The 111,955-nt window shown below is 42.5% G+C and overlaps 2 protein-coding genes across 5 annotated transcripts; one reads left to right on the top strand and one right to left on the bottom strand.

The window, feature by feature from the left end:
• The first annotated feature begins 4,445 nt into the window (after positions 1 to 4,445).
• On the top strand, positions 4,446 to 89,018 carry BRSK1 (BR serine/threonine kinase 1). 4 transcript variants are annotated; one of them, XM_060780455.2, is made up of 19 exons: positions 4,446 to 5,081; positions 35,419 to 35,513; positions 41,120 to 41,205; positions 49,007 to 49,147; positions 50,220 to 50,336; positions 53,678 to 53,711; positions 55,701 to 55,769; positions 58,046 to 58,192; positions 59,577 to 59,608; positions 61,884 to 62,048; positions 65,308 to 65,405; positions 67,287 to 67,437; positions 68,104 to 68,164; positions 70,255 to 70,462; positions 72,343 to 72,391; positions 73,754 to 73,877; positions 74,086 to 74,266; positions 77,820 to 77,909; positions 85,093 to 85,371. In XM_060780455.2, exons 1-19 carry the CDS (start codon positions 4,964 to 4,966, stop codon positions 85,275 to 85,277), a joined length of 2,151 nt encoding a protein of 716 aa, XP_060636438.1. In that variant the 5' UTR covers positions 4,446 to 4,963; the 3' UTR covers positions 85,278 to 85,371. The 4 variants fall into 4 exon arrangements, with proteins under 4 accessions (XP_060636438.1, XP_060636437.1, XP_060636440.1 ...); XM_060780454.2 differs by having other exon boundaries at positions 77,820 to 77,918; XM_060780457.2 differs by lacking the exon at positions 74,086 to 74,266 and having other exon boundaries at positions 85,093 to 89,018.
• A 2,136-nt stretch (positions 89,019 to 91,154) lies between these two features.
• TMEM150B (transmembrane protein 150B) lies at positions 91,155 to 100,337 on the bottom strand. Its single transcript, XM_060783071.2, has 6 exons — positions 99,908 to 100,337; positions 96,833 to 96,892; positions 95,910 to 95,977; positions 95,158 to 95,285; positions 93,562 to 93,739; positions 91,155 to 92,307 (listed from the first exon to the last, which is right to left on the bottom strand). The coding sequence occupies exons 1-6, from the start codon at positions 100,036 to 100,038 to the stop codon at positions 92,108 to 92,110; spliced, it is 765 nt and encodes a 254-aa protein (XP_060639054.2). The 5' UTR covers positions 100,039 to 100,337; the 3' UTR covers positions 91,155 to 92,107.
• Between the last annotated feature and the right edge of the window lie 11,618 nt (positions 100,338 to 111,955).

Here is a 111,955-nt window from a genome sequence, read left to right as displayed (position 1 = left end):
CGACTAAAATGATCAAGGGTCTGGAGAACAAGCCCTATGAGGAGCGGCTTAGGGAACTGGGCATGTTTAGCCTGAAGAAGAGAAGGCTGAGAGGAGATATGATAGGCATGTATAAATATGTGAGAGGAAGCCACAGGGAGGAGGGAGCAAGCTTGTTTTCTGCTGCCCTGGAGACTAGGACGCGGAACAATGGCTTCAAACTACAAGAGAGGAGATTCCATCTGAACATGAGGAAGAACTTCCTGACTATGAGAGCCGTTCAGCAGTGCAACTCTCTGCCCCGGAGTGTGGTGGAGGCTCCTTCTTTGGAAACTTTTAAACAGAGGCTGGATGGCCATCTGTCAGGGGTGATTTGAATGCAACATTCCTGCTTCTTGGCAGGGGGTTGGACTGGATGCCCCATGAGGTCTCTTCCAACTCTTTGATTCTATGATTCTATGATATTTATATGATGTTCTTCCTATCCTAGTGCTTTTATTACGAATGTCCACTATTATTAGCAGCTTCTAAAACTCATTGTAGGCTTCCCTTTTTCCACCCATCCCATGAATTTCCAATATAGGCAGGGACAATTGTTTTGGTTTTTTGGTTTGTTTTTTTACATCTGTATCCATTGCATTGGTTCCTCCTCCTATACTTTTGGGCAGCTCTTCTAAAATACATATAATGGAGGTATGACCTTTGCTATGGAAGTTTACTTCTGAACATTCCCTCATTATCTTTCTGATTACCAGACTGCACATTTCTTATTTTATTCTTTCTTTTACAGTTCTGAAGTAGCAGAGTACTTTAGCTCTATAATTACAATAAGAAATAAATGTGTGAGGCAGGGAAAATAGATGCTGGGGAGGAACATGGGGTATTGAGTTCATGATGGGGATGTCAGGGAGGTTAAACACATACACACTTTTCTTCCATATTGGGAGGAAAGAGCTAAAGAAAAGAAACGTGCAGATCAGGAGTGGGGTGTAGACAGCTACAATCAACCACAAACTAGAGCCAAAAATTCTGTGTATTTGGGGCACAACTGGATGCAAAATCAGAAACAAGCATTGTAAATTGTGAAATCTCACAGCGAAAAACCCTTATATTTTCCAGTCTGGAGGAATCGTAGAATCGTAGAGTTGGAAGATACCACATGGGTCATCTAGTCTAAACCACTGCCATACAGGAAAAGCACGAAGTATCCCTGACAGATGGCCATGCAGCCTCTTTTTAAAAGTTTCAGGCAGAGAGTTCTGTGGCAGAATGAAAATCATGTGTAGTTCACGTCCTGTTAGAGAAAAGATATGCCACGCAGATGATCAGTAAAGAATAAGGTGTTTACTCTTTGTTATGCAGAGCAACATATATACAGTCATGCGAACAGTTGCATTGTCTCACACAATGTCCTTTGTGGTCCTTAGGTGTCCATGTGAAAGATCTTCTTCAAGCAACCAAGAAGCAAAAAAATTACAAACTGTCTTGGCAAGCTCCTACACAGAAAACTTAAACATGTAACTGTTGCCAAAACTCTCAGGCTCAGCTAGCTTCTGGGCATGGCCCAACCAGTTAGCTTCGTGCATTGCATTTTTCAGTTAACACAATCACCAACTGATTTTTACGTGCTCCAACAAGTTCCACTGTTGAACAGGTCATACAGTCAGGAAATTCTTCCTAATGTTCAGATGGAATCTCCTTACCTGTAATTTGAACCCATTACTCCTAATCCTAGTTTCCAGGGCAGCAGAAAACAAGTCTGTTCCCACTTCCTTATGACACCCTTTCACATACTTATACATGGCTATCATGTCTCTTCTCAACCTTCTCTTCTGCAAGCTAAACATACCTGGTTCTTTGAGAAGCTCCTCATGGTCTCCAGTTGGAAGAGATATCGTGGGCCATCCAGTCCAACCCTCTGCCAAGAAGCAGGAAAATCTCATCCAAAGCACCCTGACAGATGGCCATCCAGCCTCTGCTTAAAAGCCTCCCAAGAAGGAGCCTCCACCACACTCGGGGGCAGAGAGTTCAATTTCTGAACAGCTCTCACAGTTAGGAAGTTCTTCCTAATATTCAGGTGGAATCTCCTTTCTTTCCGGTAGTTTGAAGCCATTGTTCCACATCCTAGTCTCCAGGGCAGCAGAAAACAAGCTTGCTCCCTCTTCCCTATGACTACCCCTCACATACAGACCATTTTGTCTCCTCTCAGCCTTCTCTTCTTCAGGCTAAACATGCCCAGCTCTTTAAGCCACTCCTCATAGGGCTTGTTCTCCAGACCTTTGATCATTTTAGTCGCTCTCTTCTGGACACCTTCCAGCTTGTCAATATCTCATTTGAACTGTGGTGCCCAGAATTAAACATAGTATTCCAGGTGAAGTTTCACCAAAGCAGAATACAAAGGCACCATGACTTCCCTTGATCTAGACACTATACTCCTTTTGATGCAGCCCAAAATCCCAATGTTGGCTCATGTTCAGCTTGTTGTCCATGAAGACACCAAGATCTTTCGCACATGGACTGTTGTTAAGCCAGGCATCACCCATCCTCTATCTTTGCATTTAATTTTTTTCTGCCTAAGTGTAGTATCTTATACTAGTCCTTATTGAAATTCATTTTGTTAGTTTTGGCCCAGCTCTCCAATCTGTTAAGGTCATTTTGAATTCAGGTCCTGTACTCTGGAGTATTAGCTTTCCCTCCTAATTTGATTTCATCTGCAAACTTTAAGCACACCCTCTAAACCTTCATCCAGGTCATTAATAAAGATGGAACGATTCCATCAGTGCTGCCTCCGGAAAATCCTGCAAATCTCTTGGGAAGACAAGCGGACAAACGTCAGCATGCTGGAAGAAGCAAAGACCACCAGCATTGAAGCGATGGTCCTCTGCCATCAACTCCGCTAGTCCGGCCACATTGTCCGAATGCCCAACCACCATCTCCCAAAGCAGTTGCTCTACTCCGAACTCAAGAACGGAAAACAGAATGTTGGTAGACAGGAAAAGGGATTTAAAGATGGGCTCAAGGCCAACCTTAAAAACTCTGGCATGGACACTGAGAACTGGGAAGCCCTGGCCCTTGAGCGCTCCAGTTGAAGGTCAGCTGTGACCAGCAGTGCTGCAGAATTTGAAGAGGCACAATTGGAGAGCGAAAGAGAGAAAGGTGCAAAGAGGAAGCCGCATCAAGCCAACCCCGACTGAGACCGCCTTCCACCTGGAAACTGATTCCCTCACTGTGGGAGAAGATGCACAATTCAAAGTGCTGGCTTTAGCCTATAAAGCCCTAAATGGTTCCAGCCCAGCTTACCTGTTCGAATATATCTCTTCCTATAAACCATCTAAGAGTTTAAGATCGTCCGGGGAGGCCCTGCTTCCTGCCTTCTTCATAGGCGCGACTGGCAGGGATAAGAGACAGGGCCTTCTCAGTGGTAGCTACTCCATTGTGGAACGTCCTCCCCAAGGATATTATATCAGCCCCCTCCCTCTTGACCTTCTCAAAAGAAGTGAAAACATGGCTATTTGAACAAGCCTTCGGAATCTAATGCAACAGTCAAACATGAAATTAGACAAAAGTGAACATTGGAACGGCTCAAACAATGATTTTTGGACAATTATACTAACAATGAAAGCATTGGTTTTATGTTTTTAAAGGTTTTATTTAATGTATTTTTAATTCTGTTTCAATGTTGTTTTAATTGTATATTGTTAGGAATCGAATTGCTGCCTGGTTGTCAGCCGCCTTGAGTCACCTTTGGGTTTGAGAAAGGCAAGATAGAGATATCATAAATAAATAAATATCGATACAGTGTGTGTGTGTGTGTGTGTGTATATACATACATACATACATACATACATACATACAAAGCAGAAATAGAGAGATGAACTATCAATAGTGATATAAAAGTGTTGTGCAGACAGGAGTGGAGCTTCCGGTGTGTGTTTCAAACTCTCACAGCATGCATTCAATGTGTGCCTGAGAGAGAGACAAAAAAAAGGAAGAGAGGGAGGCAGGGAAGGATGTTAATTTACATCTCAATCTCTCCTTCAGTCTCCAGTGAATATACCTGACTCCTTTTGCACACAATGGCAGTCTTCCTGCAATGCCTACCCAAAAAAGCACCCACCCACGCACGCACACAACACCTTCCTGTCATGAAAAAGGAGACTCCCAATTTCACAGTCACACATGTTTGGTGCCACAACTTGTACAAAAAAATACAATTCCAGGCTCCCTTTCTGCCTCTTGCACACAACACAAATGCTGCCTTGCACACCCACCAGCTGAAGCTCCCTCCCTCCCACGCACACACACACACATTTCCTGGCCTCTCAGGCCTATGGCACAGTTTCCCCCTTCACCCCAGAGGTCCTATCCCCGATTAACCCCTCCCACCCAGCTGCTGCACGCTTCCTGCCTCCTGGTCCTCCTCAAACCCTTGCCCACTTTCTCTCCCTGCCATCCCCGCCCCCTAATCCCCACCCCTTTCCCCTGGCTGCCTGGGGAGGAGGCGCTGCCTTTGTTCCGCCAAGGGTTAACCCGGATTGTGTCTGTCACCCAGTTGCCCGGATGCTGATGTAAGGGGAGAGCTCGAGAGATCCCTTCAGATTGCAGTGAGAGGGGAGGCGAAGGACCAGAGCAGAAGAGCATCTTTGCCACAGCAGCATCCTTCATCCTCAGCAGCATCAGCACCACTGACAGCGGCAGAGGCAGCAGCAGCAACAGCAGCATCCTTGGCTGGACCAGCTGGATGATGCTGGTACCTGGATTGTAGCATCCTTCTCCTCCTTCTCCTCCTTTCTCCTCCTCCTCTCTCCCCCTCCCTTCCTGATGCCCCCTCCCGTTAAATCTGCCAGGATGCCGGCCCCGGCATTGTCCCTATAGGGGGGATATCAGAGGGGCCTTTCCTCGCCTCTCCCCACCCTCCTCCCCTCCCCAATCCCCAACCCCTCTTGTTTCTTCTTGTCGCTCAGAAGGGTGACAGACAAAAGCCATGTCCGGTGGCAAAGAAGCAGGTGGGGTCCACCCCTATCAGTCTCCACAGAGCCAGCAGCACGCTCAGTATGTGGGGCCCTACAGGCTGGAGAAGACCCTGGGCAAAGGGCAGACCGGTGAGTACTTGCTCTTGTGCTGATGCTTTGGGGAAGGAGGCGGCAGGTGTATAGGAGGAAAGGAAGGCCCTCCATCAATCCCCCTCCCCTTAATACCACAGGGCCGGGCAGGATGGGACAACCCCATCCAAGCACTGCACCCTCACTTCCTCCTCTGGGGGTGATTTGGCCAGAAGACCAAGGGTAAATTGACCCATTGTGATGAATAGAAAATATATCTGTATTCAGGATAGAAAAAGGTTTTGTCCCATTGCAGAATTAGGATAAGAGATTAGAAAAGAGGCTGGCTGAGATTCCGCCTGTTGGGGAAACAAATGGGTGTTGTGTGGCGTTGAAGGGAAGACGGGTTGTGGCTTCCTTGGAGTTTCTTTGGGGGAGTCCTATTTGGGACATAATGGGACCTTGGAGGTTAGATTGGGGAAGGTGTCAGGATGGGGGAAGATTGCACTGTGGACTTATCCAGTTATCTCTTTCTGACATTTTTTGGGAAAATAGTATCTGGATATTAACAACCGAGGAAGGCACCAAGGGTGTTTACCCAGTAGAGTTTATTTGGGGTGCATGTGCTTGGCTTGCCTGTTCTAAACATGGGAAAGAGACAACACCAATTTTTTAAAAGGTATTTGGGTTGTTGTAAGTTTTCGGGATGTATGGCTATGTTCCAGAAGCATTCTCTCCTGACGTTTCACCTGCATCTGTGGCAGGCATCCTCAGAGGTTGTGAGGATGGTATATGTTTGCAAAGGCATGCCATTCCATTTGTCTCTTTTGGCCGGGTGATTATTAAGTACCACATTGTTTATGTGATAGTAGAGATGGGTGTGTGTGTGTTTGTGTGTACTCAGACACACACAAAATCTAGTCGAGTCTAGAAGGGGGGAAAACAGCAATGGGTCACCCATATTTCCTGGATGGGTCTATTTTCAGACAGTTGGATCCTGAATCAGAACATATTGGAGGTGAAGTGACAGCATTAACAAAATGCTGCAATGACCAATACTAGTAGGAAAGGGGGAGAAAACAAACCGATTCAGATTTATGCCCCAAATAATCCGGTGGAGAGGGGAGGGGGAGAAAGGACTGGCAGGCATCTTTTTTTATATTACTTCTCCTTCTTAAGGCTGTATTTTCAAGGATGTGAGAAGCCGAGAAGCCGGGGCGGTGCTGGTGGAGGCTGTGTGTGTGTTTTATGGAGAGGCCTATAGATTCCCCCCCACCCTCCGATCTTCTCCCGCTGCAGCACTCTGGATGAATGGAAGAGTTCTTTTTTTTTACTCTCTGCAGGGATGCTGATTTGATTGTGCGGTTTAGATTATTGGGCTTGGTTATGAGCGGGATTGTCTGTATCAACGCTTATGGCTAGGCCGTATGGAAAAAATCGAGTCTTCTTTAGCTCTTTCTCTGTCTTCTTTCTCAGTCAGTCGTTGAATAGAAGACTGAGGATGCAAAGGAGGGGGGAATCCATCCGTCTCTCTCTGCAATGATGCAGGAAAACCCAAACCACCAGGCCTCTCTTTCTCTGCCTCCCGCTCTCTCCCTTTCTCAATCCTTCAATTTGTATGATTCGATGTGTAAGATGGGTATTGTGGCTTAAAAGGGGAACGGTTATACTGCAGTGGCAGGAAAAGATACCATGACAGAGGAAGAAGGGACCGGGATATCCATATATATGTGTGTGTGAGAGAGAGAGAGCAAAGGAGACTGCACGTTTGGGAGAATTCGTAATAATGTATTTTTAAGGATTGTTGCAATGATAGAGATCTGGAGCAGGGAGTCGGAAGAGATCGAAGAAAGCATCAGGGGATAAGGCAGGGTGGAATTTTGCTGAATAATCATTTCTTTCCTGTGGCGGCAAAAGGGTTCATGCGAAGATGCTTCAGGAATATTGGACTCAATGTGTAGATGGAGGAAGGGAGGTTGTAGAGGGAGGAGGGCAGGAAAAGGCCTAGTTGTTTGCTCTATCCCAGAATACAGGGAGAACCTAAACAAACAGATACCTCACCCAAAATTTCTGAGTTCTCTTCTTGTTGTTGCTGTTTTGGTGCAATATCATTTCCTATTTTTAAAGGGAGCATTTTTATTATTATGAGAGTCCTTAGGGTGGTCAGGCATATTGCTGGGAAATAGCTAAACCCCACGAAGAAGTGACATGCCCAAGGTCACCTAAGGGATGTTGGTAGCAGAGTGGTATAGACCCCTATTCATCCTGAAGTATCTCCACTTTCTTTCTTTCCAGACTGAAGGTGCTGGAATTCTCCAGGAAGGGCTGGTATATGTGGGATGAGTGACACATACACCTATGTAAAGAAGAAATAGATAAAACACTGTATGTGTTGTCAAAGGCTTTCATGGCTGGAATAACTAGGTTGCTGTGAGTTTTCCTGGATGTATGGCCATGTTCCAGAAGCATTCTCTCCTGACATTTCACCCACATGCACCTATGTAAAGAAGAAATAGATACCTATTGATAAAACACTGTATGTGTTGTCAGAGTCTTTCATGGCTGGAATAACTAGGTTGCTGTGAGTTTTCCTAGCTGTATGGCCATGTTCCAGAAGCATTCTCTCCTGACATTTCACCCACATCTATGACAGGCATCCTCAGAGATTGAGGGGTCAGTTTCCAACAGATCTCACAACCTCTGAGGATGCCTGCCATAAATGTAGGTGAAAAATCAGGAGAGAATGCTTCTGAAACATGGCCATACAGCCCGGAAAACTCACAGCAAAACATTGTATTTTATAAAAAATTATATAGTATCCCAAAGTGGAAAAATTTGCAGCTGATAATGTTTAAAAGAAGAATAGTGACTTCAATGTGAGCTGGCAAGGAAAGGAGATTCCACCAGAACATTAGAAAGAACTTCCTGACTGTGAGCGCTGTTCAGCAGTGGAACTCTCTGCCCTGGAGTGTGGTGGAGGCTCCTCCTTTGGAGGCTTTAAAGCAGAGGCTGGATGACCATCTGTTGGGGTGCTTGAAATGCGATTTTCCTGTTTCTTGGCAGAATGGGATTGGACTGGATGGCCCACAAGTTCTCTTCCAACTCTATGATTCAATGATTCTATGATTCTATGAAATGAAAAAGGTTTTGGTCAAATAGCTAGAATAATTTGTGTAGATGTTTTACACCTCTGCTTGAGCAGAAGTAAGATTTAGCACTGTAGATTGTACAGCATGGGTAGGAACCATATGGCCCTCTGGATGTTGTTGGATTGGAACACGCAGCATGGTTAAGGACTTTTGGAAGTTGCAGTTCAACAATATCTGAAAAGCCACACAAGTCACACCAAATAGTGTTCCTGGCGGTTAACTTTTGAAAGCTGTTTGCTTAGAATCTTACAAGGTTAGATCCAGAAGAAGTTAGGGTGCACTTCAATACCATTAAAATTAGTGGGACTTAAGTTAGCCTTGAATAATATCTCCTGGCGCAAATGTGTGGCAGAATTCCTCTGAATGTAAGCCAGTGAGCCTGGTGTGGGTCTGTCTGACAATCTTTTAAATGTGATCATTGTTTAATAATTCTTAGTCTTACTCTTAGGGCAGCATTTATTAACCTGAGGGTCGGGACCCCTGGAAGGGTCATGCAGGGGGCGTCAGAGGGGTCACCAAAGACCATCAGAAAACATACTATTTTCTGTTGGTCATGGGGGTTCTGTGTGGGAAATTTGGCCCAATTCTATCGATGGTGGGGTTCAGAATGCTCTTTGATTGTAGGTGAACTATAAATCCCAGAAACTACAACTCCTAAATGTCAAGGTCTATTTTCCCCAAACTCCACCAGTGTTTACATTTGGGCATATTAAGTATTTGTGCCAAGTTTGGTCCAGATCCATCATTGTTTGATTCCACAGTGCTCTCTGGATGTAAGTGAACTATAACTCTAAAACTCAAGGTCAATGCACACCAAATCCAGCATTTTCTCTTGGTTATAGGAGTTCTGTATGGGAAGTTTGGTTCCGGTCCATCATTGGTGGAGTTCAGAATGCTCTTTAATTGTAGGTGAACTATAAATCCCAGCAACTACAACTGCCAAATGTCAAAATCAATTCCCCCAACCCAACCTGTATTCAAATTTGGGCATATTGGGTATTTGTGCCAAATTTGGTCCAATTAATGAAAATACATCCCGCATATGAGGTATTTACATTACGATTTATAACAGTAGCAAGGTTACAGTTACGAAGAAGCAATGAAAATAATGTTTAGTTTGGGGGTCACTACAACATGAGGAACTGTATTAAGAAGTTGCGACATTAGGAAGGTTGAGAAACACTGCTCTTAGAGAATGGTTCTGAGCGTTTTTTTAAAGTTGGTGTTCCTGAAATGCACTCACATCACTTCCTGCCCTAAACAGAGTTTGAACATTTTAGTTCTTAGACTTCAGCTCCTAAAACCCCCGCAATCAAAGTTGGGATTTACTGTCCAAAAAAGAAACTTTTCCAGGTTCTGCTCTCAGGTTATATTTACTTTCTTTAAAAAGGCTATAAGAGAGTTTCCCTCACAGATGCTGAGAGATCTATTGCACATGAAGAGATTAAGAACAATATTTAGATAACCTTTGTTTGTGAAATTAGGATGAGGTACGGCAGAAGAGAACTGTATCTCTGAATACGGGAAATATCATTAACTTCCCTTTTATTAAAAGAAAAACATCCAGATCCCTTCCCACCCAATCAAACAGTCCTTTTAGTCTTCGACAAGGGAGAGAAGGCGGGATATGAAACAGACTAAAAATAAATAAATAAAGATAAACACAGTTCTTGGAAGATATTCCTCATGTATATGAGAGTCATATTGTATATATATTAATGTATATATGATGTATATGCATACAATTCGGTTACATATACAACATATATACCTTATTATATCTACAATATGACTCTCATATCAAGGAAGAATAGCTTCCAAGACCTACACATATATGTGCATAACTTAAACCAGGGGTCCTCAAACTAAGGCCCGGATACAGCCCTCCAAGGTCATTTACCCGGCCTTCACCAAGGGTCAGCCTAAGTCTGAAACGACTTGAAAGCACACAACAACAACAATCCTATCTCATCAGCCAAAAGCAGGACCACACTTCCCGTTGAAATACTAATAAGCTTATATTTGTTAACATCGTTCTTTGTTTTAATTGTTGTATTGTTTTTAAGATATGTGCAGTGTGCATAGGAATTCATTCATGTTTATTTTTCAAATTATAATCCAGCCCTCCAACAGTTTGAGGGACTGTGACCTGGCTCTCTGTTTAAAAAGTTTGTGGACCCCTGACTTAAACAGTAGATAATAGCAAAACCTATATTTTGACTATTATTTGGCTGGATGCATCCCATAGGATTGCACTGGAGGCCTACAAATACTTATGGTGGGAGGGGATATATTTTGAAGTGTCGGTGATAGAGTATCGAATCTGTGGATAACGGGGACTAATTGTAGTTGAGTCACCAGAGATCAGATAAAACTGTTCGATCTATTCTATGGACTTCCAATGGCACATCCTTGACCTAATTCACCATTCTTCCCTAAAGCATGACACCTGATCCCTAACATCGCATTAAGGTAAATTTCAGATTCTGGAGTTAATGATCTTGCACAATTTAGACCAGGCGTGTGCAAACTTGGGCCCTCCAGGTGTTTTGGACTTCAACTCCCACAATTCCTAACAGCCGGTAGGCTGTTAGGAATTGTGGGAGTTGAAGTCCAAAACACCTGGAGGGCCCAAGTTTGCCCATACCTGGTTTAGATGGCAAAACCATTTCACTTTGAAATGTGATAAAAATTACCTTATGTGTTTTGGTGCCTTCTGCTCAGTGTATTGAGTAAACGCTTGGATGTTTGATCCTAAGTCCTGTCCATATATCATCCCAGTCTTACAAATTCATCCCCCCGGACTGCCAACTAAGAAATGTACTAATTCATATACACTAACTGTTTGTATTTATAAGGGAAAGCCTATGTTTTTTTCTTAATCTACTTAACATTTTGTGCCCTTATTTATGGATCATTAATTTTTGTAGGTGAGTTGCTTGAGTACTTGTCACTCTTCACAATTCAGCTGGCAATCCTGTGGCGGAATGAAAATCATGCGTAGTTCACGTCTTTACCAATCCACACACTGTCTTGCTAGAGAAAAGATATACCACACAGATGTTCAGTAAATAATAAGTTTTTTTGGTCTTTGATATGCAGAGCAACATATATACAGTCATGTGAAGAGCTGCATTGACTCACACGATGTTCTTTGAGAGAGATTCAAACAGTCCTTGAGTGAAGGATCATCTTCCAGCAGCTCAGAACAGAAAATATACTAAAATATATTCATTTGTTTTGGCAAGAATAAACCTAAACATGTAACTGTTGCCAAAACTCCCAGGCTCAGCTAGCATCCTGGTTGTAGCCCAACCAATCAGTTTTGTGCTTTGCATTTTTCAGTTAACGCACTCACCAACTGACTTTTACATTCGCCAACAAATCCCACCGTAAAACTCTCAATGTCTGTAACATATGGGCCAGCCAAGACGTTTTGCAGCCCGAGGTGAAGTAGCAAATGGCACTCCCTATTCTCCAAAGTCCAAGTGCGTAGCACCCAACGCCAAGGTATTTTGCCACTTGAGCCTGGAAATCCCTCAAGCACTTATTCCCATCTGTGGCTGCAAATATATAATAACTTAGTAAATAGCAAACAATTTCGCTGCCCTTTCAAGGCACCCCAAATCTGCCATCCAAGGCTGTCACTTCAATTGACTTAATGGTAGGGCCAGCCTCAAAGGCACTACGGAGGGATACTTCATACACTGCTGCCACCAGGGTATGTTTTGAACTGTGATAACATATTGTAGACAATATGTTGATGAAAATATTCCTTTAGCCAAAAGAACAAACACCTTCTTGGCTTTTCAATAAGGTACTATTGTAGCATACACAAACACAGCGTGCAGCAGCCTGAGTAGAGCTTTCAATAATGTGTCATAGTGTGTGAGTCTGTTGTGTGCAGCTCAGGCAGTAATCCCTGGTCTGATAATTGGGGTGTTACGAGTACATCAGGTTTGAAATACACGGCACGGAAGCGATGCATTACAAATAATGACACTGACTCCTAAGGCATTACTCTTGGGCTAAAGATATTACCAATATTTGAGTTCTTAAAAAGCAGTCTAACATTATTTTTTCAGTGGAATGGGTTCTATTTACTTTACAGTCAGCCCTCCACATTCACTGGGGTTAGGGGCACAGGACTCCCCTGAAAGTCAACAACTATAAACAAAGAAACAGAGAAAAGTTCTTTAGGAAATTCTAGGTCTTCTAGCACAACTCTGTGGTCAACTTCCACTGGAAACTAGCCATAGAATCACCTAAACCAGTGGTTCTCAACCTGGGGTCCCCAGATGTTTTTGGCCTACAACTCCCAGAAGCCAGTTTACCAGCTGTTAGGATTTCTGGGAGTTGAAGTCCAAAAACATCTGGGGACCCTAGGTTGAGAACCACTGACCTAGACCTATAGCAGGCATGGGCAAACTTCAGCCCTCCAGATGTTTTAGACTACTGACGGTTAGGAATGGTGGGAGTTGAGGTCCAAAACACCTGGAGGGCCCAAGTTTGCCCATGCCTGACCTAGAGATTCCTAGAGAAGTGTACTCTCTAAAAAACTTTAGGTCCTCCAGAGTGCATGGAGGAAGTTAACAATAAGGTCACGCTGACCTAGAGATTCCTAAAGAGAACATTTTAATCAAATCCATAAATAATCACATTAGCAGAAGTCAAAAACGCAAACGTGGAGGGACAACTGAACTTGTTATTCCTAAACCCTTGGTTTTTAAGGATTTATTTTGGAGCATTTGGGGCCCTCTTTGTATTTTTAAGTATTTTCCCCCAGAAGTTCATTAGAAAGGAATTTGTCATTCATGTAGCACAATGTGTTACTATTTCCGCAACAATAAATAAATCATTATTCACCCCAAACTCTGGTTTCTTAAAGCCAAGGCCAAGCCTACTATCAGATAGCCTACTTGGGGATCAGGAAAAAGGTAACTAAAATATATTGCCATTGTTGTTATATGTCTAGTGTCAAGAGAGGTGCTTATAGTCTTTTTTACATCACGTTCCAGAATCCCTTCACTTGTGTTTTGATACAAGTTGAGTATCTCTTATCTGAAATACTTGAGACCAGAACTGTTTGTTTGTTTATTTGTTTTGTAAGGTATATAGGTAGGTTTCCCCTTGACATTAAGTCTAGTTGTGTCTGACTCTGGGGGTTGGTTTGCATCTCCATTTCTAAGCCAAAAAGCCAGAGTTGTCCATAAACACCTCCAAGGTCATGTGGCCAGCATGACTGCATGGAGTGCCATTAACTTCCCACCAGAGCGGTACCTATTGATGTACTCACATTTGCATGTTTTCGAACTTCTAGGTTGACAGATGCTGAGGTTAACAGTGGGAGCTCACACCACTCTCCGGATTAGAACTGCTAACCTTTAGGTCAGCAAGTTCAGCTGCTCAGCAATTTAATATGCTGCACCACTGGGGGCTCCATAGATAGATAGATAGATAGATAGATAGATAGATAGATAGATAGACAGACAGACAGACACACACACACACAGGAATGCTTGAATTTGGATATAAGGGTTTCTTTTTTGCAAATTTGATTATTTGTGAATTTGATCACTTTATTCACTCTAGGAATCTTTTGATCCTCCATTGTGACTCTGTCGTCACCATCTACCATAGAACTGCACTGGAGAGCATAGATATTCCTAGGCATTTGTAGGTCCTCCAGCATGATTCTAGGGATTCAGTAGAAGTTCACCATAACTTTTTGCTAGAGCACCTAAAGATTCCTGGAGAAATGTCCTCTAAAGGAAAAAGATAGGAATTTATCTCTTTGTGTTTTATCCCTTTCATAGGGATATTGTGACCCAGTGAATGCGGAGGGCTGATTGTATGTTTCTTATATACCTTGAACACATAGATGACAATAATTTAAAACAATATTTTAAAATAATTTTGTACATGAAATCAAATTTGTGTCAGTATCTCAGCCACCTGTGTGGACAGTTTGAGGTTTTGGAATGTTTCAGATTTTGGGATTCTGGATAAGGGACACTCAACCTGTATCAGTTTGACTATACTTCATGTACACTTGGCTGAGGCAGAAAAATATATCTCCCCATCTTTGTATTCTGTTGGGAAATTTTATTTATTTTATTTGTATTTATTTAGGATATTTCTATCCTGCCTTTCTCCGCAACACGGACCCAAGGTGGCTTACAAACAGAACACAAACATTAAAATCCTTCAACCAGGAGAACAAAATAGATAAAATCATGATAAAACAACAATCAATAAAATCCCCCATTTCAGGTTAAAACCATAACCTCCTCCCCCATGTATCCCTCCTCCATCCCGATCATAAAATCCCCAACTCCTGCCATGGCTCAAGTAAAGGCCTTGTTAAATAAGAAAGTCATTATCCCTTCCAAAAGCTGAGCAATGAGGGAGCGGCCTTTAGTTCAGTGGTCCTCAACCTTCCTAATGCTGTGATCCCTTAATACAGAACCTCTTGCTGTGATGACCCCCAACCATAATTTTTTTCCACTGCTACTTCATAACTGTAATTTTGCTACTGTTATCAATCTTAATGTAAATATCTGATATGCAAGATATATTTTCATTCACTGGACCAAATTAGGCAGAAATGCACGATATGCTCAAATTTCACTGCTGGTGAGGTTGGGGAGAGAACTTTAGCAGAAGTTGCTTGTCTGACACTCCGGTGACACAACCTAGGAACTCATTCCAGTTTTCACTCTGGCAATCTTACTAATACACCTAGACCTTCAGGTATCTCTTTCCTTCCTCATGTTTAGGGCCAGGCTAGAGCCTTGTTAGCAACCCCAGTAAATCCCAGTAAACTAAAGAGCAGCTGCCAAAAGATTATGGTCTCTCTTTCAGGCCAGGAAAAGTTCTGATATCCCAGTTACCTTGTGAAGTGGCCCTTCAGGCACTTGATTTTGAAAAGGCAGGAAATTTAATCTCCCATTATCGTATTTTGGCCAAAGCAAGGCACATGTGGGATTTTCTGACTCATCTCCCCAAATATCTTTGGCAGTTCTGAGTTCAATAGACCTTGACCAAAGTGGTGCGGGTACCACTTACCATTCAGCCTTGGGCAGCCAAATGTTGTGTGTTCTGTCTGGTATTTCATTCATCGTTTTCCCAATCTGGACATTGTTTTACTGCTTGCTGGTTTTAAAAAAATGATATGATAACTTCTTGCCAGTCCCAAAGAAGTCTGATTTTTTTTTGTCGTGTCAGGAGCGACCTGAGAAACTATAAGTTGCTTCTTGTGTGAGAGAATTGGCCATCTGCAAGGATGTTGCCCAGTGGACGCCCGGATGATTTGATGTTTTATCATCCTTGTGGGAGGCTTCTCCCATGTCCCCGCATGAGGAGCTGGAGCTTATAGAGGGAGCTCACCTGCATCTCCCCGGATTCGAACCTGCGACCTGTCCTGCCAGCACAGGGGTTTAACCCACTGCACCACCGGGGGCTCTTCCCAAAGAACTGATGAGGCCAAAAACCTGGGTTAGTGGGATAAACCATTCCCTTGTTTCTGAGGCATCTGGTTTTCCATATCACTGTTATTGTGTGACTTCAAAGCATTTCTGAACAATGATGACATAAAGCAAGCCTATAATGGGAGTTTCTTGGCAAGATTTGTCCAGAGAGAGGTTTGCCTTTGCCTGTCTCTGAGGCTGAGAGAGTGTAACTGACTCAAAGTCACCCAGTTGGTTTCTGTGGCTGAGGATGGATTCGGACCCAGGTCTCCAGAGTCATAGTTCAGTACTCAAACCACTACCCCACATTGGCATTTATTTGTCCCAATGGGAAGGCTAGAACTGTATTGGGGTAGTTGAATGTCTTACTTTATAGCACTGGCTCCCAATCCATGGTTTGTGGACCACCAGTGGCCTGCAAGAACAAAAATATGGTCAGCGGCCTCACCATTACTACATCGTTGCCTCAAAACCATGAGGCAACGAGAGTGACTGGTCTTGCGAAATCCTCTTATAGTGCCAAGGCAACGGAGATGTTGGAAGGGGAGAGACTATCTACCCACAAAAGATGACTACTACCACATCAGCTCTAGATTATTAAATATGGTTTTCTGTGGGCAAGCAGATGGCAACTACTGGGTGGCATAAGTTTTTTTTATCAGAACCTAGACCCTATGTGGTCTATCCAATGCAATTTTCTGAATCAGCACCTCAAATAAGCAAACCGAATCTAAAGTTGACGAAAAACGGATTCATAACCTTTTTGGTATTAATGTTGGAGTGTAGTCCCTGGTCAAAGTGGCCCCTGGTCAAATGGTCCCTGCTCAAAGTAGTCAATGGTCAAAGTGGTCCTTGGTCAAAGTGGTCCCTGGTCAAAGTGGTCCTTGGTCAGAGTGGTCCTTGGTCAAAAAAAGGTTGGGAACCACTGCTTTATAGAGATCACCTTTATAGAGATCTGTATAAATGTAGAATTAATGCATTTTGACACTACTTTAACTCTTTTAACTGCTATGTCTCAATGCTGTGAAATCCTTGGTGAGGCACTGGCACTCTTTGGCAGAGAAGGCTAAAGACATTGTAAAACCTTAACTCACACGATTGCATAGCACTGAGCCATAGCTGTTCAAGTTGTGTCAAAGTGCATTAATTCTACAGTGTAGATGCACCTTGTTGAGCCATAGAGGTGAGCTGGTCAAAGGTTTCTTCACCATGGTGAGATGTATAGTGGGTCCTTGGTATCTGCTGGGTTTGATTCCAGGTATTCCATGGATACCAAAATCCATGGATGCCTGGGTCCCATTGTATCCAATGGCATTATATCCAATGCCATTCCCTGTACAAAAGCGACATTTGCGGGGGGATGGTTGGGAGGAGGAATATATTCAAGCTGTGGATGGTGGAATCCTTGGATACAGAAGGCCAATTGTGCTGTATTTCTGATTAAACAGTAACTATTTCTAGACATGGGGCTCATTTACACTGATCACTTAAGTCAGTTCCAAACCAGTATCAAAGCAAGTGGTTTCACTGGGCAGATAATTACATAGGAAATCCTGGAAACTGATTTGAGGCCTGGGTGGTAATTTTGCACCTTTGTTAATACATATTCATAGATGCTGCTGAAGCCTATAATTTCTTGGGACCAAAGAGACAATATATGCAATTGCTGAAGACAAAAAAACTGCAGGTGAACCTTGGTGTTAAAGCACAGTATTATAGGCCAGCAATAATTGCCATTGGTCTTAGGTCCAAACTAGATTTCCAGGGTAATTTGCCCTGTTAGTATACACAGCGGTAGTGACATCTATTTTGAACCAAAAAGGGTGTATTTGTGCATGTGGAGGAGCAAAAGCCGTTTTCCTCTTCAATCCAAATTCACCATGCTTCACTCTATAGAAACTGTAGCCTAAAGGAATTTTCTCCTTCCCCAGCGTCAGAGGCGAGCAGGGAGAAGTCTGCTTAAAAGCAGCCAAGCATAGCGAGGTAAAGCAGAAAGCCATTCTAGAATTATTATTTTTTTCCGCTCGAAGCTTGGGAAAGTTTCCTTTTTGGACCATCAAAATCCATCAGTCCACACGACCGATACTGCAGCCTAAAAGGTTGTAATCCTAAAAGGAATGTCCCCGAATTTGGAGAGTGAGTTAGCACTATACACTGTTTTATGGGGGTAAATGAATATAGAACAGACGTATTTTTAATTTATGTGTAGTTACTCCCCATAATTGAGTTAATTTCGGAGACCCACAGCGGAGACCTTTCTGCAGAGATGCATATTAAGCGAAAGAAGAGTCTGTATTGTCCAAGGCTTTCATGGCTGGAATCACTGGGTTGTTGTGAGCTTTCTGGGCTGTATGGCTATGTTCCAGAAGCATTCTCTCTGATGTTTCACCTGCACCTATGGCAGGCATCCTTGGAGGTGGCAAATTGAAACATTTACACCTAGCTCCAACAGACAAGAGTTCTTTCTCCCGCTCTGGACATTCCACAGATATATAAACCCCATTTTCCTAGTTTCCAACAGACCTCACACCATGTTGTCAAAGGTTTTCATCGCCAGAATCACTGGATTGCTGTAAGTTTTCTGGGCTGTATGGCCATGTTCCAAAAGCATTCTCTCCTGATGTTTTGCTTCCATCTTTGGTAGGCATCCTCAGAGGTTGTGAGGTCTGTTGGAAACCAGGAAAAGAGGGTTTATATATCAGTATTTATATACTTATTATTTATATCTCACACTCTGAGAATGCCTGCCATAGATGTAGGTGAAACGTCAGGAGACAATGCCTCTGAAACATGGCCATACAGCCCAGAAAACTCAAAACAACCCAGAAGAGTCTCATCTTAATTATTGTATTTTTTCTATTCTAAGATACCATTGATTCTAAGACGTACGCTACTGTATCCCCAACAGAAAAAAAAGCTTTATTTATATACATAAAACCGACATAAACATACAGGTTTTAATCGGATTTAGGAATTTTAACTGTAATACCCATAATATTTAATTCTATTTTAATGTTTGTACCTGCTATTCTAAGCTGCACTCAGATTTTAGAGATGTTTATATGGGGGGGAAATGTGTCTTAGAATAGAAGAAATACATTGTATTTCTGTCCAGCAGTGTTTGTCATCTGTAAAACTATGCATGTAAGGAGGCAAGGATTATTTCAGCTATATTCAAAATGCTTTTGAAATGCATCTAACAAAAAAACCTCCTTAAAATAGAATCATAAAGTTGGAAGAGACCTCGTGGGCCATCCAGTCCAACCCCCTGCCAAGAAGCAGGAAAATCACATTCAAAGCACCCCGACAGATGGCCATCTAGCTTCTGCTTAAAAAGCCTCCCAAGAAGGAGTCTCCACCACACTCCAGGGCAGAGAGTTCCATTTCTGAACAGCTCTCACAGTTAGGAAGTTCTTCCTAATGTTCAAGTGGAATCTCCTTTCTTTCCGGTAGTTTGAACCCATTGTTCCACATCCTAGTCTCCAGGGCAGCAGAAAACAAGGTTGCTCCCTCTTCCCTATGACTTCCCCTCACATATTTATACATGGCCCTCATGTCTCCTCTCAGCCTTCTCGTCTTCAGGCTAAACATGCCCAGCTCTTTAAGCCGCTCCTCATAGGGCTTGTTCTCCAGACCTTTGATCATTTTAGTCACCCTTCTCTGGACACATTCCAGCTTGTCAATATCTCTCTTAAATCGCAATGTCCAGAATTGGACACAGTATTCCATTCGAAATTAGAAAAGGAGAGTGTTTGAAAAATGAAAACTGGAACATATTTTTTTTTTTACAACAAAAAAAGCCCAGTACTCCCTATTGTTTTTATTTAGTTTGGGTTTCATAAGGCACAGTAAAAATGTTTTAAAGTGAAATCCCTTTGACATCCACCTTGCTTATTTTATACATGCCATGCATGTAATCAAAAGATTTGAAATGGAATTGAGTGTATTTTCTGCATGGCAGATGATTGGACGACATGACCCCTTGTGGTCTCTTCCAACTTTATGATTCTATTATTATTTCTAAGGGGAAATAATATAGCTCAGAAAAATATAATGAAGGCTACTTTTTTTGTCGTGTCAGGAGCGACTTGAGAAACTGCAAGTCGCTTCTGATGTGAGAGAATTGGCCGTCTGCAAGAACGTTGCCCGGGGACGCCCGGATGATTTGATGTTTTTATCATCCTTGTGGGAGGCTTCTCTCATGTCCCCGCATGAGGAGCTGGGGTTGATAGAGGGAGCTCATCCGCTTCTCCCCGGATTCGAACCTGTGACCTGTTGGTCTTAAGTCCTGCCAGCACAGGGGTTTAACCCATTGTGCCACCAGGGGTTCCAATGAAGGCTACTGACCTACATGGAATTATTTAGAAACCTAAAAGAGTCAGTGTAAGGTATCTATTTATTGTGTCAGAAGCAAATTGAGAATACAATTATAATGTATTTTTTAAAAACCACAAACAAAGTTAAATACTTGACATTATGCTAAATTTCCTTTGACCAGAAGCTGGTCACTTTGTGTACCTCTGGTGTTACTGTAAAAAGGTTCTCCATTGTGCATGTGGCAGGGCTCAGACTGCATTGTAGTAAGCAGTCTGTAGTTTGATCTTCTCCATACTCGCATGTCGTGGTTTCCACTATGAAGCCCCATTTCTTAAGATTGGGTCTGCATCTTGTGGTGTCAAGTTGTCCAGACTTCTGTGTGCCCAGGGGGGAGTTTCTCATCCAGTCTCAGCCACTGATTGGGGTTCCAGGTTTTAGCCTGCCGCTTTTGGACTCTTGCTTGCTGAGGTGTTCCTGCAAGTATCTCTGTAAATCTTAGCAAGCTGTTTCTTGATTTAAGTCATTGGCATACTGGCTGATATCTGAACAGTGGATGGGCCGGAGATGTCAATGCCTTGGCCCTTTCATTACAGGCTGCTATTTCCCGATGGATGTCAGGTGGTGCAATATTAGCTAAACAGTATAATTTCTTCAGCAGTGTTGGGCGTAGACGTCCTGTGATAGTGCGGCATGTCTCATTAAGAGCCACATCCTCTGTTTTAACATGGTGTGATGTATTCCACACTGGGCATGCCTACTCAGAAGCAGAGTAGCGAAGCGCAAGGACAGATGTCTTCACTGTATGTGGTTGTGATCCCTAGGTTGTGCCAGTCAGGTAGTCATTAGAGTAGTAGATTGGGATATGGGAAACTATGGTTCGGTGCCCCACTAAACCATAAAAGGTGCTGGAGCTGCATAACTCCAGAATGAATGCAGTTTTTATACCACTCTGTCAGAGCCCAATGTGATGGAATCATGGGTTTTACAATTTTTAAGCCTTCTCTGCACAAGAGTGCTGGTATTTATTTATTTACTACATTTATATCCTGCCCTTCTCACCCCAGACAGGGGAACTCACAGTAGCCTCACAGAAAGCCAAAAATTTATTGTCGAAGGCTTTCATGGCCAGAATCACTGGGTTGTTGTAGGTTTTTTTGGGCTGTATGGCCATGTTCTAGAAGCAATCTCTCCTGATGCTTCGCCTGCAACTGTGGCAAGCATCCTCAGAGGTTGTGAGGTCTGTTGGAAGCTAGGAAAATTGGGTTTATCTATCTGTGGAAGGTCCAGGGTAGGGGAAAAAAACCCTCTTGTCTGTTGGAGTTAGTAAATAAACAGTAACTAAAGAACAAAACTCAAACACAGGGGAATGCCAGATAAGAAACAAACAAGAACACCTAATCACCTCTCAACAAAGGATTTTCCCAGGCAGTAATAAGTCACACCTAAAAACTGACAGGCCATCAAATGCTAACCAAGGTGACCAGTTTGAAACATTCACACCTAGCTTCAACAAACAAGAGTTCTTTCTCCACTCTGGCCCTTCCACAGATATATAAACCCATTTTTCCTAGTTTCTGACAGACCTCACAACCTCTGAGGATGCCTGCCACAGTTGCAGGTGAAATGTCAGGAAAGAATGCTTCTAGAACATGGCCATACAGCCCGAAAAACCTACAACAACCCAGGCAACAATTTGACGCTGCACACATACGTAAATACAATAGAAATAACATATGCATTTAAAAACAACAGCAATATTAAAAACAAGTATTAAAATCACGTTATCCATGGTCAAATGCAAGGCCATTTCATTAGTCATTTCACAGTTCCATATATTCATATTGCATTAGCTTGCTAGACAAAATCTTGGTCTCATAACCAAAGTATGGTCCCATACTTCACCAGCAACTTCAAATCCCAGTATTCCATGTCATTGAACCACGGCTGTTGTGTCAAACTGCATCCATTCTGCAGTGTACATGTACCCCCAAATGACCTTTGGCCAGTCTCTCTCTCTCTCTCTGTTTGCCTGACCTATATCATAGGGTTCTCATGAGGATAAATGTGTGAGGAAAGGAGTCATATATGCTGGTTAAAGCTCATTGCAGAAAAGGTGAGAACAAATAAAACAGAATATCTTATATTAGAGAAAAGTGACGGACTAGATCTTGATGGCTGTCTGACAGCCTTTGGGATGAATCCTGCTTGTAAAAACAATTTTATAGCACTGTTCCAGTAATATCATTACGTCTGATGCCAATTTCAAATATAATGTGGAGCTAAAGCAGTCATGGACAAACTTTGGCCCCCCAGGTGTTTTGGACTTCAACTCACACAATTCCTAACAGCTTAAGCATCTGAGGGGGAAAAGGAAAGGGCCTGAGGCTGCTAGGAATTGTGGGTGTTGGAGTCCAAAACACCCGGAGAGCCAAAGTTTTCTCTGAGCTATAGGGTAGTGCCTGCTTTCGGATAATTTGCAGTAGGGCATCTTTACTTAGAGCACACTTGAAGCCTTCACTTTCTAGATATTTACTGTGACTCATTTGCAAAAGACAAGAAAATCATTTGAGCTGATTGGGAATTCATTCATAGCTCCTCGTATTATAAGAGATAGCAAAGGCATTGGGTATTTCTTTTGTGCCGCAGAAGGTACCAATCTATACTTGTCATCATGTTCGCTGCATGGAACATCTCTAAGTGAAAATCGGAAAAAATAAAAATAACCCCTTCAACAAAAGAAATACTTTGCAACATAGCAACTCTCCGGAAACATTTTTTTTTGTTTGGGTGGACAAATCAATCTACTTCCAGTCCATGTCCATTTCACACTTGTTCAGTCATAAATTGGTTCCATCCAATTTCTGCATCAGTATGCAGTTTTTTAAATTGGAAAAAAATAACATATTTTAATACATTTTCCCTAATATACGCTTTTTGGCAGATGCATAACTTGGAAAAGTTTTTTTTCTACTTCTACTTCTCAGAATTTCAAAGGAATGCTGGAAGCTGTAGTACTATTTAGCTTTTTTATTTAGCATTTTGTACACACACGCGTTGTTTGTTCATTTACAGAAGAGAAGGATGAGAGGAGACATGAGAGACACGTATAAATATGTGAAAGGGTGTCATAAGGATAAAGGAGCAGAATTGTTTTCTGCTGCCCTTGAAACTAGAACTAGGAGCAATGAGTTCACATTACAGAAAAGGAGATTCCACCAGAACATTAGAAAGAACTTCCTGACCGTACCAGTTGTTCAACTGTGGAACTCTCTGCCTCAGAGTATGGTGGAAGCTCCTTCCTTGGAAACTTTTAATCAGAGGCTGGATGGCCATCTGTCAGGGATGCTTTGATTGTGCTTTTCTTGCATGGAAGGAGTGTGGTCTCTTAGAACTCTATGATTCTATGAAATGCCAGTATTCGTCTTAGATCCAAGAATTTCAAAGGGACGGCCATCAATTAAAATATATACTTTTTTCTTGTGAGAGAGGATGTCATGTGAGACTCAGTAGGAATGCTGGTGTTAAAAAGAATGTTTTTAATATGCAGCTAAAATTAGTTTTTGTGTACATCTTTCTCTGACTTACATATTTGCATGCTATTTTTGAACTGAGAACTGTGTGGCATAATGTAAAATCATGCATAGTTCACGCTTAATCAGTCCACACACTGTCTTGCCAGAGAAAGAAAATATGCCACGCTTGTCACAACTCAGGATAGATTCACCTTGATCAGAGCACCACCACACACCAAGGCTGTAAGTTTCGTAGTTTATTGAAGAAAAAGCATAATCATAAACATAGAAATAAGGTTGCAAAGTTCAATAGCCAAAACAGAGTCTTAAATGCAAAGGCAGAGTTTTCAAGGTCCAAAGGCAAATATCATGAAGTATAATCCACAAGCATTGGTCAAACAAGAATCCATGGCAGCATGACAAAGTCCCCAGAAACCAAGATCAAAACCAAAGTCCCAAAGAGCCAAAAGCTTTCCTCAAAAGCCGAGGCAATTCCATAGAAGTTAACAGGGTGTAAGCAAAGTTGCACTGACAAAGGGTTGACTTCAATCAGATCGTTAAATATGTTTTCCTAGCATGAAAGCATTGCGTTGACCTCGAACTTCCCGTTTGTTAGCAAGCCGAGCACTTTGGCATACCCTTAATTGCAAACGGTCCTCTCTAACCAAATCCCCATCACCTTCAAGGCCGAATAACTCATTATCCTGGGACTGGCCAGCCTGGGAATCGACAGGCACTGAGCTCACAGATGGAGCAGTCGACTCCTCCACCTGCAGCTGTGAAGTTTCACTCAAATCATGACCATCTTCTTAAACAACATTCCTTTCCCTGGGAAACTGAAATGCCGCCTCGTCTTCAGTATCAACACTGTCTGCATCAACAACAGGGACATGTTCAGAAATCTGTAACCTTATGGAATCTTATGGAAGTTAGGTTTGATTTTTGTTTTGCTGAAGATGGCAAATTTTTTATCACCCTTTTGTAAATATGACATAAAATATGTTAGGAATTAAAGTGCAAACCTTTAGTTGGGGAAAAAACCAACTGGAGAAGTAAGAAGCCGAGTTGTCTCTCACATTCCCATTTCAATATAAGATGGAGTGTGCGGGGAATATGTGGTTTGTAATTTAGGGAAACCAGGGCTGGCCCTTTCATTAGGGAGAATGAAACAGACTCCTTAGGTGGCAGATTGAAAGTGGTCTGGTGAGATAGTGACAATATCTCCCTAGTCACTCTCCCCCTTCTTTGGATCTGCGTCCTCAGCATTAAAGTAAGATTCTTCTGTCAATCTATTTGGCTTCTATGTGTAGGCTAGGAAGATGGGATGCTGTCTTGTCTTCCACATCAGACTGCAAAATGTGTTTGACTTGCCCTGGTGGAAACTAAAGCTAGAATCTATAGCATATGCAGCTATAACCGCAAGGTATGGCTTTGTATATATGTTGTGATGCATTATCCTGTACCCATTGAAGAGTGTCCCATTCCTGGATGTGAAGGACTGAAATGGAATTATAGGAGCAGCTCCAACCCCTTGGCCACCAATCAGCTGTGCTGTATGTCTATGCATCTCTAACTGCCCTTGCCTACCTGGGAAATATTTATACTAAGAGTAGAGGATATATTTTTGTCTCCAGCACAGCATCAGCTCCAGTCAGTTGGTGCCCAAGGGGATGGAGTTGTGCCACTGAGTTTCACCCCACTACTGCTTTTCACCTTGGAAGGAGAAGGGAAAGAGGCATGAAATAGCAATTGAAATACACATGCACTCCACTACTGTGCTTATTGGTTCTTGGCCACAGGAGGTAAAGGTAAAGGTTTCCACTTGACATTAAGTCTAGACATTAAGTCTAGTCCCGACTCTGGGAAGTGGTGCTTATCTCCATTTCTAAGCCGAAGAGCCAGCGTTGTCCATAGACAGCTCCAAGGTCATGTGGCCAGCATGAGTGCATGGAGCGCCATTATCTTCCTACAGAAGCAGTACCTATTGATCTACTCACATTTGCATGTTTTCAAAGTACTAAGTTGGCAGAAGCTGGGACAAACAGCAGGAGCTCACCCCACTCCCTGTATCAGCAGCTCAGCGGTTTAACCCACTGCACCACTAGGGGGCCCTACAGGAGGTATAGTCCTCCCCAAAAGTTCATTTTTCCAAGCTCTACAAATAATACATATGACCACAGCTCCCAATTCCAGTGGTTTTCCTAGCTAACATGGGCTCAGGCAAACAACTAGGGGCTTAGAGTTAATTCAGAGAAAGAACATTTGGGTATTATTGCAATTATAATCACTTAACTTAGTTAATATAATAGCCATAACACTACATGTGACAAATAGTCATAACACTACATATGACAAATAGTTATAACACTGTGTGTGTTCATTCGTTCAGTCGTCTCCGACTCTTCGTGACCTCATGGACCAGCCTACGCCAGAGCTCCCTGTCGGCCGTTACCACCCCCAGCTCCTTCAAGGTCAGTCCAGTCACTTCAAGGATGCCATCCATCCATCTTGCCCTTGGACGGCCCCTCTTCCTTTTGCCTTCCACTTTCCCCAGCATAATTGTCTTCTCTAGGCTTTGCTGTCTCCTCATGATGTGGCCAAAGTACTTCAACTTTGTCTCTAGTATCTTTCCCTCCAGTGAGCAGTCGGGCTTTATTTCCTGGAGGATGGACTGGTTGGATCTTCTCGCAGTCCAAGGCACTCTCAGCACTTTCCTCCAGCACCACAGCTCAAAAGCATCTATCTTCCTTCGCTCAGCCTTCCCTAAGGTCCAGCTCTCACATCCGTAGGTTACTACAGGGAATACCATGGCTTTGACTAGGCGGATCTTTGTTGCCAGTCTGATGTCTCTACTCTTCACTATTTTATCGAGACTGGACATTGCTCTCCTCCCAAGAAGTAAGCGTCTTCTGATTTCCTGGCCACAGTCTGCATCTGCAGTAATCTTTGCACCTAGAAATACAAAGTCTGTCACGGCCTCCACGGTTTCTCCCTCTATTTTCCAGTTGTCAATCATTCTTGTTGCCATAATCTTGGTTTTTTTGACGTTTAACTGCAACCCGGCTTTTGCGCTTTCTTCTTTCACCTTGATTAGAAGGCTCCTCAGCTCCTCCTCGCTTTCGGCCATCAGAGTGGTGTCATCTGCATATCTGAGGTTGTTAATGTTTCTTCCAGCAATTTTCACCCCAGCTTTGCATTCATCCAGCCCCGCACATCGCATGATGTGTTCTGCATACAAGTTAAAAAGGTTGGGTGAGAGGATGCAGCCTTGCCGCACGCCTTTCCCAATCTTGAACCAGTCTGTTGTTCCGTGGTCAGTTCTGACTGTTGCTACTTGGTCCTTGTACAGATTCCTCAGGAGAGAGACAAGGTGGCTTGGGATGCCCATCCCACCAAGAACTTGCCACAATTTATTATGATCCACACAGTCAAAGGCTTTAGAATAGTCAATGAAGCAGAAGTAGATGTTTTTCTGAAACTCCCTGCCTTTCTCCATTATCCAGCGGATATTGGCAATCTGGTCTGGTCTGACTGTAGCTCAGATCACGAACTTCTCATTGCTCAATTTAGAATAAAACTAAAGAGATCAGGGAAAATACACAGACCAGTTAGATATGATCTCACTAACATTCCTAGCGAATATACAGTGGAAGTGAAGAACAGATTTGAAGGACTAGATTTAGTAAACAGAGTCCCAGAAGAACTATGGACAGAAGTCCGCGACATTGTTCAGGAGGCGGCAACAAAGTACGTCCCAAAGAAAAAGAAAACCAAGAAGGCAAAATGGTTGTCTGCTGAGACACTGGAAGTAGCCCAAGAAAGGAGGAAAGCAAAAGGAAACAGTGAAAAGGGGAGATATGCCCAGTTAAATGCGCAATTCCAGAGGTTAGCCAGAAGAGATAAGGAACTATTTTTAAATAAGCAATGCATGGAAGTGGAAGAAGACAACAGAATAGGAAGGACAAGAGACCTCTTCCAGAAAATTAGAAACATTGGAGGTAAATTTCAGGCAAAAATTGGTATGATAAGAAACAAAGATGGCAGGGACCTAACAGAAGCTGAAGAGATCAAGAGAAGGTGGCGAGACTATACAGAAGATCTGTATAGGAAGGATAACAATATCGAGGATAGCTTTGACGGTGTGGTGAATGAATCCTGAGGAATCTGTACAAGGACCAGACATCCTGAGGAGTGAGGTTGAATGGGCCTTAAGAAGCATTGCTAACAACAAGGCAGCAGGAGATGATGGGATCCCAGCTGAACTGTTTAAAATCTTAAAAGATGATGGTGTCAAGGTGATGCATGCCATTTGCCAGCAAATATGGAAAACACAAGAATGGCCATCAGACTGGAAAAAATCAACTTATATCCCCATACCAAAAAAGGGAAATGCGAAAGACTGCTCAAACTTCCGTACAGTGGCCCTTATTTCTCATGCCAGTAAGGTAATGCTCAAGATCCTGCAAGGAAGACTCCAGCAATACATGGAGCGAGAGTTGCCAGATGTTCAGGCTGGATTTAGAAAAGGCAGAGGAACGAGAGACCAGATTGCCAATATCCGCTGGATAATGGAGAAAGGCAGGGAGTTATAACACTACATATGACATATTTGTAGCCTTCTAGTCTAGGACTCAAGGTAGTTTCTGTGCCTTCAAGTTGCCTGGCAGTTTGTGATCTAATGAACAGCTTCTTAACCTTTGGGTCCCAACCTTAAATGGGATCCCATTAGCTCAGTGTTGGCAACACTAAAAAGTTGCTGAATGCTGCCTAGTTGCTGTTGTAAGCATTTACACAAATCCGTTGTGCAATGTTTATAGTGGAGTCTACAGAAGATGCTTCAGCTGTACTTCATAAAAAAGAAAAATCAGCCTATTGTTGAAGGCTTTCATGGTTGGAATTCCTGGGTTGTTGTGAGTTTTCCAATCTGTATGGCATGTTCCAGAAGCATTATCTCCTGATGTTTCGCCTGTATCTTGGCAGGCATCCTCAGAGGTTGTGAGGTCTGTTGGAAACTAGGAAAATAAGGTTTATATATCTTTATTTATATACTTATTTATTTATGTACCTCACACCTCTGAGGATGCCTGCCAAAGATGCAGATAAAACGGCAGGAGACAATGCTTCTGAAACATGGACATACAGCCTGGAAAATTCACAACAACCCAGAAGAGTCTGAACTTAACTATCGTATTTCTTCGATTCTAAGATGGCATTGATTGTAAGACGTACGCTAACTTCTGTATCACCAACGGGGAAAAAGCTTTATTTATATACATAAAGCTGACATAAACATACAAGTTTTAATCGGATTTAGGAGTTTTAACTGTAATACTCTTAATATTTAATTCTATTTTAATGTTTGTACCTGCTATTCTAAGCTGCACTCAGATTTTTAAAATGTTAATATGGAGGGAAATGGGTCTTAGAATGGAATAAATACATTGTATTTCTGTCCAGCAATGTTTGTCTGCTGTAAAACCGTGCATGTTAGGAGACAAGGATTATTTCAGCTATTTTCAAAATATTGTCGAAGGCTTTCATGGCCGGAATCACTGGGTTGTTGTAGGTTTTTTCGGGCTATATGGCATATTTTCAAAATGCTTTTGAAATGCATCTTGGCATCTCACAACCTCCGAGGATGCCTGCCATAGATGCAGGCAAAACGTCAGGAGACAATGCTTCTGGAACATGGCCATACAGCCAGGAAAACTCACAACCCAAAAATCAGCCTGTTTAGCAAGCTTTGCATATGATTTGCTAACAGAAAATATTTTATTTTTATACCTACATTGTAAACTATTGCTAGGCAGAAAGGGATCGCAAATGGAGAAGTTTAAGAAAATATGATCTACTGAATTAATAGTCCAACATAAAGCCTTTTATGTCACGCTGGTTATCTTGCACCTGATTATTTAAACTGGAGATATTGGGGAATTGCACTCTGCATGCATAGCATGAATTGTGCCACAGATCTCTTGGACTGTCATTCAGGGATCCAGGAAAATTCCACATTACCTCTTATAAACAATCATTAATATCTAACTATCCTATTCACATTAGGGTGAGGGCTGCAAAATTGTGAGCAGGGATGGGGAGGCAAACCTGACCCCATTTGAGCTGCTGTTCGTACTTTGTAGCACTCAGGGAAATGGGGATGCGCACAAAGCTATAGTAATAACAAGAAAACCACTTCCACGGGAATTGGGGGCATGATCTTCCAACATAATCTTGAAACATGTTGACTTCAGAATGTAAGCATTTCTCTACAAGGCATCAGTAAATATTATGCTGTGATCCTGGCTTCCCTGAGCAATTGGAAGTTCCAAGGGGTTGTCCTGTAAGGTTTTGTTTAGATGACAAAGAGCATCAAAGTTTGGGGACAAAAGAGTTAGAAATTAGGCTATAATCCTACGTACATTTCCCTAGGATTAGTTGGTCCCTCTAAACCAGTGTTTCTCAACCTGGGGGCCGGGACCCCGGGGGGGGGGGGGGTCATAAGGGGGTGTCAGAGGGGTCGCCAAAGGTCATCAGAAAACACAGTATTTTCTGTTTGTCATGGGGGTTCTGTGTGGAAAATTTGGCCCAATTCTATCGTTGGTGGGGTTCTTTGATTGTAGGTGAACTGTAAATGCTCTTTGATTGTAGGTGAACTATAAATCCTAGTAACTACAATTACCAAATGTCAAGGACTATTTTTCTCAAACTCCACCAGTGTTCACATTTGGGCATAGTGAGTATTCATGCCAAATTTGGTCCAGATCCATCATTGTTTGAGTCCACAGTGCTCTCTGGATGTAGGTGAACTACAAAACTTAAGGTCAATACCCACCAAACTCTTCCAGTATTTTCAGTTGGTCACAAGAGTTTTGTGTGCCAAGTTTGGTTCAATTCCATCATTGGTGGAGTTCAGAATGCTCTTTGATTGTAGGTTAACTATAAATCCCAGCAACTACAACTTCCAAATGACAAAATTAACACACACATTCCCCCCTCCCCCCCCCCAATCCCACCAGTATTCAAAGTTTGGGGTATTGGGTATTTTTGCCAAATTTGGTCCAGTGAATGGAAATACCGCATGTCGGATATTTACATGTTGATTCATGACAGTAGCAAAATTACAGTTATGAAGTACCAATGAAAATAATGTTATGGTTTGGGGTCACCACAACATAAGAAACTGTATTAAGGGGTCGTGGCATTAGGAAGGTTGAGAACCACTGCTCTAAACACACAAGGATTTACTTTCAAGTAAATATGCCTATGACTGCACCATCAAGCTGTCTTTCTTATAGCTGCTTTTACAAAAAAAATCTAAATAATAATAATAATAATAATAATAATAATAATACTTTCTTTATACCCCGCCACCATCTCCCCAAGGGACTTGGAGCGGCTTACACAAGGCCAAGGCCAACAACACATCAATAAAACAGAAAAGCAATAAACAAACAATACAATGCAGTGCAAATTGGACAGCAAGGACAGCAACAGAACCAAATCCTGCCATTAGGAAAAGTGAGACAACAGGTTTGGGTAGCAGATGGATGTACATATGCAGGACTTTATCAAGTAGATGCAATTGTGTGTTGATACTTAGAGTCTTGGGGGGATTAGAATGGGGGTGCCAGGTTGGGGGGAGAGCCCCAATATTTTTAGTCCTCCTAGATTACCTATCCGGACACATCTCCCTTTATGAACCACTATGGAAACTAAGATCTTCTGGGGAGGCCCAGCTCTCGGTCCCGCCACCATCACAGGCGCATTCAGCTGGAACGAGAGACAGGACCTTCTCAGTGATTGCCTCCCTGGTTATGGAACTCCCTTCCTGGCACTACTAGATCAGCCCCCTCCCTCCTGTCCTTCAGAAGAATGGTGAAGACTTGGCCGTGGGACCAAGCCTTTGGGGCAGTGCAATGAGGCAAAATGGTGTCCTGAGATAGTTTTAAGCAACTTTTAATGTGAATATAAGTTATTTTAATTGTTTGTATATATTTATGGTTTTATGTCCCAGCATTGAATGTTTGCCATATATATGTTGTGCTACGCCCTGAGTCCCCTGCAAGATGAGAAGGGCGGAATATAAATGTTTAAATAAATAGATAAATAAATAAAAGGTTTCAGGATAAGGGTGAACCAATTGAAATTGAATCCAGACAAGACAGAGGTACTCCTGGTCAGTCGCAAGGCTGAACAGAGTATAGGGTTACAGCCTGTGCTGGATGGAGTTACACTACCCCTGAAGACACAGGTTCACAACTTGGGAGTAATCCTAGATTTATCGCTGAGCCTGGAACCCCAGGTCTCGATGGTGGCCAGGGGAGTTTTTGCACAATTAAAACTTGTGTGCCAGTTGCGTCCATTCCTTGGGAAGTCAGACTTGGCCATGATAGTCCATGCTCTTTTTACATCCTGAATAGACTACTGCAATAGGCTCTACGTGGGGTTGCCTTTGAAGACTGTTCGGAAGCTTCAAATGGTCCAGTGGGCAGCAGCCAGATACCTGACTGGAGCAGTTTACAGGGACCACACAACTCCATTACGTCAGCCCCAATTGCTGCCAGTCATCTATCGAGCACAATTGAAAGGGCTGACTTTAGCATATAAAGCCCTAAATAGTTTTGGCCCATCTTACCTGTCTAAACGTATCTCCCTCTATGAACCATCTTGGAGGTTAAGATCTTATGGGGAGGCCCTGCTCTTGGTATCACCTCCTTCGTAGGTTCGGTTGGTGGGGATGAGAGGCAGGGCCTTCTCAGTGGTGGCACCTTGGCTGTGGAACTCCTTCCCCAGTGATATTAGATCAGCCCTCTCCCTCATGGCCTTCAGAAAGAAAATAAAAACATGGCTATGGGACAAAGCCTTCAGAGAGCAATTGTAGTGCAGTAAATGGATATGGAATATGTGCAATGACAACTGAAATGGCTCCACATTACAATCTTGGACTGTGTAGTTGTAATAATTAGTGCAATGTTTAGATGTTTTTAATTTTTTGGTTTTAATGTAACTGTTTATTTTAATTGTATGTTGTTTTTCTGGCATTCAATTGTTGCCTATTTCTGAATGCCACACTGAGTCCCCTTCGAGGTGAGAAGGGTGGGATATAAATGTGGTAAATAAATAATACATAAATGGCTTTGGCACTGCCGAATGCCCTACTGACACTATGACCACATTTCTGTCATGCACATGAACAAATATCTACACATACATATTTGTTCCTCTATTTCTTTATTTCTTATTTCTTTATTTTGTGTGAATTAAAGGTCCTCCACCAACTCTGTATGGTATGCAATCTGGCCATACCAAGGGCTTCCCTACTAGGTCCTCATCTACTGGAGGATACATCAGTCGACTATTCTGAACAATGAACTTGTACAAGATGTTAGAGCAGTGTTTCTCAACCTGGAGGTCGGGACCCCTGGAGGGGTCACAAAGGGGTGTCAGAGGGGTCACCAAAGACCATCAGAAAACTCAGCATTTTCTGTTGCTCAGGGGGGTTCTGTGTGGGAAGTTTGGCCCAATTCTATCATTGGCGACCCCTCTCATACCCCCAGCAACCCCCTCAGGGGTCCCGACCCCCAGGTTGAGAACCACTGATATAGAGAGAGCGGTGGAGAGAGGGAGGGAGAGTTTTGTCCCTATTGGTGGAACTGAAATTAGTGTATGACTTACAATCAAATAAATATGGCATCATACAGTGTGTACTTCCAATGTAATAAAACATTAGACTCAAGGATGAACTGTATTTTGGGATCCAATTCCCAAAGAAGTTTGAAAGTGGTATATTAGCCAAGTGCATTCCTTTAATTAGGCAGAAGTTCAGAAACTTTGAGGAACCTCTATGTGTGAACTACAGTAATTGGCATGATTTTTTATAATGCATACAGCCTCATAAAAGTGACTAGCCTGCAACAGAAATGTGTACTAGCCTGCTGGAGCTTGGCAGAGGAAAGACGTAGAGCTCCATTCTTCCTCCAACAGTTCGTTGCTTTTCTGTGCTGGGCAGAGATTGGAAACGTTAAAATTTGGGTCTTACAACTGCTACAATCCCAGGCAGTCAGCATGGCTAATGTCCATGCTGTTTAGGCCATTCTGGGAGCTATAATTAATACTTTTCCCAAGCTCTGTTTCTGAGGTGCTCTATCCCATTTCTGTCGGCGCCCTCATTCAGTGCATCCAATTTAGTTCGGATGAATACACAAATACAAAGCTGCAGTGATGAGTGCTAAATAATTAATTAAATTATGAATTAATTTGCCAAAAAAGGGAGAGCTTAATTACATACTTTTTAAAAACCAAAGTGAACAGTTTAAGTCAGAATTACAGCATTAAGGTTTCTGCAGACTTAAATTTAGAATTACTAATTAATTAAAGAAGCCACAAGGCTATATGATTAACAATTTTCACATTACCAGGATGGTTCTTTCTCTAAGGCCATTGTCTGGCAGTTTTGCTAAACTCTTTTAACTTTTTGGAACAATCCTTCAGTATAAAGGAATTGCAAGGTTTAGGACACATTGATGAGTATTTGGTAGATATGATGGTCTTCACATGGTCTTCTTTCATTCTATGTTCAACTCTGCATCTGGACTCCTCAACTGCTCCATGAAACTATAAAAGTAATAATAATAATAATAATAATAATAATAATAATAATAATAATTGACAGAGTTTTGGAGCACAATACTCCTGATCTCACGATCCTGTTAAAAACAGTGTGGATTGTCGATGTTGAAATCCCAGGTGACAGCAAGATTGAAGAGAAACAACTGGAAAAGCTGACGTGATATGAGGATTTAAAGGATTTAAAGATCGAACTGCAAAGACTCTGGCACAAACCAGTAAAGGTGGTCAAGTGGTGATTGGCACTCTGGGTGCAGTGCCTAAAGACCTTGGCCGGCACTTACAAGATTACCATCTGCCAGTTGCAGAAGGCCACCTTACTGGGATCTGCATGCATTATTCGCCGATACATCATAAAATCCTACACACTTGGGAAGTGTCTGACATGTGATCCAATACAACAGCCAGCAGAGCGATCTTGTTTGCTGTGGACCCATCTTGTTATGTTTCAAATAATAATAATAATAATAATCAGAATAAATAGGTTGCTGTGAGTAGCAAATTATGATTGTTGTCTCACTGATTTTCCCATCTCTAGCTGCCTTCTACTTTTAATAATTATGAAATAGGTATGTTTGTAAAAAGTGCTGTAAAAAAGAGGCAGTTTGAGGGTGCATCCACACCAGGGTGGAAAATGCGCACTCACCCACATTTTTTCCTGGGGCATCCAAACAATGCCTCAGGTAAAAATGAAATAATTCAGCACAAAGCAGGAAAATCTTGCTTTTTTCCCCAAATCAATTTGGCACCTGGAAAGACCTGGGTCTTTCCGAAAATCCGGGTCTTTCCAGCTGTGGGCGCCATGTGGATTGCGCTCGGGGATCTCGTTGCACGGCTTCCGGTCCAAATCCACAAAGCTGTCTTGGGGGTTTTGGGCTCCTGGAGTCCAAATACCCAAGACAGCCCACGCCCTCTCCCAAAACCCCTTTAAAAAGCCTTAAAAAGAAAAATAACTTACTCGGCTGGTAGAAATGACATGCCAGGAGAAGCAGGAGAGGAGGAAAATCACTCCTGGCCCCTCTTCTCCTGGCTAGTAATTTCTACGTGCCAGGAGAGAGCCGGTAGCAGGGAAATGGTGGTTGGGTAAGTTATTTTTTTCTTTTTAAGGCTTTTCTGGGTGGTTTTCTTTTGTGTCCGGATGCTTTCTGGGATGTGTGTGGCCTCTAATGCGGGCCCAATCGGGTTTTTAAAACACAATTGGGCGCGCATTTAAGTCTTGTCTGGAACCGCCCAGACTTACATGATGTTTAATGATGTTTACTCCACTTCACATTCTAATGGTTTATAGCACAATGGTGGATTTTTACATCTTTTCTTCTTTCTTTAGGTCTGGTGAAGCTGGGAGTGCACTGCATCACAGGGCAGAAAGTCGCAATTAAGATTGTGAACCGGGAAAAGCTTTCTGAGTCAGTACTGATGAAGGTGAGTGTGTATCTTTTGGGGTATTGGGGAAGGCGCCACGGAGGATGATTGAAAACGCATGGAGCTGAATCTACAATCCAGAGAGAGGCAGAAAATGCATGCCTTGCTCTCTATAGATCCAATCTCTAGCCGTCACCTTCATTCCTACAGAAAGGTCAAAACGGGTTGATTTAGAAGTAAAGAAAACTTATTAGCGAGTGCCAGACCAATTTACAGTCAGTATCTGTAGCCAGAAAGAAATTGTCAGCAGGCTCATCGCTGCAGGAAAAGTGTGCAAAATATATTCAGGCTCCCACCAAATCCAGAAATTGACAAGCTTAAAGAAGGAAATGCGAAATTAAGCTGCTAAAGGCCCTTTACTGTTTTTTTTTTTTAATTTGAGAAAAAAGCTTGAGAGAAGATGTTTTAAAAATCAGATTTATCATCTAAATATATTGTCAAAGGCTTTCATGGTTGGAATCACTGGGTTGTAGGTTTTTTGGGCTATATGGCCATGTTCTAGAAGCATTCTCTCCTGATGTTTTGCCTGCATCTATGGTAAGCATCCTCAGAGGTTGTGAGGCCCTCACAACCTCTGAGGATGCTTGCCATAGATGCAGGCAAAACGTCAGAAGAGAATGCCTACGAACCATCAAGATTACTAAGATCGTCTGGAGGGGCCCTGCTCTCGGTCCCGCAGGCCTCACAAGCGCAGCTGGTGGGGACGAGGGACAGGGCCTTCTCGGTAGTGGCCCCGCGACTCTGGAACTCTCTCCCGCCAGAGGTTAGAACCGCCCCAACAATCCTGACATTCAGGAAACAGGTGAAGTCGTGGTTATGGAGACAGGCTTTCGAAGAATGAGATAATGATCTGGATGGAAGACGGTGTATATTCGATTTTAGTATGACGACTGACCACTGTAGTTTTAAATATATGTGCTTTTTTAAATGTTTTATTGTAATGTGTATTTTGATATTTTACCGATTGTATGTGTTTTTATGGTTGGAAACCGGGCTGAGTCCCTCTTATGAGGTGAGAAGCTCAGTATATAAAACTTTGAAATAAATAAATAAATAATGCTTCTAGAACATGGCCATATAGCTTGAAAAACCTACAACAACTCTATCCGCTAAATATTTTAGCCAAAATGAATGGTAGAACCAGAAAACAAAGTATGTAGATGCATTAATGAAGTCATAAGGTTCCTGTGTTCTTGACCTACTGATTTGTTTTGCCAGATACCTAATAATCCAAATCGTCCGCACCATTTCCGACCCATTGGCTTCTGCTACGCATAGGCTAAGGCTTAACTAGCTGGAGCAAGTAAATGATGTTGCCAGACCTCATCTGTATTTCAGGCCCTTGGCTCACTCCACATGGTACTGGTCATCATGCTGTGCAGAATGGCTCTGTTGGAGTGTTTCCGCATCAGACCAGAGCAATTTTTTTTCTTCTGAGTACTTTGTGCTGATGTAGAGAAAAAATCCTTCCTGCTGAATGATGAGAACCTCTGTAGTCCATGGGATAATAGCCATAATGTGGAGCAATTTTGTGCAAGTTTGCTACGGTGGCTGTAACACATAATAACTGTCCCTTTGCCAATCCACCTGATAAAGAGAGCATGACGTTTTCAAATGAACAGTGAAGAAGGTGCTTCTCTGCAGGCTCTTACCTAAGGCTTGTGGTTAAGGCCAAAACGAAATCATGTTTAGTGGCAGAAACCATTCTGGGATTGCTGTTGACAAAACAAGGTGGGCTTCGTTTGTCAATATTAGTCACAACCCCAGCAGGTACACAGAATCAGACTGATATCTGGAGGCAGACAGACTAGGAACTGGCTGGCAGCAAGCAAGTAGCCAAGAACTGGAGGCCCAGAGCGAGACAGATGGCAATGTCTTGTCAGACAAAAGAGAAATCAGCAGGCCTTCAAGTGTTTTCATCCCTCAATAGAGCATTCCCTCCAGCATCAACTGACTTCTAAGACCAAGAAGATCATGAACTCTCATACCTCTGGATGAAAAAGCCATTTGAAGAGTAGCAATCTTTAGGGATGCGTTGTCGAAGGATTTCACGGCCAGAATCACTGGGTTGCTATGAGTTTTCCGGATTATATGGCCATGTTCCAGAACCATTTTCTCCTGACTTTCTCAACCTTCCTAATGCCGTAACCTCTTTGTACAGCTCCTCATGTTGTAGTGACCCCCAACCATAACATTATTTTCATTGCTATTTCATAACTGTAATGTTCCTACTGTTATGAATCGTAACGTAAATATCTGCTTATTCAGGATGTATTTTCATTCACTGGACCAAATTTGGCACAAATACCCAATGCACCCACATTTGAATACTGGTGGGGTTGGGGACGGATTGATTTTGTCATTTGGGAGTTGTAGTTACTGGGGTTTATAGTTCGCTTGCAATCAAAAAGCATTCTGAACTCCACCAATGATGGAATTGAACCAAACTTGGCCCACAGAACTCCTGTGACAATGGAAAATACTGGAAGGGTTTGGTGAGCATTGACCTTGAGTTTTGGAGTTTATTTATTTTGTATCAAAAGCATTGCATAAATTATTATAAAACTGATAAAAATAGAAGGAGCACAGGCAGCTAAATATCATTTGACCAAAAATGATATTTAGCATAGCAAAAACGGGCAACAGCAATGGCATTGTCTGTAGCTTCCAACAACTCTTCCTCTGTACATGAGGCAGGGCACAGTGGACAAGAATACGGATGCTGAGTTGTCTGTTCTGCTTCACAGACACACAAGGTGTACGATTCTTTTAGGAGTTGTAGTTCACCTACACCCAGAGTGTACTGTGGACTCAAACAGTGATGGATCTGGACCAAACTTGGCACAGATAGTCAATATGCCCAAATGTGAACACTGGTGGAGTTTGGGGAAAACAGACCTTGACATTTGGGAGTTGTAGTTGCTGGGATTTATATACAATCAAACAGCATTTTGAACCCCACCAACGATATAATTGGGCCAAATTTCCCACACAGAACCCCCATGACCAACAGAAAATACTATGTTTTTGATGGTCTGGTGACCCTTTTGACACCCCCTTGCCACTCCCCCACCAAAGGACTCGATCCCCTGGTTGAGAAATGTTGTTCCTGGTGTTTCGCCCACATCTATGGCAGACACAGATCCACTAAGAATCTCCAACAAATGCTACTCCAACAAATGCTGCAGCAAAGGACAAAAGGGATTATCTCACCTCTGCAGGTGTCTACCATATACCATGTAGCTGTGGACAAGTCTACATAGGGACCACCAAATGCAGCCTTGCTCAGACCTGAATCTAGGAAAATGAAAGACACTGCAGACCAATTCAGCCAGAGATGTCAACCATAGCAAAGCACCTGATGCACCAAACTGGACACAGCAAATTATCTGAGAACACAGAAATACTGGACTACTCTAACAACTACCATGTCAGCATGTCTAACAACTACCATACAAGCATATGGACAATTTCAACAGAAAGGAGGAAACCATGAAAATGAACAAAATCTGGCTACCTGTATTTAAAAAAACTCTAAAATCAGGACAGTAAATAAAGAGCAACACTCAAAAAACAGGGGCATTCCAGACAAGAATCAATCAGGGCCAGCTAACACCTCCCAAGAAAGGATCCCCAGACATCTATCAGCCAGACTTTGAAGCTACAAGGCCATTTAATGCTAATCAAGGTGTCCAACTGCAACATTCATACTTGCTTCAAGCAGACAAGAGTTCTTTCCCCCATCCTGGACATTTCATACATACATAAACCTACTCTCCAACAGGGCTCACAACCTCTGAAGATGCGTGCCATAGATGTGGGTGAAGCATCAGTAGAAAATGCTTCTAGAATATGGCCATACAACCCGCAAAACTCACCGCAACCTAATCTTTAGGGAGTTATTTTAAACCTTGTGGTACCCTAATATCGAGTCAGTTATTGGGGTGTCCCTACAGCTCCCTAAAACCCTATGCTTCCTGTGAGATTCTTAGAGAAGTAGTTCAACTTTCCTGTGCTTAATCCAAATAGGGAGAAATGTGTGCTTCTCTAAAGTTGGATTGTAACTCCCTCAGTGCTAGATCACATAGGCAATAGTGAGGGATGATGGGAGTTTCCCGTTCCCATTTGTCTGGTCAGGTTCTTCCACAAATATTCTTACTCTTCAAGAAGCCAAGCGGACGTATCTCTTCACTTTCCAATCCAGCTGTTATATATCAATGATTGATGGTTATGGCAGCCTGTTTGGAAACCCACTTCAAGCAGTTTACAATCATTTCAATCATAATTTCTTTCAAGGATAACCCAGGAAGCACTTCATCTTGTCTAGATGCTAGGATACAAAAGATGCTGAAACGAGGTATCTCTTTGACATGACAACCACCTCCTTCTCTTGGCCTCAGAAGTCAGACAATGTTGGAAGGCAAATCAACTTTTCCCAGTATTGGCTGTGGGTGATGGCCATTGTAGTCCAATTAGAGTGGCATGTTCAGGGTCATCCAAGGCCATGAGCTTTCCAAGCCAAATTACACCTTAATTACATGTGGATGAAGCGTGCTATAAACTTAATACTGTCGCACGCACATCTTCACTTCTCTAATTCTGACCCATGTTGCACAACCAGCATTGGGTCCCAGCTATCATACTTTTGCCCCCAGAAACATTATTCTCCCATAAAATATATTGCTTTTAAATCATGCTCTCAAGAGACCAAAAATATGTAGCCTTCATTAAAAGTAACATAATTGATTCACTTACAAACTTAATGTATTCAGCATACAGGTGCATTTCTTATTGGTTGAGAGTTTAAATAATCTGTTATCTCTGTTTTAGGCTCTTCTTTGTTGCATACACACTAATATATTTCTGAACATTGACTCAATATAGACTGATTATGCACTTTAGCATACGGACACTGACCTTACCCTAACTGTACTGCTTCTGATGCAAACATGATTTCTAAAATGGAGTCTCAGGCTGAATAGTCCCAGATCTGATCACATGGTCTGTAGTCCCTCCCACAACCTCAGACAACATAGAGTTAAGGCAAAATGCACATACAATATAGTAAGCAATCTGAATTATATACATAACAAATAACAAGTATAGGAGGCTAGTACAAGGTTGCTATTTCCTACATGACAGTGCTTACTAAGGCACCTTCTATGTTGCCATGTAAAATCCAGATTGTCTGCTTTGAACTGGATTATATGGCAGTGCAGACTCATATAATCCAGTTCAGAGCAGATAATGTAGATTATCTGTTTTGATCATCTGAATTATATGCAATGTAGAAGGGGCCTAAGTAAATACATAGACCTGACTGAAAAGTCTTTGCAAGTTGCAGCAACAAATCCATTAAGCCTTGCAAACTGTATTAGATTTGCACATAGCCCTTTCTTCTTGCCAGGAGCTGAGTCCATTAAAAAGTGGAGAATTTGCATTCTTGTCTCTCTACTGGATAGGATCCACAAAAAATGTATGTTAAGAACCGAGCTCTGAGATCTCACAACCCTAAGCCCACAGATCAAGAATGTAGAGGAAAGATGATGTAAACAATTAACTTTCTTTCTTTCTTTCTTTCTTTCTTTCTGCCTCCCTGATTCTAGGTGGAACGGGAAATTGCCATTCTGAAGTTGATTGAACATCCACACGTGCTGAAACTCCACGACGTCTACGAGAACAAAAAATATTTGTAGGTATTTATTTATTTGCGGATGGTCTTGTAGCTCCCTTGCCTCCTCACAAACCTTCCCCATCAAAATAGAGTTGTGCTTCCTACAGCATGTGCTCACCACAGCTCGTAGCAACCAAGGGAATCCTCTCCTCCTTGGTTTTCCTGCCAACTGAAGGTTCCCGTGCCAGGGCAGGTTTGGGGACTTTCTGTTGGCTGTTATTCCTGGTGATGGAGGGATAACCAATCTTCCTAAGTATTCAGCTTTCCACAAGCTATCTTTCATGGGAGAGGATGTAAGCTGTAGATAGATAATTAGCATTTTTGAAAGAAAGAAAAGACAGATTTAGGAGCACTTGTAGTAAATCTGTGTGCTGGTCAAGCAACAAGGTCTGCCACTAGATTAGGGCTGGAGCCTCCCCCCCCCCCTGCCTGCCCATGGTGGTGCAATGGGTTAAATCAATGGTTCTCAACAGTCCTAATGCTGCAACCCCTTAATACAGTTCCTCATGTCATGGTGAGCCCCAACCATGAAAGTATTTTTGTTGCTACTTCATAACTGTAATTTTGCTATTGTTATGAATCATAATATAAATATCTTATATGCAGGATGTATTTTCATTCACTGGACCAAATTTGGCATAAATATCAGATATGCCCAAATTTTAATACTGGTGGGGATGGGGGGATTGATTTTCTCATTTGGGAGTTGTAGTTGGTGGGATTTATAGTTCACCTACAATCAAAGAGCATTCTGAACTCCACCAATGATGTAACTGAACCAAACTTCCCATATAGATTTCCCATGACCAAGAGAAAATGTTGGATTTGGTGGGCATTGACCTTGAGTTTTGGAGTTGTAGTTCACCTACATCCAGAGAGCACTGAGGACTCAAACAATGATGGATCTGGACCAAACTTGGCACGAATCCTCAATATGCCCAAATGTGAACACCACATTTGGGGAGTTTGGGGAAAATAGACCTTGATATTTGGGAGTTGTAGTTGCTGGGATTCAAAGTTCACCTATAATCAAAGAGCCTTCTGAACCCCACCAACAATGAAACTGGGCCAAACTTTCCACACAGAACCTCTATGAGCAACAGAAAATACTGTGTTTTCTGATGGTCTTTGGAGACCCCTCTGACACCTCCCTCATGACCCACTCCAGGGGTTCCGACCTCCAGATTCAGAAATGCTGGGTTAAACTCTTCTACCGGCAGGACTGCTGACCAACAAGTCAGCTATTCGAATCCAGGGAGAGTGGGTTGAGCTCCCTCTGTCAGCTCCAGTTCTTCATGCAGGGACATGAGAGAAGCCTCCCACAAGGATGGTAAAATATCAAACATCCAGGCATCCCCTGGGTGACATCCTTGCAAATGGCCTATTCTCTCACACCAGAAGCGACATGCAGTTTCTCAAGTCGCTCCTGACATGGAAAAAAAACCCATAGTGTACCTTTCTATTTTTCTTCTGAGGACACACAGTAATAGTCAGCAAAGGGGGAAAGTAGGAGAAGAAGAGATAAATTAGGACATTTGAAAAGAACTTGAAAAAGTGGGACAACCAAGAATTAATTGGGATTATTTGGAACACTAGGAGGGTTTAGAAAGCACTGAGTGGGAGAAAAATGGGAAAAATAACTCTACCAACTCTTGCTGCAACTTATTCTCGGTTAGTTTTCTTCTACTTCTATTGTTTGTTTGTTTTTGTTAAATTGTGTTTAAAGGATTTTACTCATTTTTTGAAATGGCATGCTTAACTTAGGTTGCTGTGAGTTTTCCGGGTTGTATGGCTATGTTCCAGAAACATTCTCTCCTGAAGTTTCGCCCACATCTATGTCAGGAAAGAATGCTTCTGGAACATGGCCATACAGCCCAGAAAACTCACAGCAACCCAGTGATTCCGGCCATGAAAGCCTTCAACATCACATGCTTAACTTACTATATTATTTGATTCATGAGATAGCAGTACTGTACAATGAAATTATTTTAAATATAGTAGACTATTTATATGTATGCTCTGGATGTTTACAGTAATTCCTGGCCCCCTCATTACTATATTTCTGGCTACAGGCCTATTTGTGATATGAGCCAGGCCACATGTAGTATCCCGAAGGCATGTTAGGATACCAGTGTGATAAATAATAGCAGCAGGGTGTGTGTGGTTATGGAATGAGGTCATACTACAATTCTGATGAAGCTAACCAGAGGCAGCATGAGTCTCTGTCAGGGTTGTGCAGCCTTTATCCGAAATCCAAAAATACCCCAAAATCATTCACATGGGGTAATTGAGATAGTGCCTCCTTTGCTTTTTGGTAGTTCAGTGTACACACATTTTGTTTCATGCACATAATTATTAAACATGTTGTATAAAATTGCCTTCAGTCTATTTATGTGCATAAGATGTATATGACACATAAATAAATTCCATGTTGAGACCTGTGTCCCATGGGTGGCACAATTGGCTAAACCCTTGTGCCGGCTGAACTGCTAACCAAAAGATCGGTGTGCTGAGCTGCTGCCTGTCAGCTCCAGCTTCTCATGCAGGGACATGAGAGTAGCCTCCCACAGGAATGTAAAACATCCAGGCATTGCCTGGGCAACATCCTTGAGGACAGCTAATTTTCTCACACCAGAAGCGACTTGCAGTTTCTCAAGTTCTCCTGACACGCACACACACAGAAACCTGGGTCCCATTTGCAAGAAATTACATTATGGATAGAGATTCCAAAATCCAAAACGGTTCTGGTCCCAGATAAGGAATACATAACCTGAACCAGTTTCTGGAAGGGTAAGTGAGAGGGTGCTCAGATTCTCCAATTGAGGTTCCCAGAGGCTCCTTCTCTGCTCTTAGAACAAAACATAGGACTAGGAAGACCTTTGGTCTGGTTCAACATAGCCCTCTCATATGAAAAAGCTAGCTTCACTGTTCTGCTTAGTAACTGAACAAATTCATTGTCTGGGTCCATCAACACTCTAGAATTAATGAAGTTTGACACCACTTTAATAGCCATGGCTAAATGCTATGGACTTGTGAGAGTTGTTGTTTCATGAGGTCTTTAGCCTTCTTTGCCAAAGAGTGCTGGTGCCTCACCAAATTACAAGTTCTTTTTTTTTTTCATGTCAGGAGCGACTTGAGAAACTGCAAGTCGCTTCTTGTGTGAGAAAATTGGCCGTCTGCAAAGACATTGCTCAGGAGACACCCAGATGTTTTACCATCCTGTGGGAGGCTTCTCTCATGTCCCCACATAAGAAGCTGGAGCTGACAGATGGGAGCTCACTCCATTTCCCAGATTCGAACCTCCAACTTTTTGGTCAGCAATCCTGGCATCACAAGGGTTTAACCCATTATGCCACCATTGTTACCCTCCGATGCTTCCATAGCATTGCACCGTGACCATTAAAGAGATGCCAAACTACATTAATTCTGCAGTGCAGATGTACCCTCATAGAATCATAGATTCATTGAGTGGGAAGAGACTACATGGGCCATCTGATCCAACCCATTGCAAAGAAGCAGGAAAATCACATTCAACGCACCCCTGACAGATGGCCATCCAGCATCAGCTTAAAAACCTTCAAAAAAGGAGCCTCCACCATGCTCCACGGCAGAGAGTTGCACTGCTGAACAGTTCTCACAGTCAGGAAGTTTTTCCTAGTGTTCAATGGAATCTCCTAATTTTATAAGGATGGCAAAATCATTCTAAATTTTAGCTGAAACTTTATAGGAGTTGTCCAGAGTGCTGAACTTCACCTTCAAAACATTGAATCATAGAATCATAGGGTCATAGAATCGCCCTCCTCTGGACACATTCCAGCTTGTCAACATCTCCCTTCCATTGTGGTGCCCAGAATTGGATGCAGTATTCCAGGTGTGGTCTGACCAAGGCGGACTAGAAGGGTTGCATGATTTCCCTGGTCCACGGTCATTATCATGTTCCCTTTCTTCCATTAGCCTCCTTTCCCAAGTTTCATGATGGATACACTGAGCAAACCAACAATTTTCTTTGCTTTTGACTTTTCACTTGATACAGAATGACAGGTGCATACAGCTAAAACTTTCCTTTGCGGGGAGAATAGTATGCTGAAGTAGAAGCTTAGTTTCAGCCTGTGAGTCTGTTGGAAAGCAGAGGGACAAGATCTTTGAAATAAAAAAAAAATCTGAAGATCCCATCTGTTTTTGAAATTCCTAGTGCAGAATGGCGGTTTCCTAGGTAGAAGTTATCTGTGTTTCTCTGTGTCAGAAAGCTGATGGAGCAGCTTGGCTTCTGTGAACGTGCGTGTGTGTTTGTGTGTGAGAGAGAGAGAGAAAGAGAAAAAGCCACCCAGAATACCAGGCGGTGCCAGACAACTGGCAATCCCCACACATAAGCTCTCATTGTCACCCTCCTCTGGTGACACAATGGGAGGAGGAGTGGAGAGAGACAAAGAAACTGGGCAGAGGAGGCAGCCCTGCAGAAATATTTAAACAAAACTTACGTATGCATACATATGTGTCATATACATGTATGTACATACAGGCAGTCCTTGAGTTGGCTTACAAATTACTTATAGTTAAGAACAGGGATGAGACAAGAGGAAGTGAGAGATATTAACTACCCCTTGGAAGAGAAATTCGTTCCTGAAAGAATTATCATGGGGGAAAGGTGTCTCCACTGAAGCTTTATCACATGTCCTTGTGTCCCCACCAACAATATTTTTCAAAATCCAATTATCACAGGGACATATAGTCGGGGGGGGGGGGGGGGATCTTCCAAACGGGCACAGACAGCAAAACAAACACAACAGGGGTGTTAACCTTTCCCTATGCTATCCAAAACTAATCTATATAAATAAAAATGTAATGTTTGTTTGTGGGATTAACATAACTCAAAAACCACTGGACAAATTGACACAAAATTTGGACAAAATAAAGCTATAAGGCCAACAAGTGACCATCACTCATAAAAACACTGAAAAACACAGCGGAAGAGACTTAACCCCCCCCCCCCCAATACATTACAACACATGCACAAAACTACACACACACATATATGCAAACACACATATACATGTATACACAAAAACACACACACACACACATATATACACACACAAAACACATATACACAAACTGGGCCACAGCAACGTGTGGCAGGGGATGGCTAGTATATTATATATTTGGCTGGAATTACACTTTAAATATGTACATGTTCTGACTTACATAAGAATTTAACTTAACAACAGACCTACAGAACCTATCTCATTTGTAACTTGGGATCTGCCTGTATATGTATGTATGTGTCTATCTGTCTGTCTGTATATACACACACTTAGGGTTGCCAGATAGTTGTGGGTCCATGGACCGTAATAAAGTTATCCTCCCTTAGGGTTGCCAGATTGAAAACGGGAGTGTTCTGTCACCTTTAATAGTTGTATCAAAGGAAATTTCACCAAGTGCTGTTTTCTGGTTGGGTGATATGAAATACCTCTGACATTCCCTCTTCTAAATAAGATACCATTTTCAGTGTGGCAAACTTGTGGTGCATAGTTAAACCTCCCCTAGTAGCACAGTGAGTTAAACCGCTGAGCTGCTGAACTTGCTGATCAAAAGGTTGCAGGTTCAAATTTGGGGGGTGGTGTGAGCTCCCGCTGTTAGCTCCAGATTCTGCCAACCTTGTTGTTCATTCGTTATTCGTTCAGTCACTTCTGATTCTTCATGACCTCATGGAACAGCCCACGCCAGAGCTCCCTGTCGGCCGTCACCCCCCCCCCCCAGCTCCTTCAATGTCCACCTAGCAATTCAAAAGCATGCAAATATGAGTAGATCAATAGGTACTGCTCTGGCGGGAAGGTAACAAAACTCCATGCAGTCATACCGGCTACATGACCTTGGAGGCATCTACGTACAACGCTGGCACTTCGACTTAGAAATGGAGAGGAGCACCAACCCCCAGAGTCGGACACGACTGGACTTAATGTCAGGGGAAAATCTTTACCTTTTTACCTAACCCTGAGAAAAATATACACATTTGCAATTATTTGCCACAAAGTGATTTTTTTTTTCAAACTCTGCACTGAAATGCACCTTCATGGGTATGCTTATTGCAGATTTGGGTATTTCATTAAAATGTTATCCCTCGAAATCTCTAGGTGCCTCACTGTTACTCCATGCTCCGCTTTTTTTTACCTGGAAAACAGTGTTTAAGAATTTCTGAGCCTTCTGTTTCAATTCCATGGTCAATGGGTTGCGGTGGGTCTTCCGGGCGGTATGGCCATGTTCCAGAAGCATTCTCTCCTAATGTTTCACCCACATCTATGGCAGACATCCTCAGATGTTGTCTGTTAAAGTTCTTTCTCCCACCCTGGACCTTCAGTTTCCAACAGACCTTACAACCTCTGAGGATGCCTGCCATAGATGTGGGTGAAACGTCAGTAGAGAATGCTCCTACAACATGCTCATACAGCCTGGAAAACTCACTGCAAACAAGTGATTCTGGCCATGAAAGCCTTCGAGAGCACTCTGTCGTCAATTTCTGGTAGAATTTGACCAGATAGTTGTGGTAGAGGACCTAGAGCAGGCATGGGCAAACTAAAGCCTGGTGGCCTGATGCACCCCCTGGACGCTTATCTCAGGCCCTCTTCATTTTCCCTGTCCTCTCGGCATAAGGACATGGTGGCCCACTGGATCCTTATGCAGAAAGGATGCGGGAGGAAGACACGTAGCAGCTGAGAGCCCTCTGGAGAGCTCTCAGCCACCGCATGTCTCACCCTCCTCCTGACATAAGGATGGTGGGAGCAACCCTGTCCTTATGCAGAGGGGACTGCCCAAGCAAGGCATTCAGTGGCTGCGAGCCCTCCAGAATAATGCAAAAAAGACAGCCCAAAAATCAGGGGAGAAGGATCGGAGCAGTCACCGCATGTCTTGTTTTCTTCCCAGCATAAGAATGGGTCGAGAAGCCCCATCCTTGTGTCAGGAGGACAACCTGAGGATGACCCGGGCCCTACCCCGCCCCCTTTCAGCCTCACCCTCTCACAGACTATGTCCCCACCCCCACCCCCCGGGCTCGCCCCATCCAGAGCATATCTTGCCGCCCTCCCTGCTGGCTCAATCCTCTCAGCTGGGCCCACAATGCGGTCCCAAGGCAAAAATGTTTGCCCATGCCTGACCTAGAGATTTCTAGTCAGAGGCGGCCCTAGGTAATTTTCAACGGTAAGCAAGCATTATTCCCACCCCCACCCCCCACCCCAACCAATCACTGATATATAGTTTCTGTTCATCATGGGAGTTCTGTGTGCCATATTTGGTTCAATTCCATCATTGGCGGAGTTCGGAATGCTCTTTGATTGTAGGTGAACTATACATCCCAGTAACTACAATTCGCATATGTCAAGGTTTATTTTCCCCCAAGAGCCCCTCAAGAGTGCCCCTGAGCAAAATCAACTATACTGCAAATGCTTACTTTGCGTAATGGGTTGAGCCGCCCCTGTTCCTAGTGGTGTTCTCTCGTAGTCTTTTTTATTTAATTTGCCAGTTCCCACTTTTGCTTGGGTCCTATGCCCCTAACCTTAGTGCAAGTGGAAAGCTGGCTATATTGTCATGTTAAAAATAGTTCAATGTCTTCTGTATTTTGGACTAATATCTGTACTGCATCCTGCTCAAAAGCAACTTTTAAATATTTTGAATAGTGAATCTGTATTTAGTGCTCTGGTTTTCAATTACTTCTGCTTTGAATGCATTCAAAAAGTTGATTGTGATAGATTCTTAATACTTCCTCCCCCCCCCCCCCTACATTTTTTTCCTATTTCTTGGTCCCATCACCTGTGGACTTCTGCATTAGATACTTGGTTTTGGAACATGTCTCAGGAGGGGAGCTCTTTGACTACCTAGTGAAGAAGGGACGGCTCACGCCCAAAGAAGCCAGGAAGTTTTTCCGGCAAATTGTTTCAGCACTGGACTTCTGTCACAGCTATTCTATATGGTAAGTTGCCCAAGTTAGTGATGTTATGTGCCTTTAAATCAATTTTAACTTATAATTCAGCAGTTCCCAACCTGTTGTCCGTGGACCACCAGTGGTCCTCAAGAACCAAAAATATGGTCTGCGACCTCACCATTACTACACCATTGTCTCAAAACCACACAACAAGAAGAGTGACTGGTCTCACGAAACCCTCTTATAGTGCCAAGGCAATGGGATGGCAGGAAGGGAGAGGCTCACTACCCACAAATGATTAATACTACCACATTGGCTCTAGATTATTAAATATGGTTTTCTGTGGGTGAGCAGATGGTGACTACTGGATAGCATATGTTCTTTATCAGAAACTAGAGCTGATGTGATCTATCCAATTCAGTTTTTTGAATCAGCACCCCAAATAACCAAACTGAATTTAAAGTTGGCCAAAAACTGATTTGTAACCCTTTTGGTTATGGCGCTCCATGCAGTCATGCCGGCCACATGACCTTGGAGGTGTCTATGGACAATGCCGGCTCTTCGGCTTAGAAATGGAGATGAGCACCACACCCCAGAGTCGGACACGACTGGACTTAATGTCACGGGAAAACTTTTACCTTTACCTAACCCTTTTGGTACTAATGTTGGAGAGTGATCCCTCGTCAAAGTAGTCCCTGGTCAAAAAAGATTGGGAACCACTGTTATAATGACACCATCTTCCGAAGTGGTTTTGGTAGTTCCTTACTTTACAATATTGTTTGCAGTACCTGGCATTCATTGATTGTCTCCCATTCAAATACTACTAGGGCTGACTCTGCTTATCTCCCACAATGAGATAGGATCTGATGCCTTTTGGATATTTAGGCCATTTCCTTTACTAGGATATATGCGTTCACCTACTGACTGCAAAGCTGGAAAAGTATGTGCGTGTGTTTGAGACCCTGGAAAAGGTCTTTTTAAGGACTATAGGACTATAGCCATTGGCAAGAGCCACTCAGAAACTCCTGAATTCAAAGCAATATTTTCAAGTTTTGTTGTTTGTGTAAGCACTTCGTTTCCCATTGACTGTTCTCTCTACATTTTATGTGTATCTCTGCAGCCACCGAGACTTGAAACCAGAAAATTTATTGCTGGATGAGAAGAACAACATCCGGATTGCAGATTTCGGCATGGCCTCCCTGCAGGTCGGAGATAGCCTGCTGGAAACAAGTTGTGGGTGAGTCAACATCAGTGAAGGGCTGATGAGGAGGGTGATATGCCACACTGGAAAAAGAAGTGCTGACTGAAGCACATTGATCCTGGCACAGGCTGATCCACAGGACACTTCAGGAACAGCACTATTTGCTTTGGCATAAAATGAGAATATATGTTTGGAAACTAAGGGGAGAGATACAGTATGTACAGGAAGATACATGAACCAGTAATCGCTGCTACTCTGCTTATAATATAATATAATATATTGTATATAATATAATATTGATAATATTATAATGTAATACAATATAATACTACTAATAATATGATATTATAATTATATTTTTATATTACATGTAAAATTACTAATAATATTGCACAATGGTATAGTACAATATAGTAATATATAATACTAATATTGTTCTATGGTAATAATATAATATATTGTATTTACATATTATTTGTAAGCCGCTCTGAGTCCCCTTTGGGGTGAGAAGGGAGGCATATAAATGTTGAACGTACATAAATAAATAAATACTTCAACGATGGTAGTGAACACTGTAGTCCTTCATATCTGAGATCAGTGGAAACAGAATGTTAAAAAATTGATCTAGGAATACTATCTTGTTTACGTAAGCCCTGCTCAGAAATAGTTTTCAAAGACAAGGGACATTTCTGCCACAAGGTGAATCTACATTGCAGAATTAATGCAGTTTGATACCTTTTTAACTGCCACGGCTTAATGAGATTTTGGGAGTTGTAATTTTTCTTTAGTCTTCTCCGTCAAAGAGAGCTGGTGTCTCACCAAAAATCAAGTCCTAGGATTCCCTAGCATTGAACCATAGAAGTTAAAGTGATACCAAACTGCATTAATTCCATTGTGACATGACTGAAGAATGCTCTCTACTTGACAAAAGTATTGGGTGGGTTTTCAACCTGTATGTTCCATTTTAACAAAAACCATGTGCTGCTGCTGAGTGATTATTGTGAGTGTGTGCTCTATATTTGTATGTTTGGTTTATTTCTATGTATTACTTACAAATTGTTGTGTGCTGCTTCGCTCTGTTTAATGGAACATCACCACAAGTTCCACCACCAAGCCTTTAATAGAGAATGAAGCTTCAAAAACTAAGCTGGTGATCTTATTGTATTATTCAGCCCTCGGGAAGTGTGGGCCGTGGTTGGGGGATACTAGTGCGTTCATTCTGCATTAATAGTAGGGCTTATGTAAACAAGACAGTCCACATTCCTAGGTCAACTGTCACCAGGTGTTTCCACTGATTCCAAATATGAAGGACTACAGGGAGTTTTTGCACAATTAAAACTTGTGTGCCAGTTACGCCCGTACCTTGGAAAGCCAGACTTGGCCATGGTGGCCCACACTCTTGTTACATTAAGAATAGACTACTGCAACACGCTCTACTTGGGGTTTCCTTTGAACACTGTTTGGAAGCTTCAAGTGGTCCAATGGGCGGCAGTAAAACTGCTCACCGGAGCGGTGTACAGGGAGCACACAACTTCCCTGTTACATCAGCTCCACTGAATGGCAGTCTGCTATTGAGCACAATTCAAAGTGCTGGCTTTAGCCAATAAAGTTTATCTGTCCAAACATATTTCTCTGTATGAGCCAGCTAGGAGGTTAAGATCTTCTGGGAAGGCCGTGCTCTTGGTCCCACCTCCTTCACAGATGCGGTTGGTGGGTACAAGAGACAGGACATTCTCAGTGGTGGCCCCTCGGCTATGGAAATCCCTCCCGAGTGAAATCAGATCAGTGCCCTCCCTTCTGGCCTTGAGGAAAAAGCTAAAGACGTGGATGTGGGACCAAACTTTCTGTCAGTAAATAAGAGAATGCAGAGTAGTACAATAACAATTGAAATGGCCTCAGATTATGGCGTCGGACTACATTATTTTAAATAAGTGGTTTTAATGCTTAATATGTTTTTAGCAATGGTTTTAATGTATATGTCGTATTTTATTTGATGTATGTTCATGTTGGCATCGAATTGCTGCCTATATATGCAAGCTGCTCTGAGTACCCTAAGGCAGTGGTTCCCAACCTGTGGGTCCCCAGATGTTTTGGCCTTCAACTCCCAGAAATCCTAACAGCTTGTAAACTGGCTGGGATTTCTGGGAGTTGTTGGCTAAAACATCTGGGGACACACAGGTTGAGAACCTGCCCTAAGGGGTGAGAAGTGAGGGGTATAAGTATGGTAAATAAATAATAATAATAAATAATGTGGGGGGCTGGGAGGAATGGTAGTGGTGGTCCAGTGCATTGCTTCACAGATAGGCCCTTCCCCAGAGATAGTTATTATGCCCAGTGATTTGGCCATGCTCTCAGAGGCAGAGAAATGGCGGATTCTTCTCTATAAACCTTTCTTGGTTGGTCGGGCTTCAAATAACGTATTTATTTATTTACAGTTTTTATATTCTGCCCTTCTCACCCCGCGGGGTCTCAGGGCAGATTACAATGTACATATATATGGCAAACATTCAATGCCATAGACATGCAACATATAATAATAATAAATAATAAAAATAAAACTTTATTTGTACCCTTCTACCATCTCCCCAAGGGACTCGGTGTAGCTTACATGAGGCCAAGACACTCAGACAGACACTCAGAGGCTATTTAACATTCCAACTTTTCATGAGGGTATTTTGACCACCGGGGAGCTGTCGCTTCAACGTCCATTTGTGACACTGATGAAGTACTTCCTCATTCTTTGCATGCTTGCTGGAGATTTTTATGGCATCGTAAATTAGTTAAATTAGCCTCCCTGCATAGGCAGTACCTAAATTTCCTACTTGACAGATGCAACTGTCTTTCGGGCTGCAAAGGTTGACAGCAAGCTACACAAATTGGTCGGACACTCACTCCGACTCAGGCTGGCTTCAAACTCATGACCTTTCGGTCAGTAGTGATCTTAATGCAGCTGACTCCCAGCCAGCTGCGCCACAGTCCCGTGGGGGACTGGGAAGAATGGTGGTGGTGGTCCAGTGCATTGCTTCACATGTAGGCCCTTCCCCAGAGATCGTTATCATGTCCAGTGGTTTGGCCAGGCTCACAGAGGTAGGGAGGAATGGCAGATTCTTCTCTATTACCCTTTCTTGGTTGGCTGGTCTGCAAATAACATATTGGTTGAACATACCCTGCATACCCTCCAACGGTCCCAGTTTGGCAGGGACAGTCCCAATTCATCTCCAAACTTGATTGTGCTCTCATGTTGGGTGGTCATACGTCTCCTGGTTCTGTGAAATGTTGGAAGGTATGGCCCTAAGGATGCGCTTTCTCCTGCGTTTCATTCTTCCTCTGTCTCTCTGTCTTTCTCTTTCTCTTCTGCCCTCAATGCTGGGCTGCAGTTCTCCTCACTATGCATGTCCTGAGGTGATCAAGGTAAGGATTCCTCATTCATCCCTGTTGGTATCTCCTTCCCTTTCCCTGTTGTCCAAAGGAACCAACTATCAGTAGCTCTAATGGGGAAATGTAATACTTATTTGAGAAAGACAGTATTAAGTGAAATTGTTGGAATGGTTCAAATTAATCCAGGTTGAGTGAGTTATTATCCGTGTATCCCTAAATACAAAATTCTAAATAACAGTTAAAATATATAAATACAGGATTAAATCTACACACATAGCTGTGTATAATATGTACATATTCAGAAATGGCATCTAGAAAACAATACCCTAAGGTTTTATGCCATTTATTTGGGAACAAATTCCATTGAACTCAGCGAGAATCACTTCCGAATAGACACGTACAGGAAGATTGATTATTTTGTTAACATAATTAAAAGCTGCTGATTGAGTGCATGATTGACCCCGATTAATAGCTCAGCAGATTACAACAATAATGGCTTTAGTTCAAACTACGTTCCTTGCATTTTGATACCAGTATTAAAGGCTAATTTTCTGTTCCTTTCAGTATGTCTCTACAGCTACATTAGACAAGATCCAGCCCATTTTTTTTTTACTTCATTTACTTACAAAACATAGAGACATTGTGTGATCTTTTAAAAAGGAGTTACTTACTTCGTGTGAATAGTTCTTAGGGACGCTGCAAGGTGTGATACAGATATGCATAATTTAAAAACAAATGAATTAGATCCAGGTTTAGCCATTTAGCGTAGAGTCCAGTGTGGCCTTCCAAAAAGTTGCAGGATATAGACAAATTGAAATTGATGGAACCTAATTTAGTTTTGATTGCAACTATTGATTTTAGCAAGTCAACTTATCATAGGGTGGCACAGTAGGTTCAACTGCTGTGAGTTGATGAACTTGTTGACCAGAAAGTCAGTGGTTTGAATCCACGGGATGGGGTGAGCTCCCGCTGTTAGCCCCAGCTTATGCCCACCTCGCAGTTTGAAAACATGTGAATATGAGTAGATCAATAGGTACCACTTTGGCGGAAAGGTGACAGGACACATCACCTTGGAGGCGTCTACGGACAATGCCGGCTCTTCAGCTTAGGAATTGAGATGAGCACCATCCCCCAGAGTCAGACACGACTATACTTAATGTCAAGGGGAAACCTTTACTTTTTCTACTAAAGAGAGTAGGTTAGATCCAGGCTTAGAGTCCAGCATGGCCTAGAAGTTGTGTGATATAGACCAATTGAAAATGATGGGACCTAATTTAGTTGCAATTTGAGTCACTGATTTTAGCAGGTCTTCATCGATCATGATTAAAAACCAGGTCTAGAGTCCTTTCTTTCCTTTTACAACTGTTTTTCCTTCTTCTTTCATATGCCTGTTTCAGTAAATTTAATTGATTAATTGACAATTCAACTACGACACATTTCTTTTGCAAAATACTATAGCTATATGTAGATCCAAATGAGATGGGTTTGCCTCTCATCCCTAATACCTGTTATGCCAGGCAGGCAATCTGCTATCACCCAGCTGTTTTGGACTGCAACTCCTAGGAATGTCATATGACAAATGATCAGGTGTTATGAGTGCTGTGGTCCAAGAAACTCTGGAGGGTTCCAAAATACCTGCCCCTGCGTTTCTATAGATTAAATTTAACAATTTAATCAAGCTTCTCCTAACATGCCATCCAGATGTGTTAGGCTACAAGTACTTTCATCCTGTCAGTGATGGAAGTTGTACTTCAACACAGCTGGAGAGCCCCATCTTGGCACCAGGAAAGGAAGAAAAGGTCCACCCTCCTAATGCATAGTGATCTCCATGTTAGAGCCACTAAGGCCCCTTCTCCACTGCCATATAATCCAGATTATCAAAGCAGAAAATACACATTCCTGGCCTGAACTCTTATATATATATATTGTCTGTCATTCCCAACAATACTTTCCATTCCAACCCAACCTTATTCTGCCCTTGCCAATTATTAACCCTTAAATCTCCTGCTCTTTGCTACTTAGGGAGAAAAGTATGATGGACGTCGAGCTGACATGTGGAGTTGTGGAGTCATCCTCTTTGCCCTACTGGTGGTAAGACCCGTTCCCATTAATAGCCAAACTCTGTTCACCACTCTCTACTTATTTTGTCAAGGAGGTTCCAAGCCTCCATTCAATGCTTTCCAGTTCCCAAGGCAGCTATACTGGTTCCTGAGATAGGACATACAAATGCCCTTATTATTTCCACTGTCTGCTAAGACATACATATGGGTATGTCATTAATTAAGTCTCTGGAATTTATTTTGGACCATAAATCAGCTGCCTCTCTTCTGATAGGGATAGACCCCCCTGAAAAGGGGGAAAAACTATTACAGTGTTGCTGTGAGTTTTCCGGGCAGTATGGCCATGTTCCGGAAGCATTCTCTCCTGACATTTTGCCCATGTCTATGGCAGGCATCTTCAGAGGTTATGAGATATGGATACCTCACATCCTCTAAGGCTGCCTGCCATAGATCTGGGTGAAAGGTCAGGAGAAAATGCTTCTGGAACATGATCATACAGCCTGCAAAACTCACAGCAACCTAGTTACTCCGGCCATGAAAATCTTTGACAATACATTAAAACTATTGCAGTTGGCCACCCACATTTGTGGGTTTTACTTTTGTGGATTTGATTACTCGTGGATTTGATTAATATGTTCTCTCTAAGAACCTCTAGGTCCTTCGGTGTGGCTCTATGTTTAACTTCCACCATAAATTGTGCTGGGAGACCTAGAGATTCCTAGAGAGAACACTTCTCTTGGCATTTGTAGGTTCTCCAGTGTGATTTTATTATCAATTCTGCATATTGACAGTAGAATCGCAGTGGAGAACTTTGAAATTCCTAAAAGAAATAGGGGCTTTTTATTTGTAGTCTTTCCACTCTCTTGCTTTAGTTAGAATGTAGCAAATGGTGCTTCCAGAAAGGCCCTACATCCCACGATCTGATCCCAGGTTTTCTGCTTTACACTGGATTATATGAGTCCCCACTGCCAGATACTCTGGGATAAACAGAAAACCTGGGATGAGATCCTGGGATATAGGGCCTGTCTGGAAGGGCCCAAAGGTTGCAGTCAAAGATTTGGAGATAGACTTACTTAGGCGATCCCTTGTTGGCCGAGTAGGATAGTCTTCCAGGATCAGAATTCTTGTGAGTCTGTAGATGGCTGTGGAGCCCTATTCTTGATTTGCATCTTCTTCCGCAGTGAGGGCATTGGTTTCCAGGCGGAAGGTGGCCCAGTCGGGGTTGGCTTGATGCGCCTCTCTCTTTCACCCTCCATTCATGCCTCTTCAAATTCTGCAGCACTGCTGGTCACAGCTGACCTCCACCTGGAACGCCCAAGGGCCAGGGCTTCCCAGTTCTCAGTGTCTATGCCAGAGTTTTTAAGGTTGGCTTTGAGCCCATCTTTAAATCTCTTTTCCTGTCCACCAACATTCCGTTTTCCGTTCTTGAGTTCGGAGTAGAGCAACTGCTTTGGGAGACGGTGGTCGGGCATCCGGACAATGTGGCCGGTCCAGCGGAGTTGATGGCGGAGGACCATCACTTCAATGCTGGTGGTCTTTGCTTCTTCCAGCATGCTGACGTTTGTCTGCCTGCCTTCCCAAGAGATTTGCAGATTTTCCAGAGGCAGCGCTGATGGAATCGTTCCAGGAGTTGCATGTAACGTCTATAGACAGTCAACGTTTCGCAGGCATATAGCAGGGTTGGGAGGACAATAGCTTTATAAACAAGCACCTTGGTATCCCTACGTATGTCCTGGTCCTCAAACACTCTCTGTTTCATTCGGGAAAATGCTGCACTCGCAGAGTTCAGGTGGTGTTGTATTTCGGTGTCGATGTTGACTTTGGTGGAGGGGTGGCTGCCAAGATAGCGAAAATGGTCCACATTTTCTAATGTTACACCATTAAGCTGTATCTCTGGCATTGGAGAGGGGTTGGCTGGTGACTGCTGGAACAGCACTTTGTTTTTCTCAATGTTCAATGACAGGCCGAGCTTCCCGTATGCTTCAGGAAAGGTGTTTAGAGTGGCTTGTAGATCTTCCTCTGAATGCACACAGACGACGTTGTCATCAGCATATTGGAGTTCTATAACAAATGTTGTTGTAACCTTGGTTTTGGCTTTCAGTCTGCTGAGGTTAAACAGCTTGGAGATAGAAAACAGCTGAGGGATGAGGGGATAGACAATATTGTTAAAGGTGACCAGGGGAAGGTTTGTCCTCAGCTCAATATCAGGTACAAAATGTCAACAGTTGGAACTTTAGATTTGCATACCTAAATGTCTTTGAGTGGACTTTAATTTTTGCTGAGTTTCTCTCCTTTGTCATCTTGCAGGGGGCCCTACCCTTTGACGACGACAACCTACGGCAGCTATTGGAAAAAGTCAAACGTGGGATCTTTCACATGCCTCACTTCATCCCGCCTGATTGTCAGAACCTCCTGCGGGGCATGATCGAGGTGGAGCCTGAGAAGCGGCTCAGTGTGAGTTGTCCTGCCTTTGCAAACACTGGAACAAGTAATGTTCCCCAAAAGTCATCTCCTGTGGTTGGATTCTGCATACATTTTAGAGTCTTGATTTTTCATTATGGTAGAGGAGACTGGACAGTTCAAAGTCAGTGATGGCAAGCAGAAGGTCAGAGCAGAGCAGCATGGCTAGTGGTCTTCTTGGATGGATAACAGAAGCCAAAGACTTCAGTATTATTATTTATTTATTACAGTATTTATATTCCGCCCTTCTCACCCCACAGGGGACTCAGGGTGGATTACAATGCACATATACATGGCAAACATTCAATGCCAATTAGACATACAACATATATAGACAGACACAGAGGCAATTTAACTTTCCAGCTTCATGAGGGTATGCTTGATTCCAGCTCTATTCCAACCACTCGGGAAGCTGCTGCTTCACTGTCCATTTGTGACACCGAGTCCTTTGATGGAGTACTTCCTCATTCTTCTGCACACAGCTGGAAGGTTTTATGACATCATAAAATAGTTAAATTAGCCTCCCTGCATAAGGTAGTACCTAAATTTCCTACTTGACAGATTCAACTGTCTTTCCAGCTGCATAGGTCGACAGCAAGCTAGATGAATGGCCGGAAGCTCACTCCAACCCCGGCTGGCTTCGAAGTCAAGATCTCTCAGTCAGTAGTGATTTAATGCAGCTGGCTCCCACCTAGCTGTGCCACAGCCTTGTCCTAGCTTGTAGGAGACAAGCTAGCTCATAGGAGAGGAAAGAAGCCACGTTAGGGGCTTGTGTCCTTGAATGTGTCTGGGTGTATTGATGTTGCGGTGAGAGGGAAACAGAGCAAATGAATGGGAAAAGGGTGATGGACAGTATGGAAGGATGGTTGGATGTGTAGAAGAGAATGCATTGATGATGAATGGATGAAAGTGACAAGACAGAAGAAAGGGAGTGCCTACTCAAGTATTTTTTGATACATATATGTCCTATTGTCCTGGCCCCTTTTCTCTTAGAGAAAACAACCCAAAATTTGCCCATATCTGCTATAAATTGTATCAGTGACCACTCATTGCTTTAGGTGCGGATGACCACCAGGCAGCCACCTCGTATCCCTTCCATCACCCAGCTGTAGAGTGAGATAGACGGATTTTCAGGGAATTCCAGTTTGTACTTTCCTCCTCCTTGTCCCCTTTCCTTCTAGTGTAAAGAGCAAGTCTATTTTAATATATAAGTTGGCTGAAATAATTGAATATCTGAAGATAAGGGCAATTTTCTAGTAAAACACATTTTTGTTATTGCTGATTGTGATTATGATGGTGATGATATGGCTATTTTTCAGAAGTCTGGTGGAGACAAAAGAGTCTAATGTTGTTCTATTTTTCCTTGTGGTGACTTTAGCTGGAACAGATTCAGAAACATCCGTGGTTCTTGTGAGTATCTCCAGAATTTCTTGTTTTAATACTCACCTTCATTTCTTGTCTCAGTTCGACCAGACCATAGAAATGTTACTTTTCAGGTTGACAGTTGCTGGAAACCCACCAGAAGTCCTATAGATAGCATAGGGTTTTTTTTAAAGGCAAGGAATACTCTCAGGTGGTTTTGCCAGTTCCTTCTCTTGAAATATAGCCTACATCACCTGGTACTCATGAGTGAACTCCCATCCGAATATTAACCAAGGCTGACCAGGCTTAGCTTCCATGATCAGATAGGAACTAGTGCCTTTAGGTATTTAGGCAGAGAGGAAGACATACATATAGGCATCCTCTCAGTCATGAATGCGAAAACATCCAGCTTGTTGGGCCAGTTTCAGCTAGTGGGAATGTTCCTTCTTTTAAACAAGCCCCTTGAAATGCTGTTGCTTATCACTGATGAGAGATAAGGCTGTTTAATGAGAATCTGTTACACCTGAAGAGCTTGGAACACATAAAATGGTAGTGGTGGAGGATCAGAGTGATTAAAAAAGTAATCACTGAAACAGAAACAACTATGTAACCATATTGAGCTGAGTAAGAGGAGCACAAGATTCATTTAAGCAAGAAGAAAATCCTAGTGGGTCAGCCCTTCTGTGTGGAACACATCTCACCACGCTAAAACAGTGGATGTGGCTCTTAATGAGACATGCCGCATTATCACGGAGAGTCTGCACCCTACACCACTGGAGAAATTACACTGTTTAGCCGGTATTGCACCACCTAACATCCGCCAGGAAGTAGCAGCCAATAGTGAAAGGACCAAGGCAGTGACATCTCCCTCTCATCCCCTGTTTGGGTATCAGCCAGCACGTCAACGACTTAAATCAAGAAATAGTTTTCGAAGATCTACAGAGACACTTGCAGGAACACCTCAGCAAGCAAGAGTCCAAAAGTGGCAGGCTAAAACCCAGAACCTCAATCAATGGCTGATACCAAACGAGAGACTCCCCCCTGGGCACACAGAAAACTGGGAGGCTTGGAAGGTACTGAACAGACTGCGCTCTGGCACCACGAGATGCAGAGCCAACCTTCAGAAATGGGGCTACAAAGTGGAATCCACGAATGTGGAGAAGAGCAAACTACAGACCACCTGCGGCAATGCAACCTGAGCCCTGCTACATGCACAATGGAGGACCTTCTTATAGTAACACCAGAGGCACTCCAATTGGCCAGCTACTGGTCAAAGGACATTTAATCAATTACCAAGCTTGTAAACTTTGTGTTTTGTTTGTTTGTTTGTTTGTTTGTTTAAAAATGCAGTACAACTGTTTGGTTTGCTCCTGACACGATATATATAGCCCTTCTGTTGTATCTGCCCAAGAATTACATTAGGAGAATTTATCCATATCCTCCTCTAGATACCGCTTCCAGCTGAAATGAGATGGGGAGCAGTTGGAGGAAGGACTTTTCTCAATATTGTCACCCTCCACTAACCAAAAAATAATGTCTATTAATATGGAAACTGAAGGAGATGTAGTTTTCTAAGATTTTAATTGCTATGTAGGGGGTTCTGTGTGGGAGGTTTGGCCTGATTCTATCGTTGGTGGGGTTCAGAATGCTCTGTGATTATAGGGGAACTATAAATCCCAGCAACTACAACTCCAAAATATCAAGATTCTATTTTTCCTAAAATCCACAAGTGTTCACATTTGGGCATATTGAGTATTCTTCTAGAGTTTGGTCTGGATCCATCATTGTTTGAGTCCACAGTGATCTCTGGATGTAGGTGAACTATAACTCCAAAACCAAAGGACACTGCCCACCAAACCCTTCCAGTATTTTCTGTTGGTCATGGGAGAACTGTGTGCCAAGTTTGGTTCAATTCCATCGTTGGTGGGGTTCAGAATGCTCTTTGATTGTAGGTGAACTATAAATCCCAGCAACTACAACTCCCAAATGACAAAATCAATTTTTTGAGTGAAGGACATACATTGGGTTGTAAGGTGTCTTGTGTCCAAAGTTGGTGTCAATTCGTCCAGTGGTTTTTGAGTTCTGTTAATCCCAGAAACGAACATTACATTTTTATTTATATAGATGAATCAAGAGAACAATCCACAGTGTTGTGGGATTCAGCCCTTGCACCGTGACTAGATTTTATATTAGTTGCCTTACTCCCAATGTCATGCTATGCGCAAGGCGATGGATTTCCAAATAGCTTCACATTTCACTATCTAAGTATTGATATCAGTGCAGCTTCTTTGCTTTTACCAGCTGAATGAACTTTCTCTCATAGGGGAGGTAAGAATGAACCTGAGCCGGAGCAGCCCATTCCTCGGAAGGTGGCAATCCGGCGGATCCAGTCGGTCAGCGAACTCGATCCTGATGTGCTTGAGAGTATGCATTCGCTGGGCTGCTTCCGTGACAAGAACAAGCTGAAGCAAGAGCTGCAGAATGATGGGTAAGTACTTGGAAAAACAAATCACTGAGAAAGTCTCAGGTTTTCTAGCATCCCATAAAGTGAGAGATTGAAAATTGTTCATGAAATTGAGCATTTTAGAGTGATTTGCGGATAATGAGATCCAGACCAGGGGTAGCGAGACCCAGCACACTGATATCGAAACCCGACAAGCAGATAGTGAGACCTGGTGCTAGGCTGCTATGAGTCTGTGCTTGGTAAGACTTAAAGCTAAAACTCAATGTTCCCCAATCAAAGAAATCTCAACAGTTGAAGCAGAAGCCACCAAGGTATTTTATTCAATCCGTCCAGAAGGGATCCCAGCAGTGGTACGCTGCTCAAAGAAGCTGACATGCTTGGTACAGGCAAAACATTCATTTTTGTACTGTTCAGTCTTTTGTTTTTCCCACGAATGCCTCAGCTGAAGCCAGCTTTGTACTGATTGGCAGAGCTGGTCTCTGACATCACACCAGCTCAGAGGATTCCCTTTGTGAGGCGGGACTTCTGTATCCACCAGCCAATCTGAGAGCATTCCATGCTTCCAATGCAGATTTCTGCTCTCCAATGACTGACAGGGGGCAGGATGACCAGTCAGGCAAAGAGATGCATAATTCTATGAGTGGATTATGGTGTCCTAACTCCGGGATGAACAAAGAGGAGCCATTTAGTCCCATGGATTTTATTGTCTTGCTGGTTGTCTCTATGACTCGAACAACTCTGCACTAGTGTCCATTGCTTCTCACAGCAAAGTATTGTTGAAGATGTTGTGATCTGATAATCCATTCTTGGGAAAAGGGGGAATGGGATTGTGGAAAACCAGGACAGTACCTCCTGGCATACTGGAGGAGTCCTGGGTGATTAATGTCCTTTTGTGTCCATGTGGCTACACAACAGGCGGGTAGCCCGGCGTATGGATCCCATGTACAGTCAGTTTTATGGGAATCAATAGAGATTGATTGATTCCAGTGATGATGGGTGCTTGAGTCCATTGTTGATGTGATGCCCAGAAAAAACACTGGAGGGAATTCCCAGGGTCAAAGGGTGCCGGTGAAAAGTTACCAGAATTTTGTTTCAGTGGCTGCAGGTCTCCAAAAGTTTATAAAACATAAAAGATTATACATACTAAACACAAAGGGAGTCTGTGGATACCAGGGGCACTCACTCACAGGAAATGGGGTATCCATGGAAGCGAGGAGTGGCTCGAGGTTAGTAGGGGTGAAAGTTGATTATGTTCTGTGGAAAAGAGGGAAGGGAGCCCTGCTTTGAGGGCTGTGGGGGTATGAATGCCAGCTGCAAGAGGCAAAAGGAGAGAGAAAAGGACATGGAAGGCAAAAAGGATACAAAGAATCGAATATAAGGGCAACACACCTAAGTGTACATTTATTGAAGGGGTTACTTTGTAATAGAGGGGGAAGATAATAATAATAATAATAATAATAATAATAATAATAATAATAATAATATACTTTATTTATATTCCACCCTATCTCCCCAAGGGGACTCTGGGCGGATCACAGAACACATACACAGCAAACATTCAATGCTGTTGAAACAGTCAGGACAAACATACAGACAGAGGTTTGTTGGGTCGGCATCCAAATTCGGCTCCCTGGAGGTTGTGCTTGATTCTGGCCACAGGGGGGTGCTGTCACTCCATCCTCTATGACGAAGAACCATCACAGACTTCCTCCTTTTGGTCACTAGCATTTCTGGTATTTTTGGTATTTCCTTTTATGGTGCCGTAAAATACCTCCCCCGTTTTAAGTGGTACCTCATTTCTCTACTTACAGCTCTCAAGCTGTTTTCGAACTGCTTAGGTGGACAGTAAGCTGGGCTGACAGTTGGGTGCTCACCCAGACCCAAGCTTCGAAATGGCAACCTTTTGGTGGTTGGTAATATCTTACTGCTGCTGGTGATTTACCAGCTGTGCTAGAGCCCATATCCAGGACTATATCCAGGACACTTGGTAGCTGCTGCAGGGTTCCTCTGCTCCTCTGATCATCCGAAGGACCGATCAGCTGGACTCTGGGCTCTCACTCTCTGCGGGTCTCTCCACTACGGCTCCAGCAATGTTTTATTAATAATTTGACCCGGAGGGTCAAGTTCAAGTTTAATCACACCTAGAAAGAATCCTTTTATTTGCTGTGCCTTCATTTCCTTGGTAACTTTACTTGCCTCTTTTCTTTGGATGTCTAAACTCTGTTGCTCAGTGGCATTTTAAGTGATTGCAATGCTAGAAATTAAGGGACTGAATTTTAAATTTTTCATGGCATGTGGGGGGGGGGGCAACAAGTTTGATTGAGAGAAGCTCTGCCTTCATTTTATCAGACCTTCAAGGTCCAAGTATTCGTGGATGAGCTTCAAGACTAGCAGCTTTATTTAAGCATTTTTCATGCATCACAATCCACTTCCTGAATGACAAAGTGTCATAGCCTGTATTCCTTTTCATGCTGATTATATACTCACAACTATGAATACTGTGCATACATACTTGAGTCTTGAATATTGTACTCCTTCAATGCATCTAGAGAAGATTGTAATTCATAAAAGCTCAAACTAAAATAGAACTGGCTAACACATAATTTTTGTGTCTCAAACGTTAGAGTTGTTATGGGGTATGTTTCACTTGCTGATTCCAATAATGGCACCAGTTTTCTTTATTGGCTGTAGTTTTTGAGATACAGAACATATGCTATCTGCTAGTTTTCATCTGCTCGTCCATATAAAATCATGATAACCACAATTAAGAAAAGTGCAAGTGGGGTTTTCCTTATTCCTATTATTCTTGCTCTTTTGATATCGAAACAAACTTTAATGGCCATCTATTTGAAAGTTGTACAACTTTGAAGCCCTCCAGATGTGTGGGTTACAACTCCCATTATCCCCTACCAGGTCAGGGAAAACTGTTGTAAACATAGTGGTCTCAAAATTACAGTTCCCTGGGTTCTTTGGACATGTCTGTAGCACAGATGAAGAAAAAGGATAGAGATTGTGCTCTTGACACAAGTGAAGATGAAGGAAAGAAATCCAAAGAACCAGAGTTGCTTAAATACTTGGGAGGGGAAGCTAAGGAAAAACAATTTGCAGTTTAGGGAGGAGGCTTTAACAGCCTCGCTAAACTACAAACCCCAGAATTCTGCAGAAGGGAGAAACTGGATTTAAAGTGAATTCATTCTATGGGATGATGAAGTAGTCAAAATACACAAAATAATCTATGTCAGGAAAAATACATTCCTAATCTTGTCCTTTTTTCTCGCCCAAGGGAAAACCAGGAGAAAATGATCTACTACCTTCTGTTGGATCGCAAAGAGCGGTATCCTAGCTGTGAGGATGAGGACTTGCCTCCACGCAACGATGTTGGTAAGAGTCTTTGGAAATCCCATTTGCCATTACTCTGGAATCCCAGAAGATTTCAGGGATCTGGTTTGGTTAAGAAATCCATAAAACAGGTTTTTGGAATACTCGAACTCTTCTTTGTGAAGGAAAGATAATAAAGAGAGATAATAAACAACTTTTTACCCTGGTTGACAGGAGCTATATCCTGTATTTAAAATGCCTGGAGGAAGATAGAGAAGCATCCCTCCTTGTGGGTGTGGGAGAGCCTTTTAATACAAGAAGTTGTGCAGATAATATATGTTGGCCAAACATGAGAAGATGAGGTTTGGTAAGGAGCCTCAAGAATAAGCTTGGAAGGCCACAAGCAGCTGATGACACTATTGGCATTGCAGTGCTGAAAGGCAGTTGCGTTAGGAATTACCAGTGATAGACTGCGGTCCTTGGTAATAGTTATGATAACGTTGTCGTTCCTCTTTCCTCCCATTTCTGACCTTTGGCCTAATCAAAGCACTCTAACTGTCCCAATTCAGCAGGGACAGTCCAAATTAATCCACTGCCATCCTATTTTTAAAGCTGCTTTTCAAACGTCCCAGTTTCTGTCTTACCTCCTCCCTCCCTCTTTGTCCTTAGCTTCCTTCAACTGCTACAAACTGGGTTCAAAGTACAAAAATTGTTTGCTTTCATGAGAAAATGATGGAATTTTGCCCTTTCTTGGAGACTCGGGGAAAAGCATAATACTACAGCCTTTCCTGACTTGTGTGGTCTTCCTCATTAATAACTTTTTACCATCCTGGCCTCACCTGATGTTGCTTGGCCACATGTGCTCCAGTTTTCATCTGTGAGATGCTAGAGCAGTGGTTCTCACCCTGTGGGTCTCCAGATGTTTTGGCCTTCAACTCCCAGAAATCCTAACAGCTGGTAAACTGGCTGGGATTTCTGGGAGTTGTAGACCAAAACACCTGGAGACCCACAGGTTGAGAACCACTGTGCTAGAGGGTGTGATACATGGGCGCATGTGTGTGTAGGCGTGTGGAAAAGTTTCAATGAGAGATAGATACATATCATTAGAGTATTTGAATGCGTTGTTATTTTCCTTTGATTAAGTATTATCTTTGTATAATCAGCAACAGCTGTAGGTAGTTCCCAGCACTCCAAGGCTGGGAACTACCTCTGTACTTAACACGCACTCCAGTCCAAGGTAAAATAGCAAAGCAGTTTATTGAGGAATATATATGAAAAGCAATTAATCAAAATAGTATAAAAACCATAGTCCAAATATCAAGAATAATCCATGAACATCAAAAGTACAGGAGTAGCATCAAAAACCAGGAATACAAAAGCAGAATCAATCCAAAACATGAAATTCAGGAACGGTCCTCAAAACTAGGAATCATGAAACATGAACAAAATGAAACATGGAACATGGAACTAGAAATCCCTTGACTTGACCATAGATCTTTACTCAACTCTAACATTGCCTGGACTAACAAGCCAATTTGCTGGGCTAGCTAATATAGACAGAAAATCATGCCTTTCCCTTGGAAACTGATTAATACTTTCTTGCTAACAATCGTAACCTTTGGACTTTCTCACGTGAAACCCTATGTTGATGAAACATAAATCTTCTATCTAACTACTCATTAGTCTGTCCACCTGGACTTTCACTATTATCCTCTGAGCTCAGTTCTGATGGATTGTGATCTTCAGACAGAGACCACACATTTTCAGGGCCTAAAATCTCTAGCTGCTCCTGCTGACTTTCCTGCTGATTTGCAGACCCAGAATCCCTTGTGTCAACATACTGACTAACAGTCTCAGAATCCCTAGAGAGATCAGGTGCAGGCACAATCAACAGTTTACTCCAAAACTAATCACAATGGGGACCCCTTTTCTCATTTCTTTCAGACCCCCCACGGAAGCGAGTTGACTCGCCAATGCTGAACCGACATGGGAAGCGCCGACCTGAGCGGAAGTCCATGGAAGTTTTGAGTGTCACGGATGGTGGCTCCCCAGTCCCGGCCCGAAGGGCAATAGAGATGGCACAACATAGCCAGAGGTAAGTTCACCACTATATAGAACACATTTAGGAGGGGCCAGGTTCTTGTGGATGCTTTTCCATCTTAGTGCAGCTGGGAATTCCCAATATTTTAACATTCTGGTGCCATCAGATGGCTGTAATAGGAATAACATTTGTACAGTCTGTCCTCCTTATCTGTAGATTTGACTTTTGAGGGCTTGCTTATTTGCAGATTTGATCAAATGTTCTCTCTAGGAATCTTTAGGAAAGATAGATAGATAGACAGACAGGCAGACAGACAGAGAGATATAGTTGCCTGATTTGGGAGGACTCATTGTGTGTTTAATATCTTCCTGTCTCGCTTTCTGTTATGGGAATGGCATGTATGCTTGTATATTGCTTTATTTATGCAAACATACAGTTATGAGATATCTTTTGGTACAAATAGGCCCAAGGTAACTCACAAATAAAACAACGAAAGAAATAAAAATCATTCTGAAGCAATTAAATAATGTCCCAGACATCAGTATTTTAGATCCAGCACCAATTTAATCAGTTTTTATTTGGGCAGCCTCTGTTGCTTGTGCTGGAAACCATATATGATTGAGTGTGTTGAATGTGTTTTGAGAATCTCACCATCTGTACTTTCCATCCTAAGACTGTAATAATCCCCCACTATGTTTTTTTGTTTTGTATCACAAATAGGTCTCGGTCTGTGAGCGGTGCCTCTACTGGCTTATCGTCTAGTCCCCTCAGTAGCCCCAGGGTGAGTATCGGAGCATTGTGACGAATGGGGGGCGGGGGTGGCAGCCATAATTGGTAACGGACAGGCAAAGTAGATATGGGGCACAGGGAGGGAACTGGGTGGGCTTGGAAGGAGTTGGGGCTGGAAACATATCCATAGACCCAGCAGCCTCATTTGCATTCCATCTTGCACATAGTTCGAGTTTTGGGAGGGGAAAGGTGGAGGACCAGAGTAGACCACCACGATGTTTCCTGACAGAAGTGTCATGCCTCTTCACCACTGCATGAAAGGGAGACAGACAAGTGATGCAGGGCAGATCACTTTCCACACCTTCACCACCATTGTTGCATTTCCATATCAAGGAAAAGGGAGGCCTGTTGAATGTCCACGTGGCGTGGAGCATTCAAGAGAAAGCCAGCATGATGTCGGGATTTGAGTGTTGGACTCTGACTCAACAACTATGCAGCCCATTAAAGTAGTGTTGAAGGATTCCCTTCCTAGTACTTTATCCTGCTTTTTAAAAAGCTAAATACTTAAAGGTCTATTGAATTTCATACTGTACCTAAAGCAGGAACTTGAGTGGTCCTCTGCTTTTAAGTAGAGGCTGGATGGCCATCTGTCAGGAGTGCTTTGAATGCGATTTTCCTGCTTCCCGGCAGGGGGTTGGCCTGGATGGCCCACCAAGTCTCTGACAACTCTATGATTCTATGAAAACTTATAAAACTTGCAGTAATGATCAGGGTCTTTACTGACTCAAGGCAGTGGCAAAACAACAACAACAAACAAACAGAATATAAGCCGGTATAGCCATGTGTCAGTATGGTACCTCCATGTTGGCAATGGGAGTGAGGAGCAGAGAGGGGAAAGAAAGCTTTTGGGGAGAATTTGTACCAGGCAGTCCAACTGTTTAGGGTTGTTTTGCTATAATTGTGGAAGTTGTAGAGAGGGGGGCCGAAAACAGTTCATCTTGTCTCCTGTGCTTTAATATTAATATAATATAATATATTGTATATACATATAATATTTATAATATTATAATGTAATACAATATAATAATAATGCAATATTATAATTATATATTTTATATTACATGTAATATTACTAATAATATTACAATATAATAGTATGTACAATATAGTAATATATAATACTAATATTGTATTATGCTAATCATATAATATATTGTATGTATATATATCTTGCAAGCCGCTCTGAGTCCCCTTCGGGGTGAGAAGGGTGGCTTATAAATGTCATAAAATAAATAAATAATAAATAAATAATAAGAGCACATTCCCTACTGAAAAGACTTAGAAATGCCATCTCCAACTTAAGGGAGCACTTGATGCTGAATCATCACTTTTTGTGGAAAAGAGAGGTCCAAGTGACTGAGAGACATGTGAACCACACAGCCATATAACCCAAAATATCAAGGCAGAAAAATCCCACAATATCTGCTTTGAACTGGGATGTCTGAGTCCATATTGCCATGTATTCCAGTTCAAAGCAGATATTGTGGGATTTTCTGCCTTGATATTCTGGAAGCAAAAGATTTTGAGTTAAGTAGATTTGGGAAAGAGGTGTAAACAAGACACCAGACATGCACTACAAGGTCCCCTCTGTCCCTCATTGCTCTATATACAAGTGTCGATGCATCTTCACTTCCAACAGCCATTGGGCAATTTAGATGTTTGGGGCAAGTTTGCCATGGGGCAGGTTAATCCTTGTGAAGCAAATGAGGTCAGAGTCAGAGGAGGTCAAACTTGAGTTCTGGCTCCTCAGAAGGACTTTCTTTGGGGCCAGACTGTGGTACTGTCACTTGCCATTACTCACCCCCATCTCACGGCTCTCCCCTCCTCACCTTTTTCTCCCCCCACCCCACTTCTCCTCACACCCAGAGCCCCATCTTCAGCTTCTCTCTCCCTTCGCCTCCCCCTGCCCCTGCGAAGACTCAGACGCTTCCAGCCAAGGGCAGCCCAGCAGGGGATCGGGCCCTGCAGAGCCGATGCTCCGCTCCTTTCCCCCTGCCCCCCAACTCCCCGCCCCCCCACCCGCCCTCCTCTCCCCGTTGCTTTTTCCCCTCTACTAAACCCCCACCCAAATCTGTGCTGCAGGTCACCCCCCACCCCTCCCCTCGGGGAAGCCCCCTCCCCACTCCACTCGGCACCCCTGTGCACACGCCCAAAGAGAGCCCCAGCGGCACTCCCGGTGGGACGCCTCCAAGCAGTCCTGGCGTGGCTGGCGTGGCCTGGAAGACCCGCCTCAACTCCATCAAGAACAGCTTCCTTGGCTCCCCACGCTTTCACCGCCGGAAACTGCAAGGTGAGTGTGTCATACTGCTCTTTGTGTATGTCTGTGTCTATGAACCATCACAGAGGTTAAGATCTTCTGAGGAGGCCCTGCTCTCAGTTGCACCAGGCACGACTGGTGGGGATGAGAGACAAGGCCTTCCCAGTGGTGGCCCCTCAGTTATGGGACTCCCTCCCTAATAGGATTCGATCAGCCCCTTTCCACCTGTCATTTCGCAAACAAGTGAAAACTTGGCTTTGGGAGCAAACATTTGGCCCAGCATAATTATCTGTGGAATACAGTTAGAATTGATCCTGGATTGATAAATATGATTATCTGATTATCTGGCTTTGGATCTATGCACAATAGTCATCTAATGTTTATATATGTTGCTTTAATGTTGTTTTAAATTGTTGTTTAATTGCTTTTAATTGTTATTGTCATTTGGGCATGGAATAATGCCGCTTGCGTAAGCTGCCCTGAGTCCCTTTTGGGGTGAGAAGGGCAGGATATAAATGTTGTAAATAAATAAATATACGCGTGTAGGGTCAAGGACTGCACACACAAAGAGTGACAGTTTGATAGGTACTTTGAAAGAGACCATGCACAACTATAATCTTTCCACTGGAGTGAGCGGGAAGATGGCCTAACCATCTCTATAGCAGGACCTCTTCAACCTTTCCACTTGTGACCCCTTTTGGCCTGAGGAATTATGATGTGATCCTGGATTTAACAATCAAGCATTTACTGATAACCAATCAGCATTTGTTAAGCTTGCTAAACATACTGATTTTCCTTTTTATGACACACAGTTGAAGCATTGTAAACACAGCACAACAATGTCTGAAACAGCCACTTGGCAATGTTCAGAACCCATTTATTGTTGTCAGATTTTTCGGGACCTCAACTTTGAGCTAAGGGGACCCCATAAGGGGTCAGGACCCATATTTCAAGAAGCAGTGCTCTAGAGAGTTCTTGTGTAAGTAGAAGGTATGCAAAATAAGTGAATTTTGAACTGGAGCTGAGGCAATCGAGGGTCAAACCTGCATCTAACTTGTGTGCCATTGACTAGTGGTGAGGAAGGAAAGATAGAATGGGAAGGAAAACATGCAAGCAAAACATTCAAAATGGCAGAAGAGCGTGCATGGGAAGAGCGTTTTTGTAGTGTTTATGTAAAAAGTATACCAGCTGAATATATGAAAGTTTTGGTGCATGTGAAGTAGGAATCCTGGAAATTGCCTTATGCCAAATCAGGCTGATGGTCCACCCACTCATGCATTATCAGAAGGGATAAGGAACTGTAGACCGTGAGGCTGAATCTGAACCTCTTGGAGTACTCCAGATGTTACAATCAGTTGCCAATGACATTTAAGGCCCTTCCACACAGCCCTATATCCCAGAATATCAAGGCAGAAAATCCCACATTATCTGAGTGTGGACTCAGATAACCCAGTTCAAAGCAGATATTGTGGGATTTTCTGCCTTGATATTCTGGGATATAGGGCTGTATGGAAGGGCCCTGAGTGTTTCCTAGCTTTTGAATGGACTTTAAGCTACAAAATCCTTGTATTTTTGGTCCAATCTTTTTGCATTTGTCCTCACCTGTCACTAGAATGCAGTTCCCGAAAACCCTGAGCCGAAAGAGGTTTTCCTTCCCCTCCTTTAGTGTAGGACACTGACTGGCTGCAGCTCTCAGTGGTTTCGAAGAGAAGATTTCTTCAGCCTTTGCTAAAGATGCCTAAGAATCACTCTAGGATCTTTTTTTGCATGTAAAGTATGTGCCCTTCCCCAAGTGAAGGATGAAAGTTTCACACCCTGAATTTGTCCTTAGCATCTGATAACAGATATACACCCTTTGCTTTGAAAATGGATCGTGCTTATTTTTATGTGTTACTATTTTTCCACTCTTGCAGTTCCCACACCAGAGGAAATGTCCAGTCTTACTCCAGAATCATCCCCTGAGTGAGTATCAGAAGGGGGAGACAGCAGAAGGGAGGGGAAATACAGTCCTTTTCTCTTATCTCCAGGTTTTATTTTAATCAAGTGCCTTTTTGGATAATAATAATAATAATAATAATAATAATAATAATACTTTTCTTCCACAATCAAAATGTTTCTGTAGATATGGGTGGTCTTGTGTTTCTCCCTTCGCTCCAGTTAAAAACACTCATCGCATTCAAAATTGTTGTACTTTGTACTTTTTAGCACATATATCGGCAAATCTGGGCCTGTGGCCTGGATGTGGGCCCTTGGGCTCTTTCCTCAGAACCTCCTCTCTCACACCATCCTATCCTATCCTATCCTATCCTATCCTTCCTTCCTTCCTTCCTTTTCCCCTCCCTCTTTCTCCTTTTCTTCTTCCTTCACTTGCACTCTTTCGTCCTTCCTTCCCTCTCTCCCTCTTTCTCCTTCCTTCCTTCCTTTCTTCCTTCCTTCCTTCCTTCCCTCCTTCCCTTTTATCTTTCATTCCTCCCTTCCCTCCCTCCCTCTTTCTTCCTCCCTCCATTCCCTTCTGCCCTTTCGTCCTTCCTTCCTTTTCTCTTTCCTTCCTCCCTTCCATCCTTCTCTTCCTCCCTCCCTCCCTCCCTCCCTCCCTCCCTCCCTCCCTTCTCTTTCCTTCCTCCTTCCACCCTTTCATCCTTCCCTCCTTCCCTTCCCTTTGTCTTTCCTTCCTTTCTCTTTCCTTCCTCCTTACCTCCCTCTTTCTCCTTCCTTCCTTCCATCCTTCCCTTCCTCCCTTCCTCTCTTCTCTCTTTCCTTCCTCCTTCCCTCTTTCTGTCTTCCTCCTTCCTTCACTTCCACCCTTTCATCCTTCCTTCCCTCCTTCCCTCTCTCCCTCTTTCTCCTTCCTTCCTTCCTTCTACCCTTTCGTTCTTCCTTTTCTCTTTCCTTCCTCACTTCCATCCTTCTCTCCCTCCCTCTCTTCCCTCTTTCCTTCCTCCTTCCACCCTTTCATCCTTCCCTCCCTCCCCTTTGTCTTACCTTCCTTCTCTCTTTCCTTCCTCCTTCCCTCCCTCTCTTCCTTCCCTCCCTCTTTATCCTTCCTTCCATCCTTCCCTTCCCCCCTTTCATCCTTCCTTCCTTCTCCCACTGAGCAGCCAGTCCTCTTAGCAGGGAATGCTATCATGCGGCCCCTGAGTTAGAAAGTTTGTCCATGCCTTGTTGAGCACAATCAGAGCACAGAAGAGCACAGGAAAAGTTACTCTTTTGGAATACATACCTTCCCATTGGCCCTCAGTGTCCACAGTTGACCCAATATCCAATCCTTCCCACTGTTTATCGATAGGCGTTTGTAGCCTCCTTGCTCTGTTTTCCTCCTTTCAGGTTAGCCAAGAAATCCTGGTTTGGGAATTTTATCAACCTTGACAAAGAGGAACAAATTTTTGTGGTCATCAAAGACAAGCCCCTGAGCTCCATCAAGGCTGATATTGTACATGCCTTCCTCTCAGTAAGTGCTGTGGATCAGGGAGGGAGAGTGGGAGACATGCATGTTTTTGGGCAGGTTGAAGGGGTCAAGGACGAATGGTGTAGGGAAGGGTTGACGGATGATGCCTCCTGGGTGTTGGAGGTGATGGAATGAGCTGGACCACGGAAGAAGAGCCCAGCCGTCGAATGCGCTGTGAGTTGATGTCTCCTGCCTTCCCTCACCTCTGTAGATCCCCAGCCTGAGTCACAGTGTTGTATCCCAAACAAGCTTCCGGGCCGAATATAAGTCGTCAGGTGGCCCTTCCGTCTTCCAGAAACCTGTCAAGTTCCAAGTTGACATCAGCTACTCCGAGGGTGGGGAGGCGCACAAGGACAGCGGGATCTACTCTGTCACCTTCACCCTCATCTCAGGTGGGTGCCCTGGAATCCTCCGCTGATTGGCCTCCGGGGTTCATAAAATTTGCGGGACACCCTGTCCATTATCAGATTAGAAAGACCAAATTACCCACCAGACTTTTGGAAATGGCTGAATAGTCAGGGCAGATGTGGCGACGGCCACACGTGAAATAGTTACTAAAGCAAAGCAAGATTGGTAGTGCCCAGGATTTAAGTGACAGAAAGAAAAGACAACACTGTTAGCCATTTTGCTGACAGATGACTGAGCTATAGCTCTTTAGATTCTATGGGAAGAAGAAAAAGATTGTTTTCGAAGATCTTTCATTTTTTTGTGGGGAGGAAAATGATTGCTAAATCTGTTTTGAGCTTGCAGTGTAGATATGTCATGCTGGAGGAAAAGAGTCTAGTCTTTGCAGGGGGGGAAACCTACAAATTTTAGTTATATTAGAATAATCTCTATCAGAACATCAAAATAAGTTGTTGCCGAACGGCGGTTATATTTGGCCCTGTAACTTGCCTCTTTACCTGCATGATTTCCATATTTGAATCTGCCAACCCTCTGTGCAAGGTGAAGCCAACAACTGGTTCCTGATTCTGTGTTTGAAGGTCCTAAAAACTGACAAGAGGAGTAATGCATTCTGCTGGTGAAATATATTGGCATCGATAGTCCTGATGGTTATGCTTTGAGGGGAAGTCCTGCCTAGCAGGGATCTTCTCCATTGTGGTATCTAAAGTGGGGAATGGGTTTTCCCATTGAGATCAAGTGGGCTAACCATTTCTGCCACAGCATGAAGACCTATGTGTTTGGATTGTTTCCTAGTTGTTAACCTTACTAGCTTCCCCTGGCAATTTTAAGGAAACATTTTATTATGTTGTCGAAAGCTTTCATTACCAGAATCACTGGGTTGTTATAAGTTTTCCGAGCTGTATGGTCATGTTCCAGAAGCATTCTCTCCTGACATTTCGCCCACATCCTTCTCCTGATGTTTCACCCACATCCTTCCTTCTCTTTCTTTCCTTCCTTCCTTCCTTCCTTCCTTCCTTCCTTCCTTCCTTCCTTCCTTCCTTCCTCCCTCCCTCCCTCCCTCCCTTCCTTCCTTCCTTCCCTCTCCTTCCCTCCTTCCTTCCTTCCTTCCTTCCTTCCTCCCTCCCATCCTCCCTTCCTTTTCCTTCCTTCCTTTTTTCCTTCCTTCCTTCCTTCCTTCCTCCCTCCCTCCCTCCCTCCCTCCCTCCCTTCCTTCCTTCCTTCCTTCCCTCTCCTTCCTTCCTTCCTCCCTCCCTCCCTCCCTCCCTCCCTCCCGTCCTCCCTTCCTTCTCCTTCTTTCCTTCTTTCCTTCCTTCCTTCCTTCCTTCCTTCCTCACAACCTCTGAGGATGCTTGCCATAGATGTGGGCAAAACGCCAGGAGAGAATGCTTCTGGAACATGGCCATACAGCCTGGAAAATGTACAGCAACCCAAAAAATTTATTGTTTTATAATTGTTTTATTGTAATTTTTTGTTGGTCATCTATTATTATTATACATTGTCAAACACCGCTATGTTATAAGGATCAACAACTTTGTGGAATGAATTTTTAGTTATAGGAAGTATTCAAATCGTCCACACAATGTTGTTGATCCACCATCATTGATATTTTATTATATTGATTTTTTAAAGAAAACATTTGTATACTAATTTCTTTTTGTCAAAAACTCCAAATTTATTTTATGCTAACAAAAACAGTATAGAAATGTTTTGTGAAATAATAAAATAATATCAGCAATAACATAAGGATAATAATTATAATGTCCATAAATTTTGAGAGAGGACCTTGGCTTTACTACTTCTATTTTTAAATGGAGCTGGGCAATAGTTGGAGATCCAGAGACCAATTTTCTCTCCATAGGATCATTTGGGAGGGGATCACATTGCTACAAATGCTTAAATGAATTAATAGAAATGGAAGTGGTCGATTCTGATTTTGAAAAATAGGCTTTTTATGTGTTACACAATGTGGCCTCCTGGTGGCACAGTGGGTTAAACCACTGAGTTGCGGAACTTGCTGACTGAAAGGTTGGTAGTTTGAATCCGGGGAGCAGGGTGAGCTCCCGCTGTTATGCCCAGCTTCTGCCAACCTAGGAGTTCAAAAACATCCAAATGTGAGTAGATAGATAGGTACTACATCTACAGGAAGGTAACTCCGCTCCTTGCAGTCATGCTAACCACATGACCTTGGAGGTGTCTATGGACAACACCGGCTCTTCAGCCTAGAAAGGGAGATGAGCACCGCCCCGCCCCCCCCCCCCCCCCCCCAAGAGTGAAACACGAATAGACTTAATGTCAAGGGGAAACCTTTACCTTTATTTTTGTGTGGGTAGGGCTTCTTTTCTTTTAAAATGCACCACTCCTGCTGAAGTTTTCCAGGAGTTTGCCATATTTGCTGAAAAGGAAAAGACAGAGATATCAGGGCCCACAAAAATAGCTGCGACACCAGAGACACACTTTACCCATCCCTGTTTAGCACTTGATAGTATCTCTCGATATATCCACTGATATATCCCATCACACAGAGACCACAGCATACACCTATCTTTTGCCAGTTTTCGTAATTATGGTTATTATGATTTTGTATCAAAAGCATTGCATAAATTAGTATAAAACCAATAAAAATAGAATGAGGGCAGGTGGCTAAATAACTTTTGACCAAAAACGGGCAACAGCAATGGCATTGTCTGTAGCCTCCAGTAATTCTTCCTCTGTACATGAGGCAGGGCATAGTGGACAAGCATACAGATGCAGAGTTGTCTGTTCTTAATTATGGTGGAATGCCAAGATTAGACCAGAATGTTTATTATTAGGACAAAGGAAAAAAGGTGTTATTCTTTTCTGGCCCTTCGTTTCTCTGTTCTTGAGACTGGGACAAGCTTGTGAACAATCTCACCAAATCAGCAAGGGCTTTTGAGGATGGCAGAAGAGGAAAGCTGCATCTCTGTGCTGGGACAAAGCAGGGGCTTTCCTTCATTAGTTCAGAGGAGGCTTGGAAAACCTCACTCCTCTTCTGCCAGGATGTCCCAGCACTTGTCTGGCATTCCACTGCTTAGTTGTCGATGACTATTATTATTAGTCCTGTGTGCAAGGCTGGAGTAACTAAAGAGAGACCGTTCCTATACTGAATGAAGTCTGGTTGAAGAGCACAGTGGATGTGGAAGTGCCAACTCACTTGCAGGAAAGGTCAGACTTGTTTGTGCAACTGTATGTTCCCCTAGAACTAATCCTCTCTAGAGGCAATATAACATCTATCCCAAGGCCTAAGAAGGGTCTTAACATCTGCCTCAAGGATCCATATTAATTCTCCTCCCAGCTGTCACTGGAATATTGCAGTCAAACACATAGTCCTGAAGTAACGATGTGTGTGAACAGTACAGCACAAATCCGTCTCTAAGACCTGCAGAATTCCTTTATACAGTATTGATAATTTACCCTTCTGCCTTCCCCCCTGTTGCAACCCAAGCACTACCCTCTTCTGGGAATCCATGTTCTAGGATCCATCTGGGGAGATCAAGCTGATTTGTTTATTTACCTGCTTAGGTCCCAGCCGCCGGTTTAAGCGGGTTGTGGAAACGATTCAGGCGCAACTGCTCAGCACACATGACCAGCCATCTGTACAAGCCCTCGCAGGTAAGGATGGTACTGTATCACATCTTACTCAATACAAAAAATTGGCTGGCATTCTATTACTGGCAACAACCTTGCGCTTATGTATGTCTTGTTTTTGGTTGTGCATAGGTTGGAATTCCTTTCTTCTACTGCAAGGAACAACCCCCTCCCCTGCCCCAGCCTGTTGTAGAGCTACTGAAATACTTATTGGGCAAGTGGGCTTATTAACGAAAGACCCTCCTCATAAATGCACAGCAGAGTAACTTATCAGCAGCAGCGTGACCCAGTACCAGTAGCCCAAAGTGATAAAAAGAACAAAAACACACAGAACAATGTTATCTCTTCCATAAGAGGCTTTTTTTGTAGTAAAATAATATGCTTGCACTATTTACAACAAAGTTTCCATAGCACAAGTACACAGTAGCTTTACACGCAGCAGCCTTCACACACGAGGCTTCTCTCACACTGAGGTTTACCTCACGCTCCTCAGGACAACACTAGTTTTGGCCCACTAACTCTAACAGGTTTCGGCCTACAAACTCTTTTAGTGCTTGACTCACACTTTTGTAAGCAAAAATACCTAGTTAACATTCAGTATTCCTTACAATACTCTCCCATTTATGTTGGATGGAGAACAGAGAGGATCACAGAAAGATCTGTGTTCCAGTAAGCAGATGTGAAGTGGTTCTCAACCTGTAGGTCCCCAGATGTTTCAGCCTTCAGCTCCTAGAAATCCTAACAGCTGGTAAACTGGCCGGGATACCTGGGAGTTGTAGGCCAAAACACCTGGGGACCCACAGGTTGAGAACCACTGCATAGCCAGATATGAAGCAATTACATCATCCATTAAGGTTCAGCAGGGTCCTCTGAACATCTCTGAGGCTGATGGAATCACTTCACATCTGTTTACTGGAATGCAGCCAGATCTTTCTGTGATCTTCTCTGTTCTCCATCTAACATAAATGGGAGAGTATTGTGGGTCCTTAACCTGTGGGTCCCCAGATGTTTCAGCATTCAACTCCCAGAAATCCTAACAGCTGGTAAACTGGCCGCGATATCTGGGAGTTGTAGACCAAAATACCTGGGGACTCACAGGTTGAGAACCACTGGGCTACAGGGACATAGACATATGTGTGGCTCAGTTGCTTTCTTTCAGGCATGGAATAACAGTGGACGCGAGTTTTAGAAATTTTATGGTAGATCTTGGGACTGATATATAATCCAGTACAATAGTTCTGCATATAAATCTATCCGGCTATTCTGAGCCATGCAGGATTATGGCCACTAATGTCCATTGGGCCATAGTCAGAAAAAAATGGGGGGGGGGGGGGTTGAAACCTTTTTTTAGCAAATCATGAAAAGTAGTTTCAGTACACAAAATAATTTAAATACTATGGTTAAGTCTATATTTTTATATAAACTTAATTAAATCAATTTTTAATTTTTTTTATTTTAGTTACAAAGTTTCAAGTTTTAAAATAACTGAAAATGATTGTTAATTACTATATTAAAATTACAAAAGAATACCACAACGTCTGTTGGAAACGCTTGAAATCTGTGTCAATACATTGTCGAAGGCTTTCATGGCCGGAATCACTGGGTTGTTGTAGGTTTTGGATGCTTGCCATAGATGCAGGCGAAACATCAGGAGAGAATGCCTCTAGAACATGGCCATATAGCCCGAAAAAATCTACAACCCTGTGTGAATACACTTTGACAACAATCAGGCTCCATTGATAAACTTCAATGGACACTCAAGAGTGCAAGTCCAGTCAGTCTTTCTTGCCCCATTGTGATTCTTGTGTATGTTTTCAAATGTTTAAGTTGAAAACGACTTATATATAGGCATAGCAATGGGAACCCTACAATCTGGAAAAGGCGAGGGGGGAGCAAGGAGGGAAAGGCCTAATTCTCCATTAGGAACCTCCCTCCTACCATATGCCGAAGCAAAGAGCACAGCAGGGGGGCAAAGCAGCCTTAAATAACCTACAGCTCCACCCCTGTCAACCACCCCCACCAAGTCTGCCGATATTCCAGCAGAGGTGAAGCAAACAAATTCCCAGTTAAACAATTTAATTAAAGCAGCACTTACTGTCTGGCTGTTTTAATAGTCCAAAACATAAAACATAAAGATAGCACTCAGCCACAGAATATAAAACAAAAACTGACAGCAAACACTGTTGCAGGTTCAAGATAACACCGTAGTCAAAAGTTCCAGTCCAGTGGTCAAACACCGAGAGTTCAATGAGCAAAGTCCAGAGATCAAGAGTCTATACCGGGGGGGGGGGGGGGGTGGTATTCTATACCATAGTCAAAAGCCAGTCAAGGTTCCAGGGTTCCAAGAGTACAGGAGACAAGTCAGGATACCAAAAATCCACAAACCTGGGGGAAAACCAGCAGCATCCACCACCAAAATAAGACAAGTACTTTTCTCCCAAAGATCAGTTCCAAGGCTAGCTCCTTCCAGAAACACCAGCTGCAACCTATCTCTTGAATACCACCAGTTTTAATTGCTTTCACCCATGAACTCTTACTTAAAGATTACTCAACCCTTTAGAACTAAGACTTACATTAATCCTTCCATCACCAACTGCTAGGCCTACCACCACCAACCACCAACAACTGCAGAACATGATCCATGACACTTGTTTAATTTTTGCTTCTTGTAGACTTAGTATGGGGATTTGGTTAATCAGTTAAAATTCATAAATAAACCAGGGGTTTTTTAACCTGACAATTTTCAGTGAGGGGGGAGTAGGCAGAAAAGATTCTCTAATAAGTGGGTGTTCCTCCTCTTTGCTTCACAAAAGGAACTCTAATTCACGCTCTTCTGTCCCCTTTCAGTTTTTATTTAATCCTTTTAGTTGAATTGTACACAATTGTACCTCTGTTTATATGTTTCCCTCACCCAATCTGTGTGTATTTCTTTATTAGCACCCCCTAAATTCTCCAGTCAGGGCAAAGTGCCAAAGGCAAATGCTTAAGATTTCCTCTTAAACCGTATGCAGGTACAAATTGTGGCACTTAGTAATTAATTGATGCATGGCATCGAGAATATATTATGCTAATATGGAAAGAAATGCACTGATTGCTAGGTGCTCTCGTGGGGTTCGGAACATTTAACTTTCAAAAAGCAGAAATGGTTTGGCACTCAATTATGTAGGTGGCCATTTCTCTCATTATAAATGCATCCAGAGGGACCCTCTTGAAAATACATTCCATGTGAAGATGCTCTTGATAAGCAAGCCAGAGCAGGCTGTCTCCCATGTGCTTCCTGGGCAGTAGATGTTTGCTAACAAGATAATGTGGACAAGATGCATTTTCTTATGCTTTAAGTGTGTGGTTGCGGCAGGGGAGAGTAGGCATCATTCAATGAGACGAACAGCTGAAATCTTCAGGACAAAGGAAAATGCTGTATTATATTGCAGAATCACCGTATATACTCGAGTATAAGCCGACCCGAACATAAGCAGAGGCATCTAATTTTACCACAAAAAAACTTGGAAAACATATTGACTCGAGTATAAGCCAAGGGTGGGAAATACAGCAGCTACTGAAAAATTTCAAAATAAAAATAGATATCAATAGAATTACATTAATTGAGGTATCAGTAGGTTAAATGTTTATGAATATTTACAAAAAACTGTAATTTCAGATAAGACTGTCCAACTCTGATTAAACCATTATTCTAACCTTTTTCAATGTAAATGTTCTTACATATCATTCCAATTATAATAGAGTAAAATAATAAACATAATAAACATAACAATAATAGAGTAAAATAATGGAAATGTAATAATAACAGTTATAATAGAGTAAAATAATAAATGTAATAATAATAATAAAGTAAAATAATAATGTAATAAAATAATAAATGTAATAAAAATAGCAATAATAGAATAAAATAATGTAAATGTAATAACAACAATAAATAGGGTGAAGTAGTAATTGTAATAAGAACAACAATAGAGTAAAATAATGGAAATGTAATAATAGCAGTAATAATATAGTAAAATAATAAATGTAATAATAATAATAATAATAAATAGAGTAAAATAATAAATGTAATAAAATAATAAATGTAATAAAAATAACAATAATAGAATAAATAATGTAAATGTAATAACATCAATAAATAGGGTAAAGTAATAAATATAATAAGAACAATAAAAAGTAAAATAATAAATGTAATAATAATAATAAATAGAGTAAAGTAATAAATGTAATAAGAACAATAATAGAGTAAATAATAAATGTAATAAAAATATCAATACTAAAATAAAATAATGTAAATGTAAAAAGAACAATAATAAATAGAGTAAAGTAATAAATGTAATAATAACAATAATAATAGAGTTAAATGTAATAATAATAATAATAATAAGTGGAGTAAAATAATAAATTTAATAAAAATAACAATAATAGGATAAAATAATGTAAATGTAATAGCAATAATAAGTAGAGTAAACTAATAATAATACATAGAGTAAAATAATAACTGTAATAAAATAACAATAATAGAATAAAATAATGTAAATGCAATAATAACAATAATAGAGTAAAGTAATAAATGTTATAATAACAACAATAATAGAGTAAAATAATAAATGTGACAATAATAATAATAATAATAATAATAACAGAGTAAAATAATAAATAACTTTGACTCAAGTATAAGCCGGGGGAGGGGGGCTTTTCAGCCTAAAAAGGGGCTGAAAAACTCAGCTTATACTTGAGTATATACAGTAAATTTATAGAAGGGAAGGACACAAACAAAATTTTGGGTGGTTTGGCCAGTACATTCAGAGACAATGTATTTCCAAAAACAATTAAGGTGGAACAGGAATGTAGAATAACACTCATGCCCTGCTTCTCAGTTTTCCAGAGGTCTCTGGTTGGACATTGGCTAGAAATCAGACTATTGGACCGGAGAGACCTTTGGTCTTCTCCAGTGAGGCTCTTGTGCCTTTATCTCTAGTCCAAGAAAGCTTATGGCACAACAAACCTGGTGCCGCTGTGCTGTGGATATATTTGTACTTCTGTAACCTGGGCACCTTTTGAGAATCAGGTATATTGTGTACAGAAATCACAAGAGATGCATTCAAGGCTAAATGTTCAGAGCTGCGCTTAGAAAAATTACTTTTTTAAAAAAAAAAACTAAGCAAAAAGGTACAAAAGTCTTCAAATTATGCATGCTTATTTGTCAGTAAAAGATTTTTGAAAAGTATCCAAAAGAGCAGGGAGAAAAGAGATTGACAACGTCAGAGCAACATCTCCCTCATATTACAGACTGACAATGTTACTCTCCCTTTTTCTCTTCATGTCTTTTAGAGACACCTTTCCTTGATTATGACACATGCTTTCAAAATCAAAGCGTGCTCCAAAGCATGTCCTAAGAAAGACAGAACTTCAGAATTTAGCTCATAGTCAACACAGCTACCACAGCAATTCTGTGGGGCTTTTAAAGGCTAAATTCCCAGACTCCCCTCCCCCATCTAGTATGGCTGGTGGGAGTAATAGTCCAAATGACTTTCTCTGGCCCCATCTACACTGACTATTTAATCCAGTATTAAAGAAAGTGGCTTCACCGTGCAGATGATTACATAGGAAATCCTGGAACCGGTTTGAGTCCTGGAATAGTATTTACAAAAACTCATGGAGCAACTATTTACATTAAGACAGTGTTTCTCAATCTCCCTAATGCTGTGACCCCTTAATACAGTTCCTCATTTGTGGTGACTCCCAACCATAACATTATTTTCATTGCTACTTCATCACTGTCATTTTGCAACTGTTCTGAATCGTAATGCAAATATCACTGGACTAAATTTATCACAAATACCCAATACACCCAAATTTGAATATTAGAGGGGTTTGGCACTCAATTATGTAGGTGGCCATTTCCCTCATTTTGATATCACTCTGAACCAAAGCTTGGCCAGAAAAGAACACCTGCTTGGGAAACATTGATTTTGTCATTTGGGAGTTGTATTTGCTGGAATTTATACTTCATCTACAATCAAAGAGCATTCTGAACTCCACCAACAATGGATTTGAACCAAACCTGGCACACGGAACTCCCATGACCAACAGAAAATACTGGGACGGTTTGGTGAGCATTAGCCTTGAGTTTTGGAATTGTAGTTCACCTACATCCAGAGAGCACTGTGGACTCAAACAGTGATGGATCTGGACCAAACTTGGCACAAATACTCAATATAACCAAATGTGAACACTGGTGGAGTTTGTGGAAAATAGACTTTGACATTTGGGGGCCGTGGTTGCTGGGATTTATAGTTCACCTACAATCAAAGTGCATTCTGAATTCCACCAATTGGATCAAACTTCCCACAAAGAACCCACATGACCAACAGAAATTAATGTGTTTTCTGATGGTCTTTGGTGACTCCTCTGACACCCCCTCATGACCCCCCCCCCGGGTCCTGAATTTCAGGATGAGAAACACTGCATTAAGAGCTTTCTTTTATGTACTTTTACGTATTTGCTACCGAGAATAATTCAAAGTGCTGCCCAGCTTACCTGTCCAAACATATCTCCTCCTATGAACCATCTAGGAGCTTAAGTTCATCTGGGGAGGCTCTGCTCTCAATCCCGCCTGCCTCGCAAGTGTGATTGGGAGAGACAAAAGACAGGGCCTTCTCACTTGTGGCCCCCCAGCTATGGAACTCCCTCCCCAGGGATATTAGATCGGCCCCCTCCCTCCAGACTTACTGAAAAAAAAGTAAAGACCAGGCTCTTTGAGCAAGTTTTTGAGAATGCAATGGAATAGTTAACACAGAACTATGAATGATGAACATGGAATGGCCAGACAACGTTACTGGATAAAAATTTTAACAAGATGACACTGTTGATTATATGCTTTAACTGTTTTTATTTATGATTTATATCGTAATGTTGATTGTTTTTAATGGCACTTTTATGAATGCCTGACATCGAATTGTGCCAATCTGTAACCCACCTTGAGTCGCCCTATGGCTGAGAAAGGCGGGCTATAAATATCGTAAATAAATAAATACTGTTGTGAGAGTTCGTTGATTGTCTGCTTGAGTTTGAAGCTTGCTTCAAACCGTATTAACTGGTCAGTGTAAACAGGGCTTTTGATATAACTCTGAGATAAGCTTGGACAGAAAAGAACACCTGCTTGGGAAACATTTCTAAAATGTGGGCTCCTCTCTGCTTCCAGATGAGAAGAATGGGCAGCAGCCCCGTTTGCCAGGCACCCCAACCCGCAGCTGCCAGCCGTCTCGGCGCTCCGAATCCGATGTCTCGTCCGAACACCATCGACGTGGCTCCAAGGACAAGAAGCTTGTCTCGTCCAATGGGACTCAAGTCCAGCAATCCTCACCCCCGTCCCCACAGCAGCCATGACGTATGGGGCAGCGGGGCAGTGGAGGAGCAGCCAGGGGGGGAAGCCGCCGAAGGAAGCCAACCCCACCCCCCTGGAAGTAGCTGCACAGCTGCCCCAGATGGACCGAAGCAGCCAATGAACCATGTGGATGGGTAAAGGCCCTGCTGGAGACGCAGCGGGACGGGGCGGAGGGCGGGGATTGGTTTGGATCTGAACAGCCCCATCTCACCCCAGGGCCGGAGAGTTGCCATCTTGGGAGCAGCCCGTACTGTGAACTTGTAAATAGTTAACAACAACAACTACAACAACAACCAGAAAACAAAAACAAATCCACAAAAAACAAACAGAAGGGGGGAAATAACATAAAATGAAAACAAAAACAAAGAAAAATGGCAGACTGAAAAACAAAAAAAAGAAACAGAAGCGAACTGGAGGAGGAGGAAGAGGAGGAGAAACCGGGCAGGAGCCGGTGAGGGATGGGGGATTTAGTCTGATTCCTTTTGGGGTTGGGGATGTCTTCATTCATGTGCACCCTTTTCACAGACTCCCTCCTGCTTTCAGTTCGGTCCTTGCCACAAGACATCTCCTTTCTCCTTATTTTCCTTCTGTGGTCTATAAGGCACCAACCTTTTTGCAGTCTCATGGCAGCATCGGCTAAAATTGCAAGACAGAGCTAGTCGGATTTCTTGTTGTCGGAGAGGAATGAAGGAATGTTCATTTCCTTGGTTTTCTTTTTTTCTGTTTTGAAAAGCTAGGTTTTGTTTTCAAAACATTTTCGCCAGTAGAGGTCAAAATAAAAAGACCTATTTGGAGTTCTAGGAAGTAATCCTTTTGTCAAAATCTAAACTTTGCAAAATTCTCCCCTAAAATGTTACAAGAGAATCCATACAAATCCGAATACCAAGTAAATGGAAATACGTGTAACTATATTGAAATTAAAATATGTGAGGTTGGTTGCATGTCAGGAGCAACTTGAGAAAATGCAAGTTACTTCTGGTGTGAGAGACTTGGCTGTCTGCAAGTATGTTGCCCAGGGGATGCCCAGATGTTTTACCATCCTTGTGGGAGGTTTCTCTCATGTCCCCACATGGGGAGCTGGAGATGACAGAGGGAGCTCTTCCATGCTGTCCCTTGATTTGAACCTCCAACCTGTCAGTCTTCAGTCCTGCCGGCGCAAGGGTTTAACCCATTGAGCCACCGGGGTCGCCAACTATGTCGTAAATATATAAAAGCAATCTAATAAAAGCTGACATTTAGTAGATTTAAACCACAAAAAAGTGTGCAAAGTACACTGAAAGCCAGAATTTTAATGCAGCGATATTCAAAGTGATCCAGGGCAGGTTTTGGAAAGTGGTAAAGAGTTTGCCCAAGAATAATTGAAAACAGAAAAAGGAAAAAAATGAGTTTGCAAAGCAGTTTCAAAACAACTTGTTTCCCATTGCAAGGCAAAAAAAAGTGTTGGTTTTGGACAGTTGGGCGCTATGTTTACACAAGACTTGAGCAATTTATTCAGTTGGTCTACTCTAATTGCAAATAGCAACTGGATTTCAACTTGAAAGCACAGAATAGATATAAGAAAATATTTACAATACCTAGTTAAACTTTGGAATTGTCTGTCCTGAGATGTAATGAGATACGATGACCTCCTAAGGTGGCTTTAAAAAAATCATTGGACAGAGTAATGGAGAATAAGAATCCGTTACTGCCAGACATTCCCTCCAGCATTCCTTGGTATTAGTTGCTGGGGGATATTAATGTAAGGATGCTGTTGTACTCATGTCCAGTTTTTGGACGTCTAAGAAGACACTGTTCACTATGTGAACAGAATGATGGACCAGCTAGGCCTCTTCTTATATACTTAAGTACCTTAAAAATCACACTTCTACAATTCCCTGCCACTTTTAGTAAGAAGAAATCGTGCTGACAATGTTTTATAAATCCTACAAAGGTGATATTGCATGAGAACTCCTCTCAATAACCGTGGGAAACTAGAAATATTGTAAAAATCATAACTGGAATAAGCAGAAGGGACTCCATAAGAATAGTTCACACTCACCCATTAGATTATTTTCTCTTAGGATTAAAAGTGGAGTAAGTAAAGCATCTTAAAAACTACATGGTTCATTTTGTTAATTGAAACCCACTTTTTCCTGGAGTACGGCTTTTCAAGTTTTTCTGCCCTACATTCATGGAAAGGTGAAGTCGTGTCTTGTTACCTAAGTAAAGGTTTCCCCTGGCATTACGTCTAGTTGTGTCCAACTCTGGGGGGTGGTGCTCATCTCCATTTCTAAGCCAAAGAGCCGGCATTGTCTGTAGACACCTCCAAGGTCATGTGGCCAGCATGACTGCATGGAGCACCATTACCTTCCTGCCGAAATGGTACCTATTAATTTACACACATTTGCATGTTTTCAAACTACTAGGTGGCAGAAGCTAGGACTAACAGCGGGAGGTCACCCCGCTCCTTGGATTCGAACCACCGACCTTTCGGTCAGCAAGTTCAGCAGCTCAGCAGTTTAACCCGCTGCGCCACCAGAAAGCCACTGGTTACCTAACTTGAACTGGTATATACCACTCAGTTCCAAAAGTTTGAAAATATGAAAACTCCCAAAAACATTAATTTAGAAAAAAGGAGTGAGATGTAAATCTTATTTTTCTGGTTCATATTAAGAAGAAAAACTTTTTTATTTAAGGGATTTTATTTTGAAAAAGAGAATAGTAAACAATAACACCCAATTCTAGCCTTCCCCAAACTGCTATTCTTCGGATGTGTTAAGCTACCATTCCTTTCTTCCACAGCCAGCGTGGTTATAAGTTCAGCACTCTTTGCCATTTTTCAAAATCTTTTTTTCTGGCTTGTAATCATTCCATGGATTTCATTTACTTGTTAGTATCAGCCTTTAGCTTCTAACTGGCTCTGTCTCTGTAATTTTGGTAGCTCTGTCCAAAGGGCTTCAGTAAGTACATGGCTCATTTCCTCTTCCAAGCCTCTCCTCCTATTTTCCCCCTAAGATACTGCTTCCATATGCACAAAGCAGTCTTGACATGTGTTTGTGTGTGCATGTGTAAGTGTTGGAGATGAGAGACTGTTCAGCTATCATTTGAAAGACTTGTAGTCTTCACAGAAGGCAGAGGCACCCCATATAAATCAGGTATTGAGATCTGGGGCCTAAACTTTGACCTGGGTATCATCAAATCACAGGTCTGGGACAGGATTCATTTTGGACCTTGGATGGCATTCACCGGGACAAGTTGTAGGGGAGGCTAGAGCAATATTATACAACTAGAAGCAACTGCAGACTTAAAGGCCAGTGGATATCAACTGATCTTGTAACAAGAGCCCTTGCAAAAAAAGGATAATGTGTGTGTGTGTGTGTGTATGAGTGAAATTCAGCAAAGCGATCCTGCTTCTCTCTCCCATTTCTCCTCCTCCTCCTCCTTCGTCCTGCTTTGGGTGAGCCTCTTCTCTCCGTTGGGAGGGGTGGCACAAGATGTGGGCGATGGCGCATGCGGGCGTGCACACGAACAGGAGATAACTGTATGTAAACCCTCCCTCCATCCCATTTTTTTCTGGACTTGTCTCTGTCTGAATCCCTCCCTCTTTTGTGAACCTGACCGCATCATGCACACACACAAACCACATCCCACTGCCCATCTCCTCCCCGTCCTTCCATCTGATTGTCCAGCCCCCTCCTACGTCCTGTCATCTCCAGGGTCTAATTATTGCTCAGAAGAAAAAAAAATACAATCACTCAAAAGTTCCCTTGCGGCAGAGTTCTACCAAGTGTCATTTCTGCTCAACTTTTGGGAAGTTGCCAACTGATATATGTGGAATGAGGCACCAAAGGAAAACGGTCACTTTTCTTTAGGGAAATGGTTCTAGATGGGTTGCAAGGTGGGCATCGTTAGAAAGACAGGATTTGGGTGGATTCCACATCTGTTAATGGTTTGTACGTGGGGAAAATTGCCTTAATGCTCACACACACCATCACCAAAAGAAAAGCTGCTCTCTCTGGGTTACATTAGATGTGCAGGTGTCTGAATGAGGTTATTTATGCACAGGCAAGGAATGCTTGGATATATAAAAGAGACTATAGCTTTTGGAGGTCTGTAATGTGCTTGTGAGCAGATTCATGGGTATCTAAGGGTTTGGATTGAACACTAAGACAAGGGTGGGTGGCAGGTAGGGAAGGTGCTGGGTGTGACAAAGAATGGGATAAACTGTGGATATGGCACAAGCTGGGTTATTGCAATTGCTCTACTCCGAACAGAAAACGGAATATTGGTGAGCAGGAAAAGAGATTTAAAGATGGGCTCAAAGCCAACCTTAAAAACTCTGGTGTAGTATCTGAGAACTGGGAGCCCTGGCTCTTGATCGCTCCAGCTGGAGGTCAGCTGTGACCAACAGTGGTGTAGAATTTGAAAAGGCATGAATGAGGGTGAAAGAGAGAAACGTGCCAAGAGGAAGGTGCATCAAGCCAACCCCAACTGGGAGCGCCTTCCACCTGGAAACCAATGCCCTCACTGTGGGAGAACATGCAGGTCAAGAATAGGGCTCTACAGTCACCTACGTACCCACCGCCAGTACACCGATCTTGGAAGACAATCCTACTCAGACAAGGGATCGCCTAAGTAAGTACGCTGGGTGTGACAAAGAATGGGATGAACTGTGGATGTGGCACAAACTGGGTCACTGGTGCTCAGTATGTGTGAATTTGGATGTGTGTGTGTGTGTATGTAACTTGGAAAGAAAGCATATCTGAGGCATAGAGAGACTGGATCTTCAATATTGTAGGAACTGGTTCCATGTGACTCCTTCTTCCAGTGAAGGGAGAGACCATGGGAGAAAGCAAATGCTTTGGTGCCTTACTATGCAAAGGGGACCAGGGAAGAGCAACATCAACATGTGAAGGGACATAGAAAGGAATGACAAGGAAGAGATGTGACAGGGTTGTGACCAGTTCATACATAGTGAGCATTGGGAGCTCCATGTGTTTACAGCTGAGAGTCAAGGGGGCTTTGAACAAACACATAATTATGCCAGTTCAGAAAGAAAATGCAGAACACCCATGTAGATGGTGTACGTTACTAAAAAGTATAGTTGAACCATTGTGGGTAGGAATAAAAACTGAAGGGTGTGCACAGTAGAAGAAACAGCTGGATGAGAAAGGTCCTGGGTGCAGTGTATGTTGGATACTATACATTAAGAGTTTAGTATCTTCTCAATGTGCTTTGTCTTGGACTTTATTCTAATGCAGTGGTTCTCAACCTGTGGGTCCCCAGGTGTTTTGGCCTACAACTCCCAGAAATCCCAGCCAGTTTACCAGCTGTTAGGATTTCTGGGAGTTGAAGACTAAAACATCTGGGGACCCACAGGTTGAGAAACACTGTTCTAATGAAATGTGGAGGCATCAAGAGTGATATATTTTCGAGTCCTGAACACAAGATTCCAATTTGATCTCTCCCAGTTGGATCACTTCTGCAATATGATTAACTCTACCTTATTTGACCTGGTTTGGGGCAACAAATATGCTCCTCCATGAGCAGGATAGCAGTCTGCGACTTTCAGTTTATTAATGCTCTTCCCACGAAACAAATCAGATCGGACAAGAAAAATCCTATTATGATAAATAGTTAAAATCTGAGGTTTGCAGGAGGAGCCAATTTTTTCCCACTTGTGAAAGAAGTCAGGTTGAGGAAATCTTGGAAGAGAACACATAAAAAGAGGAGAGGCTCTGAATATAGCATCCATCCCTTTAAGGTAGGCATGGGCAAACTTTGGCCCTCCAGGTGTTTTGGACTTCAACTCCCACAATTCCTAACAGCCAGTAGGCTGTTAGGAATTGTGGGAGTTGGAGTCCAAAGCACATGGAGGGCCAAAGTTTGTCCATGTCCACTATATTGGGATAATTACACTCCATCTTTTATACTGAATGGGGAAGATTATGGAAACTATTTCTAAAGCAATGGAAGGACACACAAGAGTTGTTGACTTGACACAGCCAGGGCATTAAATGGACTGAAGGAATGCAAGACTGAAGGAGAAAGAGAGAATTTATGCACTTGTTTCAAGAGTGGGTTTCATGGCAACGTAACCATTGCTTCTACGCAGCAGCTTCAACGGATAACAATACTGTTTGTGGGTGCTTAGAGAGGTAAGTAAGAAAACACAACCACTCTTTTGGTAAACTGGTATAATGAATCTGAATGGACCAGATCATATCTGTAGCACCAAGATCCATTGAACTCAACCAAGCTGTGGAAAATAGGTTTTGTCCCATTCCTTCTCCACCTATACAACGTGATGAGTCCAAGTACTAGATGAGATAACCCCATCACATTTTGCATAAACTGTAAAGAATTACTAGGCCTCTATATGAGGTTTAAAAAAATCCAAGGCTGGTCCCATTGGCTGAGTTTTGTAACCAAGATTGTTTGGCCACATTTGTTTCTGACAGCAAAGGGAGCAAAACAACATAATTTAGGATGGGACAAGCGCCTCTTTGCTGACACCAACAAAAAATAAAATGGGCACTTAAAATACTGGCTTACAGAGGGCAGAAAGTGGTTCCGTCATTGGAAGAACATAGTTGAGTCTTACAATGATAGTTGGGAGTAATTTTGCTCCTTGGCAGAACTAACATGATCTGATAGAAGTCCCAGTTGGAAAGAGCTGGAGAAGAACACAGCTGGGCACATTTTCTATTCCTTCTCACTCATAACAGCTGATACTGCTTCGTCGGCACATGAAAAGTGAGAGGAAAGGAGGCATGACTCTTTCAACTAGAAATGGGAGCTCAGAGGTCCATCAATTTGGGGAGATTCCCAGAAAGCCTTTCTTCCCGTATAGTTAGAGCGCTAGAGTCTGTGTTGATGCCTGGATGTCTGGGGATTCCTGGTCCGCCCGTTGATGGTGCACATGGACCGAGCAGGTGCCAATGTGCCAGAAGTCCACTGCAAAGAGGCCAAAGAGCAGGAACAGGTCCATGGCTAGAGCCCATTCACAGTAGGCCGACTCGGAATCGAGTTTCAAATAAAAAAGTGAAACCGCTGGGATAAGAGTCAAGGAGAAGGACCAGGCAATGTTTGTCAGTTCTGAAACAGAATTGGTCATGGCTAGGAAGTGGCCAATGTTGGTGGCTCAAGGTTTTTTTGGTGATTGGGAAGGTCTTGTGAAATATGCCACTGGCAGGCTTCCCCATCCTAAATACCATAGCCATATAAAGATAGATAAAATAACAGTTCAAAATACAGTCAGCCATTCACATTTGGTGAAGCTAAGGGGAAATGAGTCCCATTGCTATGGGAAAAATGCAATTTAAAAAAAACACTGAGAGAACATCATTCTAGGAATCTCGAAGTCCTCCAATGAAACTCATCATCTGCAGGAAAGTGATTATAGGATCATGCTGTAGGAAAACAAATGCTAGAGAAATGTTTTATCTGGAGGAATCTCTAGGTCTTCCTGTGCAACTCTATAGCATAAGTTGACCATAGGGTCACACTGGATGACCTAAGGGTAAAGGTAAAGTCTAGACATTAAGTCTAGTCATGTACAACTCTGGGGATTGGTGCTCATCTCCATTTCTAAGCCGAAGAGCCAGCATTGTCCATAGACGCCTCTAAGGTGATGTGGCCGACATGAATGCATGGAGCACTGTTACCTTCCTACAGATGTGGTACCTATTGATCTCACATTTGCATGATTTTGAACTGCCAGGTTGGTAGGAGCTGGGGCTTGTTGACCTTTCAATCAACAAGTTCAGCAGCTCAGCGGTTTAACCCACTGCGCCACCAGGAGCTCCATTGGATGACCTAGAGAGACCAAATTAACTAAATTCACAGAAGTGAAATCCTCAAATGTGGAGGCCCGACTGTAACATGTTCATTTTTATATTTTTCTGGGAGCCAAATTATGCCAACCTTGACACCCTCTCCTACACCTTTGATTGCCCATGAATTATGTGAAACTGCTTGTTATCAAACTCTAGGTGTTTAATTTTCTCAGTTCCTTGCTTTTTCAGGTTATCTGAGAGGTCAAACCAACTATTAATTTTCACTCATCCCCTAGGACTAGTACCATATTTCTTTCCATTGGCTACTACTATTTCTTTCCTTCCTGAAAACTCTCAATGGGTTGACCAGTTATCACTTGCACACTGAGACGACCATTTTGAGTAGTACTGTCCTATGTCTATCTAACGCAGTGTTAATAACACAGATAATTCTAAATCTTGGCCAACAGTGAGTAGCCCATTCTTTCCCTCCACTTTCCCCAGTCTATAGATGCCATATTGAGGATACTGGCAATGAGGAAGGCCGAGCCGCAGAAGCTGAGGGAGAACCGAAGAGATGCAATCCACCGTCCTCCATGTCTTGGCTTCACTTGGTTGGTTAGAAAAGTCTGGATCCAGAAATAAAGGATTCCTACCACAAAAGCCAAGAAGGCCCCAAACAAATGAGTTTCCAGCTGGTTGTTTTGCTGGGAGTAGGGAGAAAGAAGAAAACACATCATAACACTGGAACATTTTCCCCATCAACACCATTCAGTGCTCAAATTATTGGATTTGTAGGATGTTCTCATTTGTTGTCAAGTCACATTCGACCTACTGCCCTATGAGAAGTCATTCACAGAAAAAGCCTCTCTCAACATCTGCCTCATTTAGTCTTTGCAGTTGGAAACCTCAGTGGTTAATCCCTTGTACTGGCAGAACTGCTGACCAAAAGGTCAGCAGTTCAAATCCAGGGAGCGGGGTGAGCTCCTGTCTATCATCTCCAGCTTCTCATGCAGGAACATGAGAGAAGCCTCCCACAGGATGATAAAACATCCGGGTGTCCCCTGGGCAGCGTCCTTGCAGACAGCCAATTCTCTCACACCAGAAGTGACTTGCAGTTTCTCAAATTGCTCCTGACACACAAAAAATAAGTTTTTGCAAAGATAGCTAGTTGTTGCTTTAAGTGCCTTTACATTAATTCCAAATTACTGCAATACTTTTTTAAAGTTTCCTTATCAAGATTTGCTTAATTGACATTTCCCAAGGCTTTTCTCTTAGGTTGAATGTGACTACATAGCCCAAAGGCACTCAATGGATTTCAATGGCTGAGCAGGGATTTGAATTCCTAGTTTGACATTCAAATCACCACAATCTATTGGCTCCCTAGAAACCGCAAGTTGCTTTTGGCATGAGGGAATTGGCTATTTGCAAGTACATTGACCAGGAGACTCCTGGATGTCTGATGTTTTACCGTCCTTGTAGGAGGCTGCTTCTCTCATGTCCCTGCATAGGGAGCTGGAGCTAACATAGGGAGCTCAACCCACTCTCTCCAGAATCGAACTGCTGACCTGTTGGGTCAGCAGTCCTGCTGGCACAAGGATTTTAACACTAAGCCACTGGAGGCTCCATTTATATAATTAAGCAATTATAAATAACTAGATTTATAAGCCCTTCTGAACCGCTAAAATAGCTTTTCTCCTATTGCCCCCAAAGAGGAAATGCATCACTGTTAAAACAGCAGCACCATACACACAATATGCACAGCTTCAGAAGGTATGCACTTTACAGGTAAAGAGGCTGATTTAAAAAACAATGGCTGTCATTTAAATAAAAAAAGCAATGCATTTTCTGTTGATGGGCAACTTCCTGCTCCATCCACACCTTCCTCTCTCTTCTTCCTCTGGCTATTTATCTTTAAACTTTACTCAGATCAGACAGCTCTTCAGTTGGTGTGAAGTATGAGATTGATATGTAAAAGAAGCCATTGTTCTCTTTAGTTCTAAGGCTAAAGTGGCACTCACAAAAGGAAGTGGTCATCCCCTACTCTGTCCTTGCAATTTGAGCAAGGTGCCCCTTACAATCCCTACTCAATTTAATTCTTGTCCCTCCATTAGCAACTTCTTACCTGGAAATTGCCCACCATGGATGCTCCAAGGGCACAGAATATGCCTAGAACGAGCCCAATTATATTTAAACGGGAGCGACAGCCATAATCCCGCACTTGTTGGTACTTTAAAAAGCAGATGACTACACCTGGAAGAGACATAAGTAATAATGACTTTACTCCATGAAATCTCTTAGCTTGGTACATTTAATGTTTTATCATCTAGGATGCTGTGAGTTTTCCGGGCTATATGGCCATGCTCCAGAAGCATTTTCTCCTGATCCAGTGATTCCGTCCATGAAAGACTTTGACAACACATTTAATCATTAATTCTATACACCCCTGGGTTACTCACATTTGTGCTATACCGTTGGCCCTCCATATCCATGCCTTCTTCTTCCACGGCTTGAAATTATTTAAAAAAATATTCCAAAAAGCAAACTTGGATATTTTCCCCCATTTAATATAAGGGACACCATTTTATATAATAGGACTTGAGCATCCAAAGATTTTGCTATCTATGGGGGATTTTGGCTCCAAACCCCAATGGTGCTCACTATATTCTATACCTATCTCCTGCTCTTTAAAGATACTACAACTTGCATAGTTTCACTTGGACTGAACTTTTCAGTTCTGGTGGATCTATGAGACTGGCTTTGTGAGACCATCTTGTTCCCAGTGATGTGAAAACTTCAGGCCAATTCCCCCATCAGTAGGAACTTAGGAAGTGTTTTTGGTAACAGATGGAATATGATATGAGATACTAGTCTTACCTAGAAATGATCCTGTATTAAGGACTTGACCAAATAGGCAGCTCTGGGGTGGGTATGCGCCGCAGGTGCTGAGGAGACACAAAGCAGGGTATTTCATAGCCCTTTAGTTTTTTTCTTCAAATTATACATCTGTAAGGCAGAACCGAAAGGTTGGCAGTTCGAATCCAGGGAGCGGGGTGAGCTCCCATTGTTAGCCCCAGCTTCTGCCAACCTAGCAGTTCGAAAATATGCTAATGTCAATGGTTCAAAGGTACCGCTTCGACAGGAAGGTAACAACGCTCCATGCAGTCATGCTGGCCACGTGACCTTGGAGGCATCTAAGGGCAATGCCGGCTTTTTGGCATAGAAATGTAGATGAGCACCACCTCCCAGAGTTGGGCACAACTAGACTTAATGTCAAGGGGAAAACTTTACCTTAAGGCTGCCTACAGGTCAGTTAAACTTTATAGACACCATTACAATAGACACCACATTCATTCCACAGACTATCAAATGGTCTTTGGAAACAAAGGCCCTTCCAGACAGTCTCTATATCCCAGAATCTGCTCCCAGATTTTCTGTTTATCCCAGATTATCTGGCAATGAGGACTCATATAATCCAATTTAAAGCAGAAAACATGTGATCAGATCATGAGATATAGGGCCTGTCTGGAAGGGCCCAGACTGCGTTACCAAATTTATTAAATTACAAAACATAAGCACATCTCCTAAGTATTTCATAAGATTGGGTCAATCACCCAAAAGGCTCTGATTCTAAAGGCAGCAAGCTGACTTCTTGAAGCAAAGGATGTTAAAGAATGGAAGATAACCCTGAACAAAGTCTAAGGTCAAGTAGTTTTTGTTTGTTTTTCCAGTTGTGTGTACGTAGGAATGCACACATCCATGCATTGCAGGTCTTTTTCAGAAACCCCTTCAAACTGTACCTGATATATGGAAATGCTTCTGTGATGTTTACGGAGCCATTTGCAACTGCCATGGCAAACCTGAGGAAACAAGAATCCCATTTGTGAGACATCTAGGTTGTCAAACCAAAATTCATTATTCCTAATAGACAGGTGGATTGATAGATACGTAGATCTGTTGATTGATTTGTCCTGTGACCATATCAACAATAAAAGACATAAGAAACAAAATACACAGACAAATAGACACTAATTACTATCCTAAAATTCCTCCAGTAGTGGACTAAAACAAATTAAAATGCAATAAAACTTGATTAAATAATAAGTTATTAATATGTGTTGTCAAAGGCTTTAACGGCTGGAATAACTGGGTTGCTGTGAGTTTTCTTGGCTGTATGACCCATGTTCCTGAAGCATTCTCTCCTGATGTTTCACCTGCAGGGGCAGCTCAACCCATTACGCAAAGTAAGCATTCGCAATATAGTTGATTTTGCCCAAGGGCGCTTTTGAGGCGCTCTTGGGGGGAAAATAGACCTTGACATATGTGAGTTGTAGTTACTGAGATGTATAGTTCACCTACAGTCAAAGAGCATTCTGAACTCCATCAATGATGGAATTGAACCAAATATGTCACACTCCCACGACGAACAGAAAATATATATCAGTGATTGGTTGGGGGATACTGTTTGCTTACCATTTAAAATTACCTAGGGCTGCCTCTGTTCACCTGCATCTATGGCAGGCATCTTCAGAGATTGTGATGTCTGTTGGAAACTAAGGCAAATGGGGTTTATATATCTGTGGAATGTCCAGGATGGGAAAAAGAACTCTTGTCTGTTGGAAGCAAGTGTGAATGTTGCCATTGGCCACCTTGATTAGCACTGAATGGCCTTGCAACTTCAAAGCGTGGCTGCTTCCTGCCTGGAGGAATCCTTTGTTGGGAGGTATTAGCTGGCCCTGATTGTTTCTTGTCTGGATTTCCCCTGTTTTTTGAGTGTTGCTCTTTATTTACTGTTATGATTTTAGAGTTTTTTTTAATACTGGTACCCAGATATTGTTCATTTTCATGGTTTTTGCCTTTCTGCTGAAATTGTCCACATGCTTGTGAATTTCAGTGGCTTCTCTGTGTTGTCTGACATGGCTTTGAAGCTGCAAAACAATCCTAATCAAGGTGGCCAATTACAACATTCACACCTGCCTTAAGCAGACAAGAGTTCTTTCTCCCACTCTGGACATTCCACAGATATATAAACCTCATTTGCCTAGTTTCCAAAAGACCTCACAACCTCTGAGGATGCCTGCCATATACATTGGGTGAAATGTCAGGAGAGAATGCTTCTGGAACATGACCAGAAAAAGCCTGGAAAACTCACAGCAACCCATTTATTTGTAATAAGTTGACATGGTACTGTTACACTCCTGACATGGGGGGGGGGGGGGGGGGAAGCCCAATACTAAGCTGATCTTCAGAATCAGTTTTCTTGCAAAGACAGAACCTTGGAGATGTCTTTCCTACTTTCCTTAAAAGACAGAAGGCCCTACCACACCTCACTAATATAGTGCTATCGGTCCACTTTAACAGCCATGACAACAAGTCTGGAGTTTTTAGTTTAGTGATGCCCTAGAGCAGTTTTTCTCATCCTTCCTAAAGCCGTGACCCCGTAATACAGTTCCTCATGTTGTGGTGACCCCTAACCATAAAATTATTTTCATTGCTACTTCATAACTGTAATTTTGCTAATGTTACAAATTCCAGTGTAAATATCTGATATGCAGGATGTATTTTCATTCACTGGACCAAATTTGGCACAAATACCCAATTTGCCCAAATTTGAATACTGGTGGGGTTGGAGGGGGGGTTGATTTTTGTCATTTGGGAGTTGTACTTGCTGGGATTTATAGTTCACCTACAATCAAAGAGCATTCTGAACTTCACCAACAATGGAATTGAACACACATGACCAACAGAAAATACTACAAAGGGTTTGGTGGGCAATGATCTTGAATTTTGGAGTTGTCGTTCACCTACATCCAGAGAGCACTGTGGACTCAAACAATGATGGATGAATGCTCAATATGCCCAAATGTGAAACGTGATGGAGTTTGGGAAAAATAGACCTTGACATTTGGGAGTTGTAGTTACTGGGATTTATAGTTCACCTACAATCAAAGAGGATTCTGAACCCCACCAATGATTGAATTAGGCCAAGCTTCCCACAGAGAACCTCTATGACCAACAGGAAATACTGTATTTTCTGAAGGTCATTGGTGACCCCTGACACCCCCTCATGACCCCTCTAGGGGTCCAACCCCCGGGTTGAGAAACACTGCCCTAAAGCTCTCTGGCTAAAATTGCCAAATACCCCTTCTAAACTACAAATCTATATTTCCCATTTAGAGTTGAAATATGAAATTTAAAGACAGCCAGGGTTCAAATCTCAGCTTGGTCCAGGCATGGGCAAACTTTGTCCCTACAGGTGTTTTGGACTTCAACTCCCACAATTCCTAACAGCCTCAGGCCCATTCCTTTTCCCCCTCAGCCGCTTAAGCGGCTGAAGGGGAAAAGGAATGGGCCTGAGGCTGTTAGGAACTGTGGGAATTGGAGTCCAAAACACCTGTAGGGACAAAGTTTACCCATACCTGGGTTGGCCATAGGAACCCACTGGGTTAGTTTCTTTGCCTTAGAGGACAGCAAGAGTCAAACAAAATCCTGCAAGAAAACCTTTTGACAGGTTCAGAAATGACTTGAAGGCACATACCAATAACACATAGTGAAAAATGTGTTCATTTTTCATTAATCACATAGTGAAAAATGAAATTGCTGCTTTACATCAGATGGAGTCTTTAAAGAATTATCCCTGTGGTGGATAACTGGGAGCACTTCTCTCATGCAACAGGAAAGAGAGGCTATTCCCTCACCTGGGAAGCATCAGGGATGGAACGCAAGGCCTTGATGAGTGCAAAACATGGGCTCTGTCCCTGCACTCTTCTCCACCAGCATCCACCAACCTGATCTGAGCAGGCATCTCCCTGACTCGGCCAGCTTCAAGCCATAACCATTCCTCCCCAAAGCCTCCAGGTCCCATCATGACTCACACGACCCAGAAGCCGATGATCCCGCCTGCGGCCAGTAGCACAGGAAGCAGAACCCAAAGCCACATGGTCCCAGGAGACCTAAAAAATGTGAAAAATTCAAGGAGATCATCAAGAAAAGCCTTGGGAGCCATGCATCCCTGGCCCAATGGGCTGAAGCCAAAAAGAGGGTAGGAAGGATGCTGGGTTTTTGTATTCTAGTCTCCCATGATGACAGGAAGGGCTGCATTGAGCCTGGAGTGGTGGATTTCGTCTTTCTTTTCTTGCTTGCTTGCTTTTTCGACCTTCTCCTTTTGGAAATAAAGCACAGGCAATTGTGTTATGTGCCCAACCCAGCCTGGAGGGATTCCTTGGCTAAGTCCATGGAGAAAGTATTTTCCACACTCTCCTTAGGAGGTGTCCTTTTGTTTTTCTCCCAAAAGTTCCTGCCTTGCCCTGGGTTGTTGGAATGTAAGGCAAGAGAAAAAGCTAAGGTATACTTATCAACTTTCCCAGCCACGCCTCTCCTCCCCAACCGCCAGTCAAACCAATTTGGAGCTCCTGACAGTAATTAAAGCAAAATACTCATTCCCCAGCAATGTCTACAACAGAGGTTGCAGAACGGCTAGTCCTTCACCAGTAGCCAGACTGCAACTCCCATCAACTCTAGAGATCATAGTCAGGAATGCTGGGAGATTAATCTATTCACACTTGGAAGACCTAACATGATTGGGGACCTACATAGGGCTTTATGACCTTCCAGCTATAGTAGGACTATCACTCCAAGAAGCCTTTACCCAATGCAATAAGTAATAATAATAATAATAATAATAATAAGTATAATAATAATAAGTAAAGATCGAACTGCAAAGACTCTGGCACAAGCCAGACAAGGTGGTCCTAGTGATCGGGACACTGGGTACAGTGCCTAAAGACCTTGGCCTGCACTTAAACACAGTCGGTGCTGACAAAATTACCATCTGCCAGCTGCAAAGGGCCTCCTTACTGGGATCTGCACACATTATTCGCCGATACATCACACAGTCCTAGACACTTGGGAAGTGTCCGACATGTGATCCAATGCAAAGCCAGCAGAGTGACATTGTTTGCTGTGGACTCATCTTGTTGTGTTTCAAATAATAATAATAATAATAATAATAATAATAATAATAATAATAATAATAAATCACACAGTTCCAGATGCTTGGGAAGTGTTCGACTTGTGATTTTGTGATACAAAATCCAGCATCTCATTTGCTGTGACATGGTTTTGTGTCAGTAAAATAATAAGTATTGTTATTATTATTATTACTATTATTATTACCCAATGCAGGATGCATCTGGATTGTAGAATGAATGCAGTTTGACACCACTTTAACTGCTATGGCTAAATCCCTTCAAATCATTAAAATTGTAATTTGGCAGAGAAGGCTAAAGATGTTGCAAACTACAGTTCCCACAATTCCAAGGCGTGGCTGTTAAGGTGATGTATTAATTCTACAATGTAGATTAATAGTTCTCAACCTTCTTAATGCCGCAGTTCCTTAATACAGTTCCTCTTGTTGTGGTGACCCCCAACCATAACATTGTTTTTGCTGCTACATCATAACTGTAATTTTGCTACTGTTGTGAATCGTAATGTAAATATCTGATATGCAGGATGTATTTTCATTCAGTAGACCAAATATGGCACAAATACTATGAGGTTGGGGGGGGGGGTGATTTTGTCATTTGGGAGTTGTAGTTGCTGCGATTTATAGTTCCCCTACAATCAAAGAGTTTTCTGAATGCCACTAACGATAGAATTGAACCAAACTTGGCACATAGAACACCCATGATCAACAGAAAATACTGGAAGGGTTTGATGGGCATTGACCTTGAGTTTTGGAGTTGTAGTTCACCTATATTCATAGAGCACTGTGGACTCAAACAATGATGGATCTGGACGAAACTTGGCACAAATTCTCAATGTGTTCAAATGTGAACACTGGTAGAGTTTGAGGAAAATAGACCTGACATTTTGGAGTTGTAGTTGCTGGGATTTATAATTCACCTACAATCAAAGAGCATTTTGAACTCCACCAGCGATAGAATTGGGCCAAACTTCCCATACAGAACCCCCATGACAAACAGAAAATACTGTATTTTCTGATGGTCTTTGGTGACCCCTCTGACACACCTCTTGCAACCTCCCAGGGGTCCTGACCCCCAGATTGAGAAATGCTGATGTAGATGCACCAGGGTCTCTTATTTTGATCCAAGCAAAGCTAAGACTTTCTGTTTTCCCGATAGTCAATAGTGAAGTATACTGGAAAGAGCAATCCAACCAAATTTGGAGAGGCCCCTTCCAGACTGCCCTTATAGCCCAAGATCTAATCTCAGATTATCTGCTTATCCCAGATTACCTGCCAGTGGAGACTCATATTCTGGCTCATCTTTTCTCTCTGAACGTATCTGCTAAGATTGTCTGGAGAGGCCCTGCTCTCTGTCTCACCTCCTTCACATGGTTGATGGAGACGAGGGACAGGGCCTTCTGAGTGGTAGCCCCTTGGGTATGGAACTCCTTCCCAGTGAAATCAGGTCAGTCCCCTTCTTCCTGACCTTGAGAAAGAAATTGAAGACTGTCTTTGGGTAGAAATACAGAGCAATAAGAGAAGAGGGAATATGTGCAGTCTTGACTGGAATGGCCTTGATTACAATTACAGATTGTTTGGTTTTAATAATTGGTATTAATGTTTATATGGTTTTTAATGTTATATTTTAATGTGTATGTTTATTTTATTATTTGTTGTTGATAAGGCATAAAATTGTTGCCTATTGTAAGTTCGCTTTAAGTCCCCTTCAGAGTAAGAAAGACAGGCTACAAATGCGGTAAATAAAAGTAAATATAATCCAGTTTAAAGCAAATAATCTGGGATCAGATCCTGGGAGAAAGGGCAGTGTAGAAGGAGCCAGAGTTGGAGTCCCACCCAGTAAACAGAATGCCCTGTAGTTTGGACAGACTTTGCTGCCTCTGAAGATGGGAAATGGCAAAAGTCAGGTTTCCATTATGGAACCAGCAAAAGCTGGGGTTTCTTGCTGATCTCTCAGGCAGAGAGTTTGGTCATCAGAAATTGTGGTCCAACTTTTTCGATCTAGACAATAAAAGGGATTTTCCTCACCCTGATGTGATCGGCAAGCAGTGCCTCTTGTTCAGGAACACACCTTTCTCTCCAGCAAGTAGAAAGTGTTGTGTGCCAGGACGGTACCGTCCAATATAATGCTCATTACTCCTGATATCGGGCAAAGGGCATTGTGCCATTCACATGGGACTTTTGTCCTCACAGAGTGCTGTTTAGGGAGGAGTATTTAGCATTCTCTGCCAGGGAGACTCTGGCTGGATTGACACTACTCCATATCTCAGGATCTGATCCTAGATTATAATATCTACTTTGGATTATATAAATCTACACTGCCAGATAATCTGGGATAAGAAGATAATCTGACATTAGATCCTGGGATATTGCCTACCTGCATGACCGCATCTCCGTCTACGAACCCACGCATTCACTTTGGTCATCTGGAGAGGCCCTGCTCGTGATCCCGCCTGCGTCGCAAGCGCGCTTGGTGGGGACTCGAGACAGGGCCTTTTCTGTGGTGGCCCCCCGACTCTAGAACGCCCTCCCAAAAGATCTTAGACAGGCCCCTACATTGGCAGTCTTCAGAAAGAACTTGAAGACCTGGCTGTTCCGATGTGCCTTCTCAGATTAGGAATCTCCAATACCAAGTCCTAGAAGCACTTTAGTAGAACTAAGATTGCTGCACACCGCACACTGCACTTACTTATAATCCTACATACCTCCTGCCACATCAGCACTTTTAATCTTGTACCCATTACTCTGGCCTGGCCCAGTTTTATAGTGTCTTGATGTATTGTTTATTGTTGTTGTTTATACTGCTTAACTGTTTTTAATTTGCTTTAGGTATTGCATTGTTGTATTGTGTTTTGAGGCCTTGGCCTATGTAAGCCGCATCGAGTCCTTCGGGAGATGCTAGCGGGGTACAAATAAAGTTATTATAATATAATAATAATAATTGAGCCATGTAGATCCATCCTCAGTGCCTCACCAAGTGCTAACTGTAGGATCTCATAGGGTGTAGCCATAGTTGTATAGCGTAAATGATTCCTGATCCAAATGTTACATTTTGATTTTTTTTTCATGTCAGGAGCTACTTGAGAAACTGCAAGTTGTTTCTGGTGTGAGAGAATTGGCTATCTGCAAGGACGTTGCCCAGGGGACGCTTGGATGTTTTCCCATCTAAGAAGCTGGAGCTAACAGATGGGAGCTCACTCCACTCCCCAGATTCAAACTGCTGACCTTTCAGTCAGAAGTCCTGCCGGCACAAGGGTTTAACCCACTGTGCCACCGAGGTCTCCTACATTTGGACTACTGGCTGTCAACTTGGATCCACAAATCCTGTTTGATTTCAGCTCCCAGAAGCCCCAGACAATTTGACCACTGGGCAAAGGTTCTGGGAAATGCAGTCCAACAAAGTTCTGCAGAGGCTTGTTTTATGCATCCCTGATCTAGGAACCAAAAACAGGATGGGAGTCACTTGGCTCTCTTAATGTTTTAGAACTACAACTTCTGAGCCATGACAGTTAAATTGGTGTCAAACTGCATTAATTCTTCGGTGTAGATGCTTCCTAGGTTGCTAGGCATACTAACCATACCTTACAACTATTCTGATTTGGCACGGATAGTCCCAATTGATCCTCTGTCGTCCCACTTTTTCAAATGTCTTTTAAAATGCCCCAGTTTTTCTCTTCCTTCCCCTTCACTCTCAGGCCCCTTCCACACAACTGAATAAAATCCCACATTATCTGCTTTGAACTGGAATATATGGCAGTGTGGACTCAGATAACCCAGGGCTGTTCCACACAGTCCTATACATCAGATTATCAAGGCAGAAAACCCACATTATCTGAGTGTGGACTCAGATAACCAAGTTCAAAGCAGATCATGTGGGATTTTCCACCTTGATATTCTGGGATATAGAGCTGTGTGGAAGGGCCTTTAGTTTACTTGCTGCAAACTGAATTAAAAAGATTTTGAATTCATCCCACTCAGACAGAAGAGGAGTCCAAATCTTGCCCTTCCCAGTAGACTCCTGCAAAAGCAAACTGCTGCAGCCTCTCTTACCTTCATCATTAATAACTTTGCTATTTTGACCACAAACTGATGTTGGTTGTATGGCTACACAATGTCCCAAGTTTTCATCTGTAAAATGCTGGAGGATGTGGAGGAAGCCACTGGCAAATCACTTCAGAGTGTTCCTCACTTGAGAAACCCCTATGAAAATCATGGGGTCACCATAGATTAAGGGCCCTTCCACACAGCCATATCACCCAGAATATCATGGCAGATGATCCATAATATCTGTTTTGAACTAGGTTATCTGAGTCCCCACTGCCTGGTGGTGCAGTGGGTTAATCTGTTGTGCCAGCAGGAATGAAGACCAACAGGTTGGAGGTTCGAATCCAGGGAGAGTGTGGATGAGCTCCCTCTGTCAGCTCCAGCTCTCCATGCGGGGACATGAGAGAAGCTTCTCATAAGGATGGTAAAACATCAAAACATTCAGGTGTCCCCTGAGTAACATCCTTGCAGACAGCCAATTCTCTCACACCAGTTTCTCAAGTCACTCCTGACACACACACAAACACAAAACCTGCCATATAACCTAGTTCAAAACAGAGAATGTGAGATTTTATACAGCTGTGTAGAAAGGGCCAAAGAGGCAACTTGAAGGAACACACAGATTACAAAAGCAGCAGCTAAGGCTAGGTTAGATGAAGAATCCTAGGAGTTGTAGGCTAACATTGCTCCAGAAGCAGAGTAGGACCTTTCATTAACTTCCTTTAAATATTATGTTTGGTGGGGCACAAGAATTCTTTGGCAGAGGAGGTTAAAGACCTTGTAAAACTGCAATTTCCACAGTTTGATAGCACTGAGCTACAGCTTCTGAAGTGGCATCAAACTGCATAAATTCTACAGTGTGGATGCACCCTAGAGGTGTTTTATCATTTCAGTATAATAAGCACCTAGACTTTCCATGAGTATGATCTTACATTTCTACCCATGCACCCCATAATAAGCTAAATCATGCTTCTTGACGTGGTTGCAAATTTGATGTAACCTGTAGTTTTTACATGAGTTGTGAGGTTGTTTGGCAGGATGATAGGAATCTTGAACTGAAGAAACTAGCAAAGGACCAGTTCCCTGGAATTTCTGAAAGGCCAATCCATGTAAACAAGGTAGCAAGCTCCGTTTTACAACCTAGGGATCAAAAGGCAGCTTTGAGGCCATATTTTATGACTGGTGAACTGAAACTCTGTAATTTGAGATAAGCTAGTCTGGGTGGATTTCTGCCCTGCTGTGAGGCATTAGCATGGTAAGGAATGGCTAATATTTATTCTCCTTTCTACGATGAACCCAAATGTGGGTTGTTCTTAAGGTCAAAACTGCCCTGTGCCTATTTATGTGATTGCTCTTGTGTGTTCCCCAAATAAAGAATAAACTTTCTTTCCTCCAGATGAAAATTGGACACATCTGGCTAAGTAACACCAGAATGGTTGAGATGGAAGAAATTTTAAATGAGAAATAACACAAAAGATATGAGAGGTGGAGAAAGTTTGCTTTTGCCTGAGCCAACTGGGAAGCAAAAAAACTCCTTTCCCTTTCCCATCTCTCTCTACCAATACATCGACAATACAGAATCAATGTAACCTGATGGCACTTTCACTATGTTGGCTCACATTTGGATGATGAGACTGGATCTTGATTTTAACTATGAGACGAGATGTTATGATGTTTATTGATTGTTATAATGTTATTCTTTTAACTTGTTTTTAACTGTTTTTATCATCTTTAAGTATTGTATTCGCTTTGTTAACCGCTCTGAGTCGCCCTGAGGGCTGAGAAGAGCGGCATACAAATATAGTAAATAAATAAATAAATAAATAAATAAATACTATGAATTATGGGAATTGTAGTTTTACAAGGTCAGCATCCTTCTCCGCCAAAAGGTGCTGGTGACTCACCAAATTACAGCTCCCAAGATTCCATAGCATTGAGCCATGGCAATTAAAGCAGTGTCAAACTGCATTAATTCTATAATGTAGGTGCATCATGAAACTGTAGCAATTCAAATAAGTTCAGTACAAGAGAAAAGTGAGAGAAGGAGAAGGGAAACAAATCAGGCCCCCTCCACACTGCCTCTATATCCCAGGATCTGCTTCTCCCAGATTATCTGGCAGTGGAGACTCATATAATTCAGTTTAAAGTGGATAATCTGGGATCAGATCCTGGGATACAGAGCAATATAGAAGAGGACTTAATTTAAAAGCAACTGAAACAGTGGGAAGAGTTTAAAAGCAATTGTAACCGTGGGAAGAGATTGAGACTGTCCCTACTAAACTGGGACAGTTGGGAGTATGATGAACTTTGAGGAAAACTAAGTAACAATGTAGTAAAGACTGGGGCAAGTATGTTTCACATCCCATGCCTGCAGGCAAAAGCTTCCTCTGCTTTTCAAATCCTAGTACTCCAAGGAGCACCTATGGAGTAGGGAAGCATCTACACCAGGCATGGGCAAATTTTGACCCTCCAGGAGTTTTGGACAACAAATCCCACAATTCCTAATAGCCTCAGCCCCCTTCCTTTTTCCCCTCAGCTGCTTAAGTCCAAAACACCTGGAGGGACAAGCAGCTGAGGATGGAAAGGAAGGGGACTGAAGGTGTTAGGAATTGTGGGATTTAAAGTCCAAAACAAAGTTTACCCATGCCTGATCTACACTATATAATTAGTACAGTTTGACACTACTTTAACTGCCATGGCTCAATAGTATAGGGAATCCCAGGAGTTGTAGTTTAGTGAGGCCCTGAGAGGGCTAAAACCCTTGTCAAACTATGACTCCTATGATACCATAGTGTGAGCCGTGACACTAAAGTGCACTCATAATGTAGATTCTATTTAAATACCCCACAATGCCCTGGACCAACACCAAGCATGACTGTTATTGAAGCCTGCCAGAGCAATGAATGGTTAGCGGCATATTGTTGAGTATAACTATGTATACATACCTGTAATATCATTGGTGAGGAGTGTTCTGGTTGCATGGTCAGAATTTATTCATCTTTTTTTGTAAGAGAAAGGAGCTCAGTCCTCACAAGCCACGAAAGAAGTTTCTCCCTATTCTGAAATTACCATCCTATACTCCTGAAGAATGCTGGTTTTGTGTTGTAACAACATCCAGCCGGTGAGTTCAAAGGCTTTTGGGCTGTGAATAAAAGGATTATCCTGTCAATGTTTTGGATTCCTTTTCATTGTTATTCCAGACAACCAACACAGCTCCAAAATTCTGGCTAATTCACTTTAAATCTTTAATCCCCTGGCCCCGTTTTCATGGCAAAATCATGAATTAGCTTCTCAAAGTCAATTTTCTCTTGCACGATCATACTCAGAAGATAAGACAAATTGCTTAAGTATTTTATTTTATTTTATTGCTAGTGTATGCAATTATATAGTTTTTAAGGCAGCGTAGTGTAGTGGTTTGAGTATTGGATTTGGATTTTAGGAGACCAGGGTTTGAATCAATCCTCAGCCATGGAAACCTTAGGACACCTTCTCAGACTTGGAGGAAAGCAATGGCAGACCACATCGGAAGAAATTGGGCCAAGAAAATATTTTAGAATCACTCTGTGTCAAAATTAGTGTTTCTCAACCTTCCTAATGCCGCGACCCCTTAATATAGTTCCTCATGTTGTGGTGACCCCCAAACATTTAATTTATAACTGTAATTTTGCTACTATTATGAATCGTAATGTAAATATCTGATATGCAGGATGTATTCTCATTCACTTGAACAATTTTGGCACAAAAACCCGATACAACCAAATTTGAAAACCTGTGGGATGGGGTGGGGGTTTGATTTTGTTATTTGGGAGTTGTAGTTGCTGAGATTTATAGTTCACCTACAATCAAAGAGCATTCTGAACTCCACCAATGATGGAATTGAACCAAACTTGGCTCACAGAACTCCCATGACCAAGAGAAAATACTGGAAGGATTTAATGAGCAATGATCTTGAGTTCTGGAGTTGTAGTTCACCTTCATCCAGAGAGCACTGTGGACTCATACATTGAGAGATCTGTACCAAACTTGGCACAAATACTCAATGTGCCCAAATGTGAACACTTATGAAGTTTGGGGAAAATAGACTTTGACATTCAGGAGTTGTAGTTACTGGGATTTATAGTTCACCTACAATCAAAGAACATTCTGAACTCCATCAATGCTAGAATTGGGCCAAACTTCCCACACAGAACTCTCATGACAAACAGAAAATACTGTATTTTCTTATAGTCTTCCCCAACCCCTCTAATACCCCCTCACAACTCCCCCCCCCCCCGCCACAGGTCCCGACCCCCAGGTTGAGAAACACTGCTGTAGAGGCACACAAAATTTGTAAGGCTAGGTGGATTGAGCTATCCATGTGTATCACACTGTAGTGGATAATATTTTAAATATTACTATATTTCTGTAATTCTAAGACTCAATTGCTCATAAGAGGCACACTAGTTTCCATACCTCCAACGAAATCACACACACACACACACATATGCATACATACACACAGAGAGAGAAACATCTATGATTCTAAGGTGCACCCCCATGTTTAGAGATACTTATATGGGGATCGAAGAATATAGTATTTAAGGTTCTCATTGGTGTTCAGCTCATCTTAATTTACTTAATTGGCTTAAAGAGATATGGTATTTAGCATATTTTACTGATAAGCAAGCCCACAAAAAAAGTTTTGTTTTTTTCCCCCTTATGGCAAGAAGCCGAGATGGCTGGGAACAGAGGCTCACCTAAGGCAGGTATCGGGACCCTCTTGTGGATCCTCAGTTTCACATTCTTTGCATTTTGATCCCCCTTTGACCTCATGCCAAACTGGTTTCTCCTTCTCAGCACGTATTTACAACATCAGAATGAGCCAGAGAATTGAAATGTTGTTTTTGGAATTTCTTGTTGTCATTGTGTGCCTTCATGTCGTTTCTGATTTATGGTGACCCTAAAGCAACTCTATCCCCTCCTCTTCTTCCTCATTGTAGCAGTTGTTGTTGTTGTCGTTGTTTTGTGCCTTCCAGGTCATTCATTGGTTTATGGAGGCCTCAAGATGACCTTAACACAGGGCTTTCTGGCAATTTTTGTTCAGAGGAGTTTGCCATTGCCTTCCTCTGAGGCTGAGAGAGAATGACCTGCCCAAGGTCACTCAGGGGGGCATCTACACTATTGTATAATGCCACTTGAAACCACATTCACTGCCATGGCTCAATGTTATGGAATCCTGGGAGTTGCAGTTTGATGAAGCACCAGTACTATTTGGCAGAGATGGCTAAAGACCTTAAAAAACTACAACTCCCAGGATTCCATATCACTGAGCTGTTACAATTAAAGTGGTGTCACCAGGATCAGTCCATCAAACCTATTAGCAGCTCATTTCCCACTTTCTCACTGCAATTGCTTTCTGATCACACCCCTCTTGGAGGTAGAACATTAAACGGACCGACATTGGAAATGCTCCTATTACAGGTTATTGAATAGCCCGCCACCAAGAAAAACCAACCAGTGATAACATCCTACAGAGTCCTGAGCCACTCAGAGCACAGATCCTAGCTGGACCATTTGTTGTTCATTTGTTCAGTCATTTCAGACTCTTCGTGACCTCATGGACCAGCCCACGCCAGAGCTCCCTGTCGGCCGTCACCACCCCCAGCTCCTTCAAGGTCAATCCAGTCACTTCAAGGATGCCATCCATCCATCCATCCCTTGGTCAGCCCCTCTTCCTTTTTCCTTCCATTTCCCCCAGCATCATTGTCTTCTCTAGGCTTTGCTGTCTCCTCATGATGTGGCCAAAGTACTTCATCTTTGCCTCTAATATCCTTCCCTCCAGTGAGCAGTTGGGCTTTATTTCCTGAAGTATGGACTGGTTGGATCTTCTCGCAGTCCAAGGCACTCTCAGGACTTTCCTCCAGCACCACAGTTCAAAAGCATCTATCTTCCTTCGCTCAGCCTTCCCTATAGTCCAGCTCTCACATCCATAGGTGACTATGGGAAATATCATTGCTTTTACTATGCGGATCTTCGTTGCCAGTGTGATGTCTCTACTCTTCACTATCTTATCGAGATTGGACCATATTTGGACCAATGAGGAGCTGGTGCGGGTTTCTTGAATAGTTGTCAAATGAAATAAACATGTTCTGTGTTTGCAATTGTGGTATGTCAGTACTTTGGAGTATTTTGTCTGCTGGCATCCTCTTTGGCCATTGAGATTAAACCTCTGGGTTTGGCTTCTACCTGTCTGTGTCTGGAAAGCTAGACATGCTGGGCTTTTGAACCTGCAGTTATTGTGGCAGCTGAAATCACTCAACAAAACCACAGAGCTGTTCTTATAAGAAACACTTTGTAAATATTATGTTCAGTTGGTCTTGGTTTGTCTTAATTTGCTTTTAATGACTGTATTTGAATATGAATATCAAAGCATGCTGGCCACATGACCTTGGAGGTGTCTGCGGACAATGCCAGCTCTTCAGCTTAGAAATGGAAATGAGAACCAACCCCCAGAGTCAAACACGGCTGGACTTAATGTCAGGGGAAAACCTTTACCTATCAAGGCAATAGTATCAGGTACAGTATTAATTAGGCCTATTTTAATAGTAACTCTCAAGCAACTAGGAAGTACATTTATATGGCATCTATCAATCTGTATGGGTACCAGTTAACTGAGTCTGCTGTAAATGGTAATAGTATAGTAATAACAATAAAACAGGTGGCAATTGTTGCAGAGAATTTTTGAATTTACAAACACTTACAAATATGAAAAAATCAAACCGCATTCTGCAGAACGGAGAAAGAAGTCCTTGAAAGAAAGTTTCTAAAGTGCTGTTTTTTTTCCTAACGTACAGCAATGTAAACAAGAATGTATAACTCTGTGTATTTACATAAATGCTCTGTTAATACACTATGA

Source organism: Anolis sagrei, chromosome 6 (assembly GCF_037176765.1).
Source record: "Anolis sagrei isolate rAnoSag1 chromosome 6, rAnoSag1.mat, whole genome shotgun sequence".
Classification (NCBI taxonomy): Eukaryota; Metazoa; Chordata; class Lepidosauria; order Squamata; family Dactyloidae; genus Anolis; species Anolis sagrei.
Note: the sequence above shows the minus strand (reverse complement) of the source record. Positions and strands in the feature narration are given on the sequence as shown.

Coding starts and splice junctions, on each gene's coding strand:
- BRSK1 (XM_060780454.2), top strand. CDS start 4,964: ATGTCCGGTGGCAAAGAAGCAGGTGGGGTCCACCCCTATCAGTCTCCA. Junction 49,148..50,219: donor TGTCACAGCTATTCTATATG/GTAAGTTGCCCA, acceptor GTATCTCTGCAG/CCACCGAGACTTGAAACCAG. Junction 53,712..55,700: donor CATGTCCTGAGGTGATCAAG/GTAAGGATTCCT, acceptor TTTGCTACTTAG/GGAGAAAAGTATGATGGACG.
- TMEM150B (XM_060783071.2), bottom strand. CDS start 100,038: ATGGCTCCCAAGGCTTTTCTTGATGATCTCCTTGAATTTTTCACATTT. Junction 95,978..96,832: donor GAAGCATTTCCATATATCAG/GTACAGTTTGAA, acceptor GTGTCTCCTCAG/CACCTGCGGCGCATACCCAC. Junction 95,286..95,909: donor TAATACAGGATCATTTCTAG/GTAAGACTAGTA, acceptor TGTCTCTTCCAG/GTGTAGTCATCTGCTTTTTA.